We start from the raw sequence: 144,179 nt of genomic DNA, 5'->3' as shown, positions 1-144,179 counted from the left end.
TTCTGTATCAGTTGGGTCCCCCTTCTGAAACTAACATTGAGGTACCTAGTTAGCTTGGACTTGTAGACTGTCAAAACAAAATTCAAACTTGCATTTTGCTTTACTACATACTCTTAATACATTTTTTTCTTTTATTTCACTCTTAGGGCATTTATGTGCTATATGAAAAATAGAATAGTACTTTAGTGAGATCTCTCTTGAAAATAAAATGGTTTGGCCTCAAAAGCTAAAAACCATGACTACCATATTCCTTTTTTTTTTTTTAACAACAAATTCCTTTAGGTTATCGAAATCACCATGTATTATCTGGGTCAACTTTTCAATAAAATTTTAGTAGCATTCTTCTTTCTGCCAGGCTGTCAATTATATCTTCTTTAAATTTAATGTTCTACTTTCTATGTTTTTTTTAAACAAGATGGGGGGAGGGGGCTCCTGGGTGGCTCACTCAGTTAAGTGTCCAACTCTTGATCTCAGTTCAGATCATTAGCTCTCGGTTCATGAGGTCGAGCCCCAGTTGGGTTCTTCACTGATAGTATGGAGCCTGCTTGAAATTTTCTCTCTCTCTCCCTCCCCTGCTCATGCATGCACACACAAAATAAATAAGTAAATTTTAAATAAAGTTTTTTAAAAAATAAAAGCTATCTACATAAGTCCAAATGGTTTCTATTCAACATAATCTTTTTGCTGTTTAATAAAAACTCAACACTCATTTTGGAACCTGGTCTATCTGTCAGTTCATTAATTAGCTTCAGTAAATGCTACCTGACACTTTTCCAAACCACAACTCAGTTTCATATCACATTTTTTTCCCTCTGAGAATTTCATGTCACTTACTGATTTCTTTCTAGAGTATATTTTTTTGGTCACAAAATGAATTAACTTGTGGATTTTTAATTTTTTTAAAGTTTATTTATTTACTTGGATTTAGAGAGAGAGAGGGAGAGAGACTCTCAAGCAGGATCTGCACTGCCAGGGTAGAGCCTGATGTGTGGCTAGAACTCACAAACCGTGAGATCACGACTTGAGCTAAAATCAAGAGTTGAACACTTAACTGACTGAGCCACCCAGGCAATGATAAACAAACAAACAAACTCTCTCTCTATATATATATGTGTGTGTATACATATACATATATAAATCCATATCCAAACTATTTATACATATATCCATAGAAATAATATATATTTATATATAGAAACATATTTATATATCCATAGGAACAATTCATTCATGCAAAGCTAACTTTGCATAATGCTGTGTGAACTCAAGTTCACAGCATACAGATTATGTTGAATAGAAACCATTTGGACTTATGCGGATAGTTTTAATTTTTCTAAATACTTTATTTAACATTTATTTATTTATTTATTTTGTGTGTGCATGCAAGCAAACCAGGGGCTTGCCAGCACTCACTCTTCAGTTATCCAGATACTAGAGGGAAACTTCCACTTGGGTCGTATAGTCATCTCCTTTTCTTTTCTTTTCTTTTCTTTTCTTTTCTTTTCTTTTCTTTTCTCTTCTCTCCTCTTCTCTTCTCTTCTCTTCTCTTTTCTTCTCTTATCAATTGTGGTATGAAAACAAAAACTGTCAAAGAATAGAAAGCCAGGGCACCTGGGTGGCTCAATTGGTTAAGCGTCCAACTTTACCTCGGTCATGATCTCAACTTTGGTGAGTTTGAGCCCCAGAGCAGAGAGCCTGCTTCAGAGTCTGTCTCCCTCTCTCTGCCCTTCTCCTGCTCTCAGTCTGTGTCTCTCTCTCAAAATTAAATAAACATTAAAAAATTTTTTTTGAAAAATACAATGTAGCCATTTGCCTCAGCTTTAGAAAATATAATGTATAAAGTTTACATAAACAGCTTCTAAGATGAAAACAGGAAAGAAACATCATGCTAGGAAGAGAAGAAAAATTGTATCCTGCCCACGTTCCACTACCTCATATCTTTTGGAGGCCAAGGAATGACACAGAATGCATCTTAAACCCAAAGACCGAGCCCAAAACCACTCATAGTACAATATGGATATTTGGTATTTAGCTGATTAGTTAAATCAGTATAGATACATACTCTGGATGAATCCACTGGCTTTTGGTCTGGATGTTTATCATCTGGAAAGTTGTACAATCTCCATTTCACCTGGTCTGAAGGAGAACAATCAAAGAATTAGACCCCTTAATCAAGTCAATGTTAATATAATGAGTTATTCTACTTTATTTACTCTCTGGACTCATGGATCATTGAGGCTTTCTTTGATGGTGCTTAGCTGGCAGTACTTCTGCATCAGTATTCTGAGCATCAATATTTATTGAACACGCACTGCAGCAAATGAAGAAGGTGCAGAAGATTAATCTCACTATGGACTGATCACAGTAAATGACTTATATGGCTTCTGTGGAGGGGCTTAAAAAATAAATCCATGATTACAGTTTGTTTTATTTTTCAAGTGTAGGATACAAACTTCTCCCAACTAAGGTTTTTGATTAATCAAATTAATGCCTCTCCCCCTTAGAATGATATGGTGTTGTCTTATGTTTCAGTGAATGAATCTTTGGTATTGTTTAATTTTTTTTAAGTTTACTTATTTTGAGAGAGAGAGAGAGAGAGAGCATGCACTAGTGAGGAAGGGGCAGAGAGAGGGAGAGGGAGAGAGAATTCTAGACAGGCTCCACACCAGCAGCACAGAGCCAGATGTGGGGCTCCAATTCACCAACCACAAGATCATGACCAGAGCTGAAATCAAGAGTCAGACGTTTAACAGCCACCCAGGTGTCCCTTTGGTATTGTTTCAATGTTGGATCTGTTTCATGACGAAGAAGTGAAATACTTTTGGCTGATGGTGTCATCTATGGGAGCACTATGGTGGGGTCTTTTTTGTTTTGTTTTGTTTTGTTTTTTAATCAAAAGAGAAGTAATGAGCCGATTGTTTCTAGCAAGGACTTCCAAAATAAATAGAATTTAAAAATCACGTTGAAAATGTTTTGCATCCCGAAATAAAAGCTTAATTTGGAAAAAGATTTACCTTGGACAAATATATCAGACCTTTAAAGAGGTTTAAGTACTGGATGTTATAAAAAGTCAGAGAGTTTTTATTGCTGCCCTGTGGGCAATAGTACCAATCTGTCGGCCTGGACTTTGACCCAGGCCCTTGAGGACTCGTCTTCCAAATGTTTGACTGTTACAACGGAGTTTGAAATTTGAAGCAAAAGACTGTAAATGAAAGTCACAAACTCTGGGTGTTGGAAAAAAGAGATGTGTTTCTTGAGACGATGACTTTCTAAAGTTTTTGTTTTGGTTTGGCTTTTGTTTTTGTTGTTCCTGCTTATGCTATAAAAGTGAAAACAAATATTATTTCCTCTCAAGACAATAAGTAATTTAGCCACTTACTTTGGAAATCCTGACACTGATGTGCTGGATTAAAACAAATGTTTCAGTGCTCAAAAGGCTTAAAAGAGTGCTAAGCAAAATATGAATGGTTTATGGGAATTCATAAATTCTACATTAAATGCAAAGGAACAGCCCAACTTTTGAATGGCAGTGTTTAGAATTGTTGACTTGATGACACAGTATATCCTTTATTTCCGTCTTTTGGGTTTTTAAATTTTTTTAATGTTTTATTTGCATCTGAGAGAGAGAGAGAGAGAGAGAGAGAGAGAGCATGAACAGAGGAGAATCAGAGAGAGAGAGAAAGATACTGAATCTGAAGCAGGCCAGGCTCTGAGCTAGCTGTCAGCACAGAGCCCGACGCGGGGCTTGAACCCACGAACCGTGAGATCATGACCTGAGCCAAAGTTGGGCACTTAACTGACTGAGCCACCTAGGCACCCCTCTGTCTTTTGGGTTTTAATTCTTAGGCTTGGTTATAAAAAGGAAACTGGGCAATTTAGAAATACCAAAAGATTATTTTTCTGAGTTTTTTCCCCTCTCTGTTTCTATACTTAAATCATAAAATGGGAAAGATTGATGTGAAATGTTAAACCCAAAGATATGATGCAAAAGTCTCTCTAAATTGATACCCATAAAGTTCATTTCTTTAGCTACTATGTAATGTGTAAAACATTTCCATTGGTATCTTGGACCGGTCTCCTCCATATTTGATCTAATGGAAGGCACTGGAAAGATACTTGATCCTGCAGCCAGCAGCTTAGGCCCATGGCAAGAGAGTGCATAATGTATGTAGGAGTTTAGTAAATGAGCGCTGCGATTTACAAGGTGGGTCTCAGAGAACGTGCATAGCTCAGAGTGGGCCTCAGTCGGTGATGTCTGGGCTGTGCACAGCTGTGGGTGCCAGGCAAAGCCACTTAGACTTCATTCCCCAAGTGGCAGCCCAGATGACAGTGCTTTTTTCTAATTTACCCACCCAGCAGGGCCCCTGTGCTCTGTATGCTCTACCCAGAGGTCTGAAGTGCTGCCTTTAGTATAGTAATACACATAGAAAGACAGTCTGGCAATTGTGACTCAGGCAATGGGTCCAAATGGTCATTTCTACCAGACACACAATTCAAAAAGCTTGTCGTGAAAATGACAATAGATCCTTTTTTTGTGTTTAAAATATAGTAACATTTAAACTTATTATTGAAAATTAAAATATTTTGTTTAGGTTTACAACATACTTAAGAGTCTGTTTTACAGGGTCCATATAACATAATATAGGTAAAACTAATAATACGCATAGTAACTAAATGTAATTTTTAAACTTTGATATTTTTAGATAAGTTTATAATTTGTTATTTTAAAAGGTTACTGTTGGGAGAGCAGCTACACAGATAAACTAGGAAAGTGGTTAAGAATAAAATCACAGGAATCAGGCCTGGGTTTAGTATCACCTTTTGCTGGCTTACCACCTTGGGCAGGGAACTTGGCTGCCTGAGCCCGTTTTCTTATCCCAAAATGGAGCTGACAGTAGTCCCTAACTCATAAAGATATGGTAAGTATAATCCATACGAAGCACTCAGCGCAGCACCTGTTGGGCACACAGCAAGCACTGAATAAAATGTTTGCTTGCGGCAGGTGGTAGGCAGATTTCCAGATTGTCTCCAGATATGTCCTAATCTCCAGAAACTATGAATTTGATGAGCTATCACTTCTGTGATGATGTTGTATTATATGGCACAGTTGACTTTAAGAAAGGGAGATTGTCCATGTGGCCCTGATCAAGTCCCATGCACCCCTAAAAGCAGAAAGCTTTCTCCAAATGGTGGCTGAAGGGGACACCACAGAAATGTAAAGCAGGAGAAGGACTCAGTGCCCCTCTGGTGGCTCTGAGGTGGAGGGGACCTCCCCCAGAAGGAACACAGGGCCATCTCTAGGAAAAAGAGCAGCTCCCTACAGATGGCCAGCAAAGAAATGGCTGGCTACACCCACAGTCCTACACCCACAGGAAAGAGATCTGCCGACGACTTGAATGAGCTTGAAAGTGGGTTCCTTCCTGGAGTCTCTACAAAATACAGCCCGGGGCAGACCAACGCCTTGACATCAGCCTTGGGAAACTCTGAGCAGGGAGCCCAGCTGTGTCCACATGTCTGTTGACCTTCACAACGGTGAGATAATAAGTGTGTGTTGTTTTCAACTGTTAAGATTGTGGCAATTTGTTACACAACAATGAAAAACTAATATAGGCAGTGTGAGGAGTGACTTGACACCAGGAAAAGATACCTGTTGTAATTATTAAAGTGAATTTCCGAGAAGAAAAGGCGTTTTTGTGTTTGTTTGGAGAGATATCTTCTGGGAGAATTTTAATCAATAATTGGTAACGTTTTGATTTGATTTTCCTAATAGCATCCAAAAGTGGTTTCCCATAAAGAATTAAATGTCAACCTTTCTAAGAGTGTACAGCAGTGCTACCAGTGGCCAAGGAGAAAAACAAGAGTTACCTCTAGAAATAATTTTTCAAAATGAATGTATGGAATAAAAGCTTCATTCTGGATCCCCATGGAGAAAGTCAATTATATTGCATTCACATCTTGCTTGTACTGGCCAAATATGTTAAAAGACAGGGTAAAAAAAAAAGTGTTAACTGAAGGTAGTACCTATGATATCTCAATACATCCCATATAGTAAACAGCTAATACTTTGGTTTGTCTAGTTATTTGTTTCTTAGGGGAAACTGCCTCTCGTCCTGCTGGGCTGGTTCACAAGGTGGTCTGTTCTTCCAGAAGGCTGACATTTGCTTCATGTTAACCAGTCAGAAGACCCCAAACTACATGCAGTAATGTCTATGCATAGTGACTGATTCAGAGTTGTTCATAGTATCAAGCACTGACAGTCAGGACCACTCAGGGAAAGAAAGGAAACACAAAGGAACAATAAATACCCCTTAGCTCTGTGGGTTAGTGTCCACTATATCCTATATCAAATTCTTGATTATCCAGCACTGCTTTATCAAAATTCTATTCTCTTCTTTTTATTTCTTCCTACAGCTTACCTTTCAGGATTTTACTATGAAATTATTATTTTACCTCCTTTTGAGATTGCAAAGGGGCAGGAAAAAAAGGAAAATTATCTTTTTTTTTTTTTTTTTTTTTTTGCATTGCCTTTCTTTGAGAGGTGGTAGTTTGGGGAGAACTAACTTGGGTATTATGTGTGGGTATCATACACAAAGATTCTTTCTTTCTTTTTTTTAATGTTTATTTATTTATTTTTGAGAGAGAGAGACAGAGCATAAGCAGGGGAAGGGCAGAGAGAGAGAGGGAGACACAAATCTGACACAGGCTCTGGGCTCTGAGCTGTCAGCACAGAGCCTGATGCAGGGCTTGAACCCATGAACAGTGAGATCATGACCTGAGTGGAAGTTGGAGACCAATTGACTGAGCCACCCAGGTACCCCTATTTCTGTGTGTCATTTCCAGAGAATACAAACGGTCTAGGCTGCCCCTCTACTTGCTAAGTGAAGTCTCTTCAAACTGCGTATATTCCAGAAAGCGAAAGCTTGGGGTTCAGCATCTCTCTGTGATTTGGTCACAAGTGAGGTGACTGGCTAATTTGGCAAATTGCTGTTTGAGCTTATTTTCAGTTGAACTTCTGCTGAGAGAAGAAAGAACAAGCAGGCGAGCAGAGAACATACTATATGCATCACTGAAACTTATTGCTTATCTTTATTGCATTTGAGTAAATGCTCTTTTTTTTGCTGCTGCCAAGTAAGTCATCATATTTTAGTTCTGCACTGAATCCCTCGGCAGGAGACGAGATTTGAATAGATCCGGAGTGCAGGAAATAAAAAGAATGCACATTTTGGCTCAAATGCTCCTCTTCCCAGCCTCTCTCCCATTGCCTTCATTGGTCACTTGCACTATTCACACTCATCTCTGTGAAACGTTTTCCAGAAACAATCATGAGGTTGTGTGTAAAAGTGTTTTTCTAATCAAAACAGATTTTTGTTTATTCTGATTTTAAAAAATGCAACCTCATTGCAAAAAGAAATACAGAAATCTATAGGAAAGAGATTTACCTGAAGTTCTCCCTCTCTGAGGCCCATTAACACCTCAGTGATCATCACATAACACTTATTTGTGGATACCTTTCTATATGATATTATTTACATATGGTCATAAGTAATACGATTCTTTCAATTCCATGAGCAGCTTTATTTCTTATTGAAATATAATTGACATACAATATTCTATTAGTTTCACATGTGCAACATTGTTTTTTTTTAATTTTTTCAGTGTTTATTTTTGAGAGAGACAGAGACAGAGAGACAGCACGAGTCGGGGAGGAGCAGAAGAGAGAGGGAGAGAAGGAGACACAGAATCTGAAGCAAGCTCCAGGCTTTGAGCTGTCAGCACAAAGCCAGACGCGGGGCTCAAACTCGAGCGGTGAGATCATGACCTGAGACAAAACTGGGTGCTTAAAGGACTGAGCCACTCAGGTGCCCCGTCCCATGTGCAACATTGTGACTCAACCTTGGTGTAGGCTGTAAACTGATCATCACAGTAAGTGTAGTGACCCTCGGTCATGATACAAGTTTAATACAACATTATTGATTGTATCCCCTGTTCCTGTACATTGCATCCTGTGACTTATTTATTTTATAACTGGGTATATGGATTTTGGGTTTTTTTAAACAGTTTATTTTAAGAGAGGTAGGGAGGTGCAGAGAGAAAGAGAAACAGAATCCCAAGTAGGCTCCACACTATCAGCACAGAGCCCAATGAAGGGCTCGATCTCATGGTCACAGGATCACAACCTGAGCTGAAATCAAGAGTTGGACACTTAATCGACTGAGCCACCCAGGAGCCCCTATAGCTGGATATTTATATCTCCTGATTTCCTTCACCTGTTTCACCCCCAATCCCCTTCCCTTCTGGCAACGACCACTCTGTTCTCTGTATCTTTGAGTATGGGATTTGTTTTAATGTTTTAGATTCCACTTATATGTGAAATTATGAGGTGCTTGTCTTTATCTGACTTATTTCACTGAAATAACTTTATATTTTATACATTATTTACCTCCCCTCCACTTCTTTCCTCCTTCCATCCACAGCATTCTCCTAATCAATCACGTGCAAATATACTACATATTTTATTCCAAAATGGACTCATATTCTACATACTCTTCTGCATCCTGTTTTTCCCAACTAACCACATTGTTGCTGAAATCCATCAAGGGCAACTGGGATAAAATTAATACATTTCTTTTAAATGGTTGTGTGACAAGCCCTGACATGAATGTCCTGCAATTTATTCAATTATTTCACCCATTCATGAGTATTCAGATTGTTTCCAGTTTTGTTTCTATCACAAATAATGATACAGTAGGTATCTTTATATATTGGTTCTTTTCTTTTATAGAATAGTGTCTCTAAGTAGGATTGTTGAGCCAGAAGAATGTATGGTGTGTATACACAGAGATATATTTGATGTTGACAGATATTGTCGAAGTGCTTCCAAAAAGAGCCTGAACATCTACAGGAATGTATGTGGATGTCTTCTTCCCCACAAGCCATGGGGCACGTGGATTTAAACCATCTGTATTCACAACTTGGTGAGTGAGCACCGAGATCTCACTGTTACTTTGTTTTCCATTTCCCTGGTAACTAGTTAGGTTGGCAAAATATATTTAACCCTTATATTTATTGGCCATGTAGATGCTGTAATCTGTAAAATGCCTACTCATTTCCTTTGCCCATCTCTGGGCTGGCTTTATTTCACATAACCATGAAAAAAAAAAAACAACAACAACCAGCAATTGTGATGGGAAGAGCCTGAAGGATCCTGTGATCCTCATGTTTACCTTTCCTGACATTACCCTTCGTCCTCATCTCTCCTTACATATGGCACAGTTGGCCAAGTGGTGTCTCTTTAACCATGTTTACTCTATCCCTAAAAGTCCCCAAATCCTCCTACGGGGACAGCTTGTTTAGATGAAAATGGTTTATGTTCTCCTTGGCTTTGGAGAATATTGCCATATACCAATTGTCATGAATAGAATATATGATCCTTTGGGGGAAGAAAAAGATTAATTTGCTTTTTTAAAGAAACATCTTATTTTTCATTTATTCAGGTATCTATTTACAGTATAACATAAAAAATACCATCTTTCCCTTATGTCCTACAATAAGTCGTGACTATTTCCTTGATACATTCCCAGACTGGGCTGTTAGGGGTGGGGGGTGGGGGACTCTTTGCTGCAGTTATTTGGAAAAAAAAAATGCTGTGTGAGGACAGTGCATGACCCAGTTCTTTTCATTTATTCCAGGTCATTGGTAACCAGATGAATTCTAGTTGTGCAGAAGGCTTAGTATTTGTAGACATGGGTTTTGCTTTAGGTCTGTAGCTTTGTGTGAAAGCATTAAGTTTCTCAGCAAAGTAGGTGAAAGCTTGAGGGTTAGTGGGCAACAGAAATACGTGTATATTTAGCTCTGTTTGCTCTGGCAAACTTCAGAGTGCAGACCTGGCTACCCTGGCTCCTAGCAACGTGTGGCCAGACTTTATCTATGCCCAGGATCCTTTTTTGACTTTTAATTTATCTATCAGATGCCTCATTCTCATCACTTTTATCGAAGTGGACCTCATACCCGGTTCCTTCCCGACAGGACTGACAAAGTGGCTGATAAATCCTCGGTCTAAATGGCAGATTCCAAACAATATAGCCACAACAAGTACGTCAGAGCTGGAAATATAATATGCTCTCTCATTCTCGGCGCTCTCTTGTAAAAGACGGGACACACTTCTGCTGACAGAGGAGCGACTTTTAAGAAGCTTGGAGCTCTGCACGAGAAATCAGATGAGACTCTGGGTTTTCTCAGAGGCTCTCGGGTATGCCCGTGAGTCACACGAGAGTCTGCACTCCCAGCTCCATACAGCACGCGGCACCTGGATTGTGAAGCTCTCCTAATTTACTCATAAATCTTGCTTTTCTTGAAGCAATTCTTCCCTTGAAGGAATCTTTTAATTACCATCCTCTGGACTAACCAACCAAGCTGCAAACCCCTGAAAGCAGCTGAGAGAGGCCTCCTTCCATGCCTATCAAGTGCGGCCTCAGCAGGTTTCCCTGCCTATGGAAGCAATTTCTATCAGCCACTTCCTGCCAAAGCACTGAACTGAATGGAGTATGTTGTTTCAGATGCCACTTCATTATCCATAAGAACAGAAAACTTTCAAGGGAACATTTTCAGGATCTGAAAATTGTCACAAGGCTCTTATGTAAAACAAAAACAACAGATACCCTAGGGCCTTTGGGCTAATAATATCCTTTCCTTGGGCACCTGGGTGGCTCAGTCCATGAAGCATCTGACTCTTCATTTTCACTCAGGTCTTGATCTCATGGTTTGTGAGTCTGAGACCCCATCAGGCTCTGCACTGCCTGCTTGGGATCCTCTCTCTCCCTCTCTGTCTCTGCTCCCTCCCCCATCATTTTGTCTCCCCTTCTCAAAACAAATAAAATAAATAAACTTATAAAAAATAATAGTAGCCTTTCCTGGTGAAAGGAAATTTTTTCTTCTCTAGTGCGGTGTGGTGTTCCTATAGGGAATGCCATGCATGAAGAAGCAACCATGAATGTTCCCTGTTCTCACCTCAGTCTTGCTGGGCGCCTCCTAAGTTGAGGCATCATACAACCATAAATGACAATGCAATAATTATCGTAACACTGTCCAATATTAAACTTAGGCTCATTAACACCCTAGTCTAACCATCTGAGCAACAACCACATTGCTGCTAAATACGGACAAACGTAGACAGCATTCGCAAGTGAATTGGGATTATATGTGTTTCCATGTTTTTGTCAGTATACAAGGTTGGTACAATGCTGCACTGTCTCCCAATGAGAGAGAGGTAGTCAGCCAGATGCAGCCTGAGTTTCATCTCCATTAAAAAAGTTGCACCAATCACTTGTAGGTTTTAGCTTGGTGAAAGATTGTGATTACAGTTTGTAACAAGATGAGTCATTGCACCAAACTTAGTCATGAAATAGTAGAGCTAGAAGAGACTTGTAGATGAGATCCAATTTTTTTGTCTGTCTCCACGTTAAGTTAATGAAACCATCTAAGGCTATGTCCTCCAAAGCATATTTTATGAAACAAACGCCAAGCCCTATACTCTGCCAAAAAGAACATTTTTAAAGGGAGACAAAGAAAGATTCTGGAAAACATGGAGATTCACAATAAATATTATAAAATGAAAAGCTTTCTTATGATTTTCAATATAGAACATGACTTAACTTGGTTTAACCTGGTGTTTCTCAAATAGATTTGACCATAGAACCCCCTTTTTTCTTCCATGTGATCATGGAACCATTGTTACATGGAAATACACATTGAAGGATGTTCATCAAATGATTACAAGTGCCAGAAGTTCTCTGGAGAAAATGTTAAACTTTCCTTCAGAGAGTTATGCCATTCTCTCAGAAATATCTAGCATTCTTGATCTCAAGAGAAATCTGCCTTTGGTAGGTTGGCCTATGTATTAAGAAAATGAGTATCACTGGTTCCTGTTGTTTAAGGCGAAGGGCAGTGCTGTGACTCAGCTCTCCACTATTTCTATAGGGTGAAGAACACATGAGCTTCCCTTCCTGAGAAGAAGCACTAAAAAGGACAATTCCATCTCTCTCTGTATTTTTACCATTTTTCTTACTGGTAAGATTAGAGTAAAATCATTTCTCTTGTCTGGCCTGAACCTCTTGGTTGTCTTTTCCTTGAACTACATGTAAGGCTAGTTGTAAACAGCCTTGGGTCTGTGGGTAAGTATCTTACTTTGTAGACCCTATACTTTCCTTGGCTGGGCTTTGAATTAAGATCTGTGGAGCTGAGTAGTAGAAATAGCGTGGTGAATGGAAAAAAGAAATTAAACAAAGGAATAGAACTATACTTGGGTCTCAGTTCCAAGCCACACCCTCCAACTCAAGAAACCATGAGTGTTTTGGGTAGGAAAGCTGATTTTATCCTTGAATTCTTACCTGATTGCTTGTGTCTGTTCTCAATTTGGTTCTGGAGGTTTGAAAACCGGAAGTGAGGAGGGAAATAATTAATTGGAACCCTGCATCCCTGACACCTATTATCCTTATAATACCCTTTCATCAGTTGAAAATGATTATGAGGTCACCCTGCAGCAATTTCTTCTCCAGCTCAAATAATTCCAAGTTCTTTTCCCTTTTGTTCCCCATAGGTCCTTTTGCCAACACTAATTATTTTTGTTGTTCTTCTCTGGTTCATTTCCAACTTTCTCAATCACTTAAAAAATATAGAGCCCCAAATGGGACAAAGTCTTCTATAGGTCTGGCTTAGTCTGAGCTTCTGAGCTTCTAGATGGCTTGCTGGCCACCACAGCATTTTATGCTTAGTGGCATATACAAGTATATCCCCATGTTATATTAGCTTTCATAACAACAGACTGGTAGCAATGGCCCCACTCTGTGGCTTTATATAATTTGTACTTCTATATTGTGAGGGTGCTTAACAACCATGATATTCTGACGGTGGCACTAGCTAAGCATTTCTGACTGCATATTGATATTGCTCATTTTTTCTAAGTGCTTCACATCACCTACTATTCCTAGTGGATCCTAGTGGGTTTCTTTTTTAAACTGTATCTCTTTTAACTGTATTTTTTTACTTTTCCTTGTGGTCTAGGCTAGGAGCATTTCTCATTCATTTTAAAACCTCCAGAATATTTAGTCAAATTTGCAAAGAGTCATTATAATCTTGAGTTTCTTACTCAGTTTCTACAGGCTGCCTTTTGTTAATGTACACTTACTGTTAAGACCTTTCCATATGTAACATAAGGAATACTTTATGGCTTTGCAGTTTGCAGATTGCTTTCACAATACATATTCTCCTTTATTCATTTACCAGACAAATATTTATTGACAGCATATCAGGAGTTGAGCTGGACATGGATGGGATAAAGGCGAATACAATGTTATAACTGACCTCAGGTGGCTCGCAGTCTTTGAGGGTAAGTGACACATGATAAGTGTATATGGGAGGTAGCGGTATTTTTTTACATGGGATGGGAGGAGGGTTTGCAAAGAGCAGGTGACTGTAGCAGGGTCAATAGGCAGCAGTGGGAGAGTGGAGGAGAGAAAACTACAACCGGAAAGTAAGCACGATTTTGAGGGCCTTCATATGCTGAGTAGGCACTCCCTAGCTGGGGTGCATATTATCATCCAGTTTTACAGATAACAAACCCATAGGCCAGAGAGACATACAAATCAAATGTTAGAAGAAAAATAATTTCTAGTCTTTTGGCTCCTGAACCAATTCTGTTCTACATGACCTGTCTGTTATAAAAGTGAAAAGGAGATTGCAAAATGCTTATGATTTACTGCCGAAGTTTTTCCTAAAAATTTTTTTTTATTGTTAGAAATTAAACATGCTTATGGTAGGATATTTGCAAAACATAAATGAATGAATAATAACAAAAATCCTAGGTAAGAAATATTTCCTCTGTCATTTGTATATATAAACATGCATATGTATTTTTTAAAATTGGAACCAATTTGTATATACTATAGTTCCTTGAGCAAAGTATATTGTGAATATTTTCCTTTTGCAATAATTATGCTTCCATACTATGATTTTTAATGATTGCAAGGCATACTATTTTTTAATCATTGTAGAATATTCCATGTATGGGTCTAATGGCTTCAGTGTGTCCATTTCACTATTGTAGGACACATTTAAGCAATTTCTACTAGTTTATATTATGAATAGCACTTCTGTGGATAACTTGGTCACATTTCTGATTTTTTTCTTTAGGATAAGGAATCACTGGGTCAGAAAGTACAGTGCTTTTAGGGCACTTGACACTTAACTGGCAAATTGTCCCAATTTGTAATCCCACTAGAGATGAGCAAAATGCCAGTGTCATTGCCAACATGGTGCAGGAGATAAACAACTTCTTTTTGCAACAAATGGCTTTTGTATTTGATTCTTTACTAACTTTAGAGGACATGTGTCTCAGCTGTAATAGATTTAAGAATAATATGTTAGGGCCCTGGGGGGAGTGGCAGAGGAAGGGTGTGGGGGTGCAAGGGATATATGTACTTTCCAACCACATTTGCATTCCATGACCAGGGTCCTTCTATTTCCAGCCATCCTGGGCCATTGTGGGAGATGCCTACCTGGCATAAGCAAACAGAGACCAAAGCCTGTGTCCTTCACAGCTGGCTTGTGACAAGTCTTCTCCCATCCTGAGAAGAACAGCACTTGTCATGTGGCCTGGGGCAAACAGCAGGAAACTCTCCCTGAGCGTAGGCTTCACTGCCAGAGGCTGGACACCGAAACGGTGCCCTCCCAGCATCCTGTGGATATCCGCCCCCTCGGTCTTCTAGGGAAGATGTCCGCTCCCTTTAATAGCCCTTTCCTGAGCCATCAGTCAGGCTCACCTGTCACTCTCCACCATCCACCGAGTCTTCTCAGTGCCCCTCATCCCAAAACAAACACTACAGTCCCCTCTCCATGACATTTTACAGCAGAACCCTTAAAAATATATTTAAGGAGTTTTTAAGTTATGAAACATTTCAAATGAGATTGATAAAGCAATCGTCTACCCACCACCCAAAGGTAACAAATATTATTTTGCCAAACATGCTTCCAGTGTTGTTTTCTTTCCAAGGAATAGAATGTTATACCACTCCGCATTCTATTCCCTTTTCTCCCTCTTCCTCAGAGATAACCACAAGCTTGAGGTAGTGTGGCTCCTTCTATAAAGCAGATAACAGTCTAAGGAAATTGTCAATTCTTTTTCCCTTTTCTGGGTCAGCCAGATTTTTTCTCATTCACGTATTTGAAGACACTGAGTTAGGCACTAAAGAAAAAAGAATTGTTTATTTGGAAAAGAAGAGTGGTTATGACAGTAGGAAGCCCCTTCACTCTGCTCTTGATCAGATGACTATGCTCAAGGAAGTAATAAAGTCATCAGACATAAAAATGTGAAGATCTGACATAAATAGCTGACTGAGGTGGAAGCCTTATTGGAAATGCAAACCTGAAACACTCTTCAAAAATGAAATAAATTCTGAATGAAACATTTAATGTTCAATAATAAATAAATATGTATACAAAACATGGTCAATATTTTCATGATATATTATGCAAGCTCTAAAATCTTGTTTTTGAAGACTACTTATTAAATACTGAGACATATCTGTGACACGCTGTTGAAACTTAAAAAAGAATAAAAAAGAAAAATTAAGAAACTGTATATAATAGTATGATTCATTTATATATGACTATATATATTCATGCATATCCAAATATGTAAATAGGTAGTCATGGAGGAATGGTCAGATCATGATCTCACAGTCTGTGAGTTCAAGCCCCACATCAGGCTCCTCACACTGACAATACAGAGCCTGCTCGGGATTCTCTCTCTCTCCCTCTCTCTCTGCCCCTCTCACACTCTCTCTCTCTCAAAATAAATAAATACACTTAAAAAAATAGTCATGGATTGATAGTGGGTAAATAGATAGATAAGAGAGCAGCAGCCATTTTGTTTGTATTTTCATGAATGTGTGCTTACGTCATGTCTTAGAAAAAAGACTATGATAAAGCAAACTAACATGTTAATGATTGCATGATAGGATTACAAGTAAATTTTGTTTTCATTTAATTTTCTTAAATTTTATTTAACATTACATAGGTATTTCTTTATATAGTGTGTGTGTGTGTATGTGTGTGTGTAAGAAAGCAGTGACGTTAGAGATAGGTTGAACTTAATTCAATAGTAAAAGCAATTTTGCATTCCTTTGGCAATCTTCAAAGAAACCAGTTGACCTGAAAGCTATACTTTATAGTTAGCAATCATGAAAGCTAGAGAAATTTTAATAAATGTAAATTAATGGATGCCAAGTAGACCTTTATTTGGGGTTTATATGGAGGAAAACCTATTTGTGAAAAAGCTGATTTTGTGATTTCAAGGTCTTTTCTTTGAATGAGGTTGAGTAAGTTACCAATGTGATCCACTAAGCATAACTGAATCATCAAAATGGGGGGGAAAAAGGTAGAGAGAGATTCTACTAAGTAATTGATTCAATAGCCAGATGGAGACACAGAATCAATTTCAGAGTCAAGATAATGAGAAAACAAGGTAAACACTTGTTGTGTAAACCTTATTCAAATATGTTTAGGAACAATAATGAATAATCATAATTTTTCATACAGGAATTACCCTTTTTGAACTATTTGTTTATAATCCTTGGCAACAGATAATATGTTTTTAAAGTTCTCATTTCGACAGCTTTTCTAATGTCATTTCTTAGCTTTGGGATGGTTGTGGACTGCCAGTCCCTTGGGAGTGCTCGGTGTCCCTCCTCTCTCTCCTCCCTCACTACACAAACCGCCAGAAATCTCAGCTAGATCAGGAATGTCTTGTTCCTAAAGAATTCTATGTGAACAGGGAAGAAGCCATTGTCCTACATTCCTTCATTTTCATTGTTATTGAAACAATTTTTGCTCAGAAAATTTTAATTTCTAATTACTTTAAGTGAAAGATTAAACTGAGTGGAAAGAGTCATCCATAAAATGAAACTTTGGTTGAAAGTCCTACTAAAAGAGATTTCACCTTGGATGAAAATGGAAATGCCTCAAGGGATAAACACAAGTAAACATATTGTCACCGACTAATATATATAGTTTTTGTGTTTTTTTGTAATTTTTTAATGTTTTATTTATTTCTAGGAGAGAGAGAGAGAGAGAGACAGCGTGAGTAGGGGAGGGTCAGAGAGAGAGTGAGTCACAGACTGAAACAGGCTCCAGGCTCTGAGCTGGCTGTCAGCACAGAGCCCGATGCGGGGCTCGAACCCACGAACCACGAGATCATGACCTAAGCGAAAGTCAGATGCTTAACCGACTAAGCCACCCAGGCGCCCCTGTCACCCACTAATATATTAACAGGCATTAGAATGTGTTGATAAAAGCACAGAATCTTAGGGGTGAAAAGGGAATTAGTCCTTATCTAATTCAATTCCTTTCTCGTTTTTTAGATAGGAAAATCAAGGCAAAAAAAAAAAAAAAAATGACCTGTTCAGATTGTAGTCAACGGTTCCCAAATCTCAATCTACTCTTTAAAATACTTTCATATTTCTTCCAAATGGTTGCATGTGGTCATCTTTTTGGTCCAGTTGCCCACTGTCTTAATCCTGGGCAGGCAGTGCCACAAATATGCCTCGTCCCATAAACCAGCAGGGCTTAGTGGAACAGACACTTCACTGAAATCTCCTCTGACCTGGGGACCTTCTGCCCATCCAGACCATACTGCAACCGACCAAGACAATTTAGTTGGGACAGCAGGTGAATCTAATGCTGTCAAAAAAAAGAGAGACCACTTAAAAGCCAATTGCTTTCAGAAGGGCTTCTTTAATACTGGAGTCCACTATAAAATTGGTGATTATTGTATGTCATTATAGGAGTCCAATTTTTATGTGAAAGATCTATTTTGTTGATTAAATGAAATTCTTTTTAGTGCCATTGGGTCACACATAACATATGTCCAGTCAATTATTTTAGGAGTAGTTGAAGATTTCTCTTTTCACAGTAATAGTTTTTTTGGCAATCAATAGAGCTTTGAAGAACCATTTTTCTTGGTAATGACCTAGATCTTTTTTACAGGAGTTTCCCCCCTGCCCCCTGAATAGATAAAGCTGGGTCATGGGAAAGGTTGATCATACATGCTTTGTTGTAATGTTTCCAGAAAAATCATTGGTTTTGCATTCCAAAAGAATAGCAGAAAAATAATAGTTTTTAGTAACTTGGAATAACTAAAAACAAATATGGGTTTGAGTTGACAGATGTCAAATAAAAATACTGATAGTAAAGAAATAGCCAAACTTTTTCCAGGAAATCTCATCTCTTTTTATCCTACTTAGATCCATAGACAAATTTAAGCTATATGATGGTCAATAATCTACCAGGTAGAAGAATTGATATTAGATATTTGGGGATTTACCTTCAGGTCTAATCCTAACATACCACTTCTCTGTGGAACAGCTTTTAACTTTTCATTGCTTCACAAGCAAACTTAGTTTTTAGCAACCCTTTGTGTTTGTGGGGAAAAAAAATTGCATGTTTACTAAAGAAATACTTGTATTTATATACGGTTCTTTGCTTCCTGTTTGTGCTCAGATTAAAATAAATAATTCAGGGGGTCTGTTGACCTGCTCTTTAGTAGTCCATACATGCGATTTACACTGAATGATGTTTTCTCTTCAATGTGTTGAAGGACTTCTACTGAAAGACTTCACTAGTGACTCTTGTTGATATAAACAACACGTGCGTTGACAATCTGGTTCAACATCTCTGCCAATCTTGTCAGAGCATCGTTACCCACCCTATGCATGACCAGGGAACTTTGCTGACCTATCCTTTCTCCTTCCTTCTCATTCTCCAGGCAAGATACTTGAAGCTGTAGCTAATCTTCATGCCTGGTACCTATAGACTGTGACACTGGGGGACAAAACTTAAGGGTTAAAGAGTGCCTTCAGGCTGCACTCACTGTCTTTGCTAAAAGTAATAAAACCATGATGATTGGGTGCTTTGTATGTAGGCAGCCAAACAAAGTATCACCAGCCCACTGAAGAAGGGAGCAGACTGGGGTTTCTTTCATGCTCTCATTCTTCACCATACTCAGGTGAAGAGGACAGAAAGATATACTGCATCCCATGGAATTAAAGTTAGAAAAGAACCACATGCAATGCTAATCCTGATAGACTCAGAGGGATCAGATAACTGTTTTATCCATGCACTGATCCAGTGAACCCAGCAATTATCCTAAAATGAATCTGTTCCCATGTGATTAGGCAGTACCACGAGAGCTTAACATTGGGAAATCTGGAAACACAAACTAGGCATGGGAAACTATTTTGTGCAGCTGCTTCTGCCCATCACACAGGTTTTTGTTAGCAAGTGTTTCCAGTTTGTACCTATTCAAAGATAAATACATAGAGACATATATTTAAAGATCATTATGCCCCATGGCACCCGTTTTGGAAAACAACAGAAAAGCTGGACTTTTTCCACCCACATCTGCCATAGCCTTAATGAAATTCTCTTTTGGAACCCTTATCTATACTTGAATCAGCTCTAAAGAAGTTGGGGTCATGTGACTCCATCACGGGCAAACTAAACCCTTGATCTGAGAGGCTGGCAAATGGAAGACAGTTTTCCAAACTTTTGAATGCATTGTGTTTCCATTAAGTGTTCCAACAGTTGAGTCTAAGGTGATGTGAATTATAAGTATTGCCATTTTGATATATATCATGGAGCTCCTTTCCATCAGTTCCTAACTGGAACTGTTCTAAATATAATGTGGATATACCATCTTGGCACTAATACCAATAACATTTTGAGAGGTCTAGAAGTGAATTTTTTAGAGCAATAAAAATATCACTAATCATAGAGGAAAAGGACAACCAAAAATGTCCAATAATTCTTGTGATTTTCTAGATACAAAGAGTAGTTCATGCCTTTTCACTCTGGGTATCCCAATAAAGACCTCAGGAACCGAAATGGGTAATGTGACTCATGGAAAAGCACTCCAACAGTTGAAAACTACCTTATCCTGACACTGTCTCATCTTCTACATGAGCACAGTTTGCAAGAGCATCCTTGCAAGAAAAATCTCAGTGCCTACATGTCTAGAAACTTGGTCCTTCCTGAAATCCACACTGCTCATGGAATAGGAAATTCTGGCTATCAATGCCGAGTTTGAGTCTTGTCTCCAGACAAATGATGATAAGGCATCTAAATACTGTAGCCCAGAAAAGCTAAGGCAACCAGAGTAGATAGGTGACATCGGCTCTGTTCTTTAAACTCTTCAACCTGTATACTCTCTAAATCTTGGGTAGTCGGCATCAAGCAGATATCAGGTCACACACTACAATATAGGAGAACAAACACCTCTCTGAGAACTCCTCTGACCTGGGGACCTTCAGACCATACTGTAGCTGGCCCAGACAATTCAGTTTGCACAGCATACATATGCCTGATCATGTCAGTGCCTAATTGAGGTAGTACCCAGAATCTCTCCCAGACTTTACAGGATCCATATTATCTTAGAAAAGTGGCAGCACATCCCAGCAGGACCATTAACAATAGCTCCTTATTCTAGGCATGTCCTGGATCCCTGCCTAAATCCTGATCTATTGCTCTGCTCTTTGTCTATCTGGCTCCATTTTCTAGCTTCAGTATCTGTGACCCTTATCATTTGGGAACTGTCCTTTGGCATTTGGGGCCTTAGTGTTCTTCCCATTGTAGAAAAGCGAAGGAAAGAAACAAAAAGCAAATATAAGAATTCTACCTTTCCATTCAGAGATGATCACTGTAAACATTTTAATGGTATATCTATACACGCACACATACATACACACACATGATAATTCTGTGTGTATATATATGCACATATGAGATCATACATGAAAGATTTGTTTCACAGCACTTGGCACACAGTAAAGCACTCAGTAAACATGAGCTATTGTTATATTTCTGATTTTTAACTTGCTTACATTACTCAGCAACATTTAATGAATCTGTTCCATGTTAATAAATATTTGTCTACACATGATTTTAATAGATACAGAGGATGCACCATAATTTAATCCTCTATTGTTAGACACAGGTTGTTTCAATTGTTTTGCTAGTGTAAACATGGCTACAATAAACATTATTCTAGGTAAATTTTTATATTCCAGAATAAATTCCTAGTGATAGAATTGCTGGGTCAAAGAATTTGCCTAGTTAAGACCTTTCATATAAAGTGATAAACCTACCTGCAGAAGAGAAGCATATACTGGATTACACTCTCCCAATGGTAGCACATCAAGAATATCAATTCATTCATTCATTCATTCATTCACTCATTCATTCATTCTTTTATTTACCAAATGAGTTTCATGAACTACAATAAATGCTACGGATACGTTTGGGACTAAACATGCAAGTACCATTGACTCCTGGATACGCCGTTTAAAGGCAGGGGGCAGGCAGGAAATAATCATTAAATAAATATCAGTGACCAATGCAGAAGTCACAATGATCAATTATAAAGTATAAAGGACCAAACTTACTAAAAAATAAGTTTCTATTAGGTGTGTATTGGTTATATTTTGATGTGTAACAAATTACCCCAAACCACAGTGGTTTCAAACAACAATTTATTATCTTATAGTTTCTGTGGGTTAGAAATCTGGTTGCAACTCGGTTATATCCTCAGGAGAGATTTAGTATGTATATTTTAGAAGATGACAAGCAGGTCTTAGTGAAAGAGTAAATGTGGTTGAAGCAGAGAAATAAGTCAGAAAATATCCCTAAGCTTCTGGCCGCTGCAATTGACATTTTAGGTTTCATTATTGCTATTTTATTGTTGCCATTATTGTTTTCTTATTTAATAGGTAAAAATTATTTTCTCTTTTGCTTCTTATTTTGCATTTCTTTTCATGTATTTACTGGTGAGGAGGGTGTTTTGCTTTAATTACTTTACGCCTACTATCACAGCAGTTTTCCAAATGGCAGAATTCATATTAGAAACTTGGTCTCACATCTTTGCTAGTAATTTAGCCATTATAAACTTTTAACATAATAAGTGAAAAAGTAAGATGCATAACAATGTGTTTATAACTGAGCATATAATAATAAATTTGTAGAGATATCTATGCTTGTAAATGTTTAGGTTGTCTGTAGTAGAATACATAAGAAACTGGGAATAGTGGGTTTTTCTGGGGAGAACTGGCTAGCTGAGAGACAGAGACTAAACTTTCCCTGTTACTTTGTCTGCTTTAGAATTTAGTTCCTTATGCTGTTATTACTACTTTTAAAAATTGCATTCTACTAACAAGTCAATAGGTATACATTTGATGGTGGGTTGTTTTCTTTTTTCTTTTGAGGTAAACAAATGACAGAATTTAGCAACCATTCTATTGTCACCCAATGGTTATTTTACCCAATGAACAAGATATATTCACAGACCTTCAGGAGAATTCATTTTAGAAGACACTGGCTCAAAAATATCAGTTGTAGCATTGTAAGAATTGAATATAAAGTCATTCTTGGTATATGATAGCTGGTAACCTGAGACCATTAGTAACAATAGTATTTTGCTCTGTGTATCATTGTCTCCTGTGCATTATCTACACCAGGTATCAATTATTTAGCACTCACTATTGAGCCTTGTGCATTATCTAGACTCTTTGATTCACATCCTTAGCTCCTCTGCCACCTGCCTCTTAATCATTTTCCTGCTCATTAACAGCTCCAGTGGGCATGGTCATAAAGGGGAGGCAAAACTCGAATAAATTTATTTGTTATTGTTAATTGCTCATATAAAAAGCTTTACGAGGAAAAGGTTGAGTTTAGTGATTAAAATGAGATGTTTCAGAAATGTTAATTTATTATTTTTTTCATTCTTAATTCTTTCACATCTATTCACACTGCTTACTACTAATTACTGGTTTTTCTTTTCTGATATCAAAAAAATATATTATCTGCATAAAAGAATCCTTGGATGCTTACTGGCCTCTCATTCAGCATTCCAATATTTATCCCCAAATTGGGCAACATAAAATGAAGGCACATATACAGTAGCAGGTGTTGAAATGAGATATTTCAAGATAGCAATCAAAGACAACAACAACAAAATGTAATAATACATGAAAAGGACAATGGAAAGTGGGATGGGCCGACTTAAGATGAATATAGAAAGGCCAGATGTAAGATAACTACTGAGGAACAAACATTCCCAAAGAAAACAGAGACCAACTGTTTACTATGCTTATTAAAAGAACTAGGAAAAGAAACAGTTTAAGAACATAATCTAAAGATAGGAAGGAGTAGAATAGGTAACTAAAATGGCATTCTAGGGACCATGAATTATTCAGTAGGTGCCCAATATCCCTTCAGTCAATTCTGATAACTCTTTTCCATCCATCTTTTTAAGGATCTGTTCCCAGCCCCTAGTCTCAGCTCTCATGGTCCCTGACTTGAAAATGCTACCTTGACTCCAGAGGCAGCATGCACTACAGAGCTGGCTACTCAAAGCATTAGATTTTCATGGTGACAGCAATTAGCTCCCAATGATGCCATGGCTCACTTCAGACCAATCAGAGCCAGTAACGCTGATTTGGGGCAATGTATATTGCCCTTCTGTGGAATCAGATTTGTCCCTCTGTGTTGCAATTGGGACATTTAAAGTCAGGATATGTTTCCACCATCTTTATCCTGTGAATGAAGCTGAGAATAAAGCTGTAAAAGGAAGCTCAAACATACCAAAAGTTGAGAGCCCAGTCCTGCTAAGAGCTCGGAGAGGAATCCAGACTGGCAGGACACTCCGTGAACTCTTGCTTAAACTAGCCCCACCTGAATCCGTCAGCCTGTGTTACACAAGTGAATCAACTTAAGTTTCCCTACACCCTTACAACAGTTTGGGTCAAGTTGTCATTGTACAGAAGAGTCCTGAATAATAGATTTTATTCATGTAAGATGCTGAGGGAAAGAAAGATGGTTTCATTTTTGTCTAACTAGTAGTTTACAGGTAGGGGTCCTGTCTCATGGAGAGGACTTGCCATCCATTCACTATAAAGACCCAACCCAGGTTTAGTGGAGCCATAGGGGGTCGGCTCTTCTACTGGGCAATAAATACTAATAGTCTCCCATTCACAAGTTTACAAAGTGGTAGATCCCAATGCAGGAGCTCTGAGAAAATATCTGACACTGACTTATCTAAAATTGTGTAATAGGAAATATTGACCTGTGAAAGAATGAGGATTTGAGACTGAATAAAAAAGGTGAAAAAAAGTGGGGGCAAAGACATGGGGCAGTGAAATTCAGACTGTAAGTGTGGGAAATGCAAAATTATTTCCATCCCTAATATACTTGAAATCTCTCTGGACCTGGTGTAACAGATGCCTGGAAAACATGGTAAATTTCACTGTGACATTGCAACTTGCTGAACTAAAACGCTTTGCTGCCATCACACTTTGAAATCATCATCATAGACTTGAACTTTTGGGAAAAGTTGAACAAGATCAAAAACTCTGAGTCACTTTTGTGATAGCTTGATGCCAGGAAGTGATGACCTCTTTGTAATAATGGGACAGTGACATCAGTTTACAGTGGGGTCACTAGGTATTATGAAGGGTGGCAAGTTTCTGTGCACTATCCAGTAATATGCTTCTTGCATGAAATATGAGACCAGAGCTCTAATTCTAACAATGTTATAAACAAACCTATGCAATTATAGCCTAGTGCATGACTGGAAGCAGAGATAAGCTAATAAGATTATAAACCAACTAAATAGATCCTGAAGCCATATGATGACATCATGAAATTTTAGAAGATACAGCTGGCTTTCCGTGATATTTTTGCAGTTGAAAATATGTAGCATCTGGTCTTTCGTTTATCATTCTTTGCTGAAGTAGTTGTCATCTTAAGTTTCCTTTTATCATGTAGATGTGTTAAGTTTAAAAATAAAGTTGGAAGATTTTGATAGAACAGTCCATCCAGTTTCAAGTAAGAATTAAGCAAAAATTAATTACTGTTTCATAAACTAACTATAAAGATGGGCAGTGCCCTGAGCCTTTGCACATGCACTAAGCAATTCTGTATTGTTGGAGCACCAGTAACCTAGATGACAGTTGTCTCTCATGCAGCTGTATAGTGTCCAATCCTTCCTTTTACATGCTTTCAGTGTAAGGAAGTAGTATAATATAGTGAATGTAGGTTTCTTTGGTACAAATCCCAATTTCACCATTAACTAGCTGTGTAACTTTGAACAAGTTACTTAATCTTTCAAGTTCTAGTTTACCCCTGTATAAAATAGAATAAGAGTAACCAGTATTAAATGACACAAAATTTATTAAGCATTTTGCAGTATGTCTAACATCTATAAACCTCAAATAAATGTTACTAGTCATTCACTTAACAAATATTTATTGAGATCTAAATATTAGCCAGACACTATGCTAATCCCTGGGAATACTTGACCAAGAAAAAAATAAATCATCTTTTAACAATTAACTGGTGTGTGGGGATCATCTCTGACATTTTAATTGCCTACTACCTATCTGCTCCATTCCCTGACCCTCAACTAAAACAATCTTCGGGAAACTATGTTTCTGACATCCAGTGTTAGAGATGAGAAAGGATTCATCCAGAGAAACAATGTTAAGTGATACCTCTATAATAAAAGAGAATGTGTTCTAAAGTTACATGCTATTATCAAAAGTTTAATTCTAGGTGGTAGCCGCGATATGGGAGGAGCCATGGAAATGCATTGTAGCACCTGAGTCTGCTCCTGATGGACCTGAGGCCAATCATACGGACTTCTCCTCTGGCTTCACTTCTATTATGTCTCCTCTGCTTTTTTAAACTCGTGCCTCTGTTATGCCTGCTGGCAACTTTCCCTCCACTGCAGCCCCTGCCATCCTCTGCCACATGGTCTCTCATCTCCATTTCACAACCTCAAACACTACCTCCACTGACACCGCCTCTAGTCGCTCCCAGATCAGACAGGGTCCCTGCCTTCCAGGAGCCCACAGTCTAACAGGGGATCAGGCATTTAAAAATTCAATCATATTTAATTCTGGATGAAATAAGCATTAACAAAGAAGCTTAGGAAACATTATAGAGAAAAGAAACTTTTATGAAGAGAGTGGTATTTGAGCTGACTCTGTCTTTTGATGGGCAAAAAATAAAAGGAAGACCATCTCAACCTACAGTAATGGCATAAGCTTCTAAAAAGGTCATCACTTTGTTGTTCTTTTAATAGTACAAAAGCCCAAAACCAATGAAGGCTTTCAACACGATGATCTAATCACTTACATCTTCTGGAAGGGCGTATTTAGGTCAGTTTTTCCAAGTATACATGTGTGAATGACGCTTCTGGTTTTGTGGAGTGCCAGAAGAAGCAGAAAGGTAGCTTTTTCATTGTGCTTTTGTCCACTAGTTACTTGCCTAATATGTACTGCAAGTGGTAGATATTAACACAAAGTCTGTTTATAAAGTGCGTGTGTTGGGAGGGGGGGTGATAAGTACTGTGTGTGTATACATGTACACATACACACACATACATACATGCATAATATGTAAAACAATAATTTAGAAACAAGAACCTTAAAACAATTGGTCTAATTTCTATAAAATAATACTAAATAGGGATCTATGATGTATTATTATTTTCTACTAGTATTAGAAACTGGATTTATTTTATGTCAGATACCAGAAGTATTGTAATTATCATAGGCTAATTCAAAAAGCACATGCAGAGTATTTGAACATTAATTACTCACTCTTTTTGTGATGACTTGATTAATATTGCTAATCCTCATTACTCAACTGAGCCTGGGAGTCTTGATGCCTTTGATCCATGAGATATATAGAAACAGGACATGACTAAATGAGACAGTTCAGGCTCATGGTATTTAGATATGTCAATGAAAAACCTTTAATGCCATCACAATACCGGTTCTTATCTCTCTTCACCAGAGAAGAACACAATAGAGCGTGAGAAATGCATATGCCCAGGTTTTAACAAAGAGCCCATTACCATATTAGACTTAGCTGTGCTCAGTTAACTCTGAAAGATCAAATACAGGCAAATGATCCAGTGAGTGCACTTTATTGCCAAATGTTGTCCAAATTAAATAGATTATTTTAGCAAACGTTTCATTAGTGTTTGACTTACCAGACAAACCACTATTTTCCCAATGAGCATGTTTTAATCAAAATGGAGAAGCCAGCAAATGCTGTTTGATAGTTTTCCAGCCTATACCAAGATTTCTTCCACCATTAAATACATTTCAAGTTCCTTTAAAGGTGATATTAAGAATGCTTATGCCCAAATTATATAGCTCAGTTCACTTCAGAGCTTTCTTGCTATTTTATGTCAATTCTCTTCCACACATCATTCCAACAGGATTAAATTATATATGCTTTAAACATACAATGTGTTGAAGTAGTGAGTGTCAGCCTAGCTTCCTGAAAAGATTAATTAAGTGCATAAGCTCTTTCCTGGGTAGAAAGAACATATCTATCTATACATTTGGTTCTTTGATGCAGGATCGAGCCACTCTTCACCACCCTCCCCCTCCCTCACCAGCAAATAGACTGGAAAAAGGTGTTGATCACAGGTGTGGCTAGACTAAAATAAGAATGTCTCATTCATGTTATACAACTGAGGAAAAGGAAATTTGAAAAAAGCTTGATGAGTAAAAACCTGACCCCTTCATTGGCCTATGGAATGTCTCAAAGTCCCACTCTTCTATTCACTCTTTGTGAATTTTCTAAGACCTCTTCTCCAACACAATAACTAGCCTATTTATTAGCAGGGATTAGTGTATCTGAGCCACTGATATATCTGTGTCCGTGGAAGAAAGCAGGCTTCAGGAGAATGAATAAGATAAAATACTTTAGTATTTGGTCAAGAAAAGAAACACTTGTAGCAAAGCTTTTTTCATAACACCCTGAAATGTTGCTAAAAATGAAAGTGACTGTATATTTGTGTAAATTCAATATCGTGTGAAACAAGGTTCTAGTATGGTCAAATGGTGGCAGAAACTAGATTTAAAGACAAAATGGGTAAAGATTCCAAAAGCTATCTGACAGCTGATTTCCCCCCTGAAAATTGAGAAAAGATAGCCATTATTTGATTTTGAAAAATAGAAAATCTTGAAACATCAAAAGCAGTTTGTGAACTGTCAGATTAAGTTTTTCAAGAGTTGAGGTAAGTGATAGGCAGGAGGTTGAGAGTCACACTGTAGGGCTAAAAAAATCCCAGAAATGCTCGTGGAGCACTCTTTTAAGAAATGCTACAGAGGAGTGCATGGCTGGCTCAGTCAGTTAAGCATCTGATTCTTGATCTTGGCTCAGATCTTATCTCAGGGTCATGAGTTCAAGCCCCATGTGGGGCTCTGTGCTGGGTGTGAAGCCTGCTTAAAAACAAAACAAAACAAAACAACAACAACAAAACAACAACAAAAAGGAAAGAAAACAAAAGCTACATAGCCAACGCTTCCTCATGGCACAAAAGATTAAGTTGTGTTAAAAAGCAAAATAACTTTTTATGTTTAATAATTGAGTCAAAAAGTGATCCTTGGGAAATAGACTCAATGTGAAAACATTTTAGGAATATCTTCGAGAATGTATTTTACTTATATTGTCCTTTGACTGATACATAAGGGTGATAAAAGATTTTAAAAATCTATGCATAAGTTTAAAAAGGTTCTTCCAATAAGTATATAATTAAAATTCTGAGTGATGAAAAAAGCATTGTGTCATTATTTGATTGCAATCTTCTTTCTTAGCAGTACATGAAACAATTGATGGTGTGTTAGAAAGAAAATTGGTACATAAATCCACAATGTTCTATAGAGTTGTACTAAAAGTGAGTTAGAAAAACGGTGTGTACTAGTACCAAAAGTAAGGTTGGCACATTTCATAGCTTGGTCTAGGGCTGGCCTTGATACCAAGGAAGAGATCAGGGAAATAATAACCACCAGTACTACAAAGAAGCCTGTAAAGCTGTGATGCTTGCAAACCATCTGGGTATTAGAAAAGCAAATTTTACCCCATGGGAGGAATCTGAATCTGCTTACAGTTGATAAAATACCATTCTAGCCCTATGTGTTAACACATTGACCATCAACGAAACTTGCTGGAAGGGTAATAACATCTGCAGCACATGGTTTAATGACAGGATGCTATAACAAGTAGGTTTTATAAAAGCTGATCAGTGATGACCATAAGAAAAAAAGCATGCTGGTAAATTCATCATTTATGATATGGTTCAATAATCTCTTCCTCATAGGAAGAAACCATTCCTTGAACTCCTAAAATATGAACCAATGCCTCCACCCTTGATTAAAAAAAATCTTAATGACATCTTTATTAAAAAACATACCAAACGAAATATTAGCTGACTGCTCATATGAGTACCACAAAGTAAGCAACCATAGTCTGTTCATTTAGTATCAACTCGATATAGTGTACTGCAGGGTACTTAGTAGCCAATCAATACATAATTGGTGAAAGAATGAATATGTTTAATGTATCTTGTATATAAATTCACAGGCATTAATTTGTAGGCAGACAGTTTGTAAATAAGATTAATGATCCTGTTACAATATTACAAGTCTTAATTTATGTGGTATAAAAGATAATGACTACACTACAAATATTAGTTTATTGATCTACCGCACCCATCTTACCCTTCTAGTTTTACTAGATCTTTTTGCAGACATGGGAATGTCAGTCCTTTGAATTAAGTTAACTTTACCTCTCTTCCACTCATGGCTACCGCTAATTAGAACAGGAGTGGATATTTGCACATAAAAGAAGTCCATTGGCTGGCCAATAGTCAATCATATTTTCTCTTTGGAGAGTTGGACCAATAAGTGGTCTGAACAGGAGGAGAATGAAGACACATTATTGGGGGAGGACCAGGATGAAGTGCTATGGTCTCCTGAGGGCTAGTGAGACAGCATTTCCTTAGATTCCTTGTGTTTTAGTCCTTAGAAGTTCCTTTCTGTTTGAGTTAATTTGTATGTTTCTCTTTCTAAATAGCAAAGATGCCCTATCCAAGAGCAAGTACATTTTTTGTATCCTATTGAGATCAAGATATAGTGTCTTGGTTAGCACTGGTTGGCCAACTTTCTAAGAGTTAGAATAAGATGAAATGTAACTAATGCAAGATGTACCCAAATTTAATGATCAATGATCATCAAATAATGATGAATTATTGTTTATTTTACAATCTAAAATGTTGCATCTGCCTCAAATATTTTGGGTCTTGCTCTATACCAGAAATAACCCTTTGGCCAGTGTAGCAAATAATACCATGGAATGACACACTAAACATCACTCTAATCACTTTCTACCATGCCTTCCTGGTCACTAGAGAATGGAAAGCTGAATGTTGCATATGTTACACATATTTCCTGGGTCCCAGCAAAAATTCTGTAAGTTATCTATTATATGAATTTATAATAAACCCTTCTGCTGCTTAAATTAGCAAGAGTTAATTTTGTTTTCTGAAACAAAGAACCATGGCCTATGTAGTAATTGGTACCAGAAATGAGATGCTGCTGAGTACAACTAACACTGAGTTAGTTGAGGTGTTTGGATAGTGAGTGGTGAGGAGCTAATTTTAATGTGGCAGCCAAGCATTTGCTTAATCTGTCTACTTGATGACCAAGGCTCTAATTTTAAGAGAAATAACAAAAACAAATTTATAGTGTTGGTAGGTGGTGGTTCATTTTTGCTATTTTTAACAAAATCTAATGCATTCGATGAACTCAGACTAGAACCAAACCTTCTTGAAACAGAGGTGGAAGGAAGCAAAGATTTGCTAAGAGAGGTATTCTCTGCCTGTGCAGGCTAATGACACTGATAGAGAATCCAATGATTTGAGACTCATAGTGTTGAAAAAGTCGTCTGCCTCTGTACCTGAACTTGAAGAAGTTTTAAACTGTAGTCTTAACAGGAGGTAAGACTCTTTCTTTGTCATAAAGCAGCAGTGATATTGCTGGCAGTAGGTGATGAACTGTATTGCTTCCTCATCTAAGCCTATTATTTAGATGCTCTCAAGGTACCCACCATTAATTTAAGGGCCAGAGAGATAGGCAGAGTAATGAGCTCACTAAATAAGAGGAGAATCTGCAGGGTGAAAAACCATGTCTGGGCAAGAGTTTTGGCTATGGTAGTTTTTACATAGAACAGAAGGGAAATAAATCAAGTTTGTTAAATGTTTGAAGGAATTACCTTCACAATGGAATCCCCAACTCAGTCTGTAATAGTCTGTGGTTATAAAAACTTTAAAATAATCTCTGTGGGGGCACCTGGGTGGCTCAGTCGGTTGAGTGTCTGACTTTGGCTCAGGTCATGAACTCACAGTTCGTGAGTTCAAGCCCTGCATTGGGGCTGCTGCTGTCAGCACAGAGCCCACTTTGGAGCCTCTGTCCCCCTGTCTCTCTGCCCCTCCCTCCCTCACACACACACACACAGACACACTCTCTCTCTCTCTCTCAAAAATATACATTAAAAAATTTAAATAACCTCTGTGCCTCAATATTTCAAAGTCCACAAGTTTTTCAATAAGGGCATCTTCCATTGTGCCCACCTCATATATATTTGTTGAGGAAAACTGACAAGAAGAAATCTCCCAGGGGAAGATCCAGCAGAGCAGAGGACAAAACATAAAGGAAAACATTGAAGAGAAAGAACCAGGAACTGTCAAGTTGGCCAACCAAGGAACTCCCTACAGTATTAGGACAGGGAGTCCTGGCTATTCCTGCTTACTGGGTTTTGATAATTATTATGGAAGAGTGACTAATGTTTCTCATTTGTTTTTTTTCCAAATGGACAGGTTTATTACAATAATCCATTCCTTCTACAAAACTTAAATGTTCTGAAAGCTGAAAACCTGTCTTTAAAACTAACTTGGGTGCCAACCTGCAAGGGGTTGCATCTGGGGTCCTTGGAGAGGGCTGCATATCATCCGGAAATATTAGGCACAACTGAAAAGTTGTGAGTCTGGATCCATGGGAGAAACAGTGAGACTGCTGTATGTATGAAAACAAAGATGTGCATGTTGGTTTGGGAAACCAGAAGCAGACCACGACAGCAAATTTTATTAGCCTACTATAGTGGTTTTAAGCTGTGCCCACAAATTATTTGATACCCTCCCCTTCAAGATGACTTTCCTTTTAAGAGTGGAGTTAATTTAGTGACTTACCTCTAATTAATAGACTAAAATGGAAGTACTCTGTGTGACTTTGGCGACCAGGTCACAAAGGACATTGTGACTTCATCATTGCTTCTCTTGGATGCCTCCATCTGGGGGGAGTTCAGCAGCCACATCGTCAGGATACTCAAGCTCATGTAGCAAGGACCTGGGGTCTCCTGCCAACAGCCATGTGAGGAACTGAGGCTTCCTGCCAAAAGCCTTGTGAGGGAGACTTCTTGACATTGGATACTCTAGCTCCAGGCAAGCCTTCAGATGATTGGAGACCCTGCCAATATCCTGATTGCAAACACATGAAAGACATTGAATCAAAATAATCCAGCTAAGCTGTTGCTGAATTTATAGCTACCAGAAACTATAGATAAGTGTTTCTTGTTTTAAATTACTAATTTTTGTGGTGCTTTGTTATGCAGCAGAAGATAACTAATACACATACTCAATATCAGGTCTCAATTTAGAAACCAAATCTTGACTTTATCTGAGCATTGTTCCCAGCTAAAATATTATATGCCCCATACTCCCTCTGGATACATCCAATGAAATGTTAGTAGGTGTTATTGGATGGCCCTTTCAGGAAAACTCATTAAAAAGGTGGTAGGCCACCCACATTCTTTCTGCCTGAAATGCAAACTTGATGGCTGGAGCTTTAGCTGCACCCTGAGGCACTCTTTAGAATGAAAACCAAGAGCTAAAGGTGACAGAATAGAAGCAACCTGGGTGTCTAAAGACTATGGGATCATCAAACTAGCCCCAGAAAGATACTTGGGGACTCTCTTTACATTAGAAAAAAATAAACTTCTATCTTGGTTTAGTTGCTGTTCTTGTCTCTGCTACGAGCAACCAAACGTACTTATTAGCTGATGGAACATGGAATTAGATGTCTTCGATATGACTGTTAGGAAATATAGGAGCAATCATTTAGCTTTGTAGGAATAATTAGTATCATAAATTACTGAGTTACGTATCTCATGTAAGCGAGCTTTGTGGGACATGAGCAGTATATGTTGTTTATCCAGAATTCTCTTCCTAAGTCACCCCTGGAATTCCATGTTGGCATTGCTGAAAGACCATACACACAGATGCACACACACACACATGCACACATATGCACATAAATGCACACATGCACGTGCACACACAGTATAGCACACGCTAAATTATCGACACTTGGGCTCTCCTGATAAAACTGTCCTTCTGTACTGTGTCACTTAAGAATTACAAAGCAACCAAAGTTAATTTCCAATGTGTAATTTTTTGTTTTATGGAGATATATATATTATTTTGCTGACTTCTGGCAAATCAAATCAAGCAAAAATAATTTTGAGTTGTAACATATTTAAAATATCAGATTTTATTTTCTGATACATTCAAAGTTTTCTTTTCAAAATGAGAAGATAGAAAAGTCTTTGTTTTTGAAAATATATAATAGCTTTATTTAGATGTAATTTATATACCATACAACTCACCCATTTAAAGTGAATAACTCAACAGTTTTTTAGAATATCCACAGTTGTGCAAATATCACCACTATCAATTTTAGAACACTTCTATCACTGCAAAAAGAAATTTCATACTCATTATCAATAACTCCCCATTTCTTCCCAAACCCTGCCCCAGTGCTAAGGTAATCACTATTCTACATTTTGTCTCTATCGATTTGCATATTATGATATGCAAATCATACACATGTAATTATAGAATATGTTGTTTGTTGGTGACTAAATTGTTTTAGTGAGCATCATCTTTTCAACTGCATTCATATTGTAGTATGTATCAGGTGGTTACCTTTTCATTGCTGAGTGGTATTTCATTGTAAAGATATACTGCATGTTTACCTATTCATCAGTTGATGTGTATTTCGGTTTGTTTCCCTTTTTTGTTATTATGAAGAGTGTTGGTGTGAACATTAATGTACAAGTTTTTCTGTGGAGGAAAAAATCTTCATTTCTCTAGGGTATATACTTAGGACTGGAATTGATAGGTCACATGGCAAATATATTTAACCTTTTGGGGAGCTGCCCAGATTTCCTCCAAAGTAGCTGCAACATTTTAGATTTTTACCAGCAATATATGAGGGTTTCAATTACTCTATATCCTCATCAACACTTGCTTTTATCTATTTTATTTATTTATTTTTGTTTATTTACAGACATTCCTAGCAAGTGTGAAGTGGTAAAACATTGTAGTTTGGATTTGCATTTCCCTGGTGGCTAATGATAAGGAGCATTCCTCCACATGTTTATTTATATTTTCTTTGGAGAAATATACATTCAAATCCTTCGTTCATTTTATTTATTTATTTACTTATTATTTTTGAGAGAAAGAGAGCATGAGGGAGGGAGGGGCAGAGGGAGAGAAAGAGAGAGAGAAAGACAGAGACAGAGACAGAGACAGAGTCAGAGAGACAGAATCTTGAGCTGTGTGAGAATCCACAGCCTGATCTGGGGCTTGATCCCACAATCCTGGGATCATGACCTAAGCTAAAATCAAGAGTCAGACACTGAACCAACCGAGCCATCCAGGCAGCCCAGATCCTCTGCTTATTTTTAAAAATTGGGTATTAGTTTTTTTATTATTCAGTTATACATTCTAGATACAAGTCTCTTATGAGATATATGACATACTATTTTTTTTTCTCCCATTCAGTGAATTGTCATTGCGTTTTTTTATAATTTCCACGGAAAGATTTTAATTTTAGGTCCAATATTCCTACTTTTCCTTTTGTCACTTGTGCTTTTGGTATTACATCTAAGAAGGATTTGCTTAACTAAGATGGTGAAGGTTTATTGCTATATTTCCTCCTAGGAGTTTTATCATTTAGTTTTTACAGTTAGGTCCATGATCCATTTTGAGCTAATTTTTGTGTGTGATACAAAGAAGAGGTCAAACTTCATTCTCTTCCATAAATATCTAGGAGTCCCAGCATCATTTGTTGAAAAGACTACTCTTTACCCATTGCATTTTGTGAAATCTTAGTGGTGTATATGTATGTTTGTGTATGTGTGTGCATGTATTTGAGGGTGAAAGTGATTTTAGTTTAGTTTTATGACAAGATAAACCATACAAGAATTTTGTTTCTCAAATTAAACAAATCTAAAACAGATATTTCAGAGACTTTGTCAGTTTCTTTTGAGAGTCAAACAGATGGTAAACTTTATAGCTTTTTTGGAACTTTATAGTTTTCTTCTCTACAGAACCTTGAATAATTTGGGAAAACAGATATGTACTTTGCTTTAGTTGAAGGTTATCTGAAGATCTCTAAAAATTAGTAGGATCGTGTTTTACTGAAATGATTTATTATACGGATGTATGTTTGTGAAATCTCAAAATGAAATTATGTTATTCATTTATGACAGGACTGCCTAATGAGATCCAAAGAACCCATTTTTACATGAAAGGATAAGACACCATATAATACTTACTTTCAACCATTTAGACATACTAAATGGACATATCATCAAAACTGACATGTTTTCTTTAGCTTTGCTGGGATTTCTTGGCTTTTTGGATCCCTTAACTATTAAAGATTTTCTTGTTTTGGCAAGAAGGCTTCATCCACATTCGCACTTCACTGAAGTTATGTCTTGTTCTTGCACATTTTTAGCTGCTTGTACACAATCATTTTCAGATATTTTTTTTTCTTAAGATCCAGTTTACAGGATTCATTTTAGTGTAGATACTGAATGCCCTGGTTTTGCCAGTCCTTAGCATTCAAGCCCCATCAAAAATAAAAAGGCTCTAATCTCATTATGGAAAACTGCACGGTAACCTGCAGATGGGGTGTCTAAACATCTTCATCTTAGATTTTAGACCTTTTCAGTGCTCAGGGCACTGCAGCACATCCTCACCGCGACAGTGGCAGGTGGGTGATTGCTTCAAACAAAGGCTGGGCAGAATTTTATAGTCCAAAAGTAACTGAGCATGGCAGAACTGAAAAGCAAAACCCTGGGGTTCTGCAGAAGAAGCCTGATGGTAGAGGTAGTTCTGTGTTCTAGGGAAGGCTTTTTTTTAAAGCTTATTCAACCCCAAACTGATGGTGTTTTATTTCTGCCATAAAGCCAGTTTACACTTACAGTCCAGAGTTAATAGAGATAGTTGTTGTTGTAGCCACTGTACAGTTAATGAAGACACAGTACATAAAATGTAATTTGCTGATTCTCTAATTGGCATAAAAGCCTAGATTCAAGAAAGTGGTTTCTAGAACACAGTATCACTAGACGCCAGTAATCAACACAAATAAAATCTTAGATTTAACAAGACTTAGATTTTCATCTTAAAAAAGTTTCCTTTAACAGTATGGCTAAATATTTCATCAGTCCTCTGGGGCTGTACTGCCCTGTGCAGCAGCCATTAGCCACGTATGGCTATTGAACCCTTGAATGTGACTAGTTCAGATGGGGATGTTCACTGGCTTTTGAAAACGCAGTGCGAATGAAAGAACAAAAAATATCTAATATATTAAATGTATATACATTAATATGATACTTTGATTATACTGGGATAAGGAAAGTATATTATTAAAATTAATTTTACCTGTTTCTTTGTACTTTTTAAAATGTGGCTACCAGAAAACTTAAAAGTACCTATGTAGCTCACATTTGTGGCTCACTTTATATTTTTTATTGGATAGTGCTTTCTCTAGAAACCAAGGGACTATAACACCATACCTACACTGGAGTTCGATCTAAACATTTTTCTCAGTTGTCATAGTTCGTTAGTCAGTAGTTCATAGTGTATAATGTAGATGCTATACTTCTCAATGTATATCTTTGTCTTCCTTACCCGTCTCTACTGTTAAACAGCCTTTTGCCTTTCCTGAGAATCCCTTTCCTACTTTGCCTACCTGGTAAATGCATCTTACTTTTTAATAGTCAGCTGAAGCATTATTTTCTCTGTAAACATTTCTCTGATCTCCCTCATTCCCACCCATACCTGAAGCAAAGCTAAGCACTGTCCACTGGGCTATGACAGAATCTTGCTCAATATCTACTGAGTGCTGTTTGTTGAGCACAGGGATAGGTGGTGGAGGTATCCAATGTGAAACCGAGGGATATGGACCCTGTAATATTTGCATTTAGAATGAGATACAGACAAGATAAACACCCAGTCACAAAATGGCATGAAACATACTCTAACGGCAGATATTCAGGGAGCACAACATAAACATACCTTTCCCAGACTACTTCTCTGTGATGGATAATCATATAGATTCTGAACATTAAATGTGTGATGCCATAGGAACCCTGGGTTTATAAAAATACGTTTGCGTTTAAGTATATAAACTGAAGGGCATCTTTTTCATATCACAATCGGTTAAAATGAGAGTTGTTTTCAAAATAAAAATTACTGAATAGACATTCTTATATTACATATATGCCCAATATCCCTGCAATGACTCTCTTAGCCAGGAAATTTAGGTACTGATTTTTTATTTTTTTTTATTTATTTTTTTTTTTTTTATTTTTTTTTTTTTAATATTTTTATTTATTTCTAGGAGAGAGAGAGAGAGACAGTGTGAGCAGGGGAGGGTCAGAGAGAGAGGGAGTCACAGACTGAAACAGGCTCCAGGCTCTGAGCTGGCAGTCAGCACAGAGCCCGACGCGGGGCTCGAACCCACGAACCTCGAGATCATGACCTAAGCGAAAGTCGGACGCTTAACCGACTAAGCCACCCAGGCGCCCCTAGGTACTGATTTTTTAAAAACAAAGAACAATAGGGCGCCTGGGTGACTCAGTCGGTTAAGCATCTGATTTTGGCTCAGGTCGTAACCTCACGGTTTGTGGGTTCAAGCACCATGTTGAGCTCTGTGCTGACAGCTAGCTCAGAGCCTGGAGCCTGCTTCTGATTTTGTATCTCTCTCTCTGACCCTCCCCTGCTCACACTGTCTCTCTCTCTCTCTCTCTCTCAGAAATAAATAAAATATTAAAAAACCAAAAGAAACAAAAACAAAGAACAACAACAAAAGAGCCCCACTATAATTAGCATGATTAAGTAAAAATGAATTCCACAAAAGGTGGACAATTTACTTTTCCTAATGCACTATCAAAAAGAGCTCAGGATCTCACTGATTGGAAATCTGTAAGGTTGAAAAGACATTAATAGAAGGTGAGCAGTTTTGTTAAGTCATCTAACATGGCGTTGGACTTTTTAACACCTCTTTGGAAGGCAGTACCAATACTTGGTTTGTTGGGTTAATTGTATGACCTCATTTATTAGAATGTTGTTTATCTATGAGCCTCAATGATCCAAAACTCAATTAAGGTGTAAAGAACAATACTTTTCAAAGCAACATTTGAGTAGTTTGAATAACTGTTCCTAAGTCTCTACATTAAGGATCATGTGTCTTACTCCTTGGTGAGCACGTCAGTTTCCTACATAGGACCTACTTAGTTTTACTTCACTGAATTGTGACAAGTGAGGCTATCTAGATTCCCAGTCTGCACCAGACTAGAAACTGCCAATCAGAAGAGGAGGAAAATATTAGAGGCAGGCATGCTGTGGCACCAGAGAAAAAGGACAACAGATTGTCAGTTAGTGAAGGGGAGGAGAGATACTACAAAAGGCAGAGATAATCACTAAGTCATAAAGTCCTTCAGTGCAGCGATTGATAGCTTATATACCTCCTGGGAGCATCTCTTAAACCTAGGAAGAAGCCTGATACAGAATAGAAACTCAAGTGTTTTTGTTGAATCCACTACAACCTACTACAATAAACACTTTTAATAAAATTAACCCTGAATTTTCAAGAAAAAAAGCCAAATGAAGTCCAATATACTGTTCAAGAAAAAAAAATATATATGTATATAACCCATTTTAGAAAATCTTTGTATATCACCTAACAGCTTTTTTTTTTTTTTTTAAAGGAGTTTGACTCCTTAAAAGGACAGATCCCAATTCTGATGACCGTCACTTAATTGAAACAGTTCACCTTGCACCAACTGAATAAATGATGTAGAGTAGCTGACTTTACTTAGTGGCCTTGAGCAAATTTCAAACTGTTGTATATGCACATAAGAAGCTATCATATGAAGTTTAAACTGTGTAAGATGGCAACAGATTACCACAGTTGAATCACTAAAATGATGTAAAATAATTGTTCTAAAATGCACCATCACCATTAAGCAAAATAATTCTACCATGTGCCCAGCACTGTGCTAGGTGGTGCATTTATTAAGCATATTAAGTATTGTTTTCACTTTGAAGATTTGAAGGTGTTACAGAACACTCATTCATATTTTTAACGGTTAAATGAAATATTAAATGCACAATACAGCCATTACATAACAGGCATAGACTACGGTCTCATTACTAGGATAGTGGTTTTCTGGTGTTGAAGTGAGCTAGCAACTCTATTTTCAAATGTTATCGAATTCCTATATATAGGAATGGAGTGTCTCATCCTCTCATTTGTTTGGTGTATTAAGTGTTTGAACACAGGCATGCCATTTCCTAGTTAAGGGTGAGGCTAAGCTGTACTTCAGCGTTTTTGTATCAGGCAAAAGGCAATTTCAGCAACGGCACTCATTTCCCCTGGTACTTTTTCTCATGGCGAGTTACTAAACGCTAGATGCTTAGAGTCAAAAAGAAACCTGACATCTGGGGAGGTGCTGAAGGGGTGTTAATAGTTCTAGTTCGATGTCTGGAGGAGCGCTGAGAATAAGATTTTAAAACAGCAAATCCAAGGAGAAGTGGGGATGGGGGGGGGGGAGGAGGGAAGATTATTGTTTTGTAGGACTCTCTCTTCTCTCGCCACCAATCCATAGCTTCACTCCCCCACCCCCACCCGGTCCAGTTCAGAGGCGCGTTCAGCGAGATGAAGCCGCAGGAAACCGAGAGGCTTCACAGGCTTCACGGCGCTGCCACACCGACCTCGTGATGTAATTGTTAGTTCTTATTCCGAGACCGAACCCAGCGGAGCTGCCGGAGAAGTGGCAGCGCTGTTCCTCCTGCGTTGTGTGGCAGGGTCAAATTCTTCCCTGGGATGATGTGCATTCGCTGACCGACTCCTGCCGGGGACTTCGCAGTGACAAAGCAGTTGAAGATAAGCCCTGCTCCTGGGTCCTACGTCCGTCCAAGGAGCCGGACGCGGCGCTCCTTAGGTCTCCTTCCCAGGCTTCCCCTCTCGAGTCACTCCACATTGATTCCTGGGTGCCTACTACGTGCTAAGGCGTGGGGTCAAAGTGACCTGGAGTTAGTGCCCATGCCCCCCCCCCCCCAAAGCAAGACACACAGATTACAAGCTGGTGGAAGCTGGGGGTGGGGGGGGGTAGGTGAGAAGGAGCCAAGCCATTTCGTGGGGTGAAATGGGAGGGGGACGCCGAGGCGCCAGAACCTCGGCGGGACCTGGGCGTCCCTGTCCCCCACCCCCAGGCTGCGTCCCAAACGCGAGCCCTCGGCAGCCATAACGACAACAAGCTCCTGGGGCCCGGGAGGAGCTGTCCCGGAGCCTTGGGCAGACGGGGGCAGCTGGACAGAGCCAGGAGCCGGGGGAGGGGGGGGAGGGGGGCGGTTCGGGCGCGTGGAGCACCCACCTCTCCCGGCCGACGCGGTCCTCCCGCCGCCTTTGGGCCCTGCAGCCCCCGCCCGGCCATCCAGACGGCGGGCAAGGAAAAAAAACAACAAAACGGAGGCCGGGGGCGGGCGGGGCGGGGGGGGGAGCTCCTTAGTTCCCGCGAGCTGCCGGGACCCGAGCGGTTGCTCCTGCCCCGGTGACAATGGGAGGGAGGGGAAAAAAAGGGTTAAGAAACTTGGCTGAAGAGCTGAATGGCGTGGAGCGGCGAGGGGAGGGACTGGGCCGCGGCGGACTCGGCGGCGGAGGGAGGAGCGCGGCTGCGGGCGGGCGGCGAGCGAGGCGCTCAAAGTCAGCCTCGCAGACATTGCAGCAGAGCCCCGAACTCGGGAGGCGGCGGCGGCGGCGGCGGCGGCGGCGGCGGAGGAGGAGGAGGAGGCGGAGGAGGCGGCCGAGGCGGAGGGACGCGCCGGCCCAAGCCCTCCCGCCCGCCCGCGCACGCCCGCCGTTGGCCCCGCGGCTGCCCCTGCGCTTGGCAGCGCTGCTGACCGGAGGGAAGAGCTCGCCGGGGCGCCGAGGGAGGACGGGGCGGCGGGGCGCCTTCGTGGAGTGCGCCTGACGGAGCCCGAGGCGCGGAGCCGCGGCGGCCTCGGGTGAGTGGCGGCCGCGGGCGCCGCCGGAAACGGCCCGGGAGCGCGGCCCCGCGGCGTCGGCCGCCGGCAGGGCCGCGGGGGCGTCGGGGCGCCGGGGACCGCGCTGCCGGCGGTGGGAGCGGACGCGGACGGCGGGGTGGGCTCCGCCGCGGCGAGGAATCGTTTCCGGGGATCTTCCGCCTCTCCTGCCGGGTGCGAATCTTCCCGGGAACTCGGGGGCCGGGGGTGGGGGGGTGGGGGTGGAAGCGGGGCCGGCAAGTTGTGGAGTTGGCTCGGCCGCTCTGTGGCTGTCCTGGGCCGAGGGGCGGCCGCCGTGTGCTCCCCGAGGCGGGCTGGGCACGGGTGGCCGGGCCCGGGTCGTGCCCCGCTCCCCTGTCCCCTCGGTCCCGCTGCCCCGGGCGACCTGGGCGGCGCCGGGCGCTGCTACCCGCCTCTCGCCCGGTGCCTCCCTGCCCAGTGCTCGCCGGATTCCGGGTCGGGAAAAGCGAACGGGAGAAAAAGGGACAGCCCTCCCGGCCCCCGCCAGACCCCCGCCAGACCCCCAGGCCTGGCCGGTCGCTCCTTGTCCTGACCCCTCCCGAGAGGGAGGCTCTTTGCACCCGAGGCCTCTATCATCACTTTACCCCCCTGATGAGCCAGAAGCCGGGCTCACATTTGGGGTGAGCCCCGTGGACGTCCGGGGGAGGCTGCCTTTCTCTCCTCTGGTGTAGCTGTGTCCTCTTTACTACTAGTGAATATTGTTGTTTTTATGAACGGTTTCCCTGGAAATATTCTACGATCCCTCCCATCCTTTCCAAAGTAGTTTCCAAATTTTAACCAAGAGTTGGTGTTCAGTGTGAAGAACAAAGGAATCAACTGTGTCTCAGGCGAGCAAGCTGGGAGTCAGTGACACATGTTGATCTCTGCAGCATTACAGGCGGTTCTACCTTCTATCTCGTTAGTGGTTTAATTGGTTTCTGAAGATAGTAAAAGAAAAACAGAGGAAGTACGTTTGCGTTAAGTATTTTTTTAATAGGACATTTTATTTTGGAAGAGAAATTAAGACTTCCCTAGCTACGAGGACTTTTCACTCAGACGGTGGAACTAAGTTGAAGTTTGTCTCCGGTAACGTAAATGATTAAATTGTGAGACTGTGCGGGGGTGAAAAACTGTCTTCAGAGGAAGAAAGCCGGTCTATGGGTGTCCAGAGTAAATATGGTTGTCGTGTAATACACGATGAATGCTCTTTACGTTTTGGGGCGGAATTTGTGGAGCAGAGGGCTTTGGTAGTTCATTCTTTAAAGTTATGAATTGCCTTGAACCTGCTTATTAGTGAATCATAGGTGTAGCAAGTGGGTGCATCTTCCGGGTGTTTAACCACCAGTTTGTCACCTTTGTTGAAGAGATACTGAAATAAGTGGACTGTTAAATAGAGCTTCACTTGCCTGGCAGCCGAGTGTGGGTTGCTGCCTGGAGTTATGTTGAAATGTTTTTCAACTTAGAAGTAAGTTGCTCGGTTTTGCCCAGTGGTTTGGTGGTAGCGTGGATTGGGTTTGGTTGGTTCAGAAGGTGGTGCCTTCCTAACCAGTAGTAACTTTGCCCTGTCTGGAGTTAGTTCCCAGAGACAAAGAAGAATCAGTCAGTGGAACAGCCACTCCTCTGCGGGCGGGGGATTGTTACTCCAGTCTGTTTTGCTCACGCTGCTGAGGAAACACCTCTTTCCATACTTTCCATACTGCAGGTGCCCTAAGAGTGTGAGTTAAATGTATATTTTGGAAAAACAAAAACAAAAGAGGACTGCTCATTGTTAGTTTTACTCCAGTGAGGTCTCTACAGTGCTTTTGAAGCAGTTGAAAACCAGATTTAATGCCTGTGGGAAGACTTGACTTAGAACCACTTCTTGCGTTTGTCTCCAAAACTCTGTAGAACTTGGATTTTACTAATTTAAACACCCTAAAATATTGTCAGTTTGCAATGAAGAGGTGTCTGTGAAAGAGGCTAAAGGCTTTTCTGACTCCTGCAGTTTTAAGAGCAAAACATCATGATAAAAAATAACCTATACCACCACCTAGAGTCTGTTTGTTAGTTTATTGCTCCTGAAGTTTGCTTAAATTGACACGTCTCTTGTGGTTCAAATATGGCCAAAAAATGATTAAGAAGTGCTAGCTTTCAAAAGGCCATCCAAGAGAACAGTTATTTGTGTAATAAATAGCAAGTGCCGATTTAAATTATCCATGCTACCTTTAGCATTGAAAATTATGACATACCAAGTTGAGTGGCTATTCTCCAAAAGATATTGATTGAAAAGAATTAAAAACCTGGAATTTTCAGTTTGTGCTCTAGGGTGGCTCTGTGATTGCTTAAAGACTTTTCTCATTGTTGCCAGAGGTTCAAGAAATCTTACAGATTAAATGTCATTAGGACTTTTTGAGGTCTGTATCAAACAAAAGCAATGATAAAAGTATAAGGGAGTGTTACAACTCCAGAGATTTCTGGAAATTCAAAAGGTAAGAGAGAATGTAGGCTCTAGTAGACTTAGGGTTTAGAGATGTGAAAAGTAAATCGATGTGAAATAAAGTGGTAAAGTGGTAATCTGTCTCGCTGGTAGTTTATACATAGTAAAGCAATCTTTTAAATGGGAGACTTGGGGATGGCAGCTTTAGTGCCATGTGGCTTATCACATTGTCTGGAGGAAGTAATGTTCCTTCTTTAAATGTTGTAACCTGAGAGAAAGATGGCCTCCAAAATCTTTTTTTTTTTTTTTTATTTCTAGGAGAGAGAGAGAGAGATAGCGTGAGCAGGGGAGGGTCAGAGAGAGAGGGAGTCACAGATTGAAACAGGCTCCAGTCTCTGACCTGGCAGTCAGCACAGAGCCCAACGCGGGGCTTGAACCCACGGACCGCGAGATCATGACCTAAGCAAAAGTCGGACGCTTAACTGACTAAGCCACCCAGGCACCCCATCCAAGATCTTTAATTAAGTACCAGTTGAACACAGAGAACTAGAGCACTGTATTAATTCTCTGTCAAACATCACTATTTTAGAACATTGAGGACAACTAAAAATGAATTAACTCATATCTGAAAGCAGAGTTTTATGGAAGGTGACAGATGAGGCAAAATATGTCAATCTAATGGAACAAGTAAGGAGATCAGAAGATGTGTCATCCTTGGCTCTCTAGAAAGATGAGAGGGAGGAAGGTTATTATTAATTGTACAGATTCCATTGCAAACCAATACTAGAAGGCAGTGATAGAAACGGTAATTTTAAGTCAGAGTGGCTTAGGATATCGTACATAATGTTAAAGGGATCAGGTTTTTCATTTTAAAACTTGAAGATTGGAGTAAACGCAAAAGCTCATATTTTAACTGTTGTTTTGGAAAAGCAGTAAGAGTTTTGTCTATCAGGTTGGAAGATAATTCTGCGAAAAATAAGTTCAAAACATCTAATTTTCATCTAAAAAGAATTAATCAGTTTTAATTGTGATGGGTACAGTTTTGTTTTTCAAACTTTAGATTGCCTGATGCAGTTAAAACAGTAGGTTGATAGAGAAGAATTCTAGTTTATCTGTCTGGTACAGCTCTCTCCATATCGCTGTCTCCTCTCATCGTCTTTTCTAAAATAAACAGCTTCTCATGTTTGGATGCGTTCTTTCATGAAAATCGCCTTCATTTGCAGCTTCCCGTTGTGTCTGTGGTGGGGTAAAAAGTTCTTTACTCTTGAGCTTTTTCCATATGCCCCTTCACGTGGCTAATACATGATCAGTGTACATTTTGTTTTGTTTTAATACTGATTTACTATTATGTGGATAAAGACTGGGGAAAGAAACATTTGCTATTTTAACAAAGCCCCTTGTACACATGCTTCCAACCGAAGGGAATATTTCTATGAAAAGCAATTGTTGATTGCCATTGAAAAGTCAGACGTTCTCAGCAGAATATGGCAGGGGGCGGGGCTTCAGGACAATAAGTTTGAATCTGGGAATTGAATTGTTCAAGATGCATTTCCTTAAGTTGCTTTCCAGGGGTGGGGTGGGAGTGGGGGGATGAACAGACTCATTCTGTTGTATTTAGATACCACAACAATCATAGAAATATAACACCAGGATGGTCACTAAGACTTGAGAAGGTAAAAATCAGAGGAGTGTCAGATAATGCAGCAGGCCATTGGAATGGAACTGAGGATTATGTCCCGAGGCTGGAATGAACAAAAAGTAAATGGAGGAGAGAGCTCTTGTTTCCGTATCCTGTTTGCATCTGATGCTGAAGCAGGGACATGACTTGCTGATGGTAATGGATTCCCTTTTATGAGGGCCGCAATATTATATAAATAGTGGTTTGTTTGCAAAGGGAAAAACGACAAATTCCACATTTGTGCCACTGCACACTTTGCTTTTCAATGTCTCTTAAATATGTCTAAGGTGGAAGAACAAAACTGGGTACCAGAATAGAACCAGGAGTTATAGTTTGTTTGGAAGAAAATGGATTCATAGTAGATCACTTTTGTTTATTCTTTTAAGGTCTTGTGTTTTCCAGGGGTCTTACTGAACACAGGAAACAGAGTGCCGAGGTTTGGATGGTGAACTAGAGAATTCTTTCATGGGATTTCTTTCTTTTTTTTTTTTTTTCTTAATTTTTTTTTAATGTTTTATTTATTTCTAGGAGAGAGAGAGACAGTGTGAGCAGGGGAGGGTCAGAGAGAGAGAGGGAGTCACAGACTGAAACAGGCTCCAGGCTCTGAGCTGGCAGTCAGCACAGAGCCCGACGCGGGGCTCGAACCCACAAACCGCGAGATCATGACCTAAGCGAAAGTCGGACGCTTAACCGACTAAGCCACCCAGGTGCCCCCCTTTCATGGGATTTCTGATAAAGATAACTTGATTCAGATAACTGCAGAAATAATATTTTCTTTAAGCACCTTTAGGATTAGAGGAAATTGGGACTAAGAGTTCTCTGAAGTCTTAGCAGAGTTTCACAAACTATGGAATAAATGCCCATCTGTTTTTTTTGTTTTGTTTCTTGAAATGTAATGTTCAATTTGGTAGATATTGAATATTTAGAATTCTAAAAATTAGAGGTCTTTTAGAACAGACTTGTACTACAGGTATGAAGGGTAGTTTTAATTTTTCATAAAAAATACAGCTATTGAGATAGCAGGATGTTATACTAATTGTTGTCACTGTCATAGTACATACTCTGCATTATGAACCTTGAAATCCAAATGGCTTCCTGCACTCTTTTGCAAATATTACAAATAAAGCATTACAAAACTTATGGTATTTTAGAGTATTCGTACACCTGAAACAAGGTAATTTTATTTAAGTTCATAAAATATTGAGAAGAACAAGAAAGGGGGAAAATGTGATACATTTTACCAGCGTATTAGGATTTTGTTAAAATTAATACCTTAAATCATGCTAGGGGTAACATTTGGCCTAGAACTGTAGGGGTACTCTGAGAAGCAGAGTTAAAGAATGTATTAGGAGACTGGCAATTCAAAAATGTAGCTATGAAAAAAGGGACTCTGTTATATTTACTTAGTAGTATTAAGATACTTTTTAATGTCCATACCAGATTTCATACAGACTGTTTTCAAGATGTTATGGATATTACCTGACTTGGATAATTCATGTGATTTGTTTTTTAGTTGAAATAAATTCAAGAGTAACTCCAGAATGTGTTGAAACTTTGGCTAGGAGGATTCATGTGACATCCGTTGGTCTGTCTGTCTGTCCATCCATCCATCCATCCATCCATCCATCCATCCATCTTCCCTGCCCACCTTTTCTTCCTTCACCTTCCCTCCCTCCCTTCCTTCCTTCCTTCCTCTTCAATATATAGGGTGAGGGGGGAAATCATTTTGTTAAGAAATTTGGGAATAGAATTGCTTCTCTGACAGGGTTAATAGTTGTGTTTGAAATTCAAAGCTAGTATGCTTCCCTCTTCCCAGGAAATTCTTTGACTTGGTATACCTCAGGGAATAAAAGCTCTAAATTAAAATCCATCTTGCCTCTTTAACTTTGTGTCATTTAGCAAAAATATCTTTAAGGATGGAAGGAAGAGACCCTTATTTGCCTTAAATTCCAGGTCAGTCTGTGACTAAGCCTGGTGTTTCAAGAAATATTAAACTAGAAGCCTGCTGGGAACTTGAGTCATCAGCTTAAGATACCACGAGGACCAAGACAACTCTGATTGACCTGATGTTGGTGTTTATTCAGAGCTTTGGTGGAGTGAAGTCTCTTACCCTTGGACTTCTAATTAAAAAACTCCTTTTTCAGTCCCGTGTTAAATGATAGGGCTATTCCTTATTTTTAAATCTGTAATCTGCCAATGAATTGAGTACAAATCAGGAACTGAGGAGGTAGGAGCCTCTGTTGTTGGGGTGTTACATACCCAGCTATGTAAAGATACTGGGTAAAAGTCAGGTGATTAGCTTTAGGTAGATGAGAGAAAAGCTCAAGTCACTTAGTTGCTAAGCTAGCTTCTTGTAGCTGTGGGCTTTGGCTTGTTGAATTTGTCTGTACTGCATATAACATGTGCCTGCATTAAAAAAAAATACATTACTGCATTGAAAAAATCAGCTGATAATTTAGCATTGCAGTAGTTAGGTAGGAAATTATGTTTATATGCAATCTTAAAATGAGAATGGTATTATAATTGTGTTGATTTAATAGCAATGTAGATAAGAGAGCTGACATGTGACAGAGCATAATCAAAATTTGAGAATTACAAGTTAAAATAGAGAAAAGAGTTGTCCCTCTTGAGGGACCTCTCCAGGATTCGAGAGATAGGAAATGTTTAAGCGATTGTAGCTGATTTTTGAAATGCATACTTTTTTAGATTTTTTTTTATTCTTGAATTTATGAATTTATAGTGATCTACAGTAGAGTGGTAGATGAGTACACTGGAAAAGAAACAAATTAAGGGAAGGGAGGAGGATAGAAGAAGGTGGAGAACACCCAGAAAAACTCTCAAATAGGAATTGGGAATACCTTTGGAATAGGATAGAATAAGAAACACTCAAATAGGGTATAATAAGAAACATCCTCAAAATGAATTAATCGTAGTTGCAGGGTTTTTTTTTTTCCTCCCTGTAAAGGGACTATTTGTACAATAGGTCATGCTGGCTCAACTTTGATTTTTGGAAAAAAAACAAAACAAAACATTTTTTTAAAGTCTTTGTTGTGGGGACGCCTGGGTGGCTCAGTGGGTTAAGTATACGACTTTGTCTCAGGTATTGGTCTCACAGTTTGTGGGTTCGAGCTCCACCTTGGGCTCTGTGCTGACAGCTCAGAGCCTGGAGCCTGCTTCAGATTCTGTGTCTCCCTCTCTCTGTCTCTCTGCCCCTCCCCCATACACACACATACACACACACTCACTCCCTCTCTCTCTCTCTCTCTCTCAAAAATAAACACTAAAAAAAAATAAAAAATCATTGTTTAGTTATCCCACAACCACTTTTCTAGCTTAGGATCTGCTGCTCAAACAGTGTATGATACAGATAATGGGAACGTCCTTTCATCTTTCTGGGCAACACCTGTAGACTGTAGAACAAGGGGGTTAGATTTGATTTCTAAATTCTGAAATCCCGATTCTATACATTGAGGTGTACTGTCAGTAAGTGGTAAAGACTTCAAGCCTGTGGTTTTAAAGGGAGTAGACATGATAGGATAAAAAACTGGAAATATATAAAAAAGCTGCCTTTTTTTAATTTTGCCCTTTCCTTGTTTATTGGGAGAGCAGGAAAAGGAAGAAGATTTGGGGGCATCTGCTTTGTGCCAGGCACTTGGCTGGCTTCTTTACAGTTTGCATGTAACATCTAGGTATCATTTTCTCAGTTTACAGAGAAAGGAACCTAGTCTGAGAAGTGCCTGAGGGCACACAGCTAACTCATTGATAATGATTTGCTCTTTCATAGAGTATGCTATCTTTTTAAAAGAAAGCCAGTCTCTATTTGATTTTCAGAAAGTTCTCCCAAAAGCCTGCTTCCAAATAGAGCACAGAATAGCCATGGAACTCTTACAGCACCTCCAGTCTGCCCAGCCTGGCTTCCCAAGGACCAGTCTCATAAGGAAGGCACTCTGTTTCCAACCGATAATTCTGCAGCAGCTGATGTTAATTCTCAAGAGAACTGATGCCCTGTGTTCCCCGTGCTGACCTGAGAAATGTAGTCACTCAGGGTGACTCTGTAAGCTCTTTCCCTCCTCAGATGCTAACCCTTGTGAAGTATTCCATGCAATCACTGTAGTGTTCTTTGTGGTGGGGGAAACAACTATGCTTCTTGATATAATTCATTAAAATAGCTTGTCATTATCTTAATCCAGGTATTCCCAAGGCTAATTATGTTTGTCTACTGGAAGGAGCATTTGCAGCAAATTCAGGCCCATAGCTCTTTCTGGTGAAAAAGTTAAAATTCTTGACTGTAATGGTTCCTGACATGAATTTTGTTTCATTGCCCTATTTTCATCCACCATAATTTTACTGTAAAGACTATGCTGTGCTAATAAACTGGGCTCTTTGTTACAAAGAGGAAATTGATAATGCATTTGTGAATTTATCAGGAGGAAGCAGAGATAGATGAGTGTTTGGCTTCATTTTGGGAGTAGACTATGGTCAGGAAAGAGATTTTTGAGTTAGGTTTGTGGTGTATAGTATATTTTTAAGTACACATCAGACATACTTTTTTTTATTGTTGAGGCCATGAGAAATGTAGTTATAAACCTCTCCACCTCTTCTTACTTGCTTCATTTAAAATTTATGGAATTCTGAACCCAAAAGAATCAAGCTGAGTGGTTCCCTCTGCACTAAAAGATACAGTCAAACTAAAACTATATTGGAGATACAAGGATGAGTAATAGGCTCATATACATAATATTTTCTAGCGTGCTTTGGATTTTGAATTGCCAAGTAAGTGTTGGATAAACAAAAGGGTTTGTATAAAAGCTGCAAAGGAATGTTTTACTGCAGTGTTTTATTAAGAGAATGTACTGGATCTGGCCAAATAAGAGAGAAACTGTGTAGGTAAACAATCTGGGGGGAAAAAGTCTTTCTGGAGTTCAGATACTTGTTTATAGTATCTCCCTAACCCATCCATACTTTTTAAGAAATTTAATTGAAATAGACTGAATCTACATGAGGCCAGGGATTGAAGATAGAAATTTTGTATTCACCATCTGGTTCTTTCCCAATATCCAGATGTTTGGTGTTACTGAGGCAAAACGCAAAGCAGTGCGTTGTTTACTTTGTTAGTAAAACACTGTGCTTACCTGTCCTAGGAATCCATGACTGACCTGAATCAGTGTCTTTTTTTTTCTTTTTTTTTTTTTTTTTTTTTTTTTTGCGTTAGCTTCTATGTAATTTTGTAGAATCCTTAGATTTTTTCAGAGTGGAAGGGAATGTGGTAAAAGCTACATGGATGCTCCAGGTTTAAGTGTATTTGTCCTACGGGTTATCTTGTCTTCCCCATTTCAAACAAGTTGGGTTATAAAGGCATCTTGCTTAGTGGAAGAGTACATAGAAGAGTAGTTGGTATGAACTGTAAATCAAATAGTGTCACATGCTACCATTTAGCACTGATACACCTGTTTCCTTTGATCCTCCTCCTTTCTCTGTTTTTGTTTCCTCTTTTCCCTGCTTCTCTTTTGTTTTCTCAATTTCTCACTTGCATTTATTTATTTATTTATTTGGCCAAAGTATACATATGATGCAGTGGGATAAATTACTGGCTTATCTTCCAACATTTTTGTCATTGTTGTTAATGCTGAAATGAGGGTGTTGTATATATTGTACACCTGAAGCTATTATACTGTATTTTAACTCACTTGAATTTAAATAAAAACTTGAAGAAAAAAAAAGAAATAAAGTTTCCAAAACTTTTATTATTTGCATTTTGCAGAGGAGGAAATTGAACCTCTGACAATGTTAAGTGAATTTTAAAATTTATATAACCAGCACTTGGGTAAAGCCAGGATAAGAAATCAAGCCTTAATTTATTTCATAGTTTGTTAGTTTTTGTAAAGGCAGTCTCAGAAAGAGGCTTATGTACCAGATGTTATGAAATAGTCAATAGCCTTTGGTAACAGATCCAGCAGTAAAGACCACGCTGGCCAGAAAGACAGTCTTGCGAAGAGGAGCGAGAAAGGGCCAGCTACATCCCCCTTGTTTTTGGAGCATATTTTCTTCTGCTGCTACTGAAATATGGTCTTCAGAAAAGTCTTGTGATTCATTTGATATTCTAGTACTTGGAATGTACTTTCTAGGCTGAGAATTTAAAAACAAGTTTTACAGTACAGGTGCGCATTTATTCACGCAGCAGCCTTGTTTCTACATGTTATATACATTTTGAGTTCTATTTAAAAATCAGTAGGGAAACTTCTATTTGTAGATTACTGGAGCTAGGTAACTTTCGTTAACTAGTGGGATTGGAATACTCCTAGGTTAGCCCTAGTTATTACTGAAGAGTAATATTTTAAAATTACTAGTGCAGGCAGTTGGGTGTGTCTGTCCAACTGGGAATATAACGCAAAGGTTTTGGACCCCATTACTGTATTCTCCTGTGAAAAGGTAACACAATGAGAAAGCACTGTGTGGATTAGTGGTGAGAATGTGCCCTAAACCAAGGGCATCTAGATCCAGCCCTGTAGAATGAGAACAAGAGAGAAGAAACCTAACGGTAGCCATTTATGTGGGCCACAGACTGACCATATTTTGACCTTGGTGCAGCAAACTGGAAAGGAATATTCTCACCCATGGGACAGTAGGCAAGAGAGTGTAGGTGCTCACTATAGTCTCCAAGCCTCTAACAAGTTCAGGTTTGTCTCTCACAGTTCTCTGTACCCTGATTGCAATGGTCACACTTGTTTAAAGTTTGTGTTTCTCAGTAGACCGTCCACTCCATGAATAGGAGCTCATTCATCAGTGTGCTATTGGTGCCGTAGGTGCCTGGCACATAGATGGCTGTTACAGACATTTGTTGAACTGTACCAATCCAATTATTGGTAAACTCTGGCTTTTGGAGGCCAGGGATAGAGCCTTTGTGTATCTATATGTAACAGTTGCTAATCATTATATATAGCTAATTGATAGTGGCTAGTGTCCTACATTTTTTTCCTTTAGTCTTTTTAAATTAGGACATCTAAAAGGAATACTATTTCTTCTTTAAAATTTATCCTCATCTTACCAGACATTAATTATAAAGGAAAAAGTGAAACTATTGGTGACATCATTACTTGGCACTTAAAATTGTTTTGTAATGCTAGGTTTCTTCAAAAATACATAAACTACAATACATACTTAGCACAGTGGGGGCAACATTTAATAATTCTTTAAGGAAACAAAATTTTTATAGAGTTGTATAGACAGTTTCCTTAGTTTCATTTCCCAAGCTAAGGACACTTAGTTTATGGTAGTGGTAAAGAAGCACCACCTTGACACATTTAATCACATTGGATTTGACTGGTTGGGAAGATGGAGGCATTTCAAAATCTCCTGTCTAGAGGGGATTTTGGTGTTCAGGAATCTAAAAGTTAGAGACCATCAAGAATGACTTGATGATTCAAACCCTGCTAAGTTATAGGACTTAAATAGTAGATGAACCCTCTTTGTTATTATTTTTTAAATTAGTAATAGCTCTTTTATGGAGGTGGATTTTTTGACTGTCACAACACTATTATGTTCAACTGGATTAATAATGCTAAGATAGAAAGGAAACATTTTAAAATGGAGCTCAGAAATTTCTAAACTAGCAGTTAATTTTCAAATGCTAAAAGAAAATGTATAGATTATCTGGGATATATGTTGACAAAATTGAAATTTCACAAATGCTCTCAAAATAACTTTAACCTAGTTTCTTGCTTTGTGAAGACAAAGTATTTTACTAAACTTCATCCCTGGTTGGAAGTGGGCATCTTTTGTAAACAGAAAAAACAGCTCTCATGGCTCACATATTTTTTTTTTCGTATCACATGCTTATAAATCATAGCAAAAGAAGATCTGCGGGCCAATGGACTGTTGTCCAAAGTAAAAGGGTAGAAAAAATAGCACACTGACTAATTGTGTGATTAGTCAAAATTGTTTTGTGCTTTCAAAATTGTTTACCCTGATTAATTGAGATGCCTTTGCCTTTCATTGTTCCTTAATGTCAGTCAGTATGTTATAGAATGTGTGAATTCTATACATTAGAATAAGTTTTCCAGCGTTAGATTCCTCAACAGAGGCCCAAACTTAATTTCTGTATTCATGAACGGACTCCTTAAAGCATGACGTCTCATTTACGCTGGCAGAATTTTCCTTTGCTGTAAAAAAGGTGAATAAGATTCTAAATCGTTATTTTTGCCAGCAGTTGTGCCTGCTACAAGTGTTTGTTTTAGCTCTGACCACTCATCGAGCCATGTATTTTACCTTTTATACATCCTTGCATAGATTCCTCCTGATAATGCCAAGCCATTCTTTCCTTCGAAGGTGTCATTCTGTTAGCGTGGAACAAATTCACTTTGAGTTTTCACTCTTGTATCATGTTTTCTTACCCATTAAAATATAATAAATCCCATCATTAGATTCATTCATCATTTTAGCACAACTCTGAATGCTCTTTCTTTTAAAAGTTATTGTATGTTCCAATAGTGGCATATTACCTTAACTTGTAAGGTTCCTATAAAATGACAATATTGATTATTGAAAGTAGGTAAAATGGGCCTTGGACAGTCAACAATAAGGATAATATTAAAATCTGACTTTTAATCTTGAAAAATCTGAAATCAATTTGTATTTTCTTGCAAGAATCACAGATGGAAATATAGAATTTGTTATATGTTGTTGATCGTTAAATTGTTTTCATGTGTTACAGTGAATGTAGTAAAAAGTTTTTCTGGCTGTGTGAGGAAGGTGGGAGAGGACTAATGACACACATTTCTGTATGTTAAAACGAAAATACCCCTGTGGTGACAGCATGTTAGTGTCAACTATATTTGATTCTCTTTTACAGTGAATTTAAAAGGTTTTTGGTTTGTTTTTATATTTTGGAATTCTCGTAGATGCAAACAGTAATCTGTATACGTACAGGTGTAAAAAAAAGAAAAAAAATATTTTTTAGAGATCTCCAGCTGTGAAATTGTCCACTGGGAATAAGTTGTGAGTTGTAATTGCTTTCTGTAGCTTAAGTCATTTGCTCTGTTGAATACTTAAATGAAGCATCAGGAAAGAAAAAAAAAATTGTATTCATACATATTGCCTTATATGTGAGTGTTGCGGAATTTAGCAGTTCTTGATGACCATTGTTACTTTTAAAAAGAAAAAAATTAGCGAGAGGTTAGAAAGTTTTGTGTGCGTAGGGAAATTACTTCTGAGGCCTATTCACATGCCTGTTTGTTTTGTCGTTGCCCAGTTTGTGTGGTGCATTCTAAGGGTGGTGAAAGATAATAATTTGTGGTGAACATATTAGTATCCTTAATACACTGTTGAGTGGTTTAACTATTAATTAAGAGATCATGGAGAATAAAGGGTTAGTGGTAGAGATTAGATAGGTTTCAGTGTGGCTCAGCTGAAGCTGTGAAATGGGCTTCATTTAATGTTTTCTGGCCTCACTTTGTAAAATAAGGGGGGCAGACTATAGTGATAATTTGGTTCCTCTCAACTCCCTAAGAATCAGTATCACTTCACAAATGAGGTTTTACTGTTGCATGCATTGAGTAACAGGGTGCATAGAACTAAGGGCTGAGAGGATGTCCCTTATGATTTTTTGAGCTTGGCATTTCATATTTTACAGCAAAGTTTTTAGTTTAACATAATTGAACTTGTACTAGATAGGGTTAATAGGCTAGAACAAAAGGTCAAAGCATAAGGCATTAGGCTTAATTAAGGGAGAGCAGGAGTGGCAGGAGTGTGTGACAGTTAAATGGGTTTCCCACAGACTAATGTCGGTTACAGTGCAACCATGCCTCAACTTAAGTGGGTTATTTTGTGCAAAGGGCAGCAGTGATTAGCAGTTTGACATGCCAGACACTTCTGGCCAATCCCATCTGTTTTAGAGGTTAAAAAAGCACACCTTTATGAGCTGATGGATTGATTTGTGTGCCCGTCTGGTAAAGATTAGAAGTCCAAGGCCAATGCAGTAAATGTCAGTTACAGAATATTGTACTTTCTTCGTTGGCTTATTGTTTTAACCGTCAACTGTTTTATAATGGGGGATTACTGCTGTTTATGGAGTTGAATGCAAGATGGGTGGGGGAGCAGGTAAGAGAGGAAGAAAAATATTTCCTAGATGGAACTGTGAAGTCACATATTCTTAGCAGGTGCTTCAAATGGAGATATGGCCTATTCTAGTACACTTGATTTGATGGAATGTTTTTGGCCTGTTGCTTACAGTTTGAGGCACGTTGTTCTTTTCTGGGTGTTATTTGAACAACCCTGTCAGTCCAGGATTTAATTTTATATACAGAATTGTTAAGTTTCTTTATTTAGGTAACTCTGTTTCTGACAGATGGGTAGTTTATCTCCATATCATTCTATCTGCTTAAAAAGTATAATATTTTGTTCATTAACCTCCTGGGGAAAAGGAAAGGGAAAAGAAAAGAGAAAATAGAAAGAGGCATACACACATACATGTGCAAGCGTGCATGCTTGTTTTGTGGGTAGGATTTACTGGGCTCACGTGAGTTTGATGCATGCTGTTAAAATGAAGTGTATCTGAACCTGGACTTGGACTTATTTCTTGGAGAGCTGTAGGAGTGATGCCATTAATATAATTCATTTTCAGTTCAAGGTTGTAGACCATTTAAAGATACACAAAGGCTAGATTGTGGCTATAAAGATTGGCTTTAACATGTTCTGATATCCACAGAAAGGAAAATCCTGAATTTATGTGGATGAAATATAACTTTAGATATTGTGATCATAATCAAGGAGCTGTAGGCCCATAAGGCATTCAGTCTTTTGGGTGGATAGAGGGAAGTGTTTTAGAAATAACGAAAAGTTACCATCTCTATCAGAAGATTATTGACAACTTGAGATTTTAGTTTAAGTAAAAAGGTGACCAAGAACACAGAAACAATATTAGAAGATTCTGATTGGCCCCTATGTTTTTAACCTCATTAAAGATTAGGAACCATGAATTGCCTGTTACATGGTTATACAAATTATATATACATAATATAATATTATAAATATATATAAAATTTGTATATACAGTTTATATATATGTTATATATATATAATGTTAGACTCTGAATTACTTCTTTTAGAAAGGAAGTTTAAATATCTCAAGAAGATATGGTCACTGAAAGTAATATATGGATTATACTAGTAACTAGTACTCTTAAAAATGTAATATACACATTTGTTTTACTACTAAGCTATTCCAAAGTGAATTGGCTTAACTTATAGAGAGAAATCAAGAGATTTTATTTCTCATTTAAAAAAGACAAAGTGACATTATGATATTTGAGTTTATTTAGGAATATAGGACTTTAATAAATACTTATTCATCATTGTGTTCTTTGTGGAGTAGCATCAGATGAAACTTTCTGGCTAATACAGAGTTACGTGAAAAACAGTCTTGCCCTTCTATGAAGGTAGTGAAGAAACATACATTTTATAATACCAGTGCTTCTCTTTCACTAAATCATTTTTAAATTATGAAAGATTGGCTTGAGTAGTATAAAAGTACTTGATTAGTAAATTAAATGTGGGAAATTTGTCTAATGCACAGAAATTTTTTTTGGAGGGGCAGGATCTTCTTAAGCGAATCTTCTGGTGATGTTATATTCAACCTAAAATATTTGATGCTCTACATTTCTACTAATATTAGAAACATTTTAAAGTATCCTGGATCCTATTTTAGTTCCTTTGTTTTTTCTCCAGTAAATTCAAGTGCCATTAGTCTGTTAGAATTTTACAAAACTAAAGGGAAATATTTTGTTAGGTTAACTTGATTTTGTGTGTATATTCTGGGTTTTACAAAGAGTACACATGGGGTCTTATAATCTGTAGTAGTGAATTTCTGTCTGTTGTCTTCCCTTCCTTTTACTAATGTTGTATTACTGACTTTGAGGCATGTAAAGTCTGCTTCTCTAAGCAAAATAGTTGAACATCTCGCATGTTTAGATTATAAAAAAAATGAAAGCAGAAACTCTTAATATACTTAAGATCCTATGTTTGCAGTTCTTGTCCTAAAACTGTTATAGCTCTATAGCCTGAATTTTAGTTGTTAGAAATTTTATGAGATAATGGAAAAATAATAGCCCTGGTTCATCTTTTGATTTTAAATGCTTTTAGGGCATAGAATTGTCCTTTACCTCTTTTTGGACACATTTATTTTAATAAGCAAGCCATAATATATGATGAACTTATTCAAATATATATTCTGAGTATATTATATCTATATATTAATAGTTATAAAATCAGTGTGCATATGTGTGATATGTTTCAAAAAGAGACCTCTTCACCTGTTGATTGCATTAAAGCATTTGATGTCTTCTAATGAGGAAGGAGAAGGTGCTACCACTCTAAGTGGATCCTTCCTCCTCAGTAAATTGCGTACATTTTACTTTTTTGTATTCTGTGTCCTTGCAGTCAGTGACTTCAGCCCAGAATAGTTTCAAAGTCATGTAAATGAATGCAATTAAGGTATTGCTTATCATCTTACATAGTTCAGATGGAACCTTATTAGATAGATTTGTTTGCTTTATGAGGAAGGTCAAAATAAGGTTAAATTTTATTACATAAAATGATTTGGTAATGTTTTTATTTAGCTGCTGAAAAAGAAATGTCCTAACAGGAAATGATAATGCTTTATTTTTTCCTTTAAATCACTAGGAAGTCTTTTCAGGGTTTTTGTTTGTTTGTTATTTCTCTCTAATAGTTATAATTCTGTTTTAAGATGATGCCCTCTGTCTACCTTTAAAATTTTGGGAACATTCTCCCCTAATTGATTCTGGGTATCTTTGACTCATACATGTAGGTTGGATTTCCTGATGCTGATGGAGTGTTGCTTAGGAGCAGCTTATGTATATGCTTAGAGGATTTGTGTTAATGTCCCGTCATCATGCCCCTTGGTGCAGGACCTCGGACAGCAGGATTGGAGTCCCAGTTCACCTGGGCAGAAAGGAGATCTGCCACCCTACCAGGATGATTATGAGGGGTGGGAGAGCATTGACATAAGTGTTCTTTATTGTAGTTGACCCATTTAATTACCTTCTTCTATGGTATCATTTTTACTTCAGCATGGTATATTAATTGGTTAAGTCTCCAAGAGATACAGGTTGAGCAGATGTTTACTGCACACAGCTCTGTGCCCTGCACCGTGTTAGGTATTGGAAGTTTCAGAGATGAATGAAGGGCTCACAGTCACAGGGAAAGTAATAAGCATGACGCAGAGAAAGTGATCTGGAAGCAGAGTGCCAAGGAGCCTGTTTCGGCAGTGTGTTGAGAAAGCATTGCTCAAAAGAAATTTGGTACCCTTGTATGGTCTTAGGGAAACTGACAGGCACTCGGGAATGAAGTGATAATCAAAAGTAGCTACTTTATTTTGGGAAGTGAAAGTTCCTATAGTGGAAACCGTGAGTCTGCATCACTCCTTCCTTATCTCCAGCTGGCTGCGCTGCTGATAAGCCTGTTGATCCATATGAAGCTCCCTCAGCCACCACAGTATTAAAGTGTAGCCTGTGTCTCTTGCTGCTCAGAAACTTTTCACCCAGTGTTTTATTCCTGAAGGTATAACTTTCCCGCATGTAGATGTCATTCTGTATCCAGAAGGCTTCTAACTCTCAGTTCAAGATTTTTCCTTCCTAGTGGTCTACGGAAAAAGAAAAGAAGGTGTTTCAAACTCTAGTGTTGACAACCAAATAATCCTAATACTTTTTCTCCCAGAATTCTTGATCAGAATAGCTCTTCATCACCATTAACTTCTCACCTTGAAAATAGGTGATAGTGTTTTATGTAGCATAAAGACAGTGTATTTTGGTAAATAATTTTATAATGCAGATTGTTCAGCAGGTATCGTCAACAGCTATGCCCAAGGAAAGCATGCATAATGAAAAACATTTTTTTTATCTTACAATAGTTTTTGTTATTTTTGGAGATAATTTATTTTAGCCAGTAGTTAAGATTCCATTGTAAAACATGCCATTGAAGTTCTTTTTGATAAGATACACTTGAAGTAATATTTATTTTTCTTAATTTTCAGGGAGTGTTGGACCGTGAAGCTATTTCAGAACTCTGTTCTCAGGACCCATTATTTTAACAGCCAGGAGAAACACATCCAGAAGGTATTGTATTTTGTCTCTTGTTCCATTTTTTAAAATGTAGTTAAACCTTTCCAATTACAGAAGAAATAACAATGTTGTATTGTTATTTATTTTTCTTTAAGTTCAGATGTTGATTAACTGGTTGTTGGACGTTTGTAACACAGGAGAGGCATATATTTCAGTGTCAGTAATTCCAAATTTTGTGTAAGTGAGTAAAAGAAGTTTAGTTTAGAAGGAACTAGTTTTGCCTATTTTAAGCATCTGAAGTATTTACATTTTTCCTTTCCAGTATAGAATTACTATAAAGAATGTTTTGATTTGAAAATGAGATATAAAAGCCTCTTTTGTTAATGTAAGACAGTATGAAATATACATTAAATAACCAGACAGCTTTAAAGTCCTCCCTGCCTGTGACAACTCTGCCTTCCTGTGTAGGGGTCAGCTACTATCTATGTTTCTACCAGTCTTTCATCTGGATCCATGGATACCTGACTGCCTGTGTCTATCTACTAAGTCCCCTATCTGCATTATCTCATGTGTCTAGACTGTTGTAGCATAATAATTCATCTACTTGCAGAGCTTCAGTCTCAGGACATATGACATATTACTAGGAAGGAAGGAAGAAACTCACCTGCTTTGTGTCTTTGTCTTTTGCACTCCCACGACCCCCATGTGAATGTTCAAAATGATTTGTCTAAAGTCAGTGGTGAACACAGTCCCCTTCAGCCCTATCCAAAGTTTCCTTCATAGTATCCACCTTTAAACCTCCTCTAAGTTTTGTGTTCTCCTTAAAAAACTTGCCAGCTCTCTTGCTTGGAATAGAAGTATTTAATAAAATAAGGTATTTGTTGTAGTGAATAAGTCAACTTCTTTGAATACATTTCTTTATTAATTGGATATTCATTATTTGTATTCATCTGAAATAACCTCCCTGCTGTTTTCAAGATTGGCTGCCTTAGTTTGCATTCCACCAACAGTGAAAGAGGATTCCTTTCTCTCCATAGCCTCCTCAACACCTATTTCTTGTGTGTTTGATTTTAGCCATTCTGACAGGTGTGAGGTGATATCTTATTGTAGTTTTGATATGCATTTCCATGATGAGTGGTGTTGAGCATCTTTTCATGTGTCTGTTGGCCATCTGGTTATCTTGTTTGGGAAAATGTCCTTTTGCCCATTTTTTAGCTGGATTATTTGTATTTTTGGGTGTTGAGTTATATAGTTCTTTATATATTTTAGATGCTAACTCCTTATCAGATATGTTATTTGCAAATATCTTCTCCCATTCAGTAGATTCTCTTTTTGTTTTGTTGATTGTTTCCTTCACTGTGCAGAAGTTCTTTTATTTTGATGTCCCAATAATTTATTTTTGCTTTTATTTCTCTTGCCTCAGGAGACGTATCTAGAAAAATGCTGCTACAGCCAGTGTCAGAGACTTTTTTGCTAATATTCTCCTCTAGAATTTTTATTGGTTGCAGGTGTCACACTTAGGTCTTTAATCCATTTTGAGTCTTTTTGTATGTGGTCTCAGAAAGTGGTCCAGTTTCACTGTTTTTGCATGTAGCTGCCCAGTTTTCCCAGCACCATTCATTGAAGAGACTGTCTTTTTCCCATTATGTATTCTTGAGTCCTTTGTTGAGGGTTAATTGACCATATAATTGTGGGTTTATTTCTGAGCTCTCTATTCTGTTGCATTGAAGTATGTATCTATTTTTTGCCAGTACTATACTGTTTTGATTACTACAGCTTTGTAATATAACTTGAGGTCTGAAATTGTGATACCTCCTCCAGCTTTGCTTTTCTTTTTTCTTTAAAAAAAAAAATTTCTGGGGGGGGGAGGTCAGTGAGAGAGGGAGAGAGAATGCCAAGCATGCTCTGTGCTGTCAGTGCAAAGCTCTACTCGAGGCTTGGACTCAAGAACTGTGAGATCATGACCTGAGCCGAAAACAAGAGTTGGACACCCAGCTGACTGAGCCAACCAGGTGCTGCACTTTTCTTTTATCAAAATTGCTTTGGCTATTCGGGGTCTTTTGTGGTTCCATATAAATTTTAGGATTTTTTTGTTGTAGTTCTTTGAAAAATGTCATTAGTATTTTGATAGGGATTGCCTTAAAAGTGTAGATTGCTTGGGGTAGTATAGACATTTTAGCAATATTTGTTCTTCTGATCCACGAGCATGGAAAGTTATCTTTTTAAATTGAAGATAAGAATTAACTATTACAATTAAATATTTAGAGATACATTCAGTTTATATCTATTAGTTATAAAGAATACTGTTACACTTTTAAAGTCATTATGAGTTATCCATTTATGAAAGTTCATCATGTAATCTCAAAATATGTTTAAATAAAATTAAACTGGCTACTATTTTTTTATTAAAAAATTGCAAATAAACTTAGTTGTAGGATTAAGTAGACAAATTCTCATGTAAATTCAAAATAGGAACTAGTTTTAAGTAATTTGTTTTGAAACTAATTCATGATACTTAAGGCCCTTTTTTAAAAAAAAAAAGTTACTTAAAAAAAACATTTTATCAAGGTGTAATTTCATGTAGTGAAATACATACTCTAACTTGCCAGCTCAGTGATTTCTGTTTTCTTTTACATAAGCATACCCTGCGTAACTAACTCCTACTCCAGAAGGCTGTCTCTCTTAGTACTGCCTCTACTCAACAGAAACCGATCTTTGGTGTTTTTGGCCTTGTGTCAATTTTGCCTGTTTTTGAACTTTATACAGTTGGAATCATGTAATATGAACTGGTTTGTGTCTGAGATTTTTGATCAACATTATGTATGTGAGAGTCTTCTGTGGATGTATTATTTGTCTCTCCCTTTTCAAATTGTCTGTATTCCATTGTACGATTAGACCACCGTTTATTTGAAGATCTTTCCAACTGGGGGGTACCAGAAAGGCTGCTGTGAATTTATTTTGTATCTTTTGGTAGAAATAAGCATTCATTTCTGATGCGTATATGCACAGGACTGGAACTGGTGAATTGTGGAATATGGATATGTCTAACTTTAGTATGACATATGCTTGGAGTACTTTTAAGAATATTTGGGAAATGTCTTATCAGTGTATCTTAATGATAGATCTTACTGTGATATGGAATTAATTTTTTCCAACTCTAAGTAAACTCTAAAGTTGTTTTTTAGGAGGTATGAAATTTTCCTGTCTATTAAAAATAAGTTGCCTGTTTTTGGATATCATTATGGTATATATTTAGTCTGTGAAACTGAGATCTGTCCTAACTCTAGGGAAGGAAAATACAACATAGGACCCTTATATATACTTAACTACTGTGGAAATGCTGAAAAATGATTTTAAAATAAATTAGACATTTCATACATGAGGCTTTTATTTTATTCTTGAATTTTTGGATACCTCTTGAATATCTAAAATCATATACCCTTGAGTTACAAAAAAATTGCTTTAGAATTTCTGATAAATATATCTTGCTAACTTTATCCATGTTGTGTTAATCTTTTTGGATATCTAAAGTGAAATTATTTATTCTGGAACATAAAGACTTGAGAAATTTTATGTCCTTCTTTTTCTCAGTCTTACTATAGAGCAGTGCTATTCGTTTAGTAGAAGTATAATGTATGCTACACATGTCATTTGAAATTTTTCTATAGGCACATTATCAATCAATAACACATTTTATTTAGTCTCATATCAGCAAAATATTATCACTTCATTGCATAATTAATATAAAATTCTGAGAAATTTTACATTCATTTTCTCACAGTAGTTTTTGAAATTCAACGTATATTTTCATTTATAGCACATCTCAATTCAAACTAGTCACGTTTCCTGCACATTGTTAGAGCTTGGAGTTGCGGCCACTGCCTGGCCAATGAACTTATAGGTGTATTAGTGTGCTACAGGAGGGGGAAGTCTTTTGCTAACACCGCAACGCTCTCTGGCTCAATGAGTAGAATTTGATAGTAATTCTGGCTACAAGCATATAAATAAGGAAGGAAGTAAATAAATAAATAAATAAATAATGTTTATTTGTTTTTGGAAGAGAGAGACAGATTGCTGACAGGGGAGGGGCAGAGAGAGGGGGAGGCACAGAATCTGAAGCAGGTTCTAGGCTCTGAGATGTCAGCACAGAGCCCAATGTGGGCCTTGAACTCAAAAACCATAAGATCATGACCTGAGCCAAAGTTGGACACTTAACCGACTGAGCCACCCAAGCATCCTAGTAAATAAAAATTTTAAAAAATGAAATGAAAATAAAAAAGTTTTAAAAAGACAAACTAGTACCTTTTCAAGTGCCCTGTTGCCACATTTCTACGATATTGGACATCATAGCTGTAGTTATATCTTGGGTTTTTTGAAGACAATGTGTTCGTCAAATTCATATCTAATTAAAATTATCCTTTAAAATCCAGTAGAAAAACAACATGTTGAAAGCTAATATACCATCTTTTAGTGGGTCTCAAACAGCCTGTTTTTTCTTCAGTGTTGTAATAAATAACATGTCGGTTGGTTATACATCAGATAAAGCAATTAGTCAATATCTAGGGCACATGTATGAAAAATATACTATCTTTAAACAATTCAGAATCTAACAGCAGATTCACATTTTCCACCTTACTCTAGGTTATATGCTGAACAGAATTTTATTCCTATTGTATGTTGCGTTTATCCTTTTTTGAAAAGTATGGCTGGTTTTTGTGATAAACTGAATGATGTAACTCCACTAGCTCCTGCATAAAATAGGGCAATTAAAAAAAAAAGTTATATGTATACGTTTAGATGTACCTATGACTTTTCATTAATTAGGATATTTAAAGGTTAGCTGGATTTTGAGGGTAATGTTTTTTCATATATATATTTGCCGAGTAGGATAAATCAAGAACTATATGCTATCTCATATGAACTTAGATCAGATTTTACTACCAGTTTGGCTTGCTTGAAGCTTTTCTAGTGTTCAAAATTCAGAATGTAATTCAGAATGTGGATAAGGTACTATTGACCTTCGAAAATGGTCACACGTGAAGTTGTCATGAGAGATAAAGCTCCTGGAGTAATACTTGCTATAACTGTATATTAGCTGTTATTTTGGATTTTAGATCTGTGGTAGTTGTTTTATAGTCCTGTTCACCTTTTTTTTTAAATATATAGTACTACTTTCTTTTTAAGTGAAATCTACTTTTTTGGCATCCAGTCCTAACAGTACCTATTATTGGCTACTTTTTTTTAAAAAAAATTATTTATTTATTTTGAGAGAGAGAGAGCGTGAATAGGGAGGGGCAGAGAGACAGAATCCCAAGCAGGCTCTGTCCTGTCAGCACAAAACCCTGTGCAGGGCTTGAACTCACCAACTGTGAGATCGTGACCTGAGCTCAAACCAAGAGTCAGACACTTAACCGACTGAGCCACCCAGGCTCCCCTGGCCACTTTTTTAAAAAAAAGAAAATCATTCCTCTGCTTTTAAGCCTTCACCTTAGTTGTAGTAAAATTAACTTTCTTGTATTAGCTGATAAGGCTGTGGCATCTGCTTGATGAGGCCTCACCTGGTAACCACTCAAAGCGAAAGCCCCCCCTCTTTCCTTTTACCTCTTTTCATTTTCCACAACACTTCTCACCTTTAAAACTACCAGGAAATTAATTTTTTAAAAATTATTATTTATTGATTGTTTTCCTCTTCTAATGCAAACGCTCTGTGAGGGCAGGAATCTTTTCGTGTTCATCACTAATGTATCTGAAAGGTGTCATGCTGGGGGTCAGTTGGGAGAGCTGTTCTGAACACAATAATCATGCAGTCATATGACCCAGTAGTCCTACTTCTGGGTATATAACCAAACAAATTGAAATCAGGATCTTGAAGAGATACCTGCACTCCCGTGGCTCATTGCAGCACTATTGACAACAGCCAAGACGTGGATGAAGACAATGTGGTATTTCCATATAATGGAATTGTTCAACCTTAAAAAAGATGGAATCCTGTCATTTGTGACAACATGGATGAACCTACAGGACATTATCCTAAGTGACATAAGCTAGACAGAAGAACATGATCTCACTTGCATGAGGAATCCAAAACAGTGAGACTCATAGAAGCAGGGAATAAAATGAATGGTGGTTACCAGGAATTGGGAGGAGGAAACTGAGGTTTTGGTCAAAAGTACAAACTCTAAATTACACAAGAGGAATAAATCCTAGAGATCTACTGTACAGCACAGTACATATGGTTGATAATACTGTATTTTATGTTTAAAAAATTGCAAAGAGGTAGATCTTATATTAAGTGTTCATATCACAGAAAACAAAGAGGGCAGGAAACTTTTGAACTTTTTTTTTTTTAATGTTTTATTTATTTCCAGGAGAGAGAGAGAGAGAGACAGCGTGAGCAGGGGAGGGTCAGAGAGAGAGGGAGTCACAGACTGAAACAGGCTCCAGGCTCTGAGCTGGCAGTCAGCACAGAGCCCGACGCGGGGCTCGAACCCACGAACCGCGAGATCATGACCTAAGCGAAAGTCGGACGCTTAACCGACTAAGCCACCCAGGTGCCCCGAAACTTTTGAACTTTTGAAGATGTTGGATATATTTATGGCATTGACTGTGGCAGTGATTTCATGAGTATGTGCTTACCTCCAGACTCATCAAGTTGTACAGCTTTTTGTGTATTATTTATACCTTTAAAAATTATAGTTGTTTTTTAATGATAGGCATCTAGAAGGAGCTCATAAGTATTTATTGACTAAATATTTCTTGAATGCATGGAGAAGATGAACTGTTTTCCAATCCTGAAAATTTGCCTTAGGAATTTTCTAGGGATAGGGAATACTTAAAGCAAGAGAAAACAAAGATCTTCAGTTGTATATATAACAATACATTTCAGGGCACCTGGATGGCTCAGTTAAGTGTTCAACTTTGGCTCAGGTCATGATCTCATGGTTTGTAAGTTTGAGCCTCGCATTGGGTTCTGTGCTGACAGCTCGGAGCCTGGAGCCTGCTTCGGATTCTGTGTCTCCCCCTCTCTCTGCCCCTCCCCTGCTTGCACTCTGTCTCTCTCTCCCTTACATAAACACTAAGAACAATTGTTATAATAATATATTTTGATAATTTGAATTAGATGAAAGTAATTTATTTATCAAACTGATGTGTATATACCTATGAAAGGTAGCATGTAAATGTGTGGTTTCAAAAAAATAGGGTTTATAAATATGATCAGATAATTCACCTTTTGGGTATTTACATGTATATTTTTCCAGTTGGATCATAAAAATAATGTTAGTTATCGAGAAGTGTATTTATAAGATACTTGTTTTGTTCTTGTGAAATATAGGAATATACATAGTAGTTTGGTATCTTAAAATTAGTATGAACCGAACAGACCTTGATGGTTTTTAAGACGTGATTTCTATGTAGTATAGATTATCTTTTACTGTATATAGATATTTTGTAATTGTAGTTTTCAAAAGTTTTTTTTTTAGGCCACCTACAATAAAGGTTTTTAAAATGTTTTTAAAATGTTTTAAAAATGTAATCAAAGACTTATATTAAGAAATGGTATATGCTACCATAGAATATATTGAAAGCAGATGTTATAAATGTTTTTCCCTTTGTAGAATAGGTAACTTTATGCAATGATTTAACCAAAGTTAAATCTGCAAGTGTGTTTACAAGTGATTGGTTTTATTTTATGCCTTTATATATCAGCACATGATATATAGGACTACTTCAGTAATCATTTTCATTACAACAGGAAGAATTATGAGTTTGGGTTTATTTTTTTCTCTTTCCGCTGTCATCTTCCAAACTCAAGCATTAGTACTAAATGATTGTTAGTTACTGCAGTAGCTTTCTAACTGCTCTTTTTGGCCTTTTAGTTTGTATTATTTACAAGGACAGTAAATCTTTCTGAAGAAAGTATAACTCTAAGCAAAGACCTTTGCCTACAAGATTAAGGCCAAGTCCAATTTTTATCTGGATCCTACTTCCCAGCATCATATGCCCTTTGCCTCATTCTTAAAGATGTTAATTGCACATTTCTTACATGGCCACACTGGCTTCGCTGTCTTCATCATCAGTGTCTTGTGATCCCCACTCATTTTCTTTTACCAAAATGCTACCCATTCTGTGATTTGAATAATCACACCAAAATGCCCTCTCCCTTAGTAGTTGATGAGTACCAATCACCCTGCATTTATTTTATTCATCTCTTCTGAAAGATTGTAAACTTCTAAGGGCAACGGACCATGTCTTTTATAAATCTGTGATTGGTAAAGCACTCAGCTTTATGTCATATATATACATATATATATATATGTATATATATGACATAAATATGTATATATACATGTATATATATATATGTATGGTGATCAATCAAAATGTTGTTGAAATAACTCCTCCAGGGCATATCCTGGAGCTTTAGAAAGAATTAAGAAAAGGATAAAACTTCATCTCGTATTATGTTACACAAGTTACTTAAACTTATTCTGCAACAGTTTTTTGTGCGAAGATGACATGATGGTATGTGTGTTAGAAATTTGTAGGTTCCAAAGTGTAGTGTAAGTGTTAGTGAAAGTACTCGAACTATATTTTGTTGACTATATAAGTTTCTTTGTCTTAATGTAAAATACATGGAATGTTGTTTTAACATTCCTTACCTGAATAATGGCAAGATTGATTTCATGTGTTTGCTGAATGTTTACTATTCATCTGAAACAAGAAAGAAAATAGAGAGGCCTATGGTGAAAGTAATAAATTACCTGTGTGGAATATAACAGTTTCAAAGATGAATGAATTTAAAAGTTTCGTTAACAACTTTCCAAAATTGATCCTTAATTCATTGTATATTTGAATTATATGGAGTAAAATACACTTTTTGAAGGGCATCATCTCCTAGATTTCCATAAATTTCTCAAAGGTGACCCCATCCCTATCAATTCTATTTCCTAGGAGTATTTAAAATTAAAAAGGTTACCTGGCTGGTGGAGACTCAATGAGACTGAATTTGGGATGATTAAATTTTTTAAAACATTTACTTGGGATATAGTTCTGGTATTTAAGAACACATATCTAGGATTGGAGTAAGTTTCTGATTTTTGGAGATTTTTTTTTCTCTCAAAAACAAAATCTAGATATTGTGTATATATGGGTTATAACTGAATTAGTTCAAAGAAGGAGATAGGTTGAGGTTGAGGGAGGAAACAAGTTTCATTGAACCAGCATCTTGCATCGTGAATACTGTCATCAGATACAGACCCAGAAAATATGGGCCCATATGTTCTTTTGTGTTTAAGTGCTCAGATGTTGGTGACATGAATTGATAACAGAGACTGAATTTGTAAGGAGGAAGCCATGATTGGGGGTTTTAAGTCTTCCTTACTCATGACAGAGTATCCTCTGTGATCTGGAAACTCTGCTTTTGGCAAATAAGTAGGTTTGGGAAGTTCATCTTATAGGCCACGCAGGTATATTTTAGGTGGTCAGTACACAGAGCTCTTGTTTTATTACTTAGGTCATAATAGAAACTATTTAGCCTTTCTTTTAAATGGTGATGAAAAATTTGATCCTTTGGTTTTATTTTATGTTACAAAAATTCTGAAGGAAAGTCTAAGTGTTTATCCTAATAGAAATGGATATAACCTGACCATGAATGTTATTAATGTTACTTTGACAAGTGTATTAAAAATATATGCACAGAGTTTGTATTAATACTGAATCCGTGCTAATTTGCTATTTTAACAGTAATTTCAGTAAATAAGAAATGGATAAATTACACTTTCATTTAAGTACTCGCATGACTTTCTGTTAAGGGTGAACAGTATTGGAAAGTTACATGCAATTTAAACCTAGTCTGGTGACCACAGAATGCTATTTTCTTAGCTTTTAAGTCTTTTGCAATACTGTAATCTGAGAGAAAGCAGCAGTAGTTGTTTTGCTTCTTTGTTATCTATTTATTGATAAATATATATGTGTGTGTGTGTACCCACACACACACACACACACACACACACACACACACACACAGATACATGTAAAACCCAAAGGGTATACAGTTGAGCCTTGACCAACATGGGGACCTATCCCTGCCACAGTTGAAAATCTATAACTTTTGACTCCCCCCAAACTTAACTCCTGATAGCCTACTGTTTACTGGAAGCCTTACTGACAACATAAACAATTTATTAACACATATTTTATGTCATATTATATACTGTAGTCTTACAACATTACGTAACTTTTTCTTAAGTTTTTTTGGTATTTCTAGACTATATGGTTCATCTGTTTTTCAAACTGTTGCAAATCTCCAAAAAATTTTCCAGTATATTTATTGAAAGATCGTGTACTTGTGCAGTTCAAACCCATGCTGTTCAAGGATCAGCTGTATTTCTCTTTTTCCTGTTGTGCAGGTACTAAGAGTAACCACTATTCTGTCCACAGTTTTATACAGTGACATGAAAAATGCTGGTCTTAGAGTCATAAAATTTATATTTGAACCGTAGCTCATCAAACAGACCGTCAGCAAATCATTTCACCCAAGCCTCAGTTTCCTAATCTGTAAACTGAGACTATCACCTACATCAAAGGAATATTAGGCAGAGTAAATGAGGAAATAAAGTTTGTTGTCACCAGTGCAATCTTCTAGAAAGATAATGTTGTATTGACAATATTGTTAATTCTGTATGTACCTGAAGAAGTAAAATAGGTGATGACTGTTGTTGTAAAACTCAATAGCATACTCTAAATAAAGACCTCTGTTCCCTACATTTTGCATTTTTCTTTCTTTGCTTCTATTCCACTTGAAGAGTATTCACAAACCCTGCTCCACGCTTTTGAACTCCTTTCAAGTTTGAACCAGTTACCATCTGCCACCTACTGACCTAGTTTTCTCTACTTCCTTCAACCCTGCACTCCCAAACACACGTGCTTATTTTTATTGGGTGATTAAGTTGGCCTTCGTTTGATTTTTCCAAAGATCTGAATTAATACAGGGTTAGAAACAGCAGCTTCCAAATGTGTTTGGACTATAAAGCAAGGTACACAGGAGCCAGTAATAATACTCTTTTTCTTTTTCTCTAGGGAACACAGTTGTCAGAGGAAACAAGCAGTAAAACCCCAAATGGACTTGCTCTTTCTTTCATAGTATAGCAGTTCTAGGTCTTAAAAGTGATTTTGCCTACATATTCAGGTTAAGAAAGTTTTCAGTATAAAGTATGAGTTTGTAAAGTGACTTCCCACATATGCTGGTGCTTCAAAATGCATGCCCTGAACTACTCTTTGAATTTTTACAGGTTTGTAGTTTTGCTGACTGCAAGAAAATAAAAGGCTTAGTGCCAGTTCTTACTGGGCCAAGATTTATTTTAAAGGAGCAACATTTCCTCAGCTTTTTGGTACTTACAAAAGTCCTAGAGAATTTTCTGCAAAAAGACTTAATGGGCTTTATTCCAGGAAGGAAAATTCAGAGTGCTTATGCCATGGTAGTAACAAAAGCAATATATTTGGTGAATTTGTTTACATAAATTGCCAGAAGCTAGACTACCCTAGAGATGTATTTTTATTTAAAGAGGCTCATGGGGGCAGCAAGGACTTGTCATTATATTTGTATACCTCTAGGTACAGAAAATTTGACCAGTGATTTAAAAGCAGACTGTTGGTCTTTCATGAAATGATTAGGAGAGGGGTTGACCAAGGTGATTGGTCCGACACTGTGGAGGCTTTATTCAGTAGTGGTTTGTGAAATGCTTTATGAAAGCATACTCACTGACCTGAATTTGAATCCCGGGTCTACTTGTTTGCTGTTGTATGGCTTTGGACAAGTCACTCTTCTGCTCTGAACCTTACCTTCTTCGTCTGTAAAGTTGAATAGTATCTATTTTATAGATGATGATTGAGTCAATATATGACTTAGTATAATTGTCAAAAGCTGGCATTTACTTGCCATCCAGTTAATAAAAGTTAATTCTAATGGCTGGGAATTAACCCTCTAAGTAGTTGTTTTAAAACTTTCATTCTTAAAAATACACTTAGCAGGACTATCATTTAGTAATGCATAGAATTGTTGAATCACTGTATTGTACACCTGAAACTATAACACTGTATGTTAACTATCCTGGAATTAAAGTAAAAAACTTCATAAAAAATTGCATTCCCTGTTGAGAGGCATTAAAGTCTAGAAATATATTTGAGGTTTCTTAAAAATCTTAAGGAAACTACATTAGGCTGAAAGCAGTATTTATAGTTAATAGATTGAATTTGACAAAAATTGAGACACTGTGGTGTGGTGGTTTTGAACAAGTGTGAATCCTAAGTCTGCCACTTACTTTGTTGGCTTTGGACTAATCCTCTTACCTCCTAAGGCTGAGTGTTCTCATCTGTAAATTGGGGATAAGTTTATAGAGTTGTTTTGAGAATTGAAAGAGTTGAACCATATAAAGCACTTAATGTCATTCTTGGCACATACTGTGCACAATAAGTTTTCGTTATTCTTGTTAGTCCATAGATACCCTTTTGGACATGGCCTTGAGTACTTGTGAGAAATAAAGTTCTGAATTTTTTTTTGATGTAATAGTTAACATTGGAATTTTGGAATTAATATCTATATTTTTTCATTTGTATAATGCTCATCTAGTTGGCTTAAATTAAGATAAAATACTAAAATGTTTTGAATCTCCTATAGTCAGAATAGCACTTGATTTATATTTGGAAAAACAAATTTTTAAATATCATCTGCTATGGTCTAAATGTTTATTTTCCTCTCAAAATTTATGTGTTGAAATCCTAATCCCCAGGGAGATGGCATTAGGAGGTGGAGCCTTTGGGAGGTGATTAGGTCATGAGGGTGGAACCCTCACAGTGGGATGAGTGCCCATATAAAAAAGGCCTGAGAGATCCCTCTCCCGTTTTGCCATTTTAGGTATAGTGAAAAGATGGCCATCTATGAGTTAGAAAGCTAGATCCTCACCAGGTACTGTACTTGCGTACATGGGGATCCGAGACTTAGCAGCCTCCAAAACTAAGAAATTTTTGTCATTTGTAAGCCACCCAGTCCATGATATTTCCATTTTAGCAGCCTGACTGGACTAAGATAGCATCCTTTTTTTTTTTTTTTTTTTTTTTGATAATTCCATGGCTCTATACTTTTAATCGACTTTGTATTCATATTTCTGGTTTCCTTCCTCTTCATTGCCAGAGAGTAACCCAAAGGAGAAGCAGGGTAGAGCAGGACGAGGCAGGATTGTCAGTAGATAGTCAGCTTTTCCCTGGTCAGACCTGCTGTCGGGACTGAAGTCCTTAGTTAAATTGATTCATGAATACTTTTTGAAGTTTTACCAACAGAATAATTTTTACTGCTTTTTTAGTATTGTAGAATATGCTGAGGAAGATTTTAAAGAAAACCTCTACTTTTCCCAGCATCTTTCAGTAATTTTTGTAAGACCCATAAATCATCCAGTAATTTTTCAGGGTGACAAGCTAATAAAAGATTGGTAATTAAATATACCTACCATATATTGTAGGCATTATATTAAGGATAGAATTAAGTTTATCCTATATAAAGTTAATTTTTTATATCTTATATTTGGGGCCCATTATGTCTAAAGTAAGTTATTTAACAGCACAGGAATTTTACATGTGTAGGAATTTTCTAAGTTTATAAGACTTTTATGAGGAAACACTGTACTTTGGTAGATACTTAGAGAACTTGAAGTTAGAGTTTTGGGAAGATAAAGCTTTGGCTTTGTTCCTAACTAATGGTTTGGCTTTGAGTTAAAAATCAAAACCTGATGACTATTATCCCTTTGGCCCAAATCATTACTGACCCACAACCTCCCTTCCCTTCCAATCTAGGATTACTTCAAAGATGAAGGGGAACATCTATCTGAGTTCAACTAGAAAACTAAATTTCCAGTGTGTATACACACAAAAGGAAGTATAGTTATTTATGTTTAATTCATCATGTCCTGATTTTGTTTGGCCTTGGGACCTTCCACCTTCCTCTTACCACCTAATATCCTGTTTCCCTCCTTCCCTTTCTTCCTTCCTTTGGATACGTCCTGATAGTTCTGTAGAACCTGGTTAGGCATATGGTGGTTTAGAGCACATTTTACTATTTAAATTATTTCAAAGCTCTATATTTGGATTGCCTTTGCTTTGGTCATATGTTTGTTTTCAACGCTTAATTAAGAACACACTGTTTATAAATTAATTCCTGTGAGAAAATATGACTCATATTGAGAGATCTTGTTTTACTGTCATATGACATGTTGTGTAGGCATGCAGCTTAATAAAAAGAGGGGAAACACCTGACATCCCTCTTCATTTTAGTTTGACTTAACACATTGCAGGAAACTGTAGGACTATTTGAAATTTTTTAATGTTAACTACAACGTAAGTAATAGAACACATTACCAAAATAACTTAAGCAATGGGGGAATATATCACCCTACCCTACATGAACAGGTGGGTAATTAATTGTCCTAGTGGGGTTATCAGGAACCCACATGGTATTTTCCATTTTTCTACACTGTTGCCTAGAGTGTCTTGTCAAACTTTGGTTACAAGATGGCCATTTTTCCATGCTACTTCTTTTTTTTAATTGAGAAAAACATTTCCGAGTAAACTTGCATCATATGCCTGTACCTAAGCCCCTGATTGGCATAGTAAACATTACTTATCTTAGTGGCTTGACCTAATCAGGATTCACCTCCTAAGAGGAAGAGGGTGAGTGTTCTGTCAGCAAGTAAGGCAGGGAGAGGTGGGTTTGCGAGAGGGCTATTGCAGTGGAGGAAACAGCTACTGAAGGTCGCAGTTTTGTTAATTTCTGCAACCAACCTTATGAGATCACAAAATATGGACAGTCTTGCCTTGATTCATTCGATATATAAGTTTATTGAGCACCTACTGTATTCCATTTATCCTCTGTACTAAGGATAGAGCAGTGAGCAAAAAAGGGAAAAATTGCTGCCCTCTTGAAGCTTACATTTAATTTAATTTAATTTAATTGATGAGATAAACAGTATAAAGCAATTCAACTTCATGATATCTTAGGAGCAGTACTAAGTAAAAACTGAACCAGAGAAGGGAGCATGGAAGATCTCGGGCAGGGGTGTATGAAGTTTTAGATTACGTCCAGAGAAGGTCTCACCTAGAAGATGACTTACATATAAAGGCGGAGATGGTGTGAGAGCCAGTGTTAGAGCTCTCTGGGGTGAAGAATATTCTGGTCAAAGCCCCTGTGAGTGAATGAGGGACAGTCACAGGAAGTGAGGTCAGAGCGGGGAGCCACTACACACTTTTGAGCAAAGGAGTGACTCAGTAAAACATTGTCACAGAATCACTTTGGCAGTTGTGTTGAATAGGCCAAAGGGCATTAAAAACAGAAGCAGGGAAGCCAGTTAGGAAGCTATTGTAATAATCCAGGAGAGATGGTGACTTGAATGAGGGCAGTGAGCAGTTGGATTCTAGATATTTCCAAGGCAAAGCCTACAGAATTTGCTGATAAATTGGGTGGAGCCCATGAGAAGAGGAGAGGCATTTAGGATGGCAGCCAGGTATTTGTCCTGAACAGTTAAAAGGATGGAGTTGATACTTTCTGAGATTAGGAAGTACAGGGACTCAGTTATTGACATGTTAAATCTGAGATGTCAGATAAATAATTTTATAGATAAAAAATGGATATATACATATTTCTTGAAGATGGATCAATATATTTTTTAAAAGTATGACTTTCACCATTAATAATAAAAAATGGCTTTTAAAAGAATATAAGTTTAAAAAAACAGTAAGAGACTAGGAAATAGACAAAGTGTATATGGGGACAGATATTTTATATTTCACTGAACAAATACAAGGATATATTGGAAGTAATCTTAAAATAGAGTATTCAAAGAAGCATTTATATACTGAGCATTTAGTTAGTGCCCACTATATTCTAGTTTCAGAAATTGCATAAGAAATATATTTATTCTTTCTATCAATACCTCATTCCTGAAGCTCTAACCTTTGTCAAAAATATACATAAAAAATGAAATACACTGCAAGGACCAGTGGTATGGGTTTAGTTTTTGCTTGTTTGTTCCCTCTATAACATGATGCAACAGTCTCTCTAAAAGTTGCATGTTGTTAACAAATAAGGCTGTCGTTTCCCACCCCCCCCCGCCCCCAGCTTCCTTAGTCTGTTAAGTATTGTGCATCCTGTTAAGTAAGGTTCAGGCATATCATTTAATAGTGATCCAAGCCAAGAGAAATAATTGCTATGATACACACAGACACACACACACGTACACTATATGTGTATCTGGATGAGTGACTTTTGAAAAAGAATTAGTCCAAGATACCTTTTAACCAGAGTATTGTATTTGTTTGCATTTAATAAGAATGTAGCACGTAGATAAGATTTTCAATCTGTATCACATAAAATGCTAAGAAGCATCTTATAAAGCACCTTTTATATTAGAGGTACTCAATAAATAATTAGAAAATTTGATTTAGAACATCATTAACATTTCTAACTTATTTTTAAACTTTTAAAAGTACTTTAGGGGCACCTGGGTGGCTCAGTCGGTTAAGCCTCCGACTTCGGCTCAGGTCATGAACTCGCGTTCGTGAGTTCAAGCCCCTCGTCTGGCTCTGCACTGACAGCTCAGAGCCTGGTGCCTACTTCAGATTCTGTGTCTCCCTCTCTCTCTCTCTCTCTGCGCCTCCCCTGCTTGCACTCTGTATCTCTCTCTCTCAAAATTAAAAATAAAAACATTAAAAAATATATTTTACTACATAAGGTAGGTGTTTCATGATAATATGTGCCCTACCTTTAATGCAAGGTTGGGGAAAAAATTGAATTATCATGGCTTTTGTCAGATAAAAGTACTATATAGTAAATATAAGGAATTGTTTTTTGGGCAAAGAAATTCTGCTCTTTAAGATGTATTAGACTTATCACACTTTTGGCCAATGAGGTGAATATGTGACCACTAGTCTGTATGACCAATGAGGGGAAATGTTTATAATTAAAGGGGAAATACTGTTTGTTCAGAATGAAGTATATTGAATTACTTCAGTTTGCCTATTTCTCATGTTAAGTAATTTTTGCAAAATGACCATCTCCCATGAGAGAGTTCTGCAAATTTGCAGTAATTAAGCAAGCATTTATGCTAGTTTTGAGACCAGATTGATGGTAGATATGAATTAGGCTCATTTTTTGGTTGACCAAGCTCTAAGTTTTTATTTATAAGTCTGCTTTCCAGTGCTTTGGAGTGTATCTCTTTATATACTCCTTTGCTTTTTTTAAAAAGGAGAGTTAGGAAAATCTGTTGCCCAGCAGGTAGCATTTGTTTAGGGGTGCAAATTAAGATACATACGTTAACGATATTCTTGTCAAAGTAAAACTCTTATTTGCCATAATGTGGCAGCTTTTTTTTAAATTACACAAACAGGAATATATTAATATTATAAAGTATAATATTAAAATGATCTACCAACCAACATGGAACCAGAACTTTACTAATAAAGGTGCATCTATTAGTATATGCCTCTTACCTGTGCCTCTACCCTTACTGCTCTCCCTGACCCCCCAATCACTTCAGTTGTTTTATCATTTACTTTTTAATAGTATTGGTTTTACCATATGGATCTTTAAGTAAGATGCTGTTTAATTTTATTTTTTGTTAAGTTTTGTAAAAATGGTGACATATATAGTCTGAGATTTGCTTTTTCTGCTCATTATGGTTTTTCAAAATTTATTTATTGTTGTGTGTAGTTGTAGTTCATTTATTTCACTGCTGAGTAACATTTCATTGTGTGAATTTATTGTATTGGTAGACATCTAGCTTGTTGCTGTTTTGTATTTTTGTTTGTTTTATTTTTGTATTGAGGTTGGTGTACATCTGTACATTTACAGATATAGATACAGATACAGATAATGAATTGTTTATTGGGAAAAGAAATTCTGCTCTTTAAGATGGATTAGGCTTTCTTATCACACTTTTGGCCAATGAGGTGACTATGTGACCACTAGCCTATACGACTAATGAGGGGAAATGTTTATAATTAAAGGGGAGATACAGAATGAAGTATATTGAATTACTTTAGTTTGCCTATTTCTCGTGGATATATATAGCTATTGGAAGCATTGCTAATGTTTGTATTCTTTAATGTGTTCTGGTGCACATGTGTAAGACTCTAGAATATATACCTAAGAGCAGAAGTGTAGAGAATTATATGAGGTAATGCCAGTTGTTTTCCAAAGTCATTGGACCAGTTTACATACCGTTAATAATATCACAGGCTCCCGGTGAACTTAATCATTGCTGAAACTTGGAATTCTCAGGCTACGTAACTCTTCCCGATATAGGGCCTACAAAATAGCATCTTATTGTGGTCCTAATTTGCCTTTCTGTAATTACTAGTGAGATTGAACATCTTTTCATGTGGTTACTCACCATTGGTATTTTTCTTTCATGAATTGCTTGTTTATGTATTCTGTCCATTATATACTTAAAGCTATGCGTTAAATATATTTATTTTTATATTTAAAAAGTTTAAATAACAGAACATGGAAAAGTTTTAACTATAATAAAGGGGAAAATTTTTCCCTGAAGATTTGATTTGATGCCTCATCACCCCTGAAAAAATGGGTGTATATTTCCTACAAACAAGGACATTGTCCTATAAGCCACAATAAAGCCATCAAAATCAGGAAATTAACATTGATGCATTACTACCATCTAATCCTCAGATCTCATTCAATTTTCACAAGTAGTCCCAATAACGTCCTTTATAGCAAAAGGATCTAGTTTAGAAGCACGCCTTGCATTTTACTTGTCACATCTTTTCAGTCTCCTTCAATCTGGAACAGTTCTTCAGTCTTTGTTTGACTTTCAAGACCTTGGCACTTTTCAAGAAAGACTATACCGTATTGGCCACTTATTTTGTAGAATGTCCCTTCTCCATGTTTGTCTGCTGTTTCCTAATGATTACATGCAAGTTATGAATATTTGGCAGGGATATAACAGACGTTATGCTGTGTCTTCCTTTGTTTCTTATCAGGTGGCACACGATTTTCATTTTGACCCTTTACTATTTATATTAACTTGATTAGGATGGTGTCTGCCATGTTTCTTTACTGTGAAATTACTCATTTTCCCTTTGTGTTTAATAATTGTTTCGTGTGGAGATACTGTGAAACTATGTGTCTCCTTCCTGATCAAACTTTTATTTAATTAATTTATTTCTATCAATATGAGTTCTTGATTCTGTATATTATTTAAGTGAGCTATAATCAGTTACTGTTGTTATTTATTTTGATGCTCATCTTGTCCTGATTTAGCCAGTGGGATCCCTTTAAAATTGGCTTCTGTGTCCTTTTGACATGTCATTTGTCAATCATGCTGCTATTTCCGATTTCATTCCTAGACTATAGAGTTTAATCACATTTTCTCTCCTTTTTGGTATCTCTTTCTGTAGCAGTGAGATTAACCTAAATTAAGCTTTATTTACTTATTAGATCAGTCCTACTGTAGGTAGTCAACCTGCCATATTCCTTGTACCCTTCTCCCCAAATTCTGTTTGAGCTTTGAAGACCCTTCATGTGGGAGCCTTCCTCACCAAGTTTGGATTCCTATGGTATACAGCACAGTGCATCTTTTTATGGGTGTCCTCCTCCCCCTGATCAGGCATTGACATCTGCTGTTAAAGCACAGCTGTGCAGGGTCCTGCTCAAACCACACCACCCTGCCAGAGCTTGGACTCCGACTCTCATGCCACATGGTTCTCTCCACTCCCTGACAAGCCCCTGCTTCGTTCTGTTCAGGGCCTCACACCCTTAATTAGGGGTACTGTTTTACATCTTGCCCATTTTTTTAAATTAAAATGCTGTAGGATACACACAGCAAACACACAGGCGCGCGCGCACACACACACACATTCTGAGTACCAAAATTTTCTTTGTCAGTGTGCTTTGTGGTATTGTAATATTGTAATTTTTCCTTATTGTACTTGTAGATGTAAGGGAGTTTTTAATTATAGTCGAACTTATTAATCATATGCTTTATGGTTAGCTGTTTCTGTGTCTTAAGTTTTCAACTTTTTTCATACTCGGAGTTCATAGTGATAGTTGCTTATATAGTATTTAAAAATATTAAAGCCTTGTCTTCTCTACCAAAAATTTTAATCTCTGGAATTTATTTTGTATATATTATACAAGCAGGGTCTAATTTCTTTTTACCCCAAATGAATAACCAGTTCTGTCAGCACTGTTGAATGATTCCTCCCTTCTTCAATGATTTGCAATGTGACTTTTGTCAAACATTGTTTTTCTTATGTGTGAAGGTCTCTTTCTTTTCCAGCAGTCAGTTTGTCTCTTTTCCAGAAACACACAAACTTCGACAGCTTTGTAATAGACCTCAGTATAGGCAGGGCAGCTCCCTACTGCATTCTGTTTCTGGTTGGATGGCTTGTCCATTTGATCTTTGGCTGCTCCACTGTAAATTTTAGAATCAATTTATAGAAACCTTTTGGATTTCAGTTGGCATTGCATTAAATATATGGGTTCAATTTGGGGAAAAATCGTCATTTTATGATAGACTCTTTCTGTCATGAACATGGTATGTTCTCCTATTTATTTACCTTATATTTAATGCCTCCCAGTGTATTTTCAAGTTACTTTTATTCTTAGATACATTTTGTTGTTGTTGGGTGTTTTGAAAATGTTATTTTCTGTTTGTTACTGGTTTGTAAAAATATAGTTGATTTTTAGAAAATGATTTGTATTTAGCCACAATGAATTGAACACTAATGTACCTGTTTAAATCAATGTTAGATAGATGTGGTCAAAAGCAAATAAGATTAGAAGTCTAGATTTTTTACTCTGAAATTACTTTTAATGTTTTAATAAATCCTAGGTTAATAGTAATCTTTTAAATAGATTTATTGAGATACAGTTTGCATATCCATTTCAAGTGTTCTTTCTAGTCACGCAGGTATATGCAACCAACACCATCACCCATCTAATTTGTGAACATTTCCATGAACCTAACAAGAAAGTCCATACCTGCTGGCAGTCACTCCCCATTCCTGTTCTTCCTCACTCCAAGCCCTAGGCAACTAGTATGAATCTGTTTCCTGTTTTTGAATTTGACTGCTCTGGATATTTCACATGAATGGAATCATACATGTTCTTTTTTGTGACTCGCTTTTTTCATTCAGTATAAGGATTTTCAAGATTTATCTGTGTTGTAGCATGTATCAATACTTCATCTTTTGGGGGGGGGGGGCTGAATAATATTCTATTGTATTGGATATATCACATTTTTATTTACCCATTCATTAGTTGGTAGACACTTAGATTGTTTCCAGTTTGGGGCTATTATGAATAATGTTGTTATGAACATGCAGATACAGATATTTATATGGACATAAGGTTTCATTTCTCTTCTATTTATACCTAGGGGTTAGAATTTCTGGGTCATATGGTAATTCTATGTTTAACTTTTAAGGAACTGCCAAACTGTTCTCCTTAACAGTTGTACCATTTTATACTTACACCAGCAGTAGGAGAGAGGTGAATAGTCCTCTTAAAACTGCATTTTCATTCTCCAGAATATTTGTTGTATTAGGTTTTTTATGATTATTATTTTAAATAAATTAGAGAAATGACAATTTATTTTAACATCAGATTCATTTTAAAGCAATTTATGATTCTGTGTGGAATATATCCTTTTTATTTTTTACAGCCCTATTGAAGTATAGTTTACATACCATATAGTTCACCCATTCTGATTGTTCAGTTTGATGATTTTGAGTCAATTTATTTAGATGTGCAACTGTCATCACAGTCTAGTATTAGAACAGATGCGTCATTCCAAAGGGTTCCTTCATCCTTGTTGCAGTCAATTTCTGTTGTGTTCTCCTGTCCCAGGAGATGATCTGCTTCCTTTCTCTGTAATTTTGGCTTTTCTAGACATTTTACATATACATGGACTCATACAGAAAACAACTTTTACATCAGGCTTCCATCACTAAGCATTATGTTTCTTAGGTTTATCCTCACTGCATGAATTATTTATTTATTTTTTTGGTTACTACTTTATGCTTATCCCTTCACCAGTTGATGGATATTTGGGTTGCTTACAGATTTTGGCTATTATGATTGATGCAACTATTGATCATTTGCATACAAATGACATATCTTTTCATTACTCTTTGTTAGATATCCTGGAGTGAAATTGCTGGGTCATATGTTTACGTATATGAGTATGTTTCACTTTTTAAGACATTGCCAAGCTGTTTTCCAAATTGGCTATGCCATTTTACATTCTCATCAGCAATGTATGCAGGTTTCACTTTCTCCCTGTCCTCCCAATCTTTAGATTTTTCAATTTAAAAAAATTACAGCTATTTTAATGAGTTGTGTAGTGGAATCTCATTGTGGTTTTGTTTGCATTTCTCTATTAGGTAATGATGTTGAACATCTTTTTGTATGTTTACTACACACTTATATATCTTTGGTGAGATGTCTTCAAATATTTAGCCCATTTAAAAAAATTGTTTTATCTTCTTATTCTTAGGTCTGAGGGTTTTGATATGTTAGATACCATTTCTTTATCCATGCATATGATTTGCAAATACTTTCTCTTACTATGTGGTTTGTCTTTTATCTAAATTACATCTTTTGAAAAATTTGATCAAGTCCCAATTGTCCATTTTTTGTTTGTTTTTTAATAGATTGTGCCTTTGTTGTCATGTTAAAGGATTGTTTCCCTAACCTAAAGTCACAAGATTTTTTCTATGCTTCCTAGAAGTTTTGTAGTTCTAGTTCTTATAATTTGACTTATCCATTTCAAGTTATTATTTTTGTATGCTGTGAAAGATTAACACTTATTTGTCTTTTTATTGTTCTGTGTGATTTTTCACCTGTTCCAGTATCATATGTTAAAAAGACTATTTTTCTTCATTGAAATACTATGGCACATTTGTTGAAACTCAAATGACCATGAATGTGAGAGTTTATTCTGGACCCTAGCATATTTCATTATCTATATGTCTATCTTTTTGCCAGTATCATACTGTATCGGTTATTACAGCTTTATAGTAAATTTTGAAATTAGTAGTATAAGTCCCAAAACTTTAGTCTTCTTTTTCAAAATTGCTTTGGATATTCTCAATCCTTTATACTTTCATATGTGTATCTTAGAATCAATTTCTACAAAAATGAAAGCATGGTAGAGTTTTGATAGATATTTGGGGAACTTGCCATCTTTTTTTTTCCTAAGAATGTATTCATTTTAATTCCAGTATAGTTAACATACAGTGTTATATTAAAGTGTAAATGTAGTGATTCAACAACTGTACATAACCCCATGTTTATCACAAGTGTGCTCCTTAATCCCCATCACCTATTTCATACACAAACACACACACACACACACACACACACACACCCCTGACTGACCTCCATTCTGATAATCATCAATTTGTTTTCAATAGTTAAGGGTTTGTTTCTAGCTTTGCGCCCCCCTCTCTATTTTATCCCCTTGTTCATTTGTTTTGTTTCTTAAATTCCACATATAAGTAAAATAATATGGCTTTTGTCTTTCTCTGACTGACTTATTTCACTTAGCATTATACTCTCTGGCTTTATCCATATCGTTGGAAATGGCAAGATTTCATTCTTTTTTATAGCTGAATAATATTCCATTGTACATATACAGCACATCTTTTTTTTATCTGTTGATATATTGATGGACACTTGGGCTGCTTCTGTAATTTGGCTATAGTAAATAGTGCTGCTGTAAACACAGGTATGCATGTATCCCTTTGAATTAGTACTTTTGTATTTTGGGGGTAAAATCTAGTAGCATGATTACCTGATTGTAAGGTAAGTTCTAATTTTAGATTTTTGAGGAACTTCCATACTGTGTTCCAGAGTGGCTGCACCAGTTTGATTCCCATGAACAGCCTCCCTAACACTTGTTTCGTGTGTGTGTGTGTGTGTGTGTGTCTGTGTGTGTGTTTTAGTGTTTCTTATTTATCGAAAGAGAGAGAGAGAGGGAGGGAGAGAGAACATGAGCAGAGCGACGTCAGAGAGAAAGGGGGACAGATGATATAAAGTGGGCTCCCGAGCTGTAGCAAGCCTGATATGGGGCTCGAACCCACAACTGCGAGATTATGACCTGAGGCAAAGTCGGCTGCTTAACCAACTCAGCCACCCAAGCGCCCCTCTTGTGTTTTTGATTTTAGCCATTCTGACAGGTGTGAGGGGATATCTTATTGCAGTTTTGATTCGCATCTCCCTGATGATGAGTGATGTTGAGCACCTTTTCATGTGTCTGTTGGCCAGCTGCATGTCTTATTTTGGGACATGACTGTTCATTTCATCTGCCCATTTATTAATTGGATTATTTGGGGGGGGGTTGGTGTTGATTTGTAGAATTGCCATCTTAACAACATTGAGTCTTCAAATCCATGAATATAGAATGTGTCCTTGTCTATTTAGATCTTTAATTTATCTTAACAATGTTTCGTAGTTTTTCAGTGCACAGGTTTGGCACTCCTTTTGTCACATTTGCTCTTACGTCTCTTTTTGGTCGTTTTGCTGCTATTGTGAGTGGAACTTTAAAAATTTCATTTTTGGATTATTGATTTCTAGTATATAGAAATGCAGTTAATTTCTACATTTGGATCTTGTACCCTACAACCTTTCTATATTTTCCTAGTAGTTTCTTTTGTTGATTTCTTAGAATTATCTACATACAAGATACTGTTGCCTGCAAATAGAGAGTTTTAACTTTTTCTTTTCCTGTCTATGTGTCTTTAAATTTCCAACCTGATTGCAGTGAGTAAAGTCTCTGGTACAGTGTTGAATAGTGGCATCTAGAGCAAATGTCTTGCCTCTTTACCAGCATTACAGGACAAAGCATTCAGTCTTTCACCATTAATTACGATGTTAGTTGTAGATGTTTGTCTCAAAAAGAAAGGGTTGTTTTCACACTAAAACAATCAATTAATGTAATATAGCTTAATGTAATGTAACAATCAATTAATGATAGAATAAAGAAGCTCATTAAGTATCTCAATAGATGCAGATAAAAGAAAACAAGGAAACAGAAAACAAAATAAAGAGTTGAAATAGAGTAAGAGGTAGAGAGGAAGCTACTTTCTATAAAGTGATAAGGAGAAGCTTCTCTGAGGAAATTACATTTAAACTGATATCTAGACAACGTGAAGGTCCTAATCATGCAAATAATATAGTGAAGAATAGTTTAGCACTTGGGATCTTACTCGTATTGTTGACTTTGTAATTCCAATACCTAGCACAGTGCCTAGCCCCTAAAATTTGTTCAAGTTAACAAATAGTTTAGAATCTTGCTTTCTTAGTATCGCATTCCTTTTACTATATCATTAAATATTATTTGAAATATATCACTCTGATGATTGCATAATATTCTACAGAAGTATTTCTTTTTTATAATTATAACGTTAATCACTAAATGTTTTCTTACTCATGGAAATACTTCCTATCTTCATAATTCAAAACATGTGGCACATTCAGTTTCACTGTCTTGGATTTAAGACCGAATTACTCATTTATTAATATAAGTTTTAAAATACTAATCTGTTAGAGTAGTTTCTTTTATATTATCTTTTGCAGATTTTTATTTAAATATTTTTTTGATTCATCTTTTACATGATCATGTCAGTTCAAAGGGGTTAAAATAATCCTTTAGTAGAAATCAGCAATTAAACATTAAAACATACTATTCTAGAATGTGGCAGATTATCAGACACAGATTGCAAGCTCTGGATGTTTTTTACTCTTTACCTGGAAAATGTAGACTCATGAACTTCATATACCATTCTCCAGTGTTTTTGCACTACTTGAATAGAAACCATTGTAGGTGGGTTATGCTAGAGAAGAGTCAGATTTATGTTCCAGACAACTGCCAAGGCCCCATGTTAGTTCCATTTTAAGCTTTTACTGGTTTTATGATTTGGGGTAACTTAAACTTAGTTTCCTCATCTGTAAAGTGGGGTTGATAGTAGTTCTTTCATAAGGTTGTTTTAAAGATGGTGTATATAGAGAGGATGGTGTAGTGTTTGATACATAGTAAGTGTCCAGGAAACAAGACGTTTTTAGTCTCCCGTAATCATGGGGGTGATGGGTGGAGTATTAACTGTGAGGGTTTCTTATGCTTCAAGGCCTCAGCAGCAGATGCTGACCAGCTTGTTCATAATGTGCCTCTGCAGATGTTTACTGATACTTGTATGAGGAGTTGGTCATTTTCTGCACTGAATATTCTTGGAGTTGTTTGGAGACTTTTCTGGTCTGCACATGTACCAAAAGAGATTTGGCCCAAAAGGTGGTATTTTAAAGTCCCATTAAGTTAGATCTTTTGACATCAAACTTGTAAGTCACTATTTGCGGCATTCATAAGCGTAGTTATGGGTTCTCCTGTGTGGTTTTTTGTTTTTTGTTTTTTTCCCCCCAAGAAGGAAAGAAATACAATTGAAAACTGAACAATCAAATTCTTCGTGAATGTTGACCAGGGGCAAGATGGGGTTGCCTGGATATAGCTTCTGAGGGTGGGAATTTAGGAAGTCCCTAAGGCCCCAGGCATATTCAAATGGGAATACTAATATAGCAGCAAATATGGGTATTTATAAATTCATGTGTAAATTACTGCCTTCGAGTTCTACATAATCTGAAGTGATTATCCACTATTCCTCTTAGAATTCTGATCAGAATTGATAGTTAAGACTCCACGTAAATCCAAGATCTGTGATATTGGGACATGACCTTTAACTAGTCTTGCTCATTGTGTGTTTCCCCTTCTATAAAATGGGATGATTCCTTCTCTGCTCATTTCACTGAGTTATGAAGATCGAATGAGGTCGTGCCCGTAAAAGTGCTTTGTTACTGGGAAGCATGTGGCTTACTGATTATGACTGCAGTTCATCCTGTCACACCTGCCCGTTTCTCACTACTGTTGGCTAGGTCACTGGTGGAGGTGATGTAATGGCTCAGAATTCTGTCAGGTACACCCTCTCTGAGAAGTATTTTGCTTGGACAAGTTTTACGTGTACTGGGAAGTGGATACTTGTAGCCTGTTGCTATTTTCATCCTTTAATTTGTTTTATTGATTACCAAAGTAATATATGCGTATTATAAAGAAACTAGGAAATACAAATCAGCAAAAAAGGAAAATAGAAATGATCTCTAAATGAAGAAATAATTACTGCGTTTATTTTCATATACTTTTGAAATAAATTCAGTTATACTGAACACAATGCTGCGTTTCCTATTTTTATCACTTAATATATAATAAGTTATATAGGATGATATACTATAATTTTAATATAATATTTTAGTGTATACATAGTATCCCACTACATAATATATCAGAATTTATTAACCTAGCCCCAAACTTTTTATTTTGAGATTTAATGGCTGTTTCCAATTGTTTCTCCTATTATAAATAATGTATATTATGACATGATTATGGCTGAATACTTGTATGTATCCTTATTAGGATAAATCCTTGACTTGGAATTGCTACATCAAGGGGCATAAAACATTTTAAGAAATTTAATTTTTTATAGCTTTATTGAGTTATAATTGACATCTAATAAACTGTACATATTTAAGGTTTACGGTTTGATCAATTTTGACATATGTATGTACCCATGACACCATCTCCACAATTAAGGTAATGTCCCTTCTGTAATCCCCCTTCCTGTACCTGCCCATCCCTATATCCCCAGGCACCCACTGAAATGTTTTCTCACCCTCTAGATTACTTTGCATTTTTCTACAGTTCTGTGCAAATGCAGTTACACCCTGTGTATTCCTTTTTGTCTGGCTTCATGCACTCAGCATAATTATTTTGAAACTCATCCATATTGTTGCTTATATCAATAGTGCATCCTTTTTTGTTGCTGAGTAGTAAATATTTCATTGTATAGGCATACCGCAATTCATTTACCTACTGATAGGCATTTGAGTTGTTTCCAGTATTTGACTAGTTAAAATAAAGCTGCTTTGAAGATTGTTGCACAAGTCTGTCTATGAACATAAGTCATTTGATATTTATTACAAATTTTGTGCTAGGAAGGTTACATAAACAGTATTTTATAACAGAAAAAGCTTAATATGAAGAAACTATATATATGTATATATAGATAGATTTCTTTTTATTTTTATTTTTTGAGAATACACCTTTGGAAGGATTTCGAATTTTTAACTGTAACTTAATTGAGTTGATTCAACTGAAATTTAAAATTAACAGAGGTTATAAGTGTATCCTAAGCAATTGTAAACCTTTTTCATAGTTTGCTTTCTTGAAGCATTACTTTTATCAAATGTATTGTCTAGAAAGCAAAGATCTTTTGCTCTCCTTTAATGAATGATTCATATTTCACAAAACCCTATTTCTCTGTTAAATGCCTACCTCTACATGGAACCTGAACAAGAAAAGACACTGGGAAAAGTTTACAGAACTTCACACAAGATATTCCAGAACCTGGTTTGGAATAGGTACAAAACTATCTTTTTCCTTTTCCTCAGATGCACATGAGACTGAAGGAGGAACAGGGAATCTGAAGACTCCAGATGACATGAGAGCTGCTTTTCAACAGCCTTCTCGATTTCCTTCCTCAGAAAGTAGATACAAACCTTGGAGACAGATGGTGAGAATATTTTTCCTGTGTTCTTAAGACTTAATGGTTGTAATTTTAATATATTTTGGAGAATACTTTCTTAGTTATAAATTAGCTTGTAATCACCAGATTTATATTTTGTGCTGTATCTGTGCAAATTATTTCATTAGGCACAGTGTGGTTTAAAACAAAACAGTGAATAAGATACAATCTTGAGCTTATAGGAGAGAAGTTTTGTCAAGTAGTAGAAAGAGGTTAAATGCCATAAGTATGACACAAAAGATATTCTTCAGAATTCAGAGGTGTAGATTACTTCTGGAGAGGGGGATTGAGATGCTTGAAATCAGAAATAGTAGTTGTGCTGATGATACTTAATTTGTTTTTACCAAAAACTAGAGAAAATGGACAGTTAATATAAAACCTGAAATAGCAATCTGATTTCAGATAAAAAGTTAATTATTGTTTTGAAGAAAAATAGAAACATGTTTGGTTATTGTGGTTTTATTATAGTCTAAGTCAGTGATTACTTTTCGAATTATATAAAATGGTTACCTCTTACAAGGCAAGTAGTATATTAGGATTTCTGAGATGTAGTGAAATAATCTGTTTAAGTTACCACAAATAGGTGGGCAGTACCACCGAAAGAGATGGGCAAGTGGTTAATTCTACTTGGATTAGCACTCCTGTTATGTAGTATAGCTACAGCCTAAATGAATTTGTCATGTCTTAAGCTCTTGCACTTTGCGCTGCTTACGCCTGGACAGAAGCACTCCAAGTAAACTGGGAAAGGACACAGTGATGAATTATTGTGCTCATAATTACTTGTGAAGAGTTCACTTTCAATTAGCCAGCTGAAAATTCTTGTTAGAAGAAAGCAGATAGGAAGTCCTAAAATTCATGGTATTTTAATGGACCTTGATGTTCCTAAAGGAGGATGGCAACTTTGAGCCAAATTTTTTCCGTATTTTAGGCGTAAGATGGTGGGCACAGGGCTAATACAAATTCCTCTTTCTTGACTATTCTGATTATATTCAGAAAACCTAGTGATTAATAAGTTATTTAATTATTCTACTTATTCTTTGTTTTAATCATTCTCTTTATTCTTTCTTGTAATTTAAGCAACAAAACCTTTAAAACATTGTATTTATCAAATAAAAAGATTATATAGTTACTAATAATTATTTGGTTGCTAGTCATTCTTCACATATTCTTATATTATTTTTTCCTCTAAATTGAGATTTTTAAATCAACCAGACTTCTTTGTTAAATGCTAAGAGTTCTTTCATTCAAGTATAATTATGTATTCATGACTGATAGTCCAAAATCTTTTATTATATGATGAGCATAGTTGTTACTGCACCTTAATTCTCAACTTTTAATTTTGTTAAAATGAAAATTATAATCATGCATATTCTTGTGACCCACAGGATATAATTAGTTTCTTGTTGTTCTTAATTTGTCAACGCCCTTGTTTTACCAAGTAACCAACAACCACTTATGACAGTTGGATAAATAAATCATAGATAGCCAGCTGGCAAATTTACAGAGCCAAAAAGTTGTCCTTGAAAAATGATCAAATTTAGATCTTTCTCCCTGGTAGAAAAGACAGATTATTTAAAATGTACAATGAATAGTTGGAAAGCATATAAAAATGAGCTATTCGTGATTGTCATTTGTGCATATTTAAGTTTTTTCGAGATTTAAAAATGAATATATGTTAAATGTGTGTTTTCTAAAATATGTTTTGTTAAACAATTCATTTTGAACGAGAGATCTGTGGTCAAATAATTTTGGAGAAGTTGTCATAATATATCTTTTCAGTAGGCATTCCATTAGTTAGCCATTGGATTCTTAGTTTCCAAAAGGAGGATCTTTTATATATCTCAGAAGACTAGATTCAATAGAATATAGTTGAAGAATGTGAATTAGTATATTCCATGAGGTTTTACAATAATTTGTTCATCATACAGCTACCCTCCAGAAGCATATACGTCATATTTTTAAGTAGAGTTCTTTTGAATGAGAGGCCAAAGACGGTGATTAGGAAAAAGGAAAAAATTTGATTAAATGAATATTGCAAACCATATGAAGTATGAAGTGTTTATAAAGCTTCTCAGTGCCTTAGGCCAGGTTTCCTTTGTTCACTTGTCAGCTCCTCCTTTTGGGGGAAAAAAAAGTCATCCCATATAACTTACAAAATAAAATCACCCTTTTTAATGTTTTATAGGACTCCATATACTTTCTGTGCTCTGTTTATTTCAGAGTGCAACATTTATTAGCTAATTTTAGTAAATATTGGTAATACAAAAAACTGTCTCAGGTAGAATTAGATAATTGACCATAAATCAGTTGAGCTTAAACATTTGAACATACTCATTTTCTCACTAAGTGGAGTTTTTATTGTTATATCTTATGATTTCTTACTGGGAAGAGTTCTTTAAGGTATAGTTTTTTCTAGTTCAGTTAAATTGTTGGTAACTATTTCAGTAGGTGTTTTAAGTGCTAAAACTTTCTGTCAGTTGTAGACATATCTGTATGAAGACACAAAAATGTCCAGTGATTCAGCTCGTTCTAACAGATTGGGTTACCGGGTTGGCAAAGCATGTCTAGTTGTCTACACGGAATGCCTTCTGCAGACTTTATAAAACATTCCTCATAGTAAAGTTTTTAACTTAAGAAATAATACTTGGAAAAAGTGTTTAAACTCCTACACAAGGTTTTCAGTTGAGAACATGGTACTGGTGAAACCAAGATCAATCCAGAACCTAGGGGAGTTACTTCAGTTGGAATTAATTCCCATAAATTAACTTGGCTTTCTCAACTGGTGTTTCCCTGGTTCTGTGGACAACCTGGGCAAGAAAATGTGGATGCTGGACTCAAATGAATCATTAATTACCAAAATTGCTTCCACTCCCTCTTTCCCATAGCCAGCGTCTTGTCTCAGAGTGCATTTCTCATCTGGAGTGTTTGTGCTAGAAGCCTCGTTACTTATGCCTTTGCCTCCATAGCCACTATATTTTCCTAAAATTTCCAATTCACTTGTGTTACTTATCTGATAAAGTAATTCAGCAATCCCAACAGCATAATGACAGCATGAGAAAGTAACAGGCCTTCCTTCATTCTAATACACTGTTACAATGGGAAACGTTAGTAAAATTAACATTTTGCTGAACTTGGTATCTTTAAAGAATTGACTTTTTTAAGTCTTTTACTTAATGCCTTTAGTAAGCTTTATTTAATACCTTCAGTAAGTTAATGGTATTAACTAACATCATTTTGAGAGGAAAATTCCCCACTATACCAAGCCTCCATGTCAACTCAAGTTTTTTCTGTCCCATGAAAGGTGTCAAATGAAATAATTAAAATAATTTTGAAATGTGTTGATCAGAGTTTCAGTTCACTTTCTCTTCTTACACAGACCCTGGTCATTTTCACTTAAAATAACTGTAGTGAACCTGATATTCTCCTTGATTCTCTGCTATATTTGCCTTTCAACCACATGGCCTGCAGTTTGCACATCTGAAATTAGTGTGATTCCAACAGTAGGATTTATGCACTTCACGTAGAGAACTAGAATTTCCCCTTTCTGGATTAGAGATATACCAGGAATATTCAAACCCCATTTATTTTCTTTTCTGCATTTACTTCTAGAAAGATTATTGACAGTCCTGTCTATGCAACCTCTAGCTTGAAGCTTTTCTCTCTAGTTGCTGCCCCTCCTCCTTCCCCCCATCTTGCAGTTTGTTCTCCAAGGTTCTCAAAATATCTGTGGAGAAGGACCAGTTTTTGTTTCCACTTTATTTTCTTTTAACAAATTACTTTTATTATATTTTTTGAAAGTTTCTCTCTATGACAGGTTGGAAATTAAGAAAAAGATATACAAATTATAAATCCAAATTTTTCATCATTGAATTCAACTGACTACCTCAAATTACTTAAGCAAATTCTATAAAACTTTCTAATTACTCACAATTTCTGTCATTTGAGTAGGTTACTTAACATTTCTAAACATTTCTGAATATACCGTGCACTGTTGGTCTTCCCTGCTGGGACTGATGCTCCTCCCACTGCTCCACTGCTTACAGAGAGCTTTTTAACTTTTACATTTGGCAAAGCCTTGATCATTGCCAGTCAGTTCACACACCACCTCCCACCTCGGTGGTGCGCCTTCACTAACAAACATGTTCCCTGCCCGTCTTCTTCCCAGAAATGTGTGCTTCCATGCTTTTTTTTTTTTTTTTTTTAACTTTGTTCATGCCTTTTCTGATTACTAGTATCTCATCATGTCACCATGTTGTAGATTATATTTTTTCTGACAGGATGAAGAGCTAGTTTATCACTTGATTATCCTTCTATCTTTAGCTCTCAGTACATAGCATCCTCTTTCTAAATATTTGTGGATTTGTTACTTCTTGTATGGTGAATTCAGAAGAGGAATGACTGCACAAAGATAGTAGAGATTTCGTATCCTCTTTAGTCTACTAATTTTCTTTTTTAAAACATTGTGGGGGTTTTTTGTTGTTTTTTTCCCTTTCCCTACCTGGGCCTTTGAGACATGTCAGAACGGAGAACAGTATTTATCTGGCATTGTGATAGTATAAATTCTAGAAAATTAGGAAGTAGAGATTTTATTAGAAGATTGAAACCAGAATTGAAGTTCTTGACTATATTTTAGTAGACTAGCAGCAGTTCTTGAACTTTTCAGTCCCTTGATCCCTTTAAGCCTGTTAAATTATTGAGGACCCAAGAGGAGCTTTTCTTTATGAGGGCCATATCAACCAATCTTTACCATATTATAAACTAAAACCAAGAGGGGCACCTGGGTGACTCATCCAGTTGGATGTCCAACTCTTGATTTCAGCTCAGGTCATGATCCCAGGGTCCTGTAGGGTTCTAAGCTGAGCATGGGGCCTGCTTGAGATTCTCTCTGTCTTTGCCCCTCTCCCCTGCTCATGTGCTGTCTCTCTCTAAAATTTAAAAAAAAAATTTAAGATATTAAAACAAAATTTTTAAAATGCAAGAATACACAAGGCTACCTTCATTTAGTCGTGAACACATTAGTAATGACACACATCACTTAGCCTCTGAAAAACTACATTGTACATTCATGAGAGAGAGAAAGAAAAGCTGATAACAGGTTAGTATTATGAAAATAGGCTTGACTTCATGCACCTCCTAAATGGATATGGAGACTCTTAAGGTCCTCGGACAATGCTTTAAGAGCTTTTTCTGTACAGGAATTAACTTGTCTAATTGCCAACAGAGTATTCTGTATTTTTATTTGAATAGTGTTGTGTCCTAGTTTTAGTGTTTGCAGGTTAGTAATTTTTTTATCTGCAACTCTTATTACCCATCTTTAATATTAACGTCTAGACATAAGATGTGCTGCAAGGTATTAACCAGTAGGATGGAGATGCTTACTCAAGGAAAAGACATTTCATTTGTAGATACTTGGGAAGGTCATTGCCCTATCAGAACCCTGGCTTTCAAGTGCTAGACATGAATTGTGAACTTCCAAATGCCTCTGTGACAATTCTTCTTAATCTAGGGGGTTTGGAGATTTGGTCATTTTTTTTTTTTTTATGATTCCACAGAGTAGAGTTTACTTCTTCTTCAGTGAAGTGAGAAATACTTCCTTCAGAATCTTTCTTCTTCTCTCCTTTGTTTGACCTTCCCCTCTACTTGCCTCAACCTGATCCCTGATGCTGGCTCTCCTTTTCTGAGAGTACAGTCTGCTCTCTGGCAGATAGTTTCTTGGCTCTAGTGACTCCTGTTCTTTTTCACTCCCTACCCTCTTACCTTGGCTGATACTCTGTTAAATTCTTTCTGAGGTCTTAGCAGGACAGTCAGTCTCTGGAGTATTTGACGATGCTCTTCAAATTGCATGGGTACTGGGTCTCCCAGAAAGTTCTGGGATTTCATTGTGTACCTTGTCAGCTGTGTGGGGATACCAAGATGGCTGCTAGTTGGGACTCAATTCACTAACAGCTTAATATTCTTTTTACTCGTAGTCTTTTTACTGTGTAATGGTGTCATGGTGTGAACTGTAATTTAGGGACTTATCATTAGAAGTGATACACTGGAAGTACAAAGCTGATAGAATGTTGGGGATTTTTATTTTTTAATTCTAAGTTCTAAACAGTACACATAGAATAAATGCTGAATTAATTTTATTCTCATTAGTGTTGATGAAACTCTTCATAATGTGGGAGCTCCAGCAACCAAATTATGGTTTAAGCCAGACGTCTCTCTCTCATGGCCGAGGGAAATACACCTTCACGCTCTTCTGGAAAGTACATGTTACTGCCTTAATAGGCAAAAATCCTTACTTAATATTTAATGAAGATTGTTATTTGAAATGTAAAAAATTCAAATCTCCAGCGGAATCGGATTCTGACTCTTTGTTAAATACCTCTACAGGATTTCTTAGTTTTCTTGAAACTTTGTACAAATCATGTCAGCAAGGTGATTTACAAACCTGAGCTTGAGATACAGTAATTATTCTCATAATTTTTGATGTAAAGAATTTGCTATTAAAAATATCCTATTTTATAGCACTATTTTTGTTCTACCAATTGCTTTCTAAATATTCAGACTAGCCTTTATTGTTTTTCAGAATTATCTTTTTTCTTTTCAACACTCTTACCCCTGCCTTATTTTGACCATGTTTTCTGCACTAGTTCATCTCAGTTTCTCTCCTCCAAGCCATCAACAACTCTACAACTTCTGTTTTTGTTTTTGACATGCATTTAATCATACTTATTGCCTGTAAACCTTCCACTGCCCACCAGATAAAGGCCAGCTCCTTGGCATGGCCTTGATTCAATGTCCTTGGTCCCAATTGCGTTTTCATCCTAATCTCTGGTCATGTTGGACCACCCCCTTCCTGTATCACACTCAGCTCCTCCCTGCCTTTGAGTGCTATTTCTGTAACCTAGAGTGGCACCATTCTCTTCTCCCTGACCAGCCCTTCCTTGTTTTTTAATCTCACTGACCACCACCTAGGCCACATGTACTTATGAACTGAAAACCTAGTTACTGCTCACTCTGTGTCTCTAGAGTCCTTTTTTGCTTTTTTTTTCTGTTTGTTTGTTTTGTTTGTTTTCACAGCCTTCAGCCATAGCATTCAGCACAGTGTATGCTCTTGTCTCCTTTTGCACAGGGACTAAAGAAGAAATTCACATGTATGGTTCACTCTCATATATTATCTACTTACTAGGTGTTACTTCAGCCTTTTCCTGTCCTATTCAGAAAAGTGTGTCTGAATTCAAGTAAATGAAAGTGTGGTTGTTACTCAGCATAATCTTGAATTTACTAGCCTATTTTTTTTACGGGCATTAACTTGAAACCTACCGAACCTCAATATATTCTGTAACCTTTACTACATACTTTCCAACTAGTTATGACATACCTTTTATCTGATGATGACAAACTAACACGTTATAGATGGAAAGATACTTTAAAATGCAATATCCAAAACTCGGTGATGTAGTTCATTGTTCCCTTAGACTACTACTTGGGAGCATAGCTACTCAATAAACTTCAAGAGCATTGCCAGGGAAGACTCCCACCCTCTGCTGGCACGGGCACTGTCCTCTTGGTTCATTAGCAGTGTATCTATCATGTTAGATATAAGAAATTCATAAACATATGATGTCATTTTATTTATCTGTTGTAATTTTAGTAGGCTTTTTGTAATATGCATGAAGTTTGTGACTTAATCAGCTGTGTCTTATTTCTTAAAAAAAAGAACTCTAGAGATTAATGTGGATGGAAATGTTTCCTTATTCTTAACCTCTCACTGTGCTACAAATTGAAAAGATAACAAATCAAGCTTTAAGTTTTACATTCACTACATTAAAATATGGTCAAGGAAAAAATTGACCCAAATTCTTTAATAAGTGCAATGGGAGGTTTGGTTTGGAGAACGAAGAGCTGCCCCATCCTTTGTGATTGCTTGCTTACGTAATTTGTTATGAAAGAATGCTGCTAGGTAAACTGTTCTCACCAGAAAGCTTGTGATTTGTTCTGTTCTGCTTGGGAAGGGTTAAGAGGAGACAACATCCTGTCGAAGACCTTGTTTTTAATTTTGCCTCTCACACTGGCACAGATCCTGCTAAGAGCAGCCCAGATTAGTTCGGAAAACCTTTGAAGAGATTTAAGATGTCCTTCAGCTAGTTTGAAGGTTTTTGTCTTGCAAATCCAGTACAAGGGCGCCTGCAGGCATCTCGACCCTTGCTGTGCTGCTGATGCAGCTCAAGGTCACACTAACCCGCCCTGTGACATTCAACAACAACAGAAAAATTATGCGGTGAAACTGCTTCAGCCTTTAGCCAACCAACAACTTCCTTTAGTGAGGAACTGAGGAAGAAGTCTTTTTTTCCCTCTTTTGCTTTTTTTGGGGGGGGAGGTTGGGGGGACTCTGTGAATTTTTTGCTGTAGGAAATAATCCCGGATTTATGGTGTGTGTGATGACAAGGTCATTTCTTAATTAGAACACATGTAAAGAACAAAGCTAAATGGCTTCAAAACAGCTTTGTAGTTGATGGAGAGGATTTAAATTATTTAAAGAGATAGTCACCCATGTATGATGGAAGCTGAATTCTAAAGGCATTAACTCCTTCTTTCCAGTCTCCTTGCCATTTCTTTCTTTGAATTCCTATGTCTGACTTTAGAAAGTTGCATTCTAAACTAAAGGAAATTTATAAATGCCCACTTTTTCACAGAGTGAAGCATGATTTATGAATCAGATTCTTGGATAAACTTTTAAAGGAGAAGTTTTCTTCCCAGGACAATTCTCTCCTGGAAACTTTATCAAATGACTTGATTTAGGGGCTTGGAATTATGAACTTTTTCCCTCTGGCAACTGTGATTTATTTATAATGTGTTGGAGGGGGATGAGTGAAGTGCTTTTTATTGCCTCACCTTGTCTCCCTCGCTTTTACCCATTTGTGATTTAGAATTCCAGTTGAAGAATTTATCCCTGCTTCTTTACAAATTACAGCACATATCATTCAGCTTTCTCAACTTTCAAAGAATCAGCATAGGAAGATACATGCTTTTTTTCCAAGGGAAAAAAAGTAGCATTAGTTTAAAATGCACTTTAAGAAAGTTGTTTCTGAACATGTGTAACGTCTTCAAGGCATGGGGAAGCCATGTCCATAAACACTAAGTCATGTGGATTCCCTCTCCTTTGTGGGGCATGTTTGCCCATTTTTGTTCCTTCTCTCTTGCCTCCCAGTGCTAACTACCAAAGACACTCGTTGGATAGAGTCCAAGTGTATTGGCTTTCTGTGCCTGAGACTCAATGCATGTCACCTCTGCAGGAGCAGAATAATCTGAGCAGTTTAATGTAGTTGGTTTTTTTTTTTTTAAATATATATCATATAGAGAAACATACATTGTAGTTATTCCTTTATACACAGAATCACACTGCACAGAGAAATTTAACATCAACATAATGATATCAGCCTAATAGTTTTCCCAGAATTCAGACCCAGTTGCTTTCTTAGAGATGTTTCCCTGTAAGTGTGATGAAAACAGCGTCCGGGCAAGTACTTTATGAAGATGGATAATCTTTAAGGTGTGATTGTTTGAATTGATATTTTAGATTCCATGGGCCACACTTACATATAAGTGAGAGGTAGCATGATAGATTGTATAAGGAGAGAAACTTAGAGTTAACTAGACTTGCTGCTCTGAAGGATTTTCTTCTAGTCAAGAAACAGTTTATTTGGGTCTTCCATGAAAAGTAAAAAGGTATGTATACTATTAGGTAATGAGCATTTTAAAGGACTTGAAGTTTGTAAAAAAGAAAACGCCAGAGGGAAGATCTATGTGCGAGAAAACGGTTGGTGTGTCTCAGTGCATCCCTGCCCTTGCCTGGGGTCTGGTATGGCCTTCTGTCATGTATGACCCAGGCTCACCTGCTAGTAATTCCTAATTCACTGTCCTAATTCATCAATTTGTTATCACTAATTGTTCTTCATTTACTTCTGTGTAGTTTCCAGTACCTAAAGGGTTGAAAGGTTGCTGTAATTGGCACCCGCAGCTGCTCTTTCTTTTGACAGGGGATAATTTTGCAGCCTATGCTTTGTGTGACAGCTGCCTAATTGGGCATTCTCCCCTTGTAGCAAGCCTGCCTCCTCCAGCCTCCCTGCTGACAAATGGTGGTGGATTATAGATGAGGACACGCTGACCCATTCGACCTTGCTGAGACAGCGGGGAGGGGCCTCCTGCTACTTGAGGGAAGCTTTAGGTCATTTAGAGGACAAGGTCATGAGCCAGGTGGGGAAATGACATGATATCACATGACAGTAGCCTGATGACATGGTCAGTGTGTCAAGGACAAATGCATCAGTATCGATTAAACATTATTGCAATACTTCATTGAAGGCCCTAGTATTTCCTAATTGTTCCTGCTGCATTTTTTTTTAAGAAAAGGAAAGAGTGCAGAATAAGACCCATTTTTTTTTTTTTAGCAGTTTTAAAGCATTTGTGTACATGAAAATAGAGCTGGTTTAGAAAGCTTCCTTTCAAGTTTCTCTGATTATCTAGAGTGTTTGGTTCTTAATTATGACTTAGTTTGCTGTGGACCCTTGACTATCAGTACTTTTCAGGAGTTATTTGAAAATTAAGGCAGGCAAACTAAAATGAGGTAATATGTGTTGTTAAAACATATTTAACAACTTCTGTCATCACTCTACTCAATGATGGGCATAGCTTTTCATATTTTGGATAAAAGAAGAAGAAACCAAGTGAAAATCCTTCATAGAGAGGAACCTCATTGTGGATTTATGAGATGAAAATTACCACTGTGCTTACCAGAATTATTAAGTGTTTACGATGTGTTAAGTAACATTTTAAGACCTGAAAATATTTTTTACATAGGTTGGGATTATACCTAGTATAAAAACTTTAATATAAATGAAAATCTTTTGGACATCTTTTTATTATTGGTAATGCACATGCTTTTCTTGAAGAAGTGGACTTGAGCTATTTTATTACCTTTTTAAGTTTAAAATCTAACACATCTAATGTGTCTATTAACCCTGTGTTAATAGCTGAAAGTGCAAGTCCATGTACACTGTATTGGACAGTCCAATTTAGAAAAATACCATGTGTAAAAAACTGAACAGTGTCATGCAGAGAATACTGATCATGATCCTCATTTCTGGAAAAACATAATTATTGTTGTGTACTGTTGGATCTAAGCCCCCAGTCCAACAGGAGGTAATTTTATGCTCCTGAAATTAAAAAAAAAAAAAAAAAAATACAAAAAACTATTAGTGGTAAAGTGTGATGAATTAGTTCACCGAAGTAGACACATCTGTATTTTCATGGCATGTGCATGATGTGTGTGTGTGTGTGGGTGTGGGTGTGTGTTTAATTTTGCCTGTGCTGTGCATGTGTTAGCTGCTCTCAAACCCTGACTCAAGCTTGGTGGAGGTTTAATCCTGTGCCCTTGTACACGTAGACTTGATTAGTAGTTGTGGTTATCTCAGCAGAAGACATACCGCCCTCCTCCTAGTATTGGTCGGGACCCGGGCATTGGGGAGTCAAGGCAAAGGAGAAAGAAAAGAGATTTTACATTAGTATTCTATGAAAGCCTTACTGTCTGCAGAACAAATTGATTGCTCCGGTGTACCTGTGCTTGGCACCACTGCTGTGAAAGAAAGGTAGGGTTGTAATCTGTTTTATTGTATTACATATTGTGACACTCCAGGAATATTTAACATGCGCTCTTTCTATGGCATGTGCTTTAAGTCTAAGTAAAGGAAAAGGAAATAAATGAATGGAAACTATGCACGAGCAGTGGGCTACAGCTTTGTTTACTTCAGTCCATGAGAGTTCATTCGAATAAGATAATTTTGCTGAAAGCGTCACCAGGAACATACCCTGATTGATAACGAAACCCTATAAAGTGTTCTGAGGCACTAATCTGCTTCACTGCTTGAAACATGTCAGACAGAGATGAAATTCAAGCTAATAAATATTGTAAAGATTTTAACCACAAAATGAGTGGGAGAAGTCATGGAGGACCTAGTTGGTTTAGGAAATGATTTTTAATTATGTTTCAGTGTATTACATTGTTAAAGGTCCTACCTAATGTGGTGCAGAGAATAAGAAAAGAGATTTTCAATTAAAAAGAAAAAGAAAAAGAGGTAGCCACTATACCACATTAAACTATATTAAGGAAATTAAGAATTATTTTATTTACTTTATTCTTTTACTAGTTTCATTCATTTGTATAAACATTGTACTGTTTGACTCTGTTGTGGGAAACTGAAACGGTTTATCTACTTGGTTTTTTTTTTTTTATTCTGCAAATGTTTTTCAGATAGAGACTCACAGTGTAAAATTCAGGATTCTTTAGAGTGAATTAAATAGATGTTTTAATAGTTCACAAAATGGTTGAAATATCTGTGATTGGGATTTGATTCCTTTCCATTTTCAGGCATTCTTGAAATGTTGTAGCTGCACTTTGGAGGTTACGTATAAATCTGTACTGTGAAAGGGAGAGGAGATACTCCTCTTTTCCAAGCCCCTTGCCACACTAAACTACAAGTACCCTTTGCCTCCTCTGGCCTCATCCTGATCCTTTGATTATAATCAGAACACTTGATTTAGGAAAGCAGAATAGCTCACTGATGGAATTAAAGTTGTTTTCCATTGTTTACTTTAACAATGAAATTAGTATATAGCTCTACGGGTTTTAGATTACATTTCACTTCTATTTAAATGTGTGAGTGATTGTTCTGTATATACTAAACTTTATATCACAAAAACATCCTGATACAGGAGATCAGAGTAATCAGAAGTAATGGACATTGGTTTAGACTTACTCCCTGATACTTTTATAGAAAATGAGTGAATGGAGAAACATTTATTTTAAGCATCTGTTAAATAACAAATGCAAATGTATACAATCCTGATATGATTAAAATTTAAGGTTATATTATCTATAAAGGGAAGGGATGTTTTCAAAGAACTTTTAAACTTGATGGCAAAATGAAGACTATTAGATAGGTTTTCACTTGAATATAAACTATCAAAATTAGTACTGTATTCTTAAACACTTAGTTTTGTGGGAGGTTTTCATATTGAAAAATGTAAATCGAGATAATGTAGAGGAAAAAAGAAACTATAGAACTAAGAACCAGAATATTTTCCTTTCTAGAATAAAACATGTTTTAAACTTTTTCTATTTTTAATTTTAGTTTTTAGTTTTTAATTGCTTTCAGACTTTGAAAATTTTGGAATTCACCTTTTCAAAAATGCATGGTATGCATATATATTTTATATATATATATTTATATTTTATTTATATATATTATATATTATATATATATGTATATATATACACACACTATATATATATATATACATATATATACATACATATATATAATCTTCAGGCAATTCAGGATGGGAACTTAGAGGAGAGAATACCAAGTAAAGGAAATTGATATTTATATCTTGTTGTTGTCATTCTTTTTATTTATTTATTTATTTTTTTATGGAGAGAGGTTGTTTTTTGTTTACCAAAGTACCCACAGTTCTTACTGTACCTGGCACATAATAACTGCTCAGTAAGTATTTCTTGGTCAGATGAATAAACTGCTCAACCAACACCCCCCACTCCCATACACACACATATTTTTTCTCTCTTGTCTATTTACAGTTTCAGTTTTTGCTGTGCTGATGGTAGTGAGTTCTTAGCATCAGCTTCTCTTCTGAAAATATTTTGTGTGTTGAAGAAATAAAGATTTAAAGCTTTAGAACCAACCTAGGGACCATGTTTATAGACTTGTTTTACAGTCAGAGTAATTCAGGTGACTGTACCTCACATTTTTCCCCTCTGAACATTAGATGAACATATACAAGCATCAGCATTCCTCACTTCAGATTGACTCATCTCTTTCTCTCCTATACTGATCTATGATGATGAATTTTCTAAAGCTGTGAAAATCTGTTTCTTATTTAGATTCATTTTGCAAATCTAGGTACATTATGCTTATCAACCAATATCAACGAATTACAGTGAACATCCAAGAAAACTTCATGTTAACTTTAGTCAGAGATATCTAGGCACAGTAAATGTATGACAAAATATTTGGCATGTTATCATGACTGTTAATTTAGGCCATGAAATGAAAGTCATGAAGCACCAAGAAAACTTCGAAAATCGTGTTTTCTGCTTCCTGGACTATTGCGTATTCATTGAAGAAAAGATGAAAATACAGATGCAAAAATTAAGTGTTCCAGCACACAGAGAAAACGACTGTTAACGTTTTCACACATATCCTTCAAGGGTGTTTTCCAAGCTTTTATATATCTTACAACAATGAGACTACGTGGACTAATCTCACATGTGTATACATATATATTTTTTACTTTGTATGAACTCTTTATGTCACTAAATATTCCTCAACATCATTTATTAAACATCCATTTAAAATGTTAAAAAAAGTCATTCATGAGGACAACTTGAAATATGTGGGTGACAATTTCTCTAAGCTTAGTTAATGAGCGAGTGTTTTTATTTGGTGTCCAACATTTGCTAGGCTCAGACCAGAGTTTTTCTGTGGTAGGAACCTCAGAAAGGAGTTCATATAAAGAGTATGTTTAACAAATGAGAAATCTTACAGCCACAATAAACTTTAATGCATTACCAAATAGGATGTAAATTAAAGCAAACTGATATTACATCATTTTATATACACAAAGTTATGGATTGGTCCCCATGAATGTGGACCCAGTATATTTTTATACTGGAAAGAATGACAAAATATTGAGTATCACTATGAAAGATACTAAAAACTAAGGAAAAATCTGCATATAATATTACAGTGTCTGTATTAGAGTAAGTATGTGAACGGTGCTGTCACAAATAAACACATTATGGTCTATTGTAATTTAAATATTTTATGGCCGTGTTTTCTTTAGTAGTATAATAATTGCTGAGCAGAGAAAGAGGACACTGGGAAGGAACCTCCAAGAGGGGATACTAGCCAGGCATGGCCTCCTTGAAGCATAATTAAATGCTGAATTGCCAAATTCGAGAAATATTCTGATTCAGATTGTCCTCAGAAAGATTAGACTCCGGGGGATGAGTCGGGGTTTTCAGATAGGTCCCAGCAGTTGCATGTCAGATGGGTATCCAAGTTAAAAAAAGTCTGTCCAGAAATCAGTGTCTGACAAGAGTAACTTGCCTTCGTCTAGCTGGGCTGAGATTCATAACCTAATTTTATTTCTAGCAGAGAAATGAACAGGGAACTAGAGAACTGACAGAAAACCAAATTGACTGCACATGGAGGCAGTGGGGAACCTAGTGAGCACTGGATGCACGGTTTGGGAACTTGGCTATCTCAGGCTCAGAATTCAACTTTGTATGAAGCTTATCAGTCATAAGAGTGACAGTAAACTGTTTCTAAGCCTTTCCCTCACATTAGTGGGGAAAAGAAGAATTCCATATGTATCTCTTTGATTCAACAGTTAGAGCCGATTATAGGCAAATTATGTAACATCTCTAAACTTCAGTTTACCCATCTTCAAAATGGGATTATTATATATATCTACCTTTTGAGTTTATTATGAACATTAAATGAAAAGACACATGTATAGTACCTGGACCAGTGTATATATTTGATAGTTTTTGTGTGTGTTGGGGGAGGAGGGTCTTAGTGTAAGACAGCCATGCCCTGTGCAGATAGATGTATTCTTTATGCTACTATTGATATCAGAGGACTTGACTAGTTAACCATAATATGATGCAGTAGAACTGTTTGAGTATTTCAAAATGAATGATACAGTCTTTACATCTTTTATATGCAACATGGTAAAACTATTTATAAACTCTGTTCCTAGTTTTTACCTATCAATTTAGTTTCAGATTTCAATATTAAACAAAAGTCTGTAATTTTAATAATATGATTCCCTGTCAAAGGTACATACTTGATCAGTTACCTAATTTTTATTTGCATTGACTATATTAAAATATGTGTAAAAACTGTGCATGATTTCAATGACCGTCTTTCCATGTAACAAGGTAAAATGCCTAAGTAAATCATGACTCTCACTTTCGAATCTAGAAGTTTAGCTTTCTTCAAATGCCACTTGTAGTTTCTTCTTTTCTCCCTTAAATTGTAGAAATTTCTTAGCAATTACAGACTTTTGTAGATTTTTAGGAGACTGGAATGATTTAAGTTCAGGAATGTGAATGCCAAATGAATATCAATTAATATAGTATGTTCTCTGGAAGGCACAGAAAAGAGGAATATTAGAAATGCTTTATGATTAATCTGAGTTTAAAGTTAAACTTTTTCATTGGATAGTACTTGTAATTTTAAATGAAGTGATTATTTCTTTTTTCTTTATGAAAGCACATTACTTGAAAATCAAAGGATTTCTTAAAGTTTTACCTTTTAGGGGCTCCCGGGTGGCTCAGTCGGTTAAGCGTCCAACTTCGGCTCAGGTCATGATCTCGTGGTTTGTGTGTTCGATCCCCGCATTGGGCTCTGTGCTGGCAGCTCAGAGCCTGGAGCCTGTTTCAGATTCTGTGTCTCCCTCTCTTTCTTCCCCTCCCCCGCTCTTGGCTCTGTCTCTGTCTCAAAAATAAATAAAAACTATAAAAAAAATTTTAAAGTTTTAACTTTTAAGCATCTTTACTTGGCTTACATGATAAGTTTAAATGATTGTATGTGTATTTCTTATGCTGTAAGTTGGTTGCTTTTCAGTATGAAAATTATGTGGTCATAGAGAAAGTAAGAATATATATAGATACCCATTTATTCAGCAAAAATTCAGTGTCTCAGACATGCCTGTGGCAAACAGAAGAAAACTAATCCTGGTCCTTGTGGAGCAATAACTACAGCATAGGAGTAGGAGACAGGTGTTAAACAAGTATTTTAAAAGCAAGGAGAAGCAAGTAAGAAAAAACATAAAAATGCAGAATGAGAGAACTGCTAAGACAACTGTGTTCTCCTGGGTGCTTTGCTAGGGAATAAAGCCGTTGGGAAAGGCTTGTGGGAAAGGAGGTGGACATATAGGCTCGGTTGGGGAAGGAGTCAAAGAAGCAAAGGAAGAGCCTTCCAAGAAGAGGGAACCTCACATGCAGAGGCTAGAAGGCAGGAAAGAACTGTCTGTCGTGGCACCGAAGGATGTTTGTGTAGCTTGAGTGATGCTGTCCAGTATAGAAGCCGTGGCCATACACGGTTTGTCTGAATGGAGATGTGCTCTAAGTGTAAAATACACAATTCAGAAGACTTGACATGAGGAAAAGAATGTAAACTATCTTAAGAATTTTATATTGATACCACAATATTTTGGATATATCGGGTTAAATAAAACCTGTTCGAAATAGTTTTACCTTTTTTTAGCTTTTTAAAAATATAGCTACTAGAAAATTTTAAATTATGTTTTTGATCCTCATTTTATTTCTGTTGGACAGCACCTTAGTAGGATGTAATGAGCAAGGGACTAAATGACTTGAGATAAGATTGGGTAGATTCACTGGAGCCAGTTTACAGGGCCTTGTGGACCTGTAGAGAGGAGTTCAGACTTTATTTGAAGTGAAATAGGAAACCATTCTGGCTTTTTAGCCAAAGGGATTTACCTTTTACAAAGAGCATTGGCAACAATGTGGAGAATGTATTGGAGGGGGGCCAGTGAGGAAGCGAGTACAGTAGCACGCACATACACACATAAACTGGTAATCACAACAGCTGTCAGATAACATTATATAAAAAGTAATCTTTGTAATCATCAATGAGTTCCTCAGTCGTGTTTTGACAGAATTTAAGCTGTGGATGCAGACATTGGTTTAGATTTACGTGTATAAGAATCTTCTTCTCTCCATGTTTATGGAATATTAAAATTCTTACAAATTTAAATATCGAGGGGCGCCTGGGTGGCGCAGTCGGTTAAGCGTCCAACTTTGGCTCAGATCATGATCTCACGGTTTGTGGGTTTGAGCCCCATGTTGGGCTCTGTGCTGACAGCTCAGAGCCTAGAGCCTGCTTCAGATTCTGTGTCTCCCTCTCTCTCTGACCGTCCCCTGCTCACGCTGTCTCTCCCTCTCTCTCTGTGTCTCTCAGAAATAAATAAAACATTAAAAAAAAAAACAAATTTAAATATCGATCAGCCTCCCAGAACACTGTAGTTCATGGAAATAGTAATACCTGAAAATCCTGTATAGCTTTAAAGGTTTTTAAGACTTTTGACAAACCTGTAATATTTCTTAATACTTTGGGGTTCAAGTAATTATTTGATGATTTGATGGAAGTTATAGACATCATGGATTGTGCAGGCCTGCGCAGCCATGTCCCCAGGAGCTGTGGATCTCAGATTTAAGAAGCATCATCATACCCAACGACTTTCTTGGTAATCTCCCAACTCTTCTCCCAACTATTTTCTTGGTAGAGTTTGTCCTCTGTCTTCTGTACATGAGGAAGCTTGAGACTTAAAAGTAGTTAATTAAGCAAGCTGGCAGGGTTATAGGATAGTAAGTGACACACCTGAAGCTAAAACTCAGATCTTTCAGATACGTGTTGTGATTTCCTCTTATCTAAATTGTTCTTTTATGTAATGTGTGTGTGCATTTGTGCACATGAATGTGAATTAGATTTGCCGTTCGTTTTATTTGGCTCAGAAGCTATATTTGTAGTACCACTGTTTAATTTATATAAAATTGGAATGATTTGTAACTTTGACTTTTTACTATTACTTGTACTATTCTGTGATGGTACAGATTTTGGATTATTTTTCATAGTATTGGAAAAATGCAGAATATGTCAATCTAGTTTTGTTTTGTTTTTTATTAGTTTTTGATTTTGTGCTTTAGAGGGAGAAAACAGAGTTTATTTACTATAGAATCTGCTTCTACTTACGAGTACTTAGAAGATACCAGCCACAATTCTATGTACTTTTCAGGTTTTATTTCATTAAATCCTTTTTACAGCCTTATCAAGTAGTAACATCATTGCTAGAATCTCAGAAAAGTTAATATCTGAATTAAGATTCGAAGCCCAAATTCTCAGCTTCAGCATGTTACCCACTTTTTAGGTATGTTTGAAACAATTAGCTTCTCAGTATCCCTATTATAGAGTATTTACGCTGTCGACAGTATTTTTCAATGTAAAAAACAAAGGTTGTTAAACATTAAGTTTTTAAAAATCATATTTCCTTAGCAAAATTCAAGTTGGTCCAAGTGTTATCACTGACAAGGCTGATACTTTTCAGTAAACTGATAGTTTTATTTCCTTCAGTTAAATGAAAATAAGGAAGGAAAAATCAAGTGGCACTTAAGTTCCCACTATAACAGCATGAAAATCTAGCAGTTTGCTTTTAATGGATGATCTTATAAACAATTGAATAGTGGAATCAATAGGCCCCATACTGTAGCTAAGCAATGTCCCATAACTTAATATACCAAGTCCTAGTAAAATACATCTTATATGGTTCTACTTTAGATTTCAGATTCTGTTTGTTAGGTATTCTATTAGTTAAGTATGTGGTATTATATAAAAGGCTGTTTAAAATACTTGACTGTCTGGGGTGCCTGGGTGGCTCAGTCGGTTAAGCACCTGACTTTGGCTCAGTTTATGATCTCATGGTTCATGGGTTCAAGCCCCACGGCTCTGTGCTGACAGCTCAAAGCCCGGACCCTTCTTTTCCTTCTGTGTCTCCCTCTCTCTCTGCCCCTCCCCAACTTGCTTGCATGCTCGCTCGCTCTCTCAAAAATAAATAAACAAACATTAAAAAAATTAATAAAATACACTCCAAAACATTTGCAACATAGTACTACTTACTCTAGTTTCCATTGTACTATTTGATGTTGGAAAGCATAGGTTTTGCCTAATTAATGTAGAATTATATTAAAACAATTATGTAAATCGTCATCAATATCTACTGGAGATATAAGCAGCGCAGAGAAGGGGATGGTATATTACCATTTCTTAAGGACTTGCTGTGTTGGATGTTTTATATCCGTTATTTAAATCTTCACAACTGTCCCTTTAGAAAAGTCGATACCTACATACAAAACTGAGGCTCAGACAGATTTACCCAGAGTTGCAGCGCTGGTGGATGAGCCCAGTGATCCTGCGTTTGAAGCTCACAGTATGTTCTATAAATGAAAACTGGAAGGAGTTTTTGATTCTACAAATTGTTTGAAGGTATAAAAGAAACTCTTTCCAAAGGGAACTGGAAATTCTGACTTTTAGATTTTCTTCATTTTAAGTTATTGACATAGAAAGCTGGTAAGAGTAGAGTGATGTCTAGTCCTGTGAGTAGCCAATGCAGTAAAATAGTTTATGGAGTCTAGTTTCTTAGTCACTGATAGTTTGCTGTTACTGCTCTCAATTTTTGCTGGTTACTTCCAATCTTCTTTTGTCCGCAGCCCCATCTCTTGATAACTCAAAGGTATAAATACTTAACAGTGCAAAATACAAAGATTATCTCCTGCAGTGTAGAAGTGTTTTTCTTGTTGGTATTGGTTTTTTTGTTTTGTTTTAATAACTAAAAACTGGTTATTGAATAGATTTTTAAGGAGGTTTAATCATTTTTATCCCTTCTCAGTCATAATTGTATTAAGAATATTTGACTAGTATCAACTACCTGATAACCATTTTTCTTGATTATGTAATTAAAAGCAAAACTCAGGGCACATTCTTATTTAGTTTTGTTCCAGTATGCAGACTTTAATGTATAATTTTATTCTTTCATTTGTAAGTACCTGACCCTTTTAATTTTGAACATGTGTTCCTGCCAGTTTTACTTCACAGTGTTTATGCTACTAAATAATATATTTAAATAATATATTTAGAACAAAAATATTGTTAAATCTGGGTACTTTCTTTAGTACACTGTAGATGTTTTTATTTTCTTACATTTTTTTAGTGGGTATTTTTTTGTTTGTTTGTTTGTTTGAGACAAACAGCACGATTGGTGAGGGGCAGAGAGAGAAGAAGACACAGAATCCAAAGCAGACTCCAGGCTCTGAGCTGTCAGCACGGAACTTGACACGGGGCTTGATCCCATGAACTGTGAGATCATGACCTGAGCCGAAGTCGGATGGATGCTCAATTGACTAATAAGCCACCCAGGTGCCCCAGTGCAGATGTTTTTACATACAGAAGGAATTCCCCACCCCACTTTGTGTCACTATCCTTAACAGTACTCCAGTACTCAGTACCCAAAAGGTACTCCATGCCTTTTGCGGAGGGTGAGGAGACACTGTAATCAGTCAATTTTGGTAACTATTTTATAGCAAACCCTTGTTTGCAGTTAGACTTTTTTGGGGGAGGGGGTTGGGTTCTAAGTTTCTTATTTTAAAAGTTTGAATGGTATTCTCTTATATAAATCAATACAGAAACTTATCAACCATTTCTATGAGTATATAGTAAACCACAAAACTCTCTCAAGCTAAATTTGTAGGTTAAATTGTTTAGGTGATGCTCTTGCCTCTGGAATTTATTTCAAACATAGAGTGAGTTTCTTTAGGTACTATAAGATATTCAGAATAGAGGAAAAAGCTGGTCAGAGAAACAGAGTATGGAGGAGGAGGAAAACTTCTTAAAGAAAAAGCTACTTTTTAATCCTGGATGAAGTTTTTTACCATCTCAAATGTAAATAAACAATATTTATATAAAATTTCTCCCACTTTAATACTGGGAATATTTTTTTAAGTTGATTAACTTATTTTGAGAGAGAGAGAATGGAGGAGAGCCGGAGAAAGAGGGAGAGAGATAATCCCAAGCAGGCTCTATGCTCTGCATGGAATGCTACACGAGGCTAAATCTCAGGACCTTGAGATCACAAACTAAGCCAGTATCAAGAGTCAGATGTTGAACCAACTGAGCCATCTAGGTGCCCCAATATTGGGAATATTTTGGCAAATCTTTGTCACATGCCTAGGCTAGAATTTTCTCTGATTTCTTCCTTCTCCAAGAGGAGTATATTAATTTTTTATTCTAGTCACTTTTTGAACATTTGTTGTCATTTATGCAAGTATTTTTATTTCTTTTTGCTGTCTATGATACTTACCTCCAATGCTCAACTGCAAAAAAATTGGAGTGGCACTTATACAAGTCCCCCTTGTATGAGTAAGAAGGAAGATGGAAGGAGGCATTTTATTCCATCTAGAGTGGGAATACACACTTAACCCCTGAAAGGAGCTTTGTTCTAAAAGATGGAGAAGAGAAAGGCAGAGTGATTAGGCTTAGCTGTACTAAGAACATTCTCAAGAAAGACTTTAAAATAAGGAGCTAAAATAACTAGACCCGAGAGAGATGCAATAGAATCTTAAAGAGGATCTTGTTGAGTCTTCTGCTTTTAAGTGAGTAAAGTGAGACACAAAGAGATAATAACACAAGGTCACTTTTTTTTTTCTTCAGTATCTGTTTTAGCCACAAAGTTCCAGGAGGTTGTCCAGATGGCCAAATTCTGTATCTTCCCTCTGTTGATTCTGCCCAGGTCCTGTTAGTAGGAAGAGGCATTACACATGATACACAGGGAGGAATGGAGTGAGAAGTAGTTGGAGAACTATTGGAGTGGAACCTTATGATTCTTTCCTTGTTTGTCCCACCACGGAACAATTGTTATTTCTGACTCCTTCCTTTGGGCAATGATTGTCAAAATATTTTGGGCCAACTCTATCATCTAGGATCAGGAGCCACCAAAGTTTAGTTAAGAATTGGAGACAAGTGGAAATCCAATAGTTGACAGCAGCAAATGAAACAAGAGAAGCATTTAGAGCCCTTCAGTACAACCTGGCCTTGCTTGACCCAGGGTAACCCTGTTTCCCACTCAACTTCACTAATGAAGTTTTGCTGCAGGCATTCTAACAGTGAGGCAGCTCACTGTTTGATGCCATACCATTTCCTATTAGAAATAGGGGCATATTTTTCTAGAGATGGTAGAGGTTAGCTAAATCAACATTGCTTTTTCTAATATTTTGCTATCTAGCCCTCTGAGCAAGAACCTTCTGGTCTTTATTTGCTTGCAAACTTCAGTGTAACCCATCTACACATCCTTTGCTTGGTTCTACTTTAAGAATTCATTTTCCATATGCTCTCCCACATCCAGCTTGAATACAAGTGTCTCCCTTAAAATGTTATCACCTCTTGTCTGATTCCTAATGTAGCTCCATGGCATGGACCCTTACACTTCAGATTAAGAGAAAGTACCTGGATTGTATATTGGGTAAAGACGTTCCCTCTAAGTTTGCCTTTCTTTCTAACATGGATTCTCAAGGCCTTAAACCCTGCTCCAGACTCATCATCTAGGGATGGGACAACCCTAGTCTGAGCCACAGTTAGGCATGAATATGTGCATTATTAGGTATCAACAGCCCGCCTTCTGCCACTCGTAGAGACAGTTTCCAGCATAGAGAATGTGGCTTTCCCATCAATACCAGGAGCCTTTGTAGTTTTGAATACCAGCAGTATTCATGAGTAAAACAGGTAGAATTAATTTAAGACTGGTGAATTAAAATAGAAGAGAGAGTAAACCTCTTGAGAGGAGAGGAAACATGGAAGGATTCAGGAAGAGAGGAATGTAAGGGGAAATACATGCTTAAGAGTTGGAGCAACTCTTGACTGTTGCCTTAGGCTGGTGGCGCTGCAGTCATGATTTGAACCCACTTGATGGATGGGAGTCTGACTCGGAGGTCTTAGGAACTGCTCTTGAATTCAGTAATCCAGATGTGTTGTCATCTTAGCAAAATTATGAAGTAGGAGAAGTCAGGAGCATGGGCAAGGAAATAGGCCACCTGTACTCTTTCATGGTTCCTTTTTCTCTTGATTGAGAGGATGACCAATATTCTGTTTCCACTTTATACGTGAAAAGAACTATGAGTTTTTTATTTCTTTTCTAGTGCCGATGGTTTAAATGGATTGCTCTCATTTTGAATATGAGAAATCATTTTTAACATCAGAAAATTTCAGTCCCCTTTGCCCCTCACCCTCCCACACATAATATATATGTTCATGTAAATTCAATAACTTCAAAGTCAGTTAAACTGCTTGGCTAATAGGAAAATAAAGATTTATCTACTTTTAAATTAATAGAGTAGAGGGAAAATGATAAAGCAAATTAAACTGTAAAGTTCTTCAACATCAGTAAGTTTCACACAGCTGCAGGGATAACTTGACGAAAGGACATGTTCAGCCAGATGGCCTGTGCTGGCCTCCTTCCCATTCCTGCAAAAGATACGTTATTCACTCCCAGGGTAGCTCAGGGAAAGAGCTGATTATGGAATTAAAACAACCAATGTCCAATTAACCCCTGTTTTGGTCAATGTTTCCTACACAGTTTGGATAATTGGCATACTTTAGTTCCGTCAAGGGAGGCAGCTGGCTTATTGGTTAGTTCAAGCTCATGGGAATAAGAAATTTGGAATTCTCTTATCAGCACTGCCCCTGCAAACTCTAAGTATGACTTTGGACAACTTATTTACCACTTTGTGTCATTAGATTTCTCCATTTGAAAATTGGAGATCCGTGTTTCCCCGAGAACCATACATGAAGTGGAGGCATCGTAAAGTAAAGGCGAGTGTTGATATTTGTAGAGGCCTTTCAGACTGTAGATAAAAAGGTGCAGTTTGTGTTATATAGTATTACTATAATATCTTAAGGGTGCTGTGATTGCGCAGAACAGAAGCCCACTCAACAGAGCCCAAGCACGGGACATTCGTTATAGAGCCATGCAGGAGGCTCCTCAGGAGCCCAGTGATGAGTTCATTGCACCTCTTTGAAACTGGAAAACATTCAGCAGCTCCTTACTGTCTCTTCTCTCTTCCTTTTGCTTTCCTCATCTTTGCTTCTCCGTATGTGCCTACTTCATTCTTTGCTTTCAGCATACTGAGTCCTCAGTATTCTAATTTCTGCAATGTGGCCTCGTTAAAGCAACCCAAAGTGAAGGTTTTCCATCTTGTTGAATTTTAGATCCCAAGAGAAGAAAGAAATTGATGCAGTGTAGTCAGGTTCCCGACATTCCCACACTTCCCTGTGGCTAGTGGACCAGGAACAGATTCCTTAAGAAAAAAGGTCTAGGGAAGAAAGAAATGATAAGCATCTTTTGTACCTAAAATTACTCTTTGGTTTATGGAGACGTGTCTTATAAAATTACAAAATAAAAGAATTAATTAGCTAGGTTATTAAAATATTTTACAAATACAGATTTTTTTTCTGGGATATTTGTAGAATATTTTAAAGCATTCAACAGATAATTTTGAGTGCCTCTAATAAACTATCAGGTGTGGGATTACAAATGCAAAAGAGAGCTGCAATTCTCAAGGAGCTTTATGTATAGTGACTGGCAATAAGGACTTTTTCCCCCCTTTTTTTCAAAAGTCTGGTGCTATGGCCATGACTAGTAGAATAGTTAACATTAATCAAGTGCTTGGAGGATGCCAGATGTTTTATTAGATGTTTTACATACATATTTAAGACAACAGCTGTATGAGGTAGATACTATGAGTCCTATTTTACAGCTAAAGAAACTGAGCCCCAGAATGGATAGGTAACTGAGGAAAGTCACTTACTGCTGAGTTAGAGTCAGGAATCTGCAGACTGTTCTCTGAACCACTGTGCTTTGTGGCCTTTCTAAGAACAACAGAGACTTAGGACAACCAAGATAAGATTTTGAAGTAGAAAAAGTAACTCAAAGTTCTAAGAGTGCTATAAGACCATTTGCCTTACCAAATGTTTCCAAATTCACTTTTGTCCTTTACTCTGGTAGTTAAACACAGTCCTAGGAAAGGCTAGAACTGAGAAGATCTACTGCTGGGTTTGGATGATCTACTTAATGGGCAGTTTAACCAATCATTCAATTACTCTTAGCTTTTTTTGTTAAAATGTGAGTGAGGATAATATAATATTAACCAACCCCATGAGGAGAAACAAAGAAAATACATCTTGGTATCTAATTTAAAGAGGAAGTATGGCTTAGAGCACTGGGGAAAGCAGGGCCTTTTTAGTGTACAGTAAACTCGGTAGGAGTCAACAGTTTGTGGTAGAGAGCTCCCAGGAGCTTTTTTTTTTTTAATTTTTTTTTTTTTATCTTTATTTACTTTTGAGAGAGAGAGAGAGAGAGACAGAGCACAAGCAGGGGAGAAACAGAGAGGAAGACACAGAATCCAAAGCAGGCTCCAGGCTCTGAGCTTTCCGCACAGAGCCCGACATGGGGCTCGAACTCACGACCTGTGAGATCATGACCTGTGAGATCATGACCTGAGCTGAAGTCGGACGCTTAACTGCCGGAGCCACCCAGGCGCCCCTTCCAGGAGCTTTTTATACACTGCTTTGGCCAGTCAAGAATTTGTGAAGAATTGCATCTTTGCAGCACCCACCACAGACCGGAGCCCCGGCACATTTGTCTTCTCTTGTTTGCCCTTTGTTAGCCCCCTGTCAACAGTGGACTTTAACTATCTTATCTAGACCTTAACAAGGTGATAGACTTAGTCAGTGGAGTATGGCAGCTATGTTCTAGTGTTTGAAGGATAATTGAAGGATTAGCCTGGTTTTCTGAGGCCTCTCAAGGCCGAGCCATCGGACTGAAAGGAAACAGATTATAGCCCAGTGCAGGGAAGCATTTTATGGGAGTGCAGTTGTGCAAATGTGGAAGGAGTTCTCTGAATAATGGATAACTTTTACTGAGTGCCTGCTTTGTGCCCAGGTGCTGTGCTGAGTCCTATATGAACATTGTCACATTTTTCCCTCACAGAGGCTCTGTAATATAGGTATTGGTTCTTAATATATTTACAAATAAAATTTTCAAGAATAGTTAACTTAGTTGCTCAAGGTCAAACAGTTTACCAACTATTTGATTAAGAACAATTGGAAGAGTAAGAAATTGGGCCCAGAGCACTCTGATTCCAAAAGATACCATGTTGGATGACAATCCATGGTCACTAGAGGCTTTCAGGAAAAAACCAAAACCAAAACCAAAAAAATCTAAACAATCAGAGTTAGCAAATAGGTTATAAAGGGGTTAAGCATTCTATGGGAATGATTGGTTAGGCAGATGACCTTTCACCTCTCTTTTAACCTTTAAATTCTATGACCCAGTTGTGTTTGTAGAAACAGTTTGCAAGACATGCTGTTAGGAATCTGATAGCTGGTGGTAGAATCATTATAGGAAATAGCTTTCTCTTTCTAAACATTAGCTCCTCTGCCAATTTTATACAAGTTCTATACATTTGTTTTCCCATGATGTTTGTCAGTTTAGCTTTAAAAAGAAGTGATTGATCCAAGTGAATAAACTGCCAGGGGAAAAAAATTATAATGAATGTCAAGGAAATTTGATTAGAAAGTGCAGTATTTTTAAAAGAAATGACTTAAGTAGCTTTTGATGTGTTTTTTTAAAAATATAAAGAATGACTACTGTGCATTTTAGAAAACTCGTTTTCAAAATTTTACCCATCTACATCAAAGTTAGATATTTTTTGGACCTACATTACTTCTTTGCCTCCTCAGACCTGAGAAACATTTAGGTTTAACACCATGCCACGTAGCAAGAAGAGACCTAAAGCTTACCCCTTCAGCATGGCTCAGAGGGGCAGATGTCATAATTTTATATTGCTACTAACAGAAACATTGCAGATAGGGTGAAGGGTAAAAAAAGGCACAGCAGGGGCACCTGGGTGACTCAGTTGATTAAGCATCCCACTCTTGGTTTCGGCCAAGGACATGATCTCACGGTTTGTGAGTTCGAGCCCCGCATTGGGGTCTGTGCTGACATTGCAGAGACTTCTTGGGATTCTCTCTTTGCCCCTCTTTTCACTCTCTATCCCTTTTTCTCTCAAAATAAATAAATCAACAGAAGGAAGGGAGGAAGGGAGGGAGGGAGGGAGAAGTTAAGGCATAGCAATGACATACTGACTATATTGCATCAGTGTTCAAGACCTGCTTGGATAATATTTGTTTTGTTTTTATTGATTTGGCTTTTAGTTTTTGTGGTTCAAGTTCTTAAAGAGCTGTTTGGTTACTTTTACATACTTTAATTGAGTCACTTCATGGTAGGATATTGTTTTTATTTAGCCAGACGCAGTGGAAGCTCACATTTAAAGGTCTTCAGGTTCCCATGAAAAAGATTATCCTGAGAATAGTTTTGACCAATTTGATATAATCTTATCACATAATTTAAAAGGTTCAAGTTCTTTACTATATGATGATATTTGCTGCAGTGATTGGTTTTTAAAATGGTTATAGAGAAACAGTTTCTCAATTATGGTTGGTATAGTACAAAGTTATTTCATAATGCTTTTCTTTCCCTATTTTACCATAACTATTTTTTAGGATGAATTTGATTTGTCTGGTTTGGGGGAATAAATATTTCCATGTATTAACTTCATTTCTTAAGCTTTGTCCATACTATGAAAATTTAACAAAGTAATGTTTTAATGTTAAATAGATTTAATTTGATTTTCTATAGGATGAGTAGTTTGAGAAGGAAAAATGATAAAAAATTGTATAATATCAGTATTCTGAAACATTTACCCATTCTAAATGTGGTCTGTGGCCATATTAGATCTTATAAACCTTGACTGGAGAGACCAGTTAAAGGAAATTCAGTGACTATGATCAATGTTTTTTATGTCAACTGATGTTGAAAATGAAGATCTTCTTATGAAAACTAAAATCCTCTAGATATGTATTTATCTCTAAAATGTCTAAATGTTGTGTTTTTCTAACAATGCTAGTCACACTGTCTTCCAAACACAAAAAAATATTTTATTGCTCTTAATTTTATGATTTTTTTTGTTTATATTCAGGGAAGGAGGCAAAAAAAAAAAAAGGATATCTTGAATTCAAAATCAAACATTATAAATAGCTTTATCATTTCATCTTAAATCTTAAGATACCTTAGAATTATGATAGCCTATCCCTCATTTTATATACTCAGGCTCTAAGAGGTTGACTTGTTACATATTCCATTGGGAATGCTACCTCTGCCAGGTACTGAGACCTAAGGATGACAAAGACATAGTCTTTGTCTATCAGGAACTTACTGTCTTGTTGAGAGCCGGGCATACACTACCCTAAATACAATGTTATGATGAGACGATTGAAAGATCTACTGAGTACTGTGGAGTTCCAGAGATGAAAAAATATTGTCAGCCTGTGAAGGCTGCCCAAGGAAGGAGTGAGTCCCCTCAGCTGGAGCTTACAAAATAAAAGACACGTCTTAATCCTTTAGCTTGGTTGTAGGTAATTGGGACTTACTTTGTGATTCAGAAATGTATTATATGATGCACTTTTCAGTATGATATGTTTCATCAAATGCTGATTATAGAGACCATGTGGGTGAATGGGGGAAAGAGCACTGAGCAGAATGTTCTTTACTTTTTATACATTATTGCTCCCACTCTTGTGTCTTAATCAAGTGTAATGATAAGAATTTAAATGTAAAACAAATTATTCATTTTATAGAAATGCTATAATTGAAAGCATATTAAGGACCAAAACAACAAAGCAAAATATAAACAGTAGGAAATACTGATATAAGGATTTTAGTAATTGATGGTAGAGTTGAACAAACTACTAAGCATAGAAGTGATGGATATATGTCATTCCACATATTTATTATTCTATTTTTAAAAAAGATGCACATGATAGATTGAGGCTCTCATAAAGCTAGAGTGTAATTATTTTTTTTAATGTAAAAGTGTTTTAATTTTATTAAGTAAGGCTACTAATGGTAGATAGTAGTGGTTGTTTCTAATGATCTTAACCGCTCAAGTGAAAGTTGTTCTGAAATGTTTCTGTCCAGTAAGTACGGTCAGAAAAGCCCTGACTTATGTTACTGCTGTTCTTCCTGTTTCTTCTTCAGCTCATAGGAGCCTCATAGAGAAGCACACTTCCTTCTCCCACCCCCACCTCCATCAGTGTCTGTGTCTGACAATCAGATGCCCTGGCAAGGCCACACATGGGCTGTCCCGGCTGTGTGGACTGAACATACCAGAGACGGACAGCAGCAATGCTGGGGCTCAAATTGGCAGTTGCTGCCTATAGTAACTGAGATTATTCCTGCCAACATTTGCTTATGTGTACAGATGAGCAAAAGAGAGGTCAGGGGAAAGTATGGGTAGCAATTTCTTCAATAAAAATGAAACCACTTAAAATAAATAGCCTATTGATGGACGGTATGCCAGTAGCTTTGTCTTCCTAGTTGAAGAACATATTTTAATGTTACCCTTTAATATTTAAAGACATAGAAATTCTCCAGGTGCATTGTACATGTTCTTGTTTTTTGTTTATTAATCCCCTGGGGTGGGACCCTGTCAGGTTTATTGACTTCTTCTGTTTACAGAGACCGTTTTTATGTCTGTCTGCCCATGGATTGTGTCTGTAATGATGTTTCTCTATCTCGAGCTGACTAAAGCCTTCTATCTGGAAGCTTTGTATTCTGGGCCAATATGAGCAAGAATGAGGTCATGATATTTTCCATTTCTGGAAAATCAAGTCAGAGTTCATGGACCATGTATAGTAAAATAGCACTTTTACCAGGCAGCACACAAAGAAGAATGTTAATTGATTAACTGAGTAATTGATTAAAAAGTGATTCCTGCAAATAGACTTTAATACTGTATTTTATAAGGAGTTGTTCCTTTTAATTTTTTTTTTAATGTTTTATTTATTTTTGAGAGAGAGAGACAGCATGAGCAGGGGAGGGTCAGAGAGAGAGGGAGACACAGAAGTTGAAGACAGACTCCAGGCTCTGAACTGGCTGTCAGCACAGAGCCTGATGCAGGGCTTGAACCCACGAACTGTGAGATCATGACCTGAGCCAAAGTCGGATGCTCAACCAACTAAGCCACCCAGGTGCCCCAGGAATTGTTTCTTTTAAAAGAAAATAAATGTCAATAGATTTTGTGATCAAATTTTGATATACAAATTAGTATCCACTACAAGTAATTTTTCTATACCCACAGTCTTTTTCTGCCTGGTAAAGGAAGGTCCACTTTTTGTTGTATTTAACTTGACACATATTTCTTTCTTTTTACTTTGTTACCTAGAAACCCTAGTCTTCCTAGTATAGTGATATTCTGGTATTTTCATTTAAACCTATTTAATTACCAAAAATAATTTTTTTGATAACTTTTCAGAATGAAAATCTGATAGTTGAGAATATTTACATGTGCATGTATCTTGATTGGCAAATTATATAAAGCCATAGCAGGTGATGCTTGATTTAACAAGGAAAGCTTTATTATGAATTTACCCCAACATGATGTATCCTTAAAAATGATGGTTTCTTGACCAGAACCTTTTAGCAAGAACATTTATCACATAATTTTTGATTCATAAATATAATTTAAGATCAATATCTTATTTGAACAGCTAAACCAACAGGCATGGTTTTGTTAGATAATTGCACTGTTCAATATAATTTCATTAAGAATCACTTTTGTTGTTTTTGTGATAACAAAACTTTATTCTCATATGTATAATTTAGAAACTGTTATAAAGTTTTCCTAGTTGAACCAATTTTTAGCAGTTAAATCTCTGTATTTGGGAAGAAGTGATCCAAGATATTGAGGAATATAGTTAATTTCCATTTTAGCTGGTACAAAGACATGAAGATATAGGGGAACATGGGCTGATTCAGGAACCTGCAAGTTAAATTAATTTCAAATTGCCACATGGCAAAGATCAGTAGTATCAAATTAATGTGCAGGCATACATATACATATGTACATACATATACATGTACATGAAAACCTGTGATCCTGAAATACACATACACACATTTCTTCTCTTGTTCTGTGATCAGTACAACATTTTAGCAGAATACGCTTTATAACAAAAGGTACAGGAAGATCTTGTCTTCAAATATGGGGAACATTTTTAAAACAGAGTGTGCCCTGTGAGTAAATGCAGTATCTAGTAACTGTACTAAAAACCCCAGGAGCTTTGATCAATTGACAGCTGTTATATCAGTTCTGTTGGTAATCTTTCTTACTGATCTGTGACCTTGACCTTGTGCTTGTATCTGTATGTCAAATCTATTTTAGGTGTGGGGAGACCATAGTTGAATTTAATAGACTTTATACTCCAGTCTCAAAGAGTGTCCCCATATCTATGTACATTATGTATGTGTGTGTGTATACACACATACATACATGCACACACACACTATAAACACTCAATTCCAGAAGATAGCACCATTTTCCATTATATTTTGATATGGATTGGAAAATATTATGCTCTTGAAAACTGACAGAAAGAACCAGTTACTTTGAAGAGCTATTGAAAAAGGTTAGGAGAAACCTCCTATAGGAGTATACCTAAGTATACTCTGTTTTATACTTAAACCCTTTTTATTTTCACATTTATGTGCTATCAAAATAATTTGTTAATGATTTTTTTGTGTTTCTTCAAGAAATTGTTGTTTCTTCAAGAATAGTAGGAGTCAGTGACAGACATTAATAATAATGCTAAATAAAGAATATGTATGTATCATATAATGTTTATCATCTGGATAAACATTTTTAATAGTTGTAGTTAGAATTAATTTTAGTTAACCATATTCTAGTTTTCTGTCTTTTCAAGAAAATGCAATGTAGCATCCAGGAAAATATTACTTTTTTGGGATAGAAATTGTTTGGCAGTTAAGCTCTTTCTCTAGCTCCTGTGATTCTGTGAGCATTTTTTCACTTAGACTCTTCAACTTTTTCATCCTAATTTTGACTTAAAATTATTTTTTTAATGAACTGTGGAGGCAGAGTAAAATAGTGGCTTTTATCAAATCTGATTCATGAATATAAGCCTTCTCATAATTCAGAACAAAGCAGCTCTTCTTTCTCTTGCTATCTCAGTTATAGGGGATATTTATTTCTGTCGCCAGGACAGTAATTGTCCTCTCTCTTGTATTTATTTTTCTGTTACCAAGGATCCTAAATCTTTACTTAAATTTCATTTTATTCAGTATATTGTCCTTCTGAGATAAGCAAAAACTCCAGTGGAATATAAGCTTGTATTTAGCTTTGAAGTAAACATCTGTTAGAAATTCTGTGGCCCCCTAAAAGAAAGTAATAAAATAATTTGGGGCCATTGGATAGTTAGGCTATATAGCTATTTCAAAATAATTTCCTTCCCCCAGAATTCACTGAAAAGACTATGACACATATTGGTCAGGACAATTTCCACAAGTTTATGATTATCATCTTTCTGGTTAACATGCTCATCCTTCTTATCAATTACAATTTGATAAATTACTTGGAATCATAGAAATAAAATTTTAGGGTTGAAGAGGTACTCGGGTACCTAGGTCTTTATATTGGACACTTGTCAGTCAAGCACTGGCGTGTCCTAGTGAGTCTCTTTTAATAGGGAATGTTGAGTGACACTTTTATTCCTATGGAAGCAGCTGACAGCAAGTTAAAGCTGATGGACCTGGAAGTTAGGAGCAAATTTGGCCTTGGGCAAAAATATGTAAGTCCCTCAGGTTGCAATGGAGAGCAATCTGGGGCAGCTGTTTTACTCGACAGTGTCAGTGGCTTCTGGTACCAATCTTTGAAGACTGTTTACCTCTAAATTGAGAACCCTTGGGAGAGGGCAAGAAGCTCTTATGTTCTATAATGTTGAGGCCCTCCGTTGAGCAAAACGGTTTGAGGTAAGTTTATTTTCTTGGCATCCATCAAATGTATAAGCACACATCCATCTTTTCACAAAGATACTACTACAAAGAAAGTTACTATCTCAGAATTCAAATTATATCAAAAGACATTAATATGTATTCCCTTTTTTAATCAGAAATATAATAAATGAAATTTCAGTCTTCCTTTCTTACATGCCATTATTGTTCCTGGCTTGAAATGGCAACAAAATTGAATGTTTCTTTTTTTTTTTCAAAACCCAACTTTTCTTTTTCTCATTTTTGTCATTTATAATGCTTCTATTGTAGTGATGATCAGTCTGTTAGGTTTAGTTTTAGTGGGGTACCTGGGTGGATCTGTCAATTGGGCGTCTGGCTAGAATAGTAATGAGAAGTTGAGGCTGTTGTCGTTGAATTGATTGAGATAGGACAGGCTAACAGGGCTCTTGTCATGATCTCACGGTTTGTGGGTTCAAGCCCCGCATCGGGCTCTGTGCTGACAGCCAGCTCAGAGCCTGGAGGCTGCGTCAGATTCTGTGTCTCCCTCTCGCTCTGACCTTCCCCTGCTCACATTGTCTGTCTGTCTGTCTCTCTCTCAGAAATAGATTTAGTAACTAATACTGAATTTAATAACTAGTTTCCATTTATATATGAGACAATTTTAATCATTTTTTAAAAAAATTTTTAATGTTTATTTATTTTTGAGAGAGAGAGACAGAGCATGACCAGAGGAGGGGCAGAGAGAGGAGGAGACACAGAACCCAAAGAAGGCTCCAGGCTCCAAGTGGTCAACACCGAGCCCGACGCGGGGCTCAAACCCACGAACTACGAGATCATGACCTGAGCTGAAGTCAGATGCTTAGTTGACTGAGACACCCAAGCACCCCTATATATAAGACATAGTTAAAGTGGAATAAAACAGTAGCTACAATAATTAAGAAAAAATAGCAAGTGATATTCATAATTATTTTAGACCGAATAACTCAGCTTTTCAATTGTTTACAAATACTTAGAATTCTTTTGTTTTTCCAGGTTGAGAAGTAATTGACATACATCACTTTATAAGTTTAAGGTATATAGCACAGTGACTTGATTTTCATATATTGTGAAATGGTAATCACGATAGATTTAGCTGATTTCCATCCTCTCATATAAATACAATTAAAAAATTCTTCTCATTATGGAAATTCTTAAGATTTACTCTCATAACATCTTTCCTATATATCATACAGCAGTGCTAGCTGTAGTCGTCATGCTATGTGTTACATCCCAAGGACTTACTTACCTTGTAATGGGAAATTTGTACCTTTTCACCACCTTCCTCCAGTTTCCCCTCCCCCAACTCTCTGTCTCTGGTAATGATAAGTGTGATCTCTTTGAGTTTGTTATTTTGTTTTGTTTTGTTTTTGTTTTGGACTCTAAATATTAAAGTGAGATCACATATAGTATCTGCCTTTCTCTATCTGGCTTATTATTTCACTTAGGATAATGCCTGAAAGGCCATCTATGTTGTCACAAATGGTAAGATTTCCTTGTGGTTTTTGGGTTTTTTGGCTGAATAATATGCCATCCTGTGTAATTGTGTGTGTGTGTGTGTGTGTGTGTGTGTGTGTGTGTGTGTGTATCTCACAGCTTCTTTATCCATTCATCCATCCATAGACACTTAGGTTATTTCCATGTCTTGGTTTTTATTCATATGGGGATATGAATATGGGGTCATGAATATGGGGATGCAGATATATTTTCAAGTTAGTATTTTCATTTGCTTTGGATATACCCTCAGAAGTACAATTGCCAAATCATATGACAGGTCTGTTTTTAATTTTTGAGGATCCACCGTACTGTTTTCCATAGTAGCTGCACCAGTTTGCAATCCCACCAAGAGTGCACAAGGACTTTTTTCTCTACATCCACATCAGCATTTGCTATCTTTTGATGGTGGTCATTCTCACAGACATGATGTGATAGCTTACTGTAATTTTAATTTGCATTTCCCTAATGACTACTGATACTGAGCATATTTTCTTTTACCTGTTGGCTCTCCATATAGGCTCTCCATATATCTTCTTTGGAGAAATGTCAATTCAGGTCCTTTGCCCTTTTTTTAAAATGAGTTATTTGGGTTTTTTGCTATTAAGTTGTATGAGTTCTTTGTATTTTTCGGATATTAGCCCTTTTCTTATATATGGCTTGTAAGTATCTTTTCTCATTCTATAAGTTGTCTTTTTACTCTGTTGATGATTTATTTTGCTTTGCAGAAGCTTTTTAGTTTGATATAGTCTACTTGTTCATTTTTTAATGTTTATTTTGAGAGAGAGAGAAAGAGACAGAACACAACTGGGGGAGGGGCAGAGAGAGGGAGACACAGAATCTGAAGCAGGCTTCAGGTTCTGAACCGTCAGCACAGAGCCCAGCCCGGGGCTTGAACCCACAAGCGGTGAGATCATGACCTGAGTTGAAGTTGGACACTTAACCGACTGAGCCACCCAGGTGCCCCTGTTTATTTTTTATTCTATTGCTTGTGCTTTATTTTATTGCTAGGTGTCATATCCCAAAATCATTACCATGACCCATGTCAGGGAGCTTTATTCCTATGTTTTGTTAGGATGTTCATGATTTCAGATCACATAGTTAAGTCTTTAATCCCTTTTGAGTTAATTTGGGGTAACGGTAAAATATATGAGTCCTGTTTTATTCTTTTACATGTGAATATCCAGTAATCCCCATACCATTTATTGAAAAGGCTGTCTTCATTCAGTATTCTTGTCTCCTTTGTCAAAATATTAGTTGATGGTATATACTTGAGTTTATTTCTTCTGTCCCATTGGCCTGTTTGTTTTTATACTAATACATACTATTTTGATGACTATAGCTTTATAGTAGTATAGCTTGAAATCAGAAAGTGTGATGCCTTCTGCTTTATTTTTTTCTAGGACTTGTTGTCTTTTGTGGTTTCATCTAAATTTTAGAAGTATTTTTTATTCTTCTATAAAAAATGCCATTGGAATCTTGATAGGAGTTGCCTTGAATTGATAGCTGTTGATAACATTGACATTTTAGCAGTATTAATTGTTCCAGTCCATGAACACAGGATACTTTTCCATTCATTTCTGTCTTCTTCCTTTTCTTTCATGAGTGTCTTGTAATTTTCAGAGAGATCACTTGCTCCTTAGTTAAATTTATTTCTAAGTATTTTGTTTTTGATGTTATTGTAACTACGATCAATTTCTTTTTCAGAAAATTCATTGCTAGTGTATAGAAATGCTATACACTATAATTTTTGCTTGTTAATATTGTATCTTGCAGTTTTTACTGAACTTATTGATTACATCTAAGTTTTTTGCTTGGTTGAGTTTTCAGGATAATCATTTCACCTGCAAATAGAGAAAATGTTACTTCTTTTTTAATTCTGATACCTTTTATTTCTTTTTCTTGCCTAATTGCTCTACCTAGGACTAATGCCAGTTTAATAGGAATGGCGAGACTGGACACCCTTGTCTTGTTTCTGATCTTAAAGCAGAAACTTTTAACTTTTCACCATTGAGTGTACTGTTAGCCATGGGCTTGTCATATAATGACCTTTACTATGTTAAGATGTTTCTTCTATGCCTAATTTGTTAAGAATTTTAATCACAAGTAGATGTTGCATTTTTGTCAAATGTTTTTTCTGCATCCAGTGAGATGGTCATGATAATTTCATTCCATTAATGTGATGTATCACATTGATTGATTTGCTGGTGTTCAATCATCCAAGTATCTCTGGGATTAGTCCCACTTGATTATGGTAAATGATTCTTTTAATATGCTGCTGAATTTGGTTTACTGGTATCTTATTGAAAATTTGTGTATCTATATTCAGCATATATAATTCATCATTGTAGTTTTTATTTGTTTTGTTTTTGTTTTTCTAGTGTCCTTTTTCTGGTTTTGGTATCAGGGTAATGCTGACCTCATAAAATGAGATTGGCAGTGTTCTCTCATCTTTGATTTTTCTGGAAGGGTTTGATAAGGATTAGTGTTGATTTTTCAAATGTTCAGTGAATTTCTGGTCCTGAACTTTTCTTCATTGGAAGATCTTTTAGCACTAATTCAATCTCCATACTAGTAATTGGTCTATTCAGATTTTCTATTTTTTTCCTGATTCAGCCTTGGGAAGTTGTATATTTCTAGTAATTTTTCCATTTCTTATAGGTTGTCTAGTTTGTTGGGAGTATAGTCATTCATAGTAACCTCTTATGATGATTTTCATTTTTGTGGTATCAGTATTGGTAATGTTTCCTTTTTCAGTTATAATTTTGTTGTCTTGGTTAAAAAAAATAACTTTTAATTTATAATAAGGGATTTACTATAATCTTGACTTTTTAAGGAAGCCTCAGAACCCTTATCTGAAATGTTACTTTTTCTTTCTTGTTCTGTGAAATTAAGTGTTGAGTGTTATGTATTATAACTTTTCATTGGGCGTTGGTTTGGAAAGCCTAATCTCATACATTTGGATAAAATGTTTGGTGTTATATCCTCTTGGTAAATTTTTCTTGGATTTTGTTTCCTTTCAACTTTTAAAACTCTTTTTCAAGGTCTCACCTTAGAGAACAAGAGTTTTCTGAATTATTCACCTCAATTTGTATTATTTTAATAAAAGGTTCAATAATTAGGACTTTGGAAGTTTAATACTTTGATATTTTTCTTCTAACCCTTAATGAAATATAATATTTTTCTTAGCCTTTTGTGCAAAAAGCATCCCTAAAATAATCTACAGTGGAATTTAGGTAATGCTCTCCAGTAGGAGTTGAGTTATTCTTGAATGTCACAAGTAAGTAGCCTTTCAGTTAATTTTACATTTTGAGGAACCAGAGCCAAAAATTAAAATGCTCATTAAAGTGGCATTGGAGAAATACTTTTAAATTCAGCACTCAAACTGGTATCACTTGCTAATGGAAAATAAATTAAAAGAGATTTCATGGAAACAGTCAGAAGTCATGAGGTGTTCACTAGACATAATTTAAACACCATACAAAGTAACTTCATATATGTTTAGTCATTGAAATGTGTTTTTAATGGAGAGTTTGATGACAAGATACTGAATCCTTTCCTTAAAAACAGTTGGAGGAAGGCTTTTCTCATTATTTATTTATTGTCAACCAAAAGTAGTCCCACATATAAGAATTCTATTAGATTCATCCTTCATTTATCCAAGTAAAATTTTATTTTGCCATTTTAAAAAGTGTTTTAAAAAATTGGATTTTTTTTTTTTTTTTTTGCTTAATAACCCATTTCCAAGTAGAAAGTGTAGAACACATTGCAATGAAAATAGTTTAAATACTTCAAAGAAGCAATATAACACCCATTTGGGAATGGTTAATGTGAAGATTATTTACAATATCCCATTGATTAAAACTCTCAATAAAAAAGTTAGACTTCAACGTAATTTCATATTTTTTAGGTACTTAAAAATATAGCTTTTAAAAAAGTCATCTCTGAATTTGAGGATTTTACTAGATATTTAACTAAACTAGTCTGTATATTGAAACTTGGATCCCTCCCTAAATCTGTGCCTATGGTCAAGATTCCATGGAATTTTTTCACAGTTTAGTTTGATTTTATATTTTTTTTAAATCTAGCAATATTTTATAACTCTATGCTAGTTAGAGCAGTAAAATGTCAATTTTATGAAATATAAACAGTTTTTATTCTTTTTCTATTTAAAAGTTTTTGTTTATTTTTGAGAGAGAGAGAGACAGAGTATGAGCAGGGAAGGGGCAGAGAGAGAGACACACACAGAATGTGAAGCAGGCTCCAGGCTCTGAGCTATCAGCACAGAACCCAATGCAAGGCTCGAACTCACAAGCGGTGAGATATGACCTGAGCTGAAGTCGGATGCTCAACCAACTGAGACACCCAGGCACCTCAAAAGATTTTTATTCTTATAAACAATTTTAAATTAATAAAAGGAAGATTCAGTTTATAATTTTAACATTGTACAGTAGTTGAACATGAATTTTATTAAATTGCCATGAAATGCATTAATCCTTTATATACTCTCATGCAGGTTCTTTGAAACATCTGATTTTAGTTTTTTACTTTTTTAAGTGTTTATTTTATTTATTATTTATTTATTCATTTGAGAGAAAGAAATAAAGAGCAAGCGAGGAGGGGCAGAGAGAGGGAGACAAAATCCCAAGCAGGCTCCATGCTATCAGCGCAGAGTCCAACATGGAGCTTGAACCCACAAACCATGAGATTATTACCTGAGCTGAAATCAAGAGTCAGATGCTTAATCCATTGAGCCACCCAGGCACTCCAGATCTGGTTTTAATTTTTTTTTTTTAATTTTTTTAATGTTTTATTTATTTCTAGGAGAGAGAGAGAGAGAGAGAGACAGCGTGAGCAGAGGAGGGTCAGAGAGAGAGGGAGAGGGAGTCACAGACTGAAACAGGCTCCAGGCTCTGAGCTGGCAGTCAGCACAGAGCCCGACGCGGGGCTCGAACCCACGAACCGCGAGATCATGACCTAAGTGAAAGTCGGACGCTTAACCGACTAAGCCACCCAGGCGCCCCATTAATTTTTGAAGCTTTTTTTTTATTATTATTTCGAACTAGTAGGAAGGATTGTATTATGTGACTTTTATTCTTTTTTAAAGTTTTAATGAATGTATTTTTAATAGGAAAAAAACAGTGTTATCTTGCTATTACTATATGTGTCCATTATAAACCTTTTATAAATCAAAGATACATTATGGAAGCTTGGTGATCTTAATTTTCTTATATCTATGTATATTTTTCTATTTTCTGATCTTGAGAATTAATTCATTATTTCCAACTGTGCCAAATAAAGACTAAAATATTAAGCCAAGGGAAAGTCATGGAAGTGCCTAGAAGGATGATGCAAGAATGAAATAAACCATCACTGTATCATCTTCGGTTTCCTTATTGCATAGCCCATTAATTCTTTATCATTTCTCATGAATGTTTAAAAAGAGAAGTCTGGAGACACTATCTTTGTAGTCTTCTTATTCTAGGTTTTTATGAAATACAGTAGAGAATTCAGTATTTTTCTTTCCCATCTATAATGTCAAAGAGAAGAAAATTGGCATAGGAAGATGCTTCAATTAGATGAATCAGAGAATGACTGCGAAGAGAATGGTAGTCATCCTCTAGACATGAATGATGATGGTGACATTGATTGTATAAGTAACATCAATGACTGTTGTCTTCAGATGACAACATCCTAAATGAATTTTCTCACACTCAAGAATCAATGAGTGAACCATATAGTTCTTATTTTCCAAGGTTTATTGAGATGTAATTGTCATACAACATTGTGAAAGTTAAAGGTATGCAATATGATGATTTGATATGCACATATATTGCAAAATTATTATCATTGTAAAGATACTTAATACATCTGTCACCTTCATTGTTCCCATAACAATATATTTCTAAAGACAAAAAAGAAATACGGTATTTCATCTAGTCAGCTACTCAATAAGAAGGACTTCGTCACTCCTATTTTGTGACAAGAACCTCAACTGCCCTGTTTTGCTCAAAGGATGTATGACAGTATTCTTTCTTCTTTTATCATGTTGGCACATTCAAATTTATTTGAAAATGGTTCATAAGTGGACAAATAATTGAAGGCTGGTATGTAATAAAAGAGATTGGAAGAAAATAGATGACTTGGAAGTGAGATAATCCATTGATTAATCATTGTAACCGGTGTTAATAAATCTAAAAATAAAAAAATACATATTTTGCAGTTTATGGAACAAGGAAAATTTCTGTCCTCTCTTCAGCATAATTTTGAGCTGTCAAAGTTTTCCAAAGTAACACACTTCAATTTATACAGGTACAAGAAAAAGACCCAGAAGTTATAACGCCCACCTCTTAGACATGTATTTGAAATCTGGAATTGATGTTTACAAGATATTTCCAAGTTCATACATGACAGTTAACAAGCTGTCAGTTGCCCATTATGGATATGTTGTCTTTCAAAACCAGGAAGATACGGAATTAAGAATGGGTTAGCTATGTGTAAATTCTTATTTAAAATTATAGTGAAGTTGTTTTACATTATGTCTTCCTTCTTACTTTGTTAGTTATTTATAAATTGACTTAAATATTAATAAAATGTAATGATTTCTCCTGCTTCAGTTATTTAAAGGAAGGAAATGGAAGTTTTCTGAAGAAATTTGGCTCACTTGATTCCCTGAAGAGTTTTTAATAGCAGGGTATAAGTGAATTCAGGCCTTAAGTAGTCTCAGAATTCCTAATTTCTTCGGCATTTCATTTTTTGCTAGAATTCTGGTAGGTGTTGCGGCTGAGTGTCGCCTGAAGCAGTGTCACAGGAAATACAGTCTCATTTACAGATTCATCTTATTAAAAAAACAGGTTTCTATAAGAAGTTCTTTCCTCACTGTTTCATGTAATGGTGCTGTTTATAGAATTTCTTTTCAAAGAAATTAATGAAAAATAACCACACTGACTTAGAATTTTCTGGAAGAAGTTAATCATCTTCCCTTCAAATCCATTCTAAATTTGTTTCCTGCCCGCTTTTTAACAGGATGATGTGATATAGCCTATTGTATACACATAGTTATATTTGTACATATTACTGTAACCACAATTTCTAAACTAAAAGATAGGAACAAGTACCTTCACACATTTTTTTTTAAAGTAATGATTTTTAAAAATCCTACAGAATTGTTTCAAATCACATATAATATTTTATTTATACTTAGTATTAGCAAAGCCACACAAAAAGAAACGGCATGGGTGGGGAGAAAAGTACCTCATATTAAGAACGTCCTAGAAACATGGGAGTTACAGGTTCATCCACAACCTGCGTTCTGCTTGGAATGGACCTCACCTTAAAATTTCTACATAAAGCAAATGAGTAAAGATTTCAAAACAAACATATTAAACCTCTGATAGACTTGATGAGCATCTAGAGAATCCGTCTCTTCTGTTTTTAATAAGTCACGGTAAAAATTATGGCTGAATAAATCTGTGATTACACTTAAATGTTTATGACTATGACTAAGACTTCATACTTTGCACAGGCCCACAAAATACTTGTATTTGTTAGTGCTTCCATTTCTCTGAAGACAGAAATTCTACTGATCACTTGTGGAGTGTGTGATGTTTTGAGGATGTCAGAAGTGAATCTTATGCAGTCCTCATCCCCACATCAGCTCATCAGAGGAGTTCATGTCCTGTTGTCCTGTTCATCTTTTTTTTTTCCCCCTCCTGGACTTCTGCTTTTGTTCTTCATAAGCTCCCAATCATGCCAGAGAATAAAAGAGACTTAGCACTCATATTACTTTGTAGAAAGTGCTCATGAAAATTCAGATATTTGGTGTGCTTTGGAAGACAGTCCTATAACACCAAGGTGTTTTCTCTAAAGGATTTGATCATTTTAACAATATGGGTTAATTTATATGCTTTCCATTGGAGATTTCCAGTTTGATAGGGATGGTAAAGAAGTGCCATTTCTTTATTACTAAAGAAGTGACTATAATGCGTATATATGTGTATGCATATTATGTTTATATACATACACACATATATAGAAACTTAACACATATTCAATTCTTTTGCTAATAGGTATCATAGCATAATTCTAGCTCTGTCCCTTCCTAACATTTTTTTCTATTTATTTTTTAGAACACTGATATTTGCATTTAATTGGACACAAGATGAAGAAGGAGCAGTACATTCACTAAGGATTCAGTCTGCTTGCTTCTGTAGACCTACGTATTAAGGAATTCTTCTGCTTTTTCTTGCTTAGGAGTTGATCTGCTCTGTGGTCATACCGCTTTGGAGTTTGTCCTTTTATCTTGTCATTGCCAGAAGAAATCCTGGTTGGAATGAAACCGTGCATCTCTGTCTAATTACTATGGAAGGTGATAAACTGACACTCACTTATTAAAGTTACATCTCACTCCCCCACGGAAAACCAATCTTCAACTGACTAGAAACCAAGCCCTTGTGAACACTTCTATTGAACATGACTCATGGAGAAGAGCTTGGCTCTGATGTGCACCAGGATTCTATTGTTTTAACTTACCTAGAAGGATTACTAATGCATCAGGCAGCAGAGGGATCAGGTACTGCCGTTGACAAAAAGTCTGCTGGGCATAATGAAGAAGATCAGAACTTTAACATTTCCGGCAATGCATTTCCCACCTGTCAGAGTAATGGGCCTGTTCTCAATACGCATTCATATCAGGGATCTGGCATGCTGCATCTCAAAAAAGCCAGACTCTTGCAGTCTTCTGAGGATTGGAATGCAGCGAAGCGGAAGAGGCTGTCTGATTCCATCGTAAATTTAAACGTGAAGAAGGAAGCTTTGCTAGCTGGCATGGTTGACAGTGTGCCTAAAGGCAAACAAGATAGCACATTACTGGCCTCTTTGCTTCAGTCATTCAGCTCTAGGCTGCAGACTGTTGCTCTGTCGCAACAAATTAGGCAGAGCCTCAAGGAGCAAGGATATGCCCTCAGTCATGATTCCTTAAAAGTGGAAAAAGATTTAAGGTGCTATGGTGTTGCATCAAGTCACTTAAAAACTTTGCTGAAGAAGAGTAAAGGTAAAGATCAAAAGCCCGATACCAATTTTCCTGACGTAACTAAAAACCTCATCAGAGATCGGTTTGCAGAGTCACCACATCATGTTGGACAAAGTGGAGCAAAGGTCATGAGTGAACCCTTGTCATGTGCTGCAAGGTTGCAGGCGGTTGCAAGCATGGTGGAAAAAAGAGCTAGTCCTGCTACTTCCCCCAAACCTAGTGTTGCTTGTAGCCAGTTAGCATTACTCCTGTCAAGTGAAGCCCATTTGCAGCAGTATTCTCGAGAACACGCTTTAAAAACACAAAATGCAAATCAAGCAGCAAGTGAAAGGCTTGCTGCTATGGCCAGATTGCAGGAAAATGGCCAGAAGGATGTGGGCAGCTTCCAGCTCTCAAAAGGAATGTCAAGCCATCTCAATGGTCAGGCAAGAACATCATCAAGCAAACTAATGGCTAGCAAGAATACAACATTTCAGAATCCAATGGGTGTTCCCTCTTCCCCCAAAAATGCGGGCTATAAGAACTCACTGGAAAGAAACAGTATAAAACAAGCTGCTAATAATAGTTTGCTTTTACATCTTCTTAAAAGCCAGACCATACCAAAGCCGATGAATGGACATAGTCATAGTGAGAGAGGAAGCATTTTTGAGGATAGCAGTACACCTACAACCATCGATGAGTACTCAGATAACAATCCTAGTTTTACAGATGATAGCAGTGGTGATGAAAGTTCTTATTCCAACTGCTTTCCCATAGACTTGTCTTGCAAACATCGAATTGAGAAACCAGAACCTGACCAGCCTGTTTCTCTCGATAATTTAACTCAGTCCTTGCTAAACACTTGGGACCCCAAAGTCCCCAGTGTTGATCTCAAAGAAGATCAAGATACCTCAAAGAATTCTAAGCTAAATTCGCACCAGAAAGTAACACTTCTTCAATTACTACTTGGCCATAAGAATGAGGAAAACGTAGAAAGAAACAACAGCCCTCAGGAAGTACACAGTGATGTGGCAAAGTTCGGTTCACAGAATTACACGAGGACTTCGGTAATAGAAAGCCCCAGTACCAACAGGACTACCCCAGTGAGCACTCCTCCATTACTGGGATCATCAAAAGCAGAGTCTCCCATCAACCTTTCCCAACACTCTCTGGTCATCAAGTGGAATTCCTCACCGTATGCCTGTGGCTCTCAATCTGAAAAGCCGGCAAATACTGCATCTAACCACTTGATGGACCTAACAAAAAGCAAAGAATCACAAGGAGAGAAACCAGTCCAAAATGAAGGTACACAAAACTCTACAACATTCAGTGCCAGTAAACTGTTACAAAATTTGGCTCAGTGTGGGATGCAGTCTTCCACGGCAGGAGAAGAGCAGAGACCTAGTAAACAGCTGCTAAGTGTAAACACAGATAAACCTATAGGCATGGTTGATAGATTAAATAGTCCTCTGCTCTCAAATAAAACAAATGCGGTTGAAGAAAATAAGCCATTTAGCAGTCCAGCAACAGGTCCTGAATCAGGACTTTCCGGTTCTGAAATAGAAAATCTGCTTGAAAGGCGCACTGTCCTCCAGCTGCTCCTCGGAAATCCCAACAAAGGGAAGAGCGAAAAGAAAGAGAAAATTCCTTTAAGAGATGAAAGCACTCAGGAACATACAGATAGAGCTTTAAATGAACAAATACTGATGGTAAAAATAAAATCTGAGCCTTGCGACGACTTACACATTCACAATACAAATGTGCACTTGAGCCACGATGCCAAGGGTGCCCCGTTCTTAGGTATGGCTCCTCCCGTGCAGAGAAGTGCAACTGCCTTACCAGCGTCCGAGGACTTTAAATCGGAGCCTGTTTCACCTCAGGATTTTTCTTTCTCAAAGAATGGTCTGTTAAGTCGACTGCTAAGACAAAATCAAGAGAGTTACCTGGCAGATGATCTGGACAATAGTCACAGAAATAGTGAACTGACACTTCTAGAATCAAAGAATCTTTGCATGGTTCCTAAGAAAAGGAAGCTTTATACTGAGCCTTTAGAAAACCCGTTTAAAAAGATGAAAAATAACATAGTCGATGGTGCAAACAGTCACAGTGCTCCAGAAGTGTTGTATGGGCCCTTGCTAAACCAGCAAGAGCTGAAATTTAACAAAAATGATCTTGAATTTAAATATCCTGCCAGTCATGGTTCAGCCAGCGACAGTGAGCATAGGAGTTGGGCCAGAGAGAGCAAAAGCTTCAATGTTCTCAAACAGCTGCTCCTCTCAGAAAACTGTGTAAGAGATTTGTCCCAGCACAGGAGTAACTCCGTCATCGAGAGTAAAAAGAAAGGACACAAAAATAATGTGACCAACAGCAAGCCTGAATTCACCATTTCTTCTTTAAATGGACTGATGTACAGCCCCACTCAGCCCAGCAGTTGTATGGACGGCAGGACATTACCATACCCAGGCGGAGTAAAAACTCCCATGAGTCCTCCCTTTCCTGAGCATTTGGGCTGTTCAGGGTCTAGACCAGAATCTGGACTTTCGAATGGGTGTTCCATGACCAGTGAGAAGGGACCCATTAAGTGGGTAATCACAGATGCGGATAAGAATGAGTATGAAAAAGACTGTCCCAGACTGACCAAAACTAACCCAATCCTGTATTACATGCTTCAGAAAGGAGGCAGTTCTGTTACCAGTCGAGAAACACAGGACAAGGACATTTGGAGGGAGCCCTCATCTGCTGAAAGCATCTCACAGGTTACAATCAAAGAAGAGTTACTTCCTGCTGCAGAAACTAAAGCTTCTTTCTTTAATCTCAGAAGCCCTTACAATAGCCATATGGGAAGTAATGCCTCTCGCCCACACAGCGCAAATGGAGAAGTTTATGGACTTCTGGGAAACGTGCTAACAATAAAAAAAGAATCAGAATAACATGTACCTGCCATCCAGCTTTGGATCTTTTTAAAACTAATTAGTATGAACTTGAGATCTGTATAAATAAGAGCATGATTTGAGAAAAGCATGGTATAATTGAAACTTTTTTCATTTTGAAAAGTATTGGTTACTGGTGATGTTTAAATATGCATACTACTTTTTTGCTTTACGTTAGATGTCATGAGGAAACTACTGAACTAGCAATTGGTTGTTTAACACTCTGTATGCATCAGACAACAACTGTGAGTAGCCTATGAATGAAATTCTTTTATAATCACAGATAATAGGCATAAAGGAAAATGTAAATCTCCATCCATAGTGGATTAATGCATTTTACTACCTTTATTAGGGTACTTTGCTTTGCAGAAGTCAGCCTACATAACACATGTGTTTTTTAGTCCAAATTGTTAAATGACTCTTTAAATGTTAATTATTGAATAAAAAAAACCTAATTCACTTCTCATTATTCGATTCAAAAATAAATTAGAAAAAAATATGCTTACATTTTTCACTTTTGCTAAAAAAAAAAACATTTATTTTTAACTCTTGGAAGGGGTTTTGTGGTTCCTACTGTGTCTGCCCCACCCCAATCCTTTTCAATATCTATTTCTTTAAACCTTGTACTACTTAGTAACAATTGATTACAATTGATGGAAGTTTGATAGATCCTTTAAAAAAAAAAAAGGGCAGATTTCCATTTTTGTATTTTAACTACTTTACTAAATTAATATTCCTCCTTTTACAGAATTAGGAAGTTAACATTTATCTTCAGGTGGTTTCCTGAATAGTTGAATATTTAAGAAGTTGTTTTTAACAGAAGCAAAGTGGCTTTTCTTTGGACAATTTTCACCATCTCTTGTAAAACTTACTTCTCACCAGTTCTGTGGTACCTGTGAGTCTTATGACCAGGGTTTCTTAAAAGCTGGACTCAGACAACCTGCATTAGAATCATCTGGAGCATTTGTTTTAAAATGCAGATTCCTAGACAGCATCTCAGACCTACAGAACGAGAACCTCTGCCTAGTTGACCTGGGAATCTTCCATCTGCATCTTAACACACTCCCTAGATGTTTCTTCTGCATGCTCAAGTTTGAGAACCATTGCTTATGACTTTTCTCAGAACACAGGATTGTAAAAACAAAAAAACAAAAAAAAACAACTATTTGATGCCTATTTTTTCCCCAGTACAATTATACATCAACCCAAAATTTGCAATATTGTAGTTCATATATAACCGTTATGTCTTTGGAAATCGGGTTCAGAATACTTTTTATGAAAAAAAAATTGGGTGGAGGGGACAACTTTCATATCTGGCTCAACATCTCAGGAAAAGCTGTGATTATTTGTGTGTTCTAATAAGTAACATCTACTTAATTAGCCTTAGGGATGGAATAACAGGGCCACTTACCAAACTCAGGTGATTCCAGGATGGTTTGGACACTTCTCCTGAATACATCCTTTATTTCTATTAAAATCATGTCCTAAGAACATTGGTGACAAAGGAGAAAATACTTATTTCAAACCCAAGAAAGGCACTAAACTCAGATTGATGAAACAGAAAAGTAGAAAAGGCATGACGTGACAGAGTGGTACACAATCACTCCATTGGATCTGTTATTTTAAAATAGTAATTAAAAATAAACTTGGATGTTATCTTGGAAGAACTTATTATTGAGCCACATGGGGTTTTGATCTTGAAACGAGTTCATATGTTTAAGTGCAGGTTTTACATTCCACAGTTCATTCACCAGATATTTTTGTTTTTAAAAGTGAACCAGGTTTGCAACTGACCTATCAAAAAATCATTATATGATCAACTATTAATCAGAAGGAAATCTATTTGAAGTTGTTCTACTTGAAGTTGTTTCTAAGATTTTTATATTAAAAATGGGCGTTATTTCCTAATATGATCCAAAACGCTAAATGATTATTTTTTCTCACAATGATTTGTAAATAGTTATTGGATATATTATAAAACAGTAGTCAGGAGTGAATATCATGCTACATCATGGAGAGATGAAGGCATATGCTTATCCTGAAATGGAAATTCCACTGGCCAGTGAATATATTCTACTCCATCCCATAGTTACTCTGTGACAATCTTATTGTCTACACTATATAAATGAGCTTATTTTAAGCAAGTCGGTTTTTTTTTTCCTGCCATTATGAGAAAAAGTCTGAAGCCTTAAAGGTATGCAAGAAAAGTTGTTGGCATTCCCCTTTGATTCGGGGAAAAGAGGCTTTTACAAAGGAGTAAAATTTAGGTCAGGGAAAAGAACAGCAAGGGCCAGCATTGCTACATTTTTATTTGTTTCTTTGGTTGGTTGGTTGTTTTGTTGTTACCGTTATTAACAGCTAAAGGAATGAGGATATATAATATATAGGTAAACGTGACCACAAGAATGGTGTTCTGGTTTCCTGGAGAATGTCCCCAATTTGAGCTTAGGGTGATTTTAAAGAAGAGCGGTGAAAAAGGACATATACATCCATATTCACTTTGTTTATGCATATGTAGATACGAGGATGCTCATACACACATTTTCAAGGACTATTTTAGATATCTACACAATTTCTTCCTAATGAAGTCATTTGTGAAAGGGTACTACAGCTCTCATTGACATTAGTAAGGTAGCATTACCTGTTTACTCTCTGGTACATCTTACAGAAGAGTAAACTGGTGAGAATATATATTTTATATATATATATATATATAATATGTATATATATATATATTGGCTTGTTACATGAAGATGTTAAAATCAGTTTTTAAAGGTGATGTAAATAGTGATTTCCTTAATGAAAAATACATATTTTGTATTGTTCTAATGCAACAGAAAAGCCTTTTAATCTCTTTGGTTTCTGTATATTCCATGTATAAGTGTAAATATAATCAGACAGGTTTAAAAATTGTGCATGTGTGTATACAGTTGCAAGTCTGGACAAATGTATAGAATAAACCTTTTATTTAAGTTGTGATTACCTGCTGCATGAAAAGTGCATGGGGGACCCTGTGCGTCTGTGCATTTGGCAAAATGTCTTAACAAGTCAGATCAGATGTCCGTCCTAACAGGACAGTATTCCATTTCTGGACATGACTTCTGTGGTTTAAGCTTTGTGAAAGAATGTGCTTTGAATCCAAGGGTCTTAAAACTTTTTAAAATCAAGTCAACCACTTTTCAACATAAAAAGTTCACACAACTACTTTCATGAATTTTGTAATCCCATTGGAAACGTAACATTATACCAGGAGTATTCCGGTATATTGGAATACAGGCACATTACCATTCATGATATGAATTCTGGGGTTTACACAACAATTTTGATGCAATCTGCTTAGTAATATAATTTGTCATTTTTATTAGAAATTTAATTTCTTCATGTGATGTCATGAAACTGTACATACTGCAGTGTGAATTTTTTTGTTTTGTTTTTTAATCTTTTAGTGTTTACTTCCTGCAGTGAATTTGAATAAATGAGAAAAAATGCATTGTCTTCGATTTGAAATGACTATTATTTTGTGGGCTTTCTCTGGTTTTTAGGTTTTCTATAAATATAAAAGTCTCTGGTCATGAAAGTAGCAAGTCTTCAAGGATGCCTTGCCCTTCTCAGAAAAATTAAGGGGGAAAAAAAAAGAAGAAGAAAGTGATCAGCAAGTTAGTGTATCTAGAAGAAGAGCAATTAAAGCATTGCTCAAAAAGATAGCCTACCTAGCCTCAATTCTGTTATTTGGTGTGTAACCAAATGATCACTGTAGATTTTAAAAGTGGGAAAGAATTTGTACAATGTTAAAAAAATAAAGACTTGATGAATATTTGTTTTAAAATAAGATTTTATTAGGTTTTTATCCAATTTTCAATGAGTGTTATGTTTATTTTAAATGTTAAAAGGTCTTCAGTCACATTTCAAAAATGAGTGTATAATGTGAGTACACATGCATACATGTATAAATATATAATATATGTATAGGTAATGAGTAGTTGACAATGATAAGTGAAATACAGATGTAATAAGTAAGAGACTTTTTTTAGGAAAAAAAAAATCTTGTGAACTGATAGCCTGGGAACTTTTATTTTACAAATACGTTATTAATGATAATTTAGGAAGAAGGCATTTTCCCAAAATGAGTTTCTATTTCCTGGCATTAAAATAAGCCTATTACAATAGTGAAAATTTTGCAGCTGCTCTCCTGACAGGTTTATAAACCTTGTCTAAAACATAACCCAGTAGCAGAAATACATTCAATTATTCAACATCATTAAGATATTGAAAAGTTAACACTTGCCATAACATTCTTAGACACCATCTTTAGAGTCAGACATGCACAACCATGTTTTATCTATTGATTTACATTGTGAAAACACCAGGTGCATAGAGTAATTGCCTGGTAAGGGATTTTTTTTTTTTAAAGCTTACCTATTTATTTAAGTAATCTTTAAATCCAATGTGAGGCTTGAGCTCATGACCCCAAGATCAAGAGTCACATAGAGGAGTATCTGACACTGGCACCTTGTGAGGGTTGGTGGAGGAATCTATCGGTGTTATTTAGCATTGTCTTATTTCTACATTTCTCTAAATGATCTGGTACTATTTACAACATTTTAAAGAGCCATCGTCATGGGTAAGTTGAAAACTCCTGCTCTGAAAAACCAGAATTAGTGTACTCTTGAGTTGTAGCAGAATAATTGGAAATGAAATTCAAATCTTATAAATATCAGGCCTGGGGAAATGATGCTGCACATAAGATGTCCTCTTTGAGTGTCTAACAGGAAATATTAAGGAAAAAAAACCAAATTTTCAAATAGTGTACTTATAAAAAATATCCTATACCTCTGCAGTCAGAGGATTTTTGAAGCATTCCAAGGGGTCTTTATTGCATTTTGTTGGCACAAATACCTAGACAAATTCTGTTTTCCAATCTGCTTTTACCAAGCTTCACTGGTAGGCACTCTAAACTTTGAGAAAAGTTTATAATCACTTTGAACTGTGTTTCTCTCATTTTTGCTGATAACAGCATTCACCTGTGGAATCAATTCTGGAAAGAAAGTGGCCTAACACAAGTGGATGTCATAGCCTATATTTCTGAAAACCACCAACAGGACCACAAAGGCAAGCCGAAGTGCCAATACACTGAGATTGCGTTTTCCCTTAGCTAATTAATATGAAATGATAATTTAAGGATACAATAGTTAGATGATTTTCTTAAAATTAGAAAACCACCGCTTTCTCTTGCAAGTGAATGGGTTGCCTGTGGCAGCCATTATAGCTAATCAAGCTGCAAATCCTTGTAAGACTGTTAGCACCACATTGAATATGCCATCTAGCCTTGCTACATCTAGTCGTGCACCCCTGACTTCTGGCTCTGCCTGCATTTTCACATTTTTAGCTCATTCTCTCACCATCTAACACCTTCCTGCCCACCATCACCAAACATTCCAATGCTCATACCTTCCCAACAAGAATTCACCTATTTCCTGAGCACATCTGCCTTCTTGGCATCAGTGCCTTCTGTTGTATAACCTTGTCTGTCTAAAATACTTAACATCCTTTCCCCTCTTATTCCCAATCCCAGAATTGGGATTTAACAATTTGTTTTTAAAACATAACAAATAATTGCCTGCTCAAAGAAGCCCTTCCTCTGGGATTCCTCTAGGGCCCAAGTGTGTTCAGCCTTCCATAACCCCATAATGCTTTGTGTAGACCTCCCTTATTGCACTCATTAGAGTAGTTAACAACTTATCTTGCATTCCTTCTAAAGTCAAGAAGTGTGTCCTCTAAATTTGACATTCAGTAGCAAGTCCAAATCCTAATAGATGGCAGTTACTCAATAAATTATGCCCAGTCAGAATTGAACAGAAGGTGATCTCTTAACACACAAAAAATGGAAGGCTGCCTCCCCTCACTGGTCTGGGACGTGAACAAAGTCATTTATGTGGTAAGGGACACATCCATTTCCCTGAAGCAATAGCCAGCCTCCTCTAGCCTTAGAGCAAGTGATCTTTGTGGTCCAACCCAGGCATGCTCCCTTCTGCCTTCTCTAATCTATAGAAATTTGACCTGGTATGAAATTCCTGGTCCTTGAAAAGAGAATGGAAACTTTGGGCGGGGGAGAGTTGCCAGTAAAAGTCTAATTACCTGTTGTACCATATTTTCCTACAAATAGCCATGAGCATCTTAGAAGTCTTCCCTTTTAGCAAAGAAACTTATCAACTCTTCCAAACACCACTGTGCTAAGACAGGCCTTGGGCAAGAATTCATGGCCTCTCCTGACAGTCATGAACATGTTTATGTTCCAGAGGGCTACCTTTGTCTGAACTATCCAAAATCAAACTCAAGCAGAACATGCTATCTTGATGAGCGTGCCACAACTGACTCCTTGATGAGAAGACCCTCACCAGGGTAGGAGCTGGAGATTAGCATTAAGCTATTTTAGATTCTCAAGGAAATCTGGGCCCTTGTGGTGTGGAAATGCAAGAAACCAGTGCCACATATGACTAGTCCACTAGAATGAATATTCATTCGTCAGAGGGCTCTGATGGCAGCAACTTCGCTACAAGACCAAATGGCCAGGTTTTAAGAGTATTAGAAAAGTAAAACATACATTCAGTAATTAGTTAGGTGCTCAGTAAAGGTGTGTTATATTGATATGAAAGCAGAAGCTCATTTCATGTGTGGAATTGGGCAGGATGCTGTAATTTCCTTATTTTCCGATATAAAAGTAATGTAATAAACATTTTAATTTTTAATTATCACATATTCTTCAGAAAAACTACATTTCCTGTCCCCGGCCCCAGAGTAGAAATCATACTTGTTGTATGTCCAAAGGGCCTTTTAAGGATTAGCAAACTAGTATTAAAGATGAAGTGACCACACTATAGTTTTGGTCCAGGACTCTCTTTTGCTCCAAATTGTAAGTGATAGTAATCTGAGGATGACTCTGAGAAGGCAAGGATCTTGGAATAGTCAAAGTGCAACTTTCTAAAATAATAATGACATTGATCCCAGTAGGTGAATGGGATCATACAGTACTTCTGATCATCACCAAGTGAACTCACTCAAGCAGGAATATAGGCAAGAGCATCCTATTTATCAGATTGTTTTCTCAATCTCTCTCTTCTCTCTCTTTAAATTATAATAGATTTATGGGGCTATAATTCACCTATATAAACTATATAATTCAATGATTTTTAATATATTAATTGAACCACTATAAGCTCTGGGAATATTTTCCTCACTCCCAAAAGAAACTCCACTTTTTCCTGTTGTCTTTGATAACCACTAATCTAGTTTCTGTCTCTGTATGTTTATATATACTGGACATTTCATATATACAGAATCATATATGATCTTTTGTGAATGGCTTCTTTCACTTAGCTTAATATTTCCAAGGTTTATCCATGTTGTAGCATGTATCAGTACTTCAATGTTTTATTGCTGAATAATTTCCCATTGTATGCCACATTTTACTTACCAACTTATCAGTTAACAATTTGAGTTGTTTTCATTTCTAGCTGTTATGAATAATTGCTATGTTCTGTTGTTTTAGTCATTCTTCAAAAAGAAAATGCACAACCAACAAAAATTTGGTTTCGATATTGCCACACAAGCACCCTGACAGTATAAAGTTTATTGGCTGTAAATGTGTGAGTTTATTTCTGGACTCTAGTTCTGTTCCACTGATTTATATGATTATTCTATGCCCGTGCCACATCATCTTGATTACTGTAGCTTTGTAGTCATTTTTGAAACCAGAAAATGTGAGGTCTCCAAATTTGTTCTTCGTTTTCAAGATTGTTTTGTCTATTGTTGGCTTTGTGAATTTATATATTCAAATTTTAGAATAAGACTATCAATTTATGCAGAAATGATTGGTGGGATTTTTATGGAGATTGTATTGAATGTATAGATTAGTTTGAAGAGTATTATTTTAACAAGGTTAATTCATTGAATCCATGAACATCGAGTGTTTTCATATATTGCCGGTCTTTAATTTCTTTCAACATGGGCACCCTAGGATGATGGCTGTAGCAGGGCTCTCTGACTGTCTCTTTCCCTGATCTGTTAAACTGTCTACTTCTTTTGGTGTCACACCCAGTTGTTAGGCTCCACTAATTGCCAGATCCTTGCACTATTGTTTTTGACAATGCCCTGAGGCATAAATAGTTCCATTGTCTGATCTAATTAAATTTGGGTCCTTTTGCAAGAGTAATTTTTGAGGCCAGTCTTTGAGATTTGTTCTGTTCCCGGGAGGGCTCTTCTAGCAGTCTCTTTCCCTGGTTCTCTCTGGTAAATAGCTGGCCTATGGTTTAGCTTCCTGTTCTCATGCAGCTACCAGCCTCCAGTCAATTGCTTACCACCGAGATCTTCAAGAGGACATTAGGCTTGAACTTCCTCAACTCCGTTCTAAATGAAGGGAGACTTTCAGAACTCTCTGTCCTTATGGCTTGCCTCCTCCCCTGGACAAAATTTCTGAGCCATTGTTCCATTGCTAGAGCAGAGATAGTGGTCTGCTTCTCTCCTAACACTCCAGAGTTATAAGCAGGGTGCTGGGTGGAGATAATAGCCTCTTGTAGTCTCAGTTCACCATTTCTGGTGAGAAGCCTCTAACCCTATGATCGAGCCAGGATTGGGGCAACCAGAGCCAATCATTCTTGGCCTGCCACCCTGAGGGTAGACTGTCTGCCCTTAGGGTGGAAGCTGGGTAGGGGACGACAGCCCTTGACTTTTGGTATGCACCTGAAATTTCGCTTCTGTAACACAGAGCTTTGCAGAAGGTGAGAAATGCTGGTGACCTGGCTTTTCCAAGGAAATAAACGTGTAACTAGGAGCTGGGGAGAGGGGTCCTCATCTTCTCAGCCATACCCACCTTGAGTGGAATTTCCATTAAACTGTGGCAGAGGAAAAGGAGCAGATCATAGCTCACATGTCATAGACTCTCACTGTTCATGGCTCACGTGT

At 36.8% G+C, this 144,179-nt stretch overlaps 1 protein-coding gene and 1 non-coding gene across 4 annotated transcripts; both read left to right on the top strand.

Moving 5' to 3' along the window:
• The first annotated feature begins 41,123 nt into the window (after positions 1-41,123).
• Positions 41,124-138,721, top strand: NRIP1 (nuclear receptor interacting protein 1). Of its 3 annotated transcripts, XM_039245905.1 has the most exons (5): positions 41,124-41,317; positions 59,474-59,555; positions 88,057-88,178; positions 129,594-129,705; positions 131,411-138,721. In XM_039245905.1, the coding sequence occupies exon 5, from the start codon at positions 131,754-131,756 to the stop codon at positions 135,219-135,221; it is 3,468 nt and encodes a 1,155-aa protein (XP_039101836.1). In that variant the 5' UTR covers positions 41,124-41,317; positions 59,474-59,555; positions 88,057-88,178; positions 129,594-129,705; positions 131,411-131,753; the 3' UTR covers positions 135,222-138,721. The 3 variants fall into 3 exon arrangements, with proteins under 3 accessions (XP_039101836.1, XP_039101835.1, XP_039101837.1); XM_039245904.1 differs by lacking the exon at positions 129,594-129,705; XM_039245906.1 differs by lacking the exons at positions 41,124-41,317; positions 129,594-129,705 and adding an exon at positions 41,465-41,509.
• On the top strand, positions 63,347-63,499 carry LOC120241006. Its single transcript, XR_005530808.1, has one exon. It is a non-coding gene; the product is annotated as a small nucleolar RNA SNORA62/SNORA6 family (small nucleolar RNA).
• Positions 138,722-144,179: the final 5,458 nt, after the last annotated feature.

This window comes from Hyaena hyaena, unplaced genomic scaffold (genome assembly GCF_003009895.1).
Source record: "Hyaena hyaena isolate Hyena2069 unplaced genomic scaffold, ASM300989v1 scaffold_272, whole genome shotgun sequence".
Lineage (NCBI taxonomy): Eukaryota > Metazoa > Chordata > Mammalia > Carnivora > Hyaenidae > Hyaena > Hyaena hyaena.
Note: the sequence above shows the minus strand (reverse complement) of the source record. Positions and strands in the feature narration are given on the sequence as shown.

Excerpts from the sequence above, each read along its gene's own strand:
- NRIP1 (XM_039245904.1), top strand. The coding sequence starts at position 131,754 with ATGACTCATGGAGAAGAGCTTGGCTCTGATGTGCACCAGGATTCTATT.